This window comes from Neovison vison, chromosome 11 (assembly GCF_020171115.1).
Source record: "Neovison vison isolate M4711 chromosome 11, ASM_NN_V1, whole genome shotgun sequence".
NCBI classification, from domain to species: Eukaryota; Metazoa; Chordata; class Mammalia; order Carnivora; family Mustelidae; genus Neogale; species Neogale vison.
Genome location: NC_058101.1, coordinates 27,006,394 through 27,129,459, shown reverse-complemented (window position 1 = coordinate 27,129,459; position 123,066 = coordinate 27,006,394). Strand labels below are relative to the sequence as shown.

The 123,066-nt window shown below is 43.0% G+C and overlaps 3 protein-coding genes and 1 long non-coding RNA gene across 6 annotated transcripts; 1 reads left to right on the top strand and 3 right to left on the bottom strand.

The window, feature by feature from the left end:
• Positions 1 to 22,627: 22,627 nt before the first annotated feature.
• On the bottom strand, positions 22,628 to 51,821 carry LRRC66 (leucine rich repeat containing 66). The gene is made up of 5 exons (XM_044268026.1): positions 51,788 to 51,821; positions 49,315 to 49,812; positions 31,469 to 31,638; positions 26,562 to 26,751; positions 22,628 to 25,049 (listed from the first exon to the last, which is right to left on the bottom strand). The coding sequence occupies exons 2-5, from the start codon at positions 49,805 to 49,807 to the stop codon at positions 22,849 to 22,851; spliced, it is 3,054 nt and encodes a 1,017-aa protein (XP_044123961.1). The 5' UTR covers positions 49,808 to 49,812; positions 51,788 to 51,821; the 3' UTR covers positions 22,628 to 22,848.
• Positions 51,822 to 52,192: 371 nt separating this feature from the next.
• SGCB (sarcoglycan beta) lies at positions 52,193 to 70,515 on the bottom strand. 2 transcript variants are annotated; one of them, XM_044224241.1, is made up of 6 exons: positions 70,480 to 70,515; positions 64,853 to 65,062; positions 60,446 to 60,631; positions 59,619 to 59,810; positions 59,171 to 59,302; positions 52,193 to 55,513 (listed from the first exon to the last, which is right to left on the bottom strand). In XM_044224241.1, the coding sequence occupies exons 1-6, from the start codon at positions 70,513 to 70,515 to the stop codon at positions 55,310 to 55,312; spliced, it is 960 nt and encodes a 319-aa protein (XP_044080176.1). In that variant the 3' UTR covers positions 52,193 to 55,309. The 2 variants fall into 2 exon arrangements, with proteins under 2 accessions (XP_044080176.1, XP_044080175.1); XM_044224240.1 differs by lacking the exon at positions 70,480 to 70,515 and adding an exon at positions 67,867 to 67,950.
• A 3,554-nt stretch (positions 70,516 to 74,069) lies between these two features.
• LOC122889298 lies at positions 74,070 to 80,289 on the bottom strand. Its single transcript, XR_006380870.1, has 2 exons — positions 80,198 to 80,289; positions 74,070 to 74,383 (listed from the first exon to the last, which is right to left on the bottom strand). It is a non-coding gene; the product is annotated as an uncharacterized LOC122889298 (long non-coding RNA).
• Positions 80,290 to 80,830: 541 nt separating this feature from the next.
• SPATA18 (spermatogenesis associated 18) lies at positions 80,831 to 119,384 on the top strand. 2 transcript variants are annotated; one of them, XM_044268116.1, is made up of 13 exons: positions 80,831 to 80,981; positions 93,806 to 93,911; positions 94,025 to 94,140; positions 95,496 to 95,608; positions 100,462 to 100,557; positions 103,900 to 104,151; positions 105,621 to 105,939; positions 107,548 to 107,706; positions 108,563 to 108,738; positions 111,718 to 111,841; positions 113,615 to 113,698; positions 116,768 to 116,813; positions 117,108 to 119,384. In XM_044268116.1, exons 1-13 carry the CDS (start codon positions 80,895 to 80,897, stop codon positions 117,113 to 117,115), a joined length of 1,686 nt encoding a protein of 561 aa, XP_044124051.1. In that variant the 5' UTR covers positions 80,831 to 80,894; the 3' UTR covers positions 117,116 to 119,384. The 2 variants fall into 2 exon arrangements, with proteins under 2 accessions (XP_044124051.1, XP_044124052.1); XM_044268117.1 differs by lacking the exon at positions 100,462 to 100,557.
• Positions 119,385 to 123,066: the final 3,682 nt, after the last annotated feature.

The following is a 123,066-nucleotide window of genomic DNA, read 5'->3' as shown; positions in this document are numbered from 1 at the left end:
CAATCTGTAGAACAGCAGAAAATATTTGCAAACTATACATCTAAGAGTTAATATCTAAGATACACGAGGAACTCAAACAGCTACAGGAAGAAAATAGGTAACACTATTAGAAAATAGGAAAAGTACCTAAAGAGACATTTCTCAAAAGAAGAAGAAGGAAAAAAAAATAATTAAAAAAAAAACAACAACAACACATAAAACTTTCTATCTTCTTTGGCAGAGAAATTTTTAAATGTTCCACATCACTATTCATGGGGGAAATACAAAATAAAACCACCATGAGATACCAGCTCACACCTGTTAGAATGGCGAGTACCAACAAGACAAGAGATGAGTGCTAAGATGTGGACAGAGGGGAATCCTGGTGCACTGTGGGTGGGAATGTGAATGGGAGCCACCTTTATGGACAACAGTATGGAGTTTTCTCAAAAATTAAAAATAGAGGGGCGCCTGGGTGGCTCAGTGGGTTAAGCCTCTGCCTTCGGCTCAGGTCATGACCTCAGGGTCCTGGGATCAAGCCCTGCATCGGGCTCTCTGCTCGAACCATTGGACCAGCAAACTCCAGCTTCTAGCGGGGGGGGGGGGGGGGGGGGGGGGGCTGCTTTCCCCTCTCTCTCTCTCTGCCTACTTGTGATCTCTCTCTCTCTATTAAATAAATACATAAAATCTTTAAAAAAAATTAAAAATAGAACTATGTATTATGATCAAGTCATATTCCTTCTGGGTATATACCCGAAGGAAGGGCAATCAGGAGCCCGGAGAGCCATCTGCCCTCCCGTGTTCACTGCAGCATATTCACATTAGCTAAGATGTGGCATCAACTTACTTGTCTACCAACAGATGAATGAAGAAATTGCACATGCACACACATGAATATTTATTCATGTGAAATTATTCAGCCTTGAAAAGGAAGGCAATCCTGTCATTTGGGACAACATGGATTAGCCTGAAGGACATCATGCTCAGGGAAATAAGGAAGGCACAGAAAAAACGAACACTGATCTCCCTTCTATGTGGGATCTAAGAAAGTCCAACAGAGGCGAAGAGCAGAATGACGGCTGCCCCGGGTCGGGGGTGGAAGGGGGGATGGGGGGGTGCGGGGGAGGAGGCGATGCTGGTCAAACCCTGCACAGCTGCAGTTACGTAGAATGAAGAGACTCTGGAGGTCAAATGCGCCGCATGGTGACTATGGGTAATACTCTATTATATACTTGGTATTTGCTAAGAGAATAAGTCTTCAGTGCTCTCTCTCTCTCTACACACACACACACACACACGCACACGCACACACACACACACACCCCTACACAAACGCTAACTCCGTGAGGTGATGGCTACATCAATTGCGTGGATCGTGCCTCGTTGCGCCCGCACGCACACACCAGAACCTCACACTGCACACTGTAAATATACTTTCTATTTGTCAGTTACGCCTCAGTAAAGCTGGGGAGCAGGGAGGGGGGGTGGAGTGAAACACTCATGTACCCGCTGGTATTCAGCTGCTCCCCCAAGTGCCCTGAGAGCCCCCGACCAAAGGCAGAGCAATGGGGCAGCCAGGAGAGCTCTAGATCCTTGATCAGTTCTTATGTTTAAAATAACTGATGGGGCACCTGCGTGGCCCAGTCCGATGAGCATTTGACTGCAGCTTTGGTCATGATCCCAGGGTCCGGTGATCGGGCCCCGCATGGGCTCCTTGCTTCTCCCTCTGCCCCTCCCCCTGCTTGTGCTCCCTCTCTCTCTCTCTGACAAAAGAAAAATAAATAAAATCTTAAAAAATAATAAAATAAATTTAAAAAATAATAGAATATTACCCCCTGCTAAGGGGACTAAAGAAGATCGCACGTTCCCAAGCTCTGATTCCTCCTCTGAAGGTAAGAGTGGACAGAGCCTGGCAGGCTTCCACCAGCCGGGGACACATCCGGGCTCCTCCCAGAGCCGCCCTGTCCTGGGTAAACTCCCTTGCAGCTGAGGCCTAGGACACTTCTCTTTTCCTTTTCTGTTTCTAGCCTAGAACCTGCCTCAGCCCCAACTCCTAGAAGCTGGAGTTTGCTGGTCCAATGGTTCGCAAACAGTCCTGAGGGTCCGGACCCATCCGTGATGAAGGTCTTACCTGCCTGCTGGGATGTGATTCGTGCAAGAGATCTGCTCGTGTGGGGTGGGTTTCACGGTGTTTTATTTTGTTTTAAAGAGGAGAGTGATGGTTTCATTTTATTTTTTTAATTTTTTATCTTGGTGATATACATATAACACAATATTCCATCGTAACCATTTTTAAATGTATAGCTCAATAGTATATATCTATGTATAGCTACATATATCCACGTTACTTTGTAACCCATCTCCAGAACTGTTTTATCATGGAAAACTGAAACTCTCTATCCATTAAACAACAACTCCCCAATTCTCCCCTTCCCCAGCCTCTGGCCACCACTATCCCACTTTCTGTGTCTATGGTCCTGACTACTTTAGGTACCATTTATCTGGCAGGGGACACTGGGATTGCTTCCGCGTTTTAACTACTGTGAATCGTGCTGTTATGAACACGAGTGTACAAATATCTCTTCGAGACCCAGCTTTCAATTCTTTGGGGTATATGCCCAGAAGTGGAAGGACTGGGTCAGATGGTAGTCTTGTTTTTAATTGTCTTCTTGTAGACCATTCAAGTTCTGTACCTTGTGCATAATTCTCAGCACTGGGGGCAGAGGGACTGATTGATTTCGGATGGCGAAATTTACAAGAGATAATGTCACAACATCACTCAGAATATCCAACACAGGTCCTATAAATGAGAGGAAGCTGTACGTTAGTGGCTGGTTTTCTAACCCAGAAGAATGTGAGGGGATGGATTGGTGTGTCCTTCTAAATGTCATTATCCTGAAGGCTGCACACATCTTGTAATGGTGCTCAGAACACATTCTTGTGGACGATTCCCTGGGCGGCCAGTCGCCCTGCATTCAGAATGGATGTGATTTCTGGAAATAACTGAATGTGATTCACAGCCACATCTGGCGAACATGATTGGAACCACACTGGGAAATGCCAGTTTCCTCCAAAGAGAAGATATGGCAACAAAATAACAGAGCTGACTTGTAAACCTTTCTGAAGGCAATTCCTAGACAGAGGAATTCAGAAATATTTTGCGTCGTGGAAGCATTACAGGTAGAAGGGGATAGGGGCACAACTTGACTACTCTGAAGGTAAACAAGTTTAAACTCTGTTGTGAATATTGGGGGGGGAGAGGGGGTAAACAAAAACAAAAACATAGCTTTCCAAGGATACCTCTTGGAATGCCACACACAAATGCAGCTCATAGGCTGTAGCTTGGCCCACACTTTGGTTTTCTTTGGCTTCCAGAGTATTTTTTTTTAAATACTCTGAGTATTTAAATTGGGAGATTGATTTTTTTTTTTTTTTTTGGTCTCAGTTTCTGACTACAGAAGAATCATCAAATTGGGCCTTATGGGCAGGCACGTTCTGGAGCCAGACTGCCCGAGTCTGGAGCCCTGCTCTGCTCCTTTCCACTCATTTGACCTTGGACTCACTTAACCTCTCTGTGCCTCAGGACTCAAAGTAACTCAGTGAGGAGTTATTTTTCTCATCTGAAAAAGAGGGGTAAGAATAGTATGTCCTCCTGGGGTTCTTGTGGGCTTCAGATGAGGTGAGCTATCTGCCTTAATAATGCGAGCTATACTCTGGGGGCACTGAACCCCAGTGGGCAGTGGCTGGCCCAGATACACTGGGTAAGCAGACTCCTGTTGGACACAGTTCCCAGAGAGTCCCCTTCCCCCATCGATGTCACCTGCCTGGTCCCTGTAGGCATATACCCTTGGCAACCCTAGTTTAGAGTCCTGGATCAAGCCAAACAGCCACATTTCCAGATAAACAAAGAAGGATCTCCCCTTCACCAACATCAGCTTGGGTCAGTTCCAGTGCTCCTGTACCTATAATCCTGGCCCCCCGCAAAGGCTCTCACCCAGGACTCCAGTGAATTCTAGCAGCATTGCACAAGCTCTCACAAGCACCCAGACTCACAAAGCCAGGGGAATCTCTTCCTGTCGACTTGGACAGATATTCTTTCCGGGATGGCAGGCACAACATCGCCTTGCTTGTGAAAACCACTGCTATTTCTTCCAGCCTTAATGGTCTTCTCTCTGTTTAAAATGTTAATCTGTTGAAAAAGAAATAAAATTTTAATCTGTTGAAAAGTAATTGAACTCTCTATCAGGAATGGTTGAAGCAGTCTCATTGGAGTGACCTCTCTGGTTTTTGTCTTTGCTCTGTTCCCATCTGCCAGTTGGGATCTGGGCACTTTGTCTCTGAGGTTTTGGGGAAAATGAATTTTCAGGAGGTGACCCTGGACTGCCCAGGGGCTCCTCTTGTTGTCATTCTCTGGCTGTCCCTTGTCCCGTCTTTGGTCTTGTCTCACTGGCCTGTTCCCATACAGGCTCTCACAGACCCCCGAGTGCCTGCGCCCCTGCACCGCTCTCTCTAAAGCCCCACACGGAGAGCCACCTGTCCCCATCTCTATGATCTTGGCAAGGTCCCCAGGCAATTCCTCAACTCCCCTCCATAGATGTTGCCTAAGCCAGAGGTCCCTAGAAAAACAGTCTACCGAAACCCAGAAACGCCAGTGTATTATCTGCAGGGAGGCATGAGGACAGAGAGCAGTCCCAGGGGACCCAAAGTGAGAGGAAAGGCTAACCCAGGCAGGGGACAGGAGATGGCAGGTGCAAGGAAACACAGGTGCGGGGATGCCTCCTCGGAGGCTGCGGGGGGCCTCCGGAATGTGAACACCGCTGGAGAGGCTTCCTGCGGCTTGGGATCATTGATGGGGTGGGAGAAAGGGGAGAGGAGGAAGGGCAAGGAATTCATCTACTGGTTCCTTCTGGGTTCCTGTTTCTCCCAGTTCAGTCTTCACAAGTCAAAACTCTTCTGCGCTCCTGGATTGTGTTCCCAGCTCTGCCTGCGGCCCTCACGAGAAGTCAAGCCCGTGTCAAGTGGTGCTGCCTCGGAACTGGGAAATGGCATTGTTCTGCCGTCAGCGACAATGCGTCCCATGGGGTGTGCATTTCAGACAGCTCGGGAGTAGGGCCAAGAGCACAGCCCGGCTCAGGCCGTGTGGTTGCCGGCTGGACTAAGTGGCCTGGTGGCTGGTTCAAGGTGCCTCCAATGAAGGGGAGAGGATGGGGAGGGTCCATGTGCCTGGCAGCAGCCCTGACTGTGCCCAGGAGCACATGGCCCAAGGAGGCTGGGGAGGCACCTGCATCAGGTCCAGTACAGGCCTCTGGGGCATGGCGGGACCGGCTGGGTCTGAGCCACACCGCAGGGCTACGAGGAGCGGCTCTGGGAAGCTCACTGTCAGCCCCTCATCTCCTAACCATGCTGCATGGCTGAGTCTGCCTCTTGGCTGTGGTGGCCCCAGGTCTGTGGGGAGATGTGGGGGGGAGGTCTGAGGTGATCCCTTCCCAGAGCCCTGACTGATGCCGTCAGCATTTCCCCGGGCTCATGTCACCCATCTTGAGGGACCCTGGTCTCATCCTCCTCCATATCGAGGAAGCACATCTCCTTCCTGCCTCCCTACTTCCACTCTCCTTACCCCCTCCAGTCCCTCAGACCAGCAGGGGCAGCTTCTAGCTTTTCACTTCCACGATTTCAGATCCTCCCGTCCTCAACAGCAAGCCTGTGGCCTAGGCTTGGTGAGCAGAGAAGGATCTACTCCATTCGGTGAAGGAACTTCCTGGGCCGGGTCCTCTGAGACTGGTTCTTGACCTCATTGGGAGAGGCGACCCGCCATGTTCTTCCTGGGTGTGCCAAGAAGGCAAGCAAGGCTCTCTCCTCCTTTTCTGGCTGCTTCTCAGGGCTGTGTTTGTAGGGAGCAGCCTGAGGGCTGAGGTGACCTCTTGCCGCAGACGAAGAGCAGGCCTGCTCTAAGAGAGTTGCCTCCCTAAACTCCGTGTTCCCTGGCCATGACACACACTGTTCTCACCACCTTGTCCCTGGCCTTTCTTGTGGGCGCCAAGGAAGGCCCAGTGAAGGATTTGGAGGTGGTGAGGGTTGATTATTTGTAGCAGTTTCCTCTTTCCCTGTTGTAGGCAACTCGACCCCATAGCTGTTCTGGAGCCTAAACACGTGCAAAACCAGGCACTAACAGTGTCCAGAAACACCCAGCTCCTTACTGGCTTCCTGGCTCCAGGTAATCTGATTTGTGATTTGATAGGAGCTTTGACAGAGTAGTGGGAGGAAAGCAAAACTGTTAGCAGTCCCTACTTTTATAGTTCTCAAGATTATTCATCTATGCCAGGTTTGGGGGCACGCCCGAGAAAAGATTTTTTAGAATAACAAGAGAGACTTAAAAAGTCACATTAATTACTGTGCTCACCCTCCCTGTCCCACAGACAGAGGCGTTGTACTAATCTTAGTTCTATAAACCCACTCCTTGCCCTTGAAGAGTGCTAAAACTCGGGATCTGCTCTTTGCTAGGAACACAGAGGATTAGGATAAAAGGCTTCCATTGATGAGTGTCACTTGGGCACGTGGGCCATATGGAAACCAAGGTGATGTCCTAGCATGGGTGAGAAGCCAGGCCCGGTGCCGGACTTTGGCTAACGTGCTGATGGAGGCCGAGGAAGATACGTCAAACTGAAGAGGTGAGAAGCAAGTGTAGATACCACAGGGACCTAGAAACCCTAGGAATCCTTACCTAACCCCTTTTAAAATATGCTTGGAGGTGGGTTTCCTGTCTCTAAAGCATATAAAAGTTGGGTAGGAGTGCCTGGGTGGCTCAGTCAAGCTTCTGACTCTTGGTTTCAGCTCAGGTCATGATCTCAGGGTCAGGAGATCGAAGCCCCTGTTGGGCTCTGCAGTGGACACAGAGTCTGCTTGTTAAGATCCTCTCTGTCCTTTGCCCTCTGCCCCACCTCCTCATGCACACGCATGTGTGTGCTCTCTCACTCTAAAAAATAAAATAAAATAAAATAAATAATAATAATAATAAAGTTGGGTAAAAGTAACCCTCTTTCAAGGGTGAAAATTGTCAGAGAGGCAGTGATTGGTAGCCCATCTATTGAAATTTTATTAAAATGTTTCAAGTGAAGAAGACTGGAAGTCAGCAATAGTAAACGTTCTTCTCCTAATCTTATATTATTTTATTATTTTTTATTATTTTTATTTATTTGTTTTATACATGGAGCTTGAAGTCAAGCTCCTAAGATTAAGACCTGAGTTGAGATCAAGAGTTGGATGCTTAACTGACTGAGCCACCCTTCTAATTTTAAAATCTTCTCAAACACGGGAATTCTTCCCAATAAATCACATATAGTTGTTATTAGGGAAGATTGAATGCATTTTTTTTTTAGTCGTTTCTGAAAGTGCACAGTCTGGGACTTAGTTCTCATCATTAATGTGTATGTCTTTTCTAATGTAAGTAGGTTGAAAAGCACTATTTCTGGTTTATCTGGAGTTGAAATGTATTTGTTCCCCCAACAAATGTTTACTGAGCACTTACTCTGTGTCAAATACAGTCCCTGGCCCAGGGGTTGCTATAGTGACCAAGACAGATAAAATCTTTGCCCTTAGAAATACACGACAAAACCATGATGAGATACCCCCTCACGTAGGTCAGAAAAACCAAAATTAACAACACAGGAGAGAACAGGTGTTGGTGAGGATGCAGAGAAAGGGGAGAAAGGGGAACCCTCTTGCACTGTCGTGGGAATGCAAACTGGTGCAGCCACTCTGGAGAATGGTATAGTGGTTTAGAGCAAAAAGCAAAAAATAGAACTACCCTATGATCCACAATTGTACTACTAGGTATTTACCCAAAGGATACAAAAATCAGATTTGAAGGGGCACCTGCACCCCAGTGTTTATAGCAGCATTATCAACAATAGCCAAACTCTGAAAAGAACCCAGATGCCCACTGACTGATGAATGGATAAAGAAGAGGTGGTGTGTATACACACACACACACACACACACACACACACACATGCACACACACGAATACTACTCAGTCCTCAAAAAGAAAGACATTCAGGGCACCTGAGTGGCTCAGTGGGTTGAAGCCTCTGCCTTCGGCTTGGGTCATGATCCCGGGGTCCAGGGATCAAGCCCTGCATCAGGCTTTCTGCTCAGTGCAGAACGGCTTCCCCTTCTCTCTCTCTCTGCCTGCCTCTCTGCCTACCTGTGATCTCTGTCTGTCAAATAAATAAAATCTTTGAAAAAAAAAAAAAAGAAGGAAATCCTGCCATTTGCAATGATGTGAATGGAGCTAGAGTATTGTGCTAAGCAAAATAAGTCAATCAGAGAAAGAAATATCATATGATTTCATATGGGGAATTTAAGAAACAAAATGAACACTCAGTAGGGGGAAAAAGAGAGAGGGAAACAAATCATGAGACTCTGTTCTATAGAGAACAAACTAAGGGTTGCTGGACCGAGGAGGGAGGGGGATGGCATGGATGGGGGATGGGTGTTAAGGAAGACACTTGTTAGATGAGCACTGGGTGTTATATGAAAGTGATGAACCACTGAACTCTACTCCTGAAACCAATATTGAACTCTATGTCAACTAACTAGAATTTAAATTAAAAAATAAAATAAAGGGGTGCCTGGGTGGCTCAGTGGGTTAAGCTTCTGCCTTTGGCTCAGGTCATGATCTCAGGGTCCTGAAATCAGGCCCCGCATCGGGCTCTCTGCTCAGCAGGGAGCCTGCTTCCCCCCTCTCTGCCTGCCTCTCTGCCTACTTGTGATCTCTGTCAAATAAAAAAAAAATCTTTATAAAAAAAACAAAACAAAACAATTAAAATACAAAATAAAGAACGAAACGAATTAGCAAAGGGGGAGAAGAGAGAGGGAGAGAGGCAAACCAAGAAACAGACTCTTAATTGTAGAGAACATGCTGATGGTTACCAGAGGGGAGGTCGGTGGGGGGCTGGGTTAGACAGGTGATGGGGATTAAGGAGGGCACTTGTGATAGCAGTGTGTGTTGAATGAAGCACTGAATCACTAAGTTCTACACCTGAAACTAATACTATAGGGTGCGTTAACTAACAGGAATTTGCACAAAAACTTAAAAAAAAAAAGAAAAAAAAAGATGTTTGCCTTTAATGGGAAACCAGACACCGAAATGACAATTTTGTAGATAATTCTAGGAGGTATGAAGACAACACCAAAATGCGCTAAGGAATGCCTCGCGTGGGGTATGCTACTTTAGACAGGCTGAGCTGGGCAGGCCCGGCGGTGACGGGGAGATGCGCGCTGAGGCCTTCCCTGCAAGGAGCACCCACGGTGGGGAGCCCCGTGGTCCGGGCCAGAACGACGCATAGCGCCGGCCATGCAGAGGAAGCGACCCATGGGAGGTCCCCTCGTGGTGGGGACGGGCTTGGCGACTTCCTTCCAGGAGCAGAGAGAAGCCTGCGAGGCTGGCCAGGTGACATGCTCATGCATACGCTTAGGGAGGGTGGGGTGCGGCAGAGGCCCCACGAGGGCTGTGGGGGTTGGGGGGTATCAGGGGATGGTGACAGGACCCGGCAGCTACATGGGAACGGAGCCTGTCCCAGTCATGGAAAATCACGAAAGGGCAGTGTGCACATTCACTTCTGGGTCAGGATTCACAATTTTTTTTAAAAAAAGAAACCTTCCGTGTTCTTGTTGAGTGGCAATCTTATTCCCGAAGAAATGACGTTCGCATTTCCTCCCGTGTGTGGAATTGGCTCGCGCATGGCCCTTTATAACATGATGTCCTCAGCGCCGAGATTTCCGCGCGTCCTTGTCGAGATCGGGACCGTTGGCAATGCTCCGCCTCGAAACTAAACGTAAATCGAAGCTTGCTCATGGATCGGAAAAGCGATTTTTCCTCTCCCGACCCGAGTCAGGCAGTGGCCCATTTCATCTCAGCACTTTTGAATTCGAGTCAACATTATTTATTTAGATGTGTGCGTTAAACCCTACAGTGGGCTTCTTTCTCGCGCGAACACAAGGCAGGTCGGACTTCGGGCGGAGGAAGCTCGTCCTTCTGATCCTTCGCTCCGGATTTTAAGCCCTCTGAGGGCAAGACTGTGCGGATCGGGTCCCAGCCGCGCCCTCCCTCACACCCCGCACCCCCTCCTCAAGCGGGAGCTCGCGCCCACAGCGTTCCGCGTGTCCGAGGGGTCGTGGGGATTGCACGGTTCTGCGCAGTTCACCGGGTCAACGTGGCTGGAAGTCCCCCATCCGGACGGCCGCGTCCCCCGAAGTAAGAGCTGATGCATGTGAAGCCATGACGCTGGGCGAAGGTGGAGTGTGTGTGTGTGTGTGTCGTTTGCCCACGAGTGGTGTGTGTGTGTGTGTCGTTTGCCCACGAGTGGTGTGTGTGTGTGTGTCGTTTGCCCACCAGTGGCTGAGCCTCCAAGTGGCTGAGCCTCCAAGTGGCTGAGCCTCCAAGTGGAGGGACCCAGGAAGGCTCTCCTGTCTGAAATGGCCAGCTTTTACAGAATCCACTTTTTTTTTTTTAAAGATTTTATTTATTTGACAGACAGATCACAAGTAGGCAGAGAGGCAGGCAGACAGAGAGAGAGGGGGAAGAAGGCTCCCCGCTGAGCAGAGAGCCCGATGTGGGGCTCGATCCCAGGACCCTGGGATCATGACCTGAGCAGAAGGCAGAGGCTTTAACCCACTGAGCCACCCAGGCGCCCCCGAATCCACTCTTTCTGTTACAGGTAACTCTTTGCTTCTGTGCAAGGAAACACTTTTGCAATTATTTGGTTTTGTCACTATTATAGTGTGTGTGTGTGTGTGTGTGTGGTTGCCTGTTTCTTTTTCCCTCTTGGTTAACTAACTGCTGGCAGGACTTGATGTCCTGTTTTCTACCCCCTGGATTTGGGTGTGAGTGAATTTCCATTTTTACTGCTTTGTAAATCATTGCGGAGGCTTTGGAGGAGGCACTTCCGTAGGCCTGGGTGGCATGGGCTGAGTGCCTGCTCGGCTCACTGCTCTGCCGGATCCGGACGGATCTGAGCAGTGTTTGCTCTCCGTTGCCCTTGCTGCAACCGCAGACCCTATCTGGCCTGGGAGCGTTTTTGGATCATTTTCTTTGAATATTAAAATAGGTAAACTCCAGGTGGCCCAGCTGAATTGGGATTTCAGGAAAACAATGATATCTTAGTAGAAATAGGTCCCCAGATGGCACAAGGCATACTGAACTATTAAAGAAGTATTTGTTGTTTACCCAAAAGCAGACCTAACTGGGCATTCTGTATTCGTATTTCCTAGATCTGACAGCCCTGATTACAATCACAGTGGCAGCCAGCCGGGCGGGCCCACAGTCCCCTTCAGTAACTAGGGAGATGTTGAAGGGAGCATTTCTCCTATTCCCGGTCTTCTTCTGCTTGTGCTTGGTCTTTCTGTGGGTCTTTCCCCTATGTGCAGCTGTAATGTGGGGCTGGGAGGAGGCAGGGAGGTGGGGCTCAGAGCAGAGGGGCCTCTGCCGGCTGGGTCACCACCTCTGTAGCAGGAACAAGTCCAGAACAGCTTCCAGTTGCTTAAATTAAAAGGTAAAGAAAAAACTCATTGTTAAGCAGTTGAGCCATTACTGTTCATGTGGCCGTAGAGGTCCCCGCTGCCTGGCCACCCGAGGGAAAGGCATTGTGGGGATGGAGGACAGGGAGAGGCGCAGGGGGAGTGATGGAGAGTGAGAAGGAACGTGGGAGTCTGAATGGAAGATGGCTGTGTGGAGCCCCGACAGGCAGGGGAGGGTTAGGAAAGCACAAGGCTACCCCAGCTGCCCTGGTCGACCCGGTCCCAGAGAGTGGGAGGCGAGGACATGGGCAGGCAGGTGTCGTCTTGGGAAGAAGTGTCTGCGGGGACATCCTGAAGAATGTTTTCTAAATCTCCTGGGTGGCAGGGCCTCCCTATGGGGCAGGACTGGTAGACCAAAGATAGGGACTGTCTTCAGGGGCGGGGGATGTCCTAAGTGAATCGTGGTTGCAAACAAGAGCTAGCTAAGCGACCTTGGGCACGTACATTGACTACTGTGTGCGTCAGTTTCCTCGTCTACAGAATAAGTTGGAGTACGTGGTAAGCTCGTCTAGCTCTGACTTCATTGTTTACCTGGAAACTGCTTCAAATTGGAACGACGCTCCCCCAGAGCCAGGCCAGTTACTTATGCCATCTGTAAGAAAGAACAGAACGACAAAAAGGGAAAAAAATGAACTTGTTATTTTCTGCATAATTACCAACATCGTTTCTCATGTTCCATTAGAATCAGTGGCTCAGCCCTTGCTGAACGGGGTGGGAAGATCATTTAGAGAAGGTGACCAGTGTTAGTAAACTGTTGCTAAGGCAAAATGAAAATGTAGCTATAGTGATAGATGTAGAGAGTGATAGAGTCTGGAAACCTAGATAATGCCATTTTACTGTTTTTCACATTGAAGAAGTTAGTGACAACAGAGCCCTTCTGGGTAGAGCATAGGTACATTTGCTCATGTTTCTGGGTTATATATATAAATAAAAATGTAAATACCTATCTATGTATGAAAACAGAGTGCATATGCATTTAGGACAGCACGAAAGCAAATATGGCTAAACTGTCAATAATTAGTGAATCTAAAAATAGTGAAAGTGTATGTAACTCTCAGTTTTTCCCAGCTGTATCCAGGGTAGCCACTATTCAAACCAAGTATTGCATTTGAATGGAAAATGAGCTTTTAAATCAATAAGGTATAAGAAATGACTGTAATATTGACACTAGATATTAAGGACATTAAGTCTAGAGAAAGTCTTGACTTCATATGAGTACAAAGAATTGATAGGAAATCTCTAGTATTAGTAAAACATTCTCTTTTCCAAAAATAGACACTGAGAGGTTATTTTTCATTTTTGTTCCTTTTGGTATTTTACATTTGGATTGAAACCATGTCTACGTTCTGCCCCAAATCCTAGGTAAAAGTTACAGGAGTCCCTGGCTTCAGACCTTCCAGCAGAACTGGTTCAAGTCGTGCTAATCCTCCTTGTTTATAAGCTACACTTAACTACTTTTCATTAAAGCTGAAGAGTCAACTCTACATTTACTTTACTTTGATGAACTAATTCACCAAATAAGAATTATTTGAAATTGGGTTTTTCTCTAAGTTCTGTTCACGATTTGATACTGGAATGTAGGGGAGAGGGTAGGACTTATGTATAAAACACGGTCCCTGCTCAATGAGCCTATGGCCCAGATGCTATCGGACACAGGTGGCTTTGGGACTGACTTTCTGGTTCCAGGGATGGAACTGGAAGCAGATTCTTTTTTTCTCTAAAGGGGTGGATTTTTTTTTTTTAAGATTTTATGTATTTATTTGAGAGAGAAGAGAAAGAGAGTGAGCCATAAGCAGGGGTAGGGGCAGAGGTAGAAGCAGACTTCCCCACTCAGCAGGGAGCCTGGAGGGAATCCTGGGATCGTGACCTAAGCTGAAGGCAGACGATTAACTGACTGAGTCACCCTGGTGGCCCTAGGAGTGGATCTTACGAAGCTTCCACGAGATCTGAGTAAAACCCCAGGAGGCTCCAGTGCCATCTCCAGCCCTTCTGGGTAGAGCATAGAGTGTGGTCAGCGAAGGGAGGGGAGAAGTGGTTGTTCTAACAGTCCTGAGCCTCCACGCTGTACCCCGTTGCCCTGGGCTACCCCGCAGCAAAAGTCAGAGGGTGCTCCCTGTTGTTGGGGCCAGTGGTGTGGTCCCCGTCCATACCAAGGGAGGCCAGCTTGAAAGGCCTGGGCTGTGCTGGTACAACAGCCCACTAATCCTGTAAAAATAAATGGCAGAAAGTGAGACCCAGGCTTACATTTCACAAGCACAATATTGGGGCCTGAATTTAAACTGCTGTTTAGCAATCAAGTTTCATCAGCCAGCTTTTTTGTCCACTACTTTGGGAAGACAGTCAGATGACTCAAGGAAGCATGGTGTTTCAGGGAAGGAGTAAAGCTCCCGAAGGAGATGATCCCGGGACCTCTTCCAAGATGCAGCTATGTCCGAAAAATAAGGTTGTTCAAAGCAGAATGAAATAAAGTTTCGAGAAAATTACAAGCTGTGCATTTAGGGAAAAGAGAGAGAGAGAGAGAGAGAGAACAATGAGGAAGTTTGATGCTAGAACAATCAGGAGAGGCTTCATGGAAAGGGGAGCGGGATTTTGTGCTGGGTCCTTGAGCGCCCAGCTCGAGGGGGATCTAGCACAGCAAGAGCAGAATTAGAAAGAAAAAAAAATCCCACAACTAATCTGCTGTACTGGCTGCAGGGTTCCTTGAGCTGTGTGTTAGAAAACAAAAAACAAAAGAAAACAAAAAGAAAACAAAAAACCAGCTCGGCAGGCTGGTCTGGGGCTGCTCTTGACTGCTGTGCCCGGGAGGCTCCCAGCTCTGACTTCTTCAGCCGCCGCTGTCCCGGCACCCCCAGCGCCCTCCAGGTAACCAGCCGGCATTTCTATTCAAGGGGTTACGTGAATTTTTCACGTACCTTTGTCCGCCTCCACCTATGCCTGCCTGCCTGTGACACCCAAGGTGACTGTCCAGGTGCCAGTGACTGTTTTCCTTAGTGCTCTGGTTCCAAGGTTGCATAAGGTTTGAGTGGTCTCCCCACCTTCATTTGCCCCCAAGTCCTGCAGCTTTTATTACTATTTTAAAAAATTTTTATTATGTTGTTAGTCACCATAAAATACATTATTAGTTTTTGATGTAGTGTTCCAAGATTCATTGTTTACATGTAACACCCAGTGCTCCATGCAATACGTGCCCTCCTTAATACCCACCACCGCGCCCACCCATTCCCACCCCGCCTCCCGCCGTCTGCCCTCAATCCCTCGGTTTATCGAAGGAGTCCACAGTCTGTCATGGTTCATCTCCCCCTCCAATTTCTCCCAATTCACTTCTCTTACCCATTTCCCAATGTCCTCCATGTTATTCCTTATGTTCCACAAATAAGCAAAACCACATGATAATTGACTTTCTCTGCTTGATTTATTTCACTCAGCATAATCTCCTCCAGTCCTATCCATGTTGATACAAAAGTTGGGTATTCATCCTTTCTGATGGCTGCGTAATATTCCATGTATTTACGGACCACATTTTCTTTACCCATTTGTCTGTTGAAGGACATCTTGGCTCCTTCCACATTTTGGATATTGTGGCCATTGCTGCTATGAACATTGTGGTACATATGAACCTTCCTTTCACTACGTCTGTATCTTTGGGGTAAATACCTTAGTCCCGTGGCTTTCAATGTGTGACTTTACAGAATGGGAGATTTTTCAGAAATGCAAATTTCGTATTATAGCAGGAAAGCCTGAATTCTTTATTCTCTGCTATGAGAAAGCAGTAATCTTTGGAGAGAAGCTGATTCCATTCTCAAGGTAATGGTCTAGCCTGGTGTGGAACTTTTATTGCCAGAAGGCAATGACGCTTTAGAAATTATGGAGAAAGACACAGAAACCAGGTTAAAGGTGGATCTATTGACCGCGTTACAACAAATTGAACATCAAAACAAGAACAAAAAATAATGGTTAATTCAATATGTTAAGTCATGAAAAGCAAGAGTCAAAAAAATTAAAAATTAAAAAAGAATTGAAAGAAAAAGAATTTTCTTTTTAAATAAGAAATATTATATTTGCATTGTATTTGTTCAAATGAGCAAAGATGTCACTCATATTTAATTGTACAAATTCCTTCAGGACTGTACATACATAGACATCCAAAGGGAGGTGAAATATATGTCAGGAAAAGACTGGAAAAAAATGTAGCCCCAGGTTTGGGCTGTCTTGTCTATTATGGTGACTGAGGGGCATTCATTATATGCTAAATTATAAAGACTCTGTAAAACTTAAAAACTCAATAACACTTTTCATTGTTCACATTACCCAGAATCTTCAGAATGTTGTAGAACATTCAAGTGGGATGCTGAAAAATAGAAATTGGCAGAAGTTTGTTCAGAAAGTAAGATTCAGATAGCCAGAGGTGTTGTTCTCAAACTCTCGTCCATGTGTGATTTTTCAGGCAACAGAAAGCAGGTGAGTCAGGGACCGGTGGGGTTCGGTAGAGGTAGAGACAGGAGGCTCTGTGATCCCACTCGCAGCAGCCCCACAATGTAGAGGTGTGCGATGCCGGAGATAAGGGAACCAAGCAGCCCCCTTGCCCTAGGCACGTGAGGTGGGTCTCTTTTTGATGATAGTCACCTGTGACCAAGAAAGAAAAACCAGACTCGAAAAAGGAAACAAGCCACTGAAGGTGTTGTTAGTAGAGATGTTAAAAGGATTTAAGGTCCCTGGTTAGCTTTCTATGAAAGACCAACCCTAAAGACCGTTGTTGGCTACCCGGGCACTCTTTTTTTAATTTTTTAAAAAATTAAATTAAATTTATTTTTATTTTTTTAAAGATTTTATTTATTTATTTGACAGACAGAGATCACAAGTAAACAGAGGAGGGGTGGGGAAGCAGGCTCCCCGCTAAGCCGAGAGCCCGATGCAGGGCTTGATCCCAGGACCCTGGGATCATGAACCGAGCTGAAGGCAGAGGCTTTAACCCACTGAGCCACCCAGGCGCCCCCAACCCACACACTCTTGACAGCTTTTTCTGTATCTTCAGTTAATAAACTTCTACCGCTTTTCTCACCGTTGTCTGTGTGATACATTCTTCAGCTCCGCGAGACAAGAAACTTGCTCCCATGCTTCAGAGGTACCCTCTTGCCTTGCTTATTGGTGGGCAGGCTCGTGAGGCCTCCTCTCGTAAGGCCCTGGCCTGCCGCTCGTTTGCTTAATGACCTATCAATCTAGTGTAAAACACTAATGAAATGCATCAAAGCCTTTCATTCATAGGCTCTAAGAACCCCTTCTCCTCTTCCCACGTTCATTTCCCTTCGGTCTGAAGGCACTTCAAAGAAGTTGTAGCCTTGAGTGGATTTGATTTTTGTCTTTTAAATGGACCAGAAATGAGACATCTGCTTGCTTGCATATATTTTCTGTTGAATGGTTCAAGCAGTTACCTGTCCTGACTCCCTTGATTTCCCTCTGCCCTGCATGACCACTGCAAAGAACCAGACAAAAGCTTCTGGAGAAAGGCCCAACCCCTCACGTCTTGAACCATTCTAGAGGGTTAAGAAAAAAATTTTACCAACTTGATTGAAAATGAGTTTACTGACATCCAGAAATTCATGTAACACCGTGTGTCAACTATTTCAATTAAAAAAAATATATATATTAAACCAGAGGGTTTAATAGGAGGGAACGTTAAAAAGACAATTCATTTATGGCATTGGTTGCTCTTCAAGAAGAATAAGATATTTTCCCCCAGTTTTATTGAGATTTAATTGACATATAACACTGTGTAATTTAAGGTCTGTAGCATAATGACTTGACTTAAGAAGACTAAGATCTTAATGTTTCCTATTTTGGGTTTATAGTCATTGGTCCAAGACTTATTTAATAGCTTTAGAAACATGTAAAGGTAAACTATACAAGGGACTCTTCAAATGTTTCTTGGCTGAAAATACGCTATTACAGAATGGTTAGGCCGATAAAAACTTGAGCTACTTTGTTAGAAAAAAATGCAAAAAGATTTATCTTAATGAAAAGTAAGATAAGTTTTAAAGGTCATGTATGTAATCATAGAAGAAGAGACCTAATAAAAATAAGTGAAACTAAAATAGAGGGGAAAATTGAGGTAAGGAAGATCTATGGAACTTTCAGTGGTTTCAGGTTGGAGGCAGCTTGCAGGCAGAGCCTAAAGGTGAGCGGCTTTGGAAATCTGGAAGTCACAGACCTCAAAGGAAGTCACAGGGCAGTGTCAGCCACACTTACAGCAGGCACATTGAGAGGGGCTGTAAAAACTTATTTTATGGGACGCCTGGGTGGCTCAGTCGGTTAAGCTGCTGCCTTCAGCGCAGGCCATGATCCCAGAGTCCTGGGATCGAGTCCCACATTGGGCTCTTTGCTCGGCAGGGAGCCTGCCTCTCTCTCCACCTCTGCCCGCCACTCTGCCTACTTGTGTATTCTCTCTCTCTCTGACAAATAAATAAAATCTTGAAGAAAAATTTAATTAAAAAAAAAAACCCTTATTTTACAAGTGCTTGCTGAGAAATAAAGATTCTTACCCGCCATGCCTGTGGTGTTTATGCCACATTTCCAGAAGACTATTTTTTTTTGGAAGCGTGAAGAAAAACAAACAAAAATAGTCAAAACTGTGTATCCCTTTGCTCTGTGATGCCAGAATAGAAAGTAATTTTTCACTTCATAAAATAACCACCCGCCCTGAGATGATTTTCTGCTTCATAGACTCCAGGTCAGAACTGAATTTCACCCAATCGTTGCCAGCTGGCCGACAGAAGGTCTTCTAGAACTCTCGTTGCGCAAAGCCTAGTTTTTCTTCCACAATGCACAGGGGTGCAGCGGGGGGTGGGGAGAAGGAAGTGGTCCACTCTGCTCCGGTGGAATGAGCTGAGAGAGACTCACAGACGAGGTGATTCTTACTCTGTATCTTTTTTTTAATTATTATTTTTTATTTTTTAATTTTTTCTTACTCTGTATCTTGAAAGCAGAGAAGGTATTTGCCAGGTAGGCGAGGCCGGGCATAGTGGAAAGGTCGGAGGTGCAGACCAGAAAGTGGAAGCAGGGCGGGGTAAGGGGTGGGGCGGTGACATTGTCCAGCGCGCTTGTGACTTTGGGGGGTGGGAAGGAGGTAGGGCACAATGAAATAAATACTGGGTGGAGAGCTGCCTGGAAAGCTGGGCCAGATTCATAGACATCCTCGTACCTTGTACTGAAGAGTTTGTTTTCATTCCTTTATTTAATACATTGATATACTGAAATGTACTAAATGACAGGCCTTGGGGAGATAAGACACATTTTGTTGTTGTTGTCCATAGGGAGGTTATAGTATAGAAAGGGCAGACAGACATTAAACCAACAATTACACAAATAACTAGGTAATTTTACTTGGGATAAGCTCTGGTCTTCGAAGGACGATGCTTGTGTCATGAGAGTTTGTAAGGGGGACATCTAACTTAATCTGAGGATCCCAGAAGGCTTCTCGGAGGAAGTGACCGTGAACCTGAGCACAGAGTAGGAGATACTGAGTCAGAGGAGGGCTTGCTTGGGTGGAGTTGTTGGGTGGGGTTGGAAAGAACATTGAGGGTGGATGTGACGGGGGCAAAGGCCTGGGAACAGGAAGTCCTGGGGCCCTAGAGGAACAGGAAAGCGAGTAGCCTCCGAATGGACTCTGATCAGTGGAGCCTCGTGATCATATTAGCATTCTATAAACCGCCCCCTGGTGGAAACCTGGGGAATAGCAACAGCATGCTGGACTGAAGGTAGAGACCACACTGCCCTGCGCTGTTTTTCTAGACCCGGTGAGTGGGTCAGGGTGAGAGCAAAAGCTGTAACAGTATGGACAGAGAGGAGGGACTAGATTTGATAGTTAAAGAGCTAGAAATGGCTGTTCTTTTTTAATTTTTTAAAAAATTTTAAACTTTATTTATTTAAGACGGAAAATGAGAGAGCACAAGCAGGGGGAGCAGCAGAGGGAGAAGGAGAAGCAGGCTCCCCACCAAGCAGAGAGCCTGAGGCAGGACTCACTTCCAGGACTCTGGGATCATGACCCGAGCTGAAGGCAGACGCTGAACCGACCGAGCCGCCCAGGCGTCCAGAAACAGCTTCTCTTAATGGCCAACGAATCAGACTGGGAGAAAAGGAGGAGGAGGAAGTCAAAAGAGGGACTCCAGGGTTTCTGGATGGAGCAACTGAGTGGACAGTGAAATGGGGCACAGCGATCAGACGTGCTGGAGGGTTAGGAGGAGCTAAGGAGCTCCATTTCGGACACATTTGGTTGGAAGCGCCTACAGAAACGTCCCATGGGCAGCGGGATGTGCATGTAAAGTTCAAGGAGGATTTCAAAGCCGGAGTCCCCGAAACGAAACATTTCAGCAATTTGGTGGTGGTGGAATTGGTGACTCACCCAGGGACTGAGAACTGAGTGCGAAGACAAGAGTTTCCAAGACCACAACCTGGGTATTTCACAGGTGAGCATAGAAAGAAGAGGTAGAAGAATGACCAGAGAGGTGGAAGAATCAGAAGAAAGCACAGCTGGATGTTCCCCATCTGCCGCTCCCGCTCTGCGTTCTTCCCTCTTCCGTCCTGCTTTGTGACCCCTGGGGACAGCATCTGTGAGCTCTCTTGCTCTCTGGTTTCTAGAGGTCTGAGGCTGGGATGCACGGACAGACTGACAGACAAGGGCTAGAAGAGAGCGAAGCTGGATGGCCCCTCCTGCTGGATTCTGGACTGTTGGTGGCTCTGTGCCTCTGCCCAGGTCCGCACTCCTGTTGTGTGTGCGGAGCGGAGGTTCTTTGTCTCTGCAGACCTAAGGGTGGGAAAGGTGGTCCCCTGTCGCTGGTCCTTCACCTTCGTTTGCGGAGCCTAGCTATTTAAAGAGAAAGCAGTATTGTGAGGGAGCTGTAGGGTGGTTTTTTCTTCCTTTGATTTTTAAAAAATATTAAAAAAATATTTATTTGTTTTAGAGACAGAAAGCTTGAATGGGGGAGGGGTAGGGATGAGGGAGGGGGAGAAGCAGACTCCCTGCTGAATGTGAAGCCTGATTCAGGGCTCAATCCCAGGACCCTGAGATCATGACCCTAGTTGAAATCAAGAGTCGGATGCTTGGGGTGCCTGGGGTGGCTCAGTCAGTTAAGTATCTGCCTTCGGCTCAGGTCATGATCCTGGAGTTCTAGGATCAAGCCCTGCGTCCGCTCCCTGCTCAGCGGGGAGTCTGCTTCTCCCTCTGTCCCTCACCCCGCTTGTGCTTTCTCTCTCAAATAAATAAATAGATAAAATCATTGAAAAAAAAAAAAAAAGAGGGGCACCTGGGTGGCTCAGTGGGTTAAAGCCTCTGCCTTCGGCTCAGGTCATGATCTCAGGGTTTTGGGATCCAGCTCCATATCTGGCTCTCTGCTCAGCGGGGGGCCTGTTTCCTCCTCTCTCTGCCTGCCTCTCTGCCTACTTGTGATCTCTCTCTGTCAAATAAATAAATAAAATCTTAAAAAAAAAAAAAGAGTTGGATGCCTAACCAATGGAACCACCCAGGCACCCCTCTTCCTTTTATTTTAATGTTGAAGGGACTTGGCTATGCTTTTAGCCAGTGGGAAGGAGCCACTAGACAGGGAAAGCTTGGAAGTGAAGGAATGGGAAACACGAATGGATCTGTGCCCAGGACTGCAGCAAAAGCTGACCGGAGGGATTAACCTTGACCATGGAATGCTGACTTCTTAGCTCAGAGCTGAGGAGTATAGACGTGGATAGTCATAACGTGTACTGCGGTGGGGTGGGGAATGAGGGGGCTTCCTTTCTGACAGCCTAAATATTCGCAGTGAAAGTTCAAGGACAAGGAGATTTCAAAATAGCAATGGCAAGCAACAGGGGAGAAATTGATCAGGGACCACTGAAGGTCTCAAAGGTTGGCAAAATAAATGAATAAATGATTGGTCTACATGATATAAACCAGAATGCAGAATGTGTGCAGAAGTGACAATGTCATGAGAAAAGTCTAGATTATGGAATTCGGTCTTTATATAGGCAATGGTGTGCATCAAAGGTTCTTGGGTTTTTGTTTGTTTGTTTGTCTTTTTACACCTAATGCGGGCCTTGAACTGACAGCCCAGAGATCAGGAGTTGTGTGCTCTCCCCACTGAACCAGCCAGGCACCTGCATCGAAGGTTTTTGATCAGTGGGGAGATGAAGAGAATGTAAGACTTTTGGGGTGGGGAGTGCGGGCCAGGAGAAGTACTAAATGTCACCAAAATAATGTCACTTCAAATAATCTAGGAGCTAGATAAGGGTGTGCCTTATTTGGAGGTTGAGATCGGAGATGGCAAAGCTAAGAGTCACTAGGAAGCCAGGTCCTAGGAGGCTAGTGGCGATGCCACCACGTGGATTGGGGGGTGGTTAGTTCCTTTTCCCAAACTCAGTCCACTCCCATCGTAATCCACCCTAAATATACACTCTGAGAAGAAAAAGGGTGCTTTCGGGGCAAACACTGGTTTGACAACTGCCTGGCTCTCTCCAGACTGCCGCATTGAAATGTCTCCTTGTATAGACATACACGAACTGCCCCGGCATAGAGCTCAGAGGTCACTCAGATACAGGAAACGCATGAGAGAGAGTCAGAGATAAGACAGCAAGTTTAGTCTCTTTCCTGGGTGGATGTCATGATATTTTTGGACAAGAAAGAGACTGTGGGAGATCATATTTGTAAAGGAAAATGATGAATTTTAGGTGCCGGGATGATCTATGTGGATTTGGGCTACTGGGGTTGAGAATGTGAGTCTGGAACTTGGGGAGGGAGGCGGGGCCTCATGGGGCACATGTGGGCGTGGTCTGTGTGGGGCTGGATGTGAAGCAGCGGGGCCCAGGGAGAGCGGAACGTGAAGAAGACGGATTAGATCTTTGCGGAATGCTCTTTGAGAGGGCACGCCGAGGTGCACAAGGAGTGTCGGGAAGGAAGTGGAGAAAATGCCAGAGCAGCAGGTGGATACACAGAGGAGAACACAGCTCCTGACAGCCCAGGTTGGAGGTTGCCAAGGAAGGGCAAATTAAGGACAATGGCAGGATAGCTTCTCCTTTTTACAAAAAATGCCACTTCTTTTCTTGAAGACTGATTTTTAATTTACATTTCCATCTACAAAATGGTCTCTCTTTTGACATCACTTATGAAAAAATATTGAGTTCCTCTGAACCCTGCCCGCCGCCACTTTATAGTTTGGTGATCACCTTCCAGAAAGCTGTGCAGAATGTGTTGAAGATCTGTTCAGCAGACCCACACGGAAAACCTGGGTCTAAGGGCTTCGATCTGAACGCAAGATACTACTTGAGTTCCCTTTGGTTTTCAAGTTCCGCATCGTAGTAGAGCAGGCCCCCATGCAGCCGGCCAGCTCCCCGCAGGTGGCCCCGGGTCTGCCTTTGAACGTGGATGTGAACGTGGTCTGTGTCTGACTGCAGCAGGTTCGCTTCTGAGTATTTACTCCCCTGTCTATCAGCGACGGGCTCCGGTGTTCCTGGTGAGCTGGGTTCATCTGGGGGCTCTTGAAATAATGGTGTCTGGCTCCTGGAACCGTTTTCAGCACAAGCCCCCTCTCCTCTTTCACACTGGAGAGTCGGCTCATTGCTACTGGTTTGTAACACCTGTGTTCGGCTTCTAACCTTTCTGGAATCCGAGTCCTCCAGAGGGCATACGAACCCCTGGCTCGCATCGGTGTCCATCGGGTGGGAGTTCCTGTGGCCCCCTTCCGAATGTTGTTGTGCGGGTTGCGAGGTTTCACCTGCAGCGATCTTGAGAGGACTATCATGTTGAACTGTGTTTACTTCCTGAAGGCAGGCTTCGTGTTTATAAATGTCTGAGTCTCTTTCATGACTGTCACTCTCGTCAGGGTCTGAGGGGCCTTCAGCCGACCATGGCCGTGTTTGTGGTACAACATCTGCATTGAAAAGCTCTAAGTCTCTCAGTGAGTGATGCCACGTCACCGTCTCCGACAGGAGAGCTGCGGCGTAATCACCGAGGACTGTGCCTGGGAGCTCATCACTGGAGGGGCTGTTACCACCCTGCGATGCAGGCAGGGTCCATGGACCCGCACATGTATCCGTGTCAGAGGCACCTTCCAGACGAGTCTCACACAAACCAGAGTCTGGACCAGAAATGAGAGGTTTTTCAAAACAATCCTCCTGATTCTCACACTCCTCCAGAATCTTCTGGCAGGGGATATGGTCGTCAGGGTCCTCCAGTGATGTAACATGGTCCCTCCTCACCCCTGGGTCCCCATCCTCCGGGGACTCGCTGGCTCCGTGGCTGTCCCTGTCACGTGTCTCTTCTTCGGTCTCATTTCTTGCATCCTCCGAACTTGTCGAACTTAGAGTAAATAAAGATCCTTCATCGGAATCAGAACCGTAGTTGCCGTCCATTGTATACTGAGGGCTTGAAGGAGCCTGTTTCTGCACCGGTTCCATGTTAGCAGGAGTGACCTGCGGGTCATGGCCCCAGCCTGGAGGAAACACGGGTGGCGCAGGGCTCTGCTCTCCCCAGTCCCTGAGTGGGACTGCGCTGTGGGAGGCAGGAGGCCCTTCCTCAGCGCTGGTCTCCTGGAGCCTTTGCTGCTGTGTGTCCAGCAAATTCAGGTAGCCGCCCCCATGCATTTCCTTGGAAAACTCCAAAGGGAACCGCTCATTCTCTCCAGCCCTCTGTGCGTTCACACGCAATTGCATTTTGGAGAGAGAAGCTGCCATTTCTCCTGGAGGGGTGCGGGGAGAACCTTCCTGGGCCCCAGTCGCATAATTTACTTCCCCGAGAACATATTCCTTACGGATGTGATCCTGTCCTGCTGGAATTCGTTGGTTATGATCAGCATTTGGACGTCCTGGGGGAGCGGAACGGGCTGCCCAGTCACTCAGAAGTATGTGATCCTTCTCCCCTCCTGGCCCTCTGCTGTCACTGCCCAGCCCCCCGCTCCGCCAGTGGCCCTGCTCCCGTCTGCTCTCTTCTGCGGCTCCGTCGGGGATGACAGCAGCGTGGGGGCCGGCGGGCTCTTGGAGGGGCCGATCTGTCCTCTGGTGCTGGGCCTTCCCCGAAGCTTCCGTGTCGCCACAGAAGCCCTCGTTCCAGTACCCGTTATCCGTGTTATCCGCGTGGTCCGAGCTGGGCCCCTTGCGTCTGCATCTCTGGTGCCACAGTCTGTCAAGGAAAGGCCTGGCGAACGCCCCCAGGCAGAAGGCCACGAAGAACGTGATAAACACAGCCAGGCAGACGGCCAGGGCGAGGTCCCGGGAAGGGGCTCCCTTTCTGCCAGCCGCGGGCACATCCCTGGGGCTCCTAGCCCACCTGGACCGCCGGTGGGGCCTCCCACTGGCCGGGGCGCCCTCCGTTCCTGGGGTGTCGGAGTGCTCAAACCCGCCTGCCTGGGGCCTCTCGGCTCTGCCGGGCGGGAGGCGTTTCACGGGCTTCGTGGGATGGTGAGGAAGGGGGGTGTCCCTGGAACTTCTGCTTTGGGGGGTCCACCGGTGTACCCCCTCGTGCCCTGCAAGCGGGGTGGGGAGAAACACAGTGAGTGGACGTGGAAGAAAGGCTCTGTGGGTCCCCTTCAGCCCTCACCTGGCTATGTCTCAAGGGCACACTGCGGGACAGCCAGCAGCCTTACTGACGGATGATGGGCTCAGGTCATGATCTCGTGGGTGGGGAAATCCAGCCCGGAGTGGGGCTCCGTGCTCAGCAGGGAGTCTGCTTGAAAACTCTCCCCCCTGCCCCTCCGCCCCTCTGCCCCCTCATGCTCTCTCTCTCAAATACATAAATAAATCTTGAAAAAAAAAAAAAAAAAAAAGACCTCTCTGTGATCTTGATTTCTTCGGAACCTTGGTAAGCATGGCCATTTTTCGACCTAAGTGGCAGTCGTGATCATGAATGGAATAGAGTCTAGGACTCATTACACAAATCCTTACCCTGCTCCCCCACCCCCATATCCAGTTAGGAGTTGGGAGATTTAGCCCAGATGGTTAATGGCAAACAAAAGTCTTCCAGAATGTTCAACTCTAGTAACCTAGTCTAGCAATTTGGGAGAATGTCAGGGAATAAATCAAAGAAAAGTATAGTTTTGAAATATGTGTGTTTTGTGTGTATACACACACACACACAGACACACACATATAAAATAGGATTATACTTTCATAGGGTTAGCATGCATTTTATTTTATTTTAATTCCAGTATAGTTTTTTTTTTTTTTTTTTAAAGATTTTATTTATTTATTTGAGAGAGACAGTGAGAGAGAGCATGAGCGAGGAGAAGGTCAGAGAGCGAAGCAGACTCCCCATGGAGCTGGGAGCCTGATGTGGGACTCGATCCCGGGACTCCAGGATCACGCCCTGAGCCGAAGGCAGTCGTCCAACCAACTGCGCCACCCAGGCGTCCCTAATTCCAGTATAGTTAACATATAGTGTTTTCAGAGGCAAACCCTTTAAATAATCATGTCTCGCATTTTAAAAGTTCCTTTTTTGATCAGTTATTTGTTAAGGGTTGGGATTGGGATGCTTGGCGTCAGCTCAGGTCATGATCTCAGGGTCCTGGGAACAGCTCAGGTTGTGATTTTGGGGTCCAGCAGCCTCAGGCTCCCTGCTCAGCAGGGAGTCTGCTTCTTCCCCTCTCTCTGCCCCTCCCCCTGCTCCTGTGTGTGCTCTTGCTTACACACTCTCTCAAATAAATAAATGAACTCTTAAAAGAAAAAAAAAAGACTTGGGATAAAAAATGTGACATTTTGGGGCTATGTCTCCCTGTGAAATTACTGTTTTTGACCAAATCCAATGATTTCTGAGCCACTGGAACTACGTTTCTTTGACCACATGAGGACAATCATTCATGAACCGAGGGAGACAGGTACCAGTGACTCTTCTGTGACACAGCCAGTGGCTGACTAAATGCCGGAATCAACACTCTGGCTTTCAAGGGGACTGTCGTGGTTTCCAAGGAGACTGACTATTTCACGTGCTTTTCTCAGTTCAGCTGACACCATCTCCGGGAGAAGAGGCGCCACCGACTTACCTACAGACTCACTGCAGATGCCATTCCACGTTTTCCTCCAGGAGTCAGAAATGACATTTTGGAAGGCGGCCACGCTGTAGTCACACTGCCACGGGTTGTTGGCCAAGTCCACCTCCAGATGGGGAAGTTCCAGAGCAATGACCATCATGGGTAGGATGGCGGTCAGAACATTGTTGCTGAGGTCTACAAACTGTTTGAAAAGAAACAAAATTTAGGGCAGTCTGTGAATGAAGACATGTAGAGACAAAATCAACAATAGTTACAGATATTCCTTACATTGCTATGGAGGCAATACGAATTTAGGCCTGATTTGACAGTTAGGGAACACTGAGTTTCAACTTCTGCTCTGCCCCTAACAACTCTGTGAGCCTCAGGAAACTGTTCACTTTTTAGGAGCCTCCCTTCTAGGGTGTCATAAGGGTTAGATGCATGTGAAAGCGTTCAGTATGGCGCCTCTATCAGATGCCCGATCATTTCCTCTTCCTTCTCTCCTATGAGTGGTAATTTGTACTTTTAGATAAAACCAAGACTCCCTGTGATTTTCAAGGTCCAGAATTAGATACCAGGTCTAGAATTTCTGGAAGCACTGTGATCTCGAAAGTGACCAAGGATCCTGGGCCATGAGAACATAGAACACAAAAGAACCGTGGTTGAAAAGTAGCAAAGAGATATCTTTTGGATCAACAATTATCTCCAGGGTAATAGTACATTTCCCTGCATCTATGGCCACCTGGTGTATCCCAGATGACTAATTTTTCTAGTCTAATCAGAAATGAGGGGGAACCTGGGGAACAAAAAGTCTTCAGTGGCTCTGGAAACAGAGAGCAGGGACCTGCCGAAGTTGGCGATGGCCATGCCGTGATACAGCGGGGAAGGTAGCTGGTGTAGCTCTTGCTCCTGTTTGCAGAGCGCTGCTGTGCAACAGGCATTCTACTGGGTGCTTTGACCTTCCCCTCCCCTTTTTCACAGAGGAGGAAACTAGGCTGGGTCACACAGTACACACCACAAAGCCCCTAGTACTGGGGCCTGGTGCGCCGTGGGTGCTCAGTAGGTAAAGGAGAAAGGAACGAATGAATGGAATGTCAGAGCTGAGATCTAATCCAGCACCAGGGCTGCATGCCTTTCCCTCTGGAACATGCTGTCTTGGAGAGCCTGGGCTCCCACTGCCTGGGAGGGAAGGGCTGGGGGGAGGAGGCCGGGAGCAGCAGGCAGCAGGGCGCGGGGGGCATGGGGCTTAGGGAGGGCCCGGTGGTAGGTAGAAGAACAGAAAAATCATAAAAGAGAAAATGGAAACCCTGCTGGAAGGGAAAAAAAAAAGTAGGCCATGAATGAAAGAGAGGCTGAATGTCACCCAGGTCAATTGTTTTATAAACACCAGGGAAAAAACAGCATTGGCATCTTGGGTTCTATAAATTCCCAAGTAGAGCTGATTCAAACAAACAGCACCATGACCAAGACCACCACGTGTAGAATCAGAATTCTCCCTGAACTGAGGTAGTGAGGGTAAACTTTTTAGTGCCAAGTAACCAAGCAGTCTTGACTCCCAAAGGAAGGTTTCCAAAGGAAGGAGACTTGGGGTTGGGGGAGAAAAAACTACTTCGCTTTGCCAGGCCTTGCCTGCGATCAAGAGCTTTCTTATGAACCGCGCCCCCCACAACAACAGAATGGAATACTCCGGTGTGTTTCGGGCAGTGATTTTCCTTTTAGTGCATCTGCATTTTGTTCATCCCGGAGTCTTATATTACAAACCATGGAACTGAAAACAAAACCGAAGCAAAGACAGAAAACTCATAAAATGATTCAGGAGGAATAAAGATGAAAGCAGAACAGTCTAATTTGCCTAAAGAAAAAGCCACCCACCATCATTGGAAAGGGGTGTGCATTATAGAAAGATTGGGAGGCCTCGAATGTTGCTACACGAATCACAGTATCCAAGAAGAATGGGAAAGCTTAAGAAAAGGAATGCTAATTTGAGATGCCAGTGAAACCTATTTCGTTCCAGCAAAACACGATGATGACTTTATGATTTGAAAAATCGATCTGGCTTCTGAAAAGATTCCTACGTGGGAAGACACAGAGTGTAGTGTAAGGACTAAATACATTCTCCTGAAAAAGAAAAAAAAAACAACAACATTTCTTTTGATATTCTAGCTTTCTGGTACCAGATAGTTTCATCAGGTTCCGAAACCAGTTTTTAGAGTCATCGGCAAAAGATAGGATAATGGAGAAGGAGAAATTGTATGATCCTGGGCGAGAATTGCAGATGATTTAAAACATTCTTGGGGCTAAATGCTTTATGCTAACAACATTTTTAGTTTGCCTGTAGCATCTCTTCCCTGTGAGCTGCCGAACACTTACGAAGCCCGGTAAAAATGCGTAGGAAATAACAACAGACATAGGGCAACTGCACACACAAATACACTTACAATCAGTATACAGTATGTGAAATGCGGCTCCCAGGCGATCCGACAACTCATTTGTGGGGCGTTGGGGAGCACTGCCAAGTGCTCTTTTCTCATCTGCTCTGATAATTACTGTGGCAGAGGTGGCCCCAATGGTCCTGCCTCCTGATATTCATGCCCTTGAGGAATCTCCTCCCGTGGAGAGGAGGTAGAGCCTACGACTTGGTTCTAAGCCAGCAAATATAGCAGAACAATGTGATGTCACTCCCATGATGACATTGTGTTAGCTTGTCATGTTTTTCTTGCTAGCAAGCTCCCCCTTGAGGCTCGATGGAGAGGCCCACGTGGCCCAGGCCTGAGGGCAGGCTGAGGCGGACAGCCAGGAAGGAACCGAGCCCTCTGTGCCACAGCCCGCTGGGACCTGCCTCTTGTCTACACCCATGTTGGCTTGGCAGAGGGTCCATCTCCAGCTGGACCTTTAGGGGAGTCTCCAACCCTGGCCAACACCTTGACTGTGGCCCTTTGAAATACCCTTAGCAAAGGACCCAGGGCCTTGCCTGGCTTCCTGACCCCTCAGATCAGAATGTTTTATGAGACAGTATGTGTGTGGTTTTGGACTACCAACTTGGTAGTAATTTGTGACCTTCCTATTCATGAGCATCATTAATTTATCCATTCGTCTGTCCAGCAAGTGTTTTTAGATACACGTTATGAATTAGACATATGTTAAGCACTAGAAAGCAAAATAGATGATGATGTCCATCCTCAAAGAGATTATGAGGATGAGGCACTAACAACGAAAGATACCTATAAAACTAAATGATTTCAGCAGTGAGGAAAAAGAAAGGGAGCAAGGGTCTTGTGTCTTGTGCAGTGAGGCTAGAGAGGCAGGCAGGGGCCAGCCCTTGTTGGGAAAGCTTAGAAGGATTTTTAACAAGAAGTGGCACAGCTTTGTATGTTCAGAGAGTGGGGCGCTGTGGCCACTTTCGAATTTCTCTATGCAGTCTTCATTCAGAAAGACCTTGCTATATTCCAAATACCATTCAAGACATGTTATGTGCATTAAAACATTTAAATCTCACGAACTTCTATCAGAAAGGAATGACGTTACCTGAGAAAACTGAGGCACAGAGAGACATGGTGACTTGCCCAAGATTGCGTGGCGGCAACGTGGCAGAAGCTAGGTAGGTCTCAACCCGGGCAGCTGAGCCCAGAGCCCACCGACCTTACCGCTGCCTCACTCACCTCCCTTCGGTAGAGGAGGGACCTGGGGGGCCCCGGCTGACAGGTGGTAGCTGGAATTTTGTCTCCCATCTATGCTTGAATAACACTTTTCATAAAACTGGGAAAAATCAGCTATGTCGATGCTCTCCAATATGATGGCCCTTTAGCCACACATGGCTTTCAAGCACTGAAATGTGACTCATCCCATTGGGCTGTGGGTACAGATAATATACGCCAGGCTCTGAAGTCTTAGCATGAACAACAATGTAAAATATCTCGTTAATGATCTGTATATTGGTTACATGGGTTAAAGATAATATTTGGGGATACTGGGTTAAAAAATATATTACTAAACGAAATTCACCTGCTTATTTTTACTTCCTGAATCTAGTTACTAGAGCATCTAAAGTTGCCTATGGGGCTTGCAGTTTTTTTCTACCAAATGATGCGGGGCTGTGTAAAAAGTGAGGGTCTGTGATGGAGGGTATGGGGGACTGAATCTTTCCCTAAGACCTCAGGAGGTGTCCCACTGGAAGCCCTTTGGCCTTTCTAAAGGAGCATCGCAGGGAGACTGTAATCCGCCCCCCACCCACCACCAAGAGTGGGGAGGGTGGAGCAAAGTGCTTGAGGCAGGGGACTGCAGTGGCCAAGCCCCATCAGGGCTTTGGTTGGGGGGTTGGGGGTGCCTTTCCATTTACAGCTGTCAGCACATTATGAGATTACTGCAAGGTGCCTGAGAGACAGGCATGTAGTAAGTACTACAAGTATGGGCTGTTATTATGATTATTTTTATTATGTATGCCCCGTGTGGGTTTGGAAGCAACTGGCCTTCAGGGCCCCACAATGTCCCATCCAAGGCTGCTCAGCATCGCCCAGAGGTGGCTCGGAGGGGCGGCCTCAAGTGCTCCAGACTGCGCAGGCCCCGGGGACCTGTGACCCACCCTGCAGCTCAGGGTGGAAGCCTCGGGGATCACCGAGATTGAATTTCCTGCCAACAGCTAAGTGGAAATGGGAGTTGGGTTTAATTTGATTTAGAAAAATAATGTGCCAATTCTTGCGGCTGAGTATTATGTTCGAGTGAAATTCATGTCTATGACTGAGGCATTTGATTTTGAGGCAAGAGAAAGACTTCAGCAATTTCGGCTGAGCCTTAAAATAGGCTTCTAGTTTTTGACTAATAGCCAGCACTCCTGGGTGCGGAGAAACTCTCTGGCAGAAATATTCTAATGTAATTGTCCAGCTGCCTGTGTATTGGAAATCCTCTAAAAGTCACTTTATAACCTGTAACTTCTTGAGGTCCTTGAAGGCTTCTGGATGAATCCTGAATATCTTGTTGCTTTTTAAGTAGAGGTTCTCCAGCTGCGGGCAGTTCCGGAGGTCCGACAGACCGATCTGCGTTATCCCATTGAACGACAGGTCCAGACTCTGTAATGATTTCAGGTTCCGAAGTCCTGTTAAGAGAAAAAAGCACATTAAAATATCCAGGGGTGATGTTCACTGCACCATTGTTGATCGTGGTGAAACCGTGGGGACACCCTGCAGGGCTGTCCATGGCAGGCCGGCTCAGCGGCTCAGCGGACCGGGATTCTGCATACGGTCACCGTGGGTTGCAGGACCGCCCAGAGTAGGATTCCAGTGTTCCTGGGGGAAAAAGAGCCGCACGCAGACAGATACACATGTTCTGAGCAAGCAGAGGAAAAAGGCCGGGAGGGAGATGAACTGATCGGTCAGTGGTAGTAACACTCCACAGTTCTTGTTGGTCCTGTAACACTTCTAGGCATTCGCTTATTTTTCACAGGTAATATGCTGTAGCGAGGTTTTGTTTTCTGGCAAAATTGTTTACTTGGGTTTTAGTCTCTGTCTTTGTATCCAGAGATTAACCAGGAGGCCCATTTGGCACAGAGCACAAAGCCTGGGAAGGAGGTGCCAGTCAGAGCCGACTTCCAAACCTGATTTCCCACATGAGTCTCATAAGGATGCCCTGCATTTTCCCAATTCCCTTCTGCTCTGTTCTCACAGTTTGGGTCTTTTTTTTTTTTTTTAAGATTTTATTTATTTATTTGAGAGAGAGCAAGCAAGAGAGAAAGAGCATGAGCAGGAGAGGGTCAGAGGCAGAGGGAGAAGCAGAATCCCCGCTGAGCAGGGAGCCTGATGTGGGGCTCCATCCCAGGATCCTGGAAATCATGACCTGAGCCGCAGGCAGATGCTCGACCGACTGAGCCACCCTGATGCCCCTCATAGGTCATCTGTTTCTCCAACCAACTGCTATTTAGCAGAACAGGTTGGTTCAATTCCAGAAGGGAGTATTGCTTGTCTACAGTCTGCAAGGTACTCGTTACCAAATTGATTAAGCAGAGATGATGACTTAATGTAAATAGTCGGACATTGATGTTATCATATGTTCACAACAGCTGAACTGATTAAGAGATCATTAGAACAACTCAATCAAAACATTAGGAGCCAGGCACTTAGTGCTGAGGGCAAACAGAGCACAGCATCCTCGTGTTGGAGTGAGTGCTAAGACATATACATGAGAAAAAGATCCTGGTTATCCGAGCCCTTACGCTCCAGCATCCTACTCTTACAGTTCCTGTAATGTCTTGCTGCTTAATTTGAATGGAACACGGACCCTAGCAGTTCAGTGGAGGGAAGAAATCATTCTACTTTATTTTATTTTTTTAAGATTTTATTTATTTATTTGACAGATATCACAAGTAGGCAGAGAGGCAGGTAGTGGGGGGGAGTAGCCCCCGCACTGAGCAGAGAGTCCGATGTGGGGCTTGATCCCAGGACCCTGAGATCATAACCTGAGCCGAAGGCAGAGGCTTTAACCCACTGAGCCACCCAGGTACCCCGGAAGAAATCATTTAAAAACTCTTGTTTAGGGGCACCTGGGTGGCTCAGTGGGTTAGGCCTCTGCCTTCAGCTCAGGTCATGGTCTCAGGGTCCTGGGATCGAGCCCCACATCGGCTCTCTGCTCAGCAGGGAGTCTGCTTCTCCCTCTCTCTCCGCCTGCCTCTCTGTCTACCTGTGATCTCTCTGTCAAATAAATAAATAAAAGAAAAGAAAAGAAAAGAAAAGAAACAATGTGGTTTAAAACAAAACAAAACTCCTGTTTAATTGTATACTCTCTTTATGCTCTAAGCACTTCACAGACATCTCCTTTAAATCATCACAAAGCCCTGGACATTGTTAGCATCTCGTCAACAACAAAATCTAGGTGCAGTGAAGTTAAGAGCTTAACCCATGTCTTAGTAGGTGGTGCCGGGATTGAAACTCGGGTCTTTTAGCTGTTACCGTTTAACCATGAACATTTCACACACACACACACACACACACACACGCAAAAATAGTAAACATGTATTATAGGACTTATAATATATATGTAGGGGTCAATATATATGTAGCATTGTGTATGACAATACTAGCACAAACACCAGGAGAAAAGAGGTGGAAGAATGTAGTTGTAAGTTCCTTGTGTTACAGGCCAACAGTATAACACGACATAAAACAGGCTGTGATGTCAGGGTGTGTATTGTGAATCCCAAAGCAACCACAAAACAACACAACAACAGCAAAGAAGTATGGCTAGTCAGCCTGCAAAGGAGATAAAGAGGATTAATTTTAAGATTAATTAAAGAGGATTAATTAATTAAAGAGGACTAATTTTAAAGATACACAATTCATGCAGAAAAAATCAGAAAAAGATAAAAGGGGGAACAAAGAACAGAAGGAAAAAATAGAAAACATACCAAGATGATAGATAGAAATAACAGTCTAAAAATACCAAATAAAAGGCAAAGATTCCCAGTTTGGATAAAAATTCAAGAGTCAACTATTCAGTTCCTACAAGAAAACTGCTTTAAATATAGGAACATGAGCAGGATACATGTAAAAGATAGAAAAAATAGTCTTTTCTATAAATGGTGTTGGAATAATCGCCCGTCTTTAAAAACTTCTATATGTTATTCATACCACGTACAAAAAATTAACTCAAAACTATTTTAAAACTGTCATAAACCTAATGTAAAAACCTAGATTTTAGGGCATTTGGGTGGCTCAGTCATTAAGTGTCTGCCTTTGGCTCAGGTCATGGTCCCAAGGTCCTGGGATCAAGGCCCGCATTGGGCTCCCTGCTTTGGCAGGGAGCCTGCTTTGCCCTCTCTCACTCCCTCTGCTTGTGTTCCCATTCTCTCTGTCTCTCTCTCTCTGTCAAATAAATAAATGAAATCTTTTAAAAAATCCTAAATTTTAACCTAAATATAAATAGATCATAAACCTAAAATATAAAATGTAAAAAAGTAAATTTATAAAACTTCTATAAGAAAATATAGAAAAATCTTCATGACTTTGGATTCAGAAAAGATTTCTTAGCTATGACACCAAAACACAATTTATAAGCTAACAAAGTGATGAAATGTATTTCACAAAAATTTAAAATTCTGCTCTGTGAAAGACATTATTAAAATGAAAAAATACTCAAGCCTCAGACTGGGAAAGAAAATATTTACAAATCACATATCTGTGAAAAGTCTTATATCCAGAAGAGATGAAGAACACTCAAAATTCAGTAATTTAAAAAAAAATAGACACTGGCCAAAGATTTATATACATCATTAGAGACATAACGGATGGCAAATAAGCGCACAGAAAGATACTCAATATCAAAAGTCACTAGGGAAATCTAAATTAAAACCACAATGATATATGGCTAAAATTAAAAAGATGGTATGGGTAAGGATGTAGGACGACTGAAATCCTTACACAGTGCTGGTGGGGACTTAAAATGATACAACCACTGCATACAACACTGGCAATTTCTTCAAAAGTTAAACATCTATTTGACATACAACTCAGGCCTTGTCTGCCTAGGTTATTTACCCAAGAGAAATGAAAGCATGTATCACCACAACTGCCTAGGTTATTTACCCAAGAGAAATGAAAGCATGTATCACCACAAAGACTTTGTTTCATTATTTTTTTGACGTTGATAGGAACAGTAGCAATAATCCCTCTCTCATCTCTGATACTGGCAGTTTGTGTCTTCTGTTTTTTTTCTTGGTTAGTTTGGCTTGGTTAGTTTAGAGAATTATCAATTTTATTTTATTTTTTCGAAGAAACACATTTTGGCTTTGTTGATTTTATCCATTGTTTCTCCTGTTTTAAATTTCATTGATTACTTCTGCAATTTCTATTATTTCTTTTCTTCTGCTTGCTTTAGGCACACATGGCTCTTACTTCTTTAATTTCTCAAGGTGGAAACTTGTGTTTTTGATTTTAGACTTCTCTTCCAGTGGATGCTTTTAATGCTATACATTTCCCTTGAACTGCTGCTTTTGCCATATCTCACAAATTTTGATAGACTTAATTTTCATTTTCACTTAGCTTAAAATATTTTCAAATCCCTCTTGAGACTTCTCCTGTGACACATGTGTTATCTAGAAATGTGTTGTTTAATTTCCAGGGATTTGAGGAGTTTGTAGCTTTCTGCTGCTGATTTCCAGTTTAATTCCATTGTAATCTGTGAACATACTTTGCATGCTTTCTGTTTTTTATTCAAGTTTGTTAAGGTGTGCTTTATGGGCCCAGAATGTGGTCTGTCTTGGTAAATGTTTCATGTACAGTGGAAAAAAATGTATATTCTACTATTGTTGGAGGGAGTATCCCATACATGCCAGTTGAATCAAGTTGACTGATAGTGATATTCAAGTCAACTACATCCTTATTGATTACCTGCCGGCTTAATCTATCAACTGACAGGGGAGTGCTGGAAGTTTCCAACTATAGTGGATTTTTAAAATTTTCTTTTCAGTTGTCAGTTTTTCCTCACATATTTTGACACTCTGTTGTTAGGCACATTCACCTTTAAAATGATTCCATCTTCTTCAAGAATTGAACCCTTTATCCCCTTTATATAGTGCTTTATTTGTCCCTGATAGTTTTCTTGTTCTAAAGTCTCCTTTGTCTGAAATTAATATAGTCACTCCACTTTTCTTTTGGCTAGTGTTTATCTAATGGTTTATCATTTTTTAATGATTTTATTTGACAGAGAGGGAGATAGAGAGAGAGAGAGCGAGAGCAAGAAAGCACAAGCAGGGGGAGCAGCAGAGGCAGAGGGAGAAGCAGGCTCCTTGCTGAGCAGGGAGCCTGATTCAGGGCTTGATCCCAGGACCCTGGGATCATGACCTGAGCCCGAGGCAGACCCTTAACCGATGGAGCCACCCAGGAACCTTTAATGGTTTATATTTCTCCATCCCTTTAGCTATCAGGTTTATTTATAATAACCAAAAAAGACAGCCAATGTGCCCACAAACAGGTAAATGTATATCCATGCAATGAATTCTGGCAATGAAAAGGAATGAATTTTTAATACATACAATGCCATGGATGAATCTCAAAGTAATTATGCTGAATGTAAGGAGCTATACCAAAAAATATATAATATAATTGCATGAATATAAACTTATGGAAAATACAAACTAATATATAGTATCGGGAAGGAGATCATTGGTTACTGAAGGGAGAGTATGGGTGGGAAGGATAAATCATAAAGGGCATGAGGAACTTTGGGGCTGCAGCTAGTTCATTATCCAACAGTGGTGATGGTCTCATGGGTCAGTGTGGTTCAGTGAGTCAAAGGACAGATCAAAGGGTGCATAGCAGACAGACGAGCAGGGGCCTCTGATAATGTTCAGACTTACAGAAGTCTGACCAACAACAAGATAGTTGATGGGTATTCTGAACTTCACATGAACTCTGAACTTTTGTAGAAAGAGAATGGAAATCACCCATTGTACCCATTGTACCTCAGATCACAGAAATGACCATCACAGCAAAGACTGGGATGGGGAACAGAGAATTAGAGACTCAGGATGATCAAAAGGCACTAGAGGGGAACTGACATTGTTCGAGCACCTGTTACGTACCAGATGCTGTGATAAATGTTTCACATGTATCACCACTCTACGTGTTAAAGTTTTTACAAGCACTATCGCTGACCCTCATATCCTCCCCATATATGCCATCATCCTCAGTTAAAAATAAGAACCAGGGGGCACCTGGGTGGTTCAGTGGGTTGAGCCTCTGCCTTCGGCTCGGGTCGTGGTCCCGGGGTCCTGGGATCGAGCCCCGCATCGGGCTCTCTGCTCGGCGGGGAGCCCATTTGCCCCTCTCTCTCTGCCTAACTCTCTGCCTGCTTGTGATCTCTCTCTCTCTGTCAGATGGGTAAATGAAATCTTTAAAAAAGCTTAATTTAGGGGCACCTGGCTGGCTAGTTAATGGAGCATGCAACTCTCATTCTCAGGGTCATGAATTCAAGTGCTGCATTGGGTGTGGAGATTACTTAAATTTAAAAAAAGGATTAAAAAAGTAAAGAAAAAAAAAAAAAGAACCAGGCAGCTTTGTATAGGTTAAGTGTCTTGTTTAAGGTCAGTTAACAGGTAAATAGAGTAATATAAGAGGTATAAGGTTAAATAAGAAGAATGGGACCAGAACATCCTAAGCATGGGTTGGCGGGGGTGGGGGTGGGGGTGGGAATAGGGGCTTTGAAGGCAGAGAGTTACAAGGATACCCCCTTATTTGACTCCCGTCATAATATCAAGCTAAGATCCCCAAGAGGAAGGTAAACTTCTGCAGATAAGAATTAAGACTGTTAAGTTCAGTTATAGCTCCTACCTGAAAAATTTCCATCTACCTCCGATTTTAGAGAATAAAGGTTTTATTCTATTAAGAGAACTGGTGGGGTCCTATAAATGACATTGTTCGCTTAGGGTCCCCCAGAGTAGAGTTGGGAAATTTGAGTAAATTTTCCACAGTACTTGGGTGCATTTCTCAATGGGGAAATGTGTTCTTTTAAAAATTTTGCATGGCCAATCATGCATGAGGGGGTACTCAGGTGAACAAAAGAAGTTGGGAGGGGCAGTGACAGCTGGAGCGTGGACATCGGAAGGTAGATTCCATGTTTCAAGAGAGGGGAGTTGAACATTGGGAGGAAAATATGGAGGCACTTTTGTGGAGAAGGAATTATTTATTGAACTGTTTTCCAATGATCACATAAGCCATAGGAGGCAGGAATCTGATTAGTTTTTGCATTTAAGCAGCCAGAGGCATTTTTATTATTTCTAAGAAATTGTCTCAGTGTCTCTTAGAAGAAAGGCCATAGAGGGTACACCCAGACACTAAATTGCCTTAGGAATGTTCCTTTGGACTATGAACTTCTTAAATGCTCTCCTAAGAGTGATAATCTGATAACATAGAACAATGATATTCAGGGAGTTATGGCTTTAAGTTCAAAGAGTATTTAGAACTGAAAGAGTCTGAAATGGTCTTAGACAAGATATTTTATTCATTAGGTCAGCCCTCAAGGTGGTCAGTTTTATATAGATGAGCCAAACACCAGGCCCTCTTAGCTTACTGACATAGATTCATGTGGCTATTTTAGAACCTGACCCAGCTTTGAGAATACAGCTTATTGGTATTTCCATAATTCAACAGCAATCAGGAGGAAATATGAAATAGATTATAACATACTTTTGTTTTTACCATACACTGGTTATGTTTTTTTGTTTTTTTCCTTCCACCAGTTTCAAAAGTCAGGTATTATTTCGTCTCATTTTAACACATTTATCTCTTGGGTTCCAGAACTTAATGTGTTAAGTTTCTGGTCTGTCAACCTAATTGGAATCCCAGGAAGATGTTGGTCCTTCTGCATTTCCAGGTACTCTATGGGCTCTCCAAAAATATGGCTTGTGGGCTAGTTTAACTGGAGATTGATCCCATTGTTTAAAAACTGATTTTTCTGCTATTAACACTGTACTGAAAAGATCTGGGAGCAAGGTGGAATCGAATCAGAAAGCTTAAATTCAGAGCCAGCTAACTGTTTTGTGAATTGCATTGGCTGCTACTTGCCTTGGGTGTTTCCCCAACGGGAAGCTTGTTGGTGACATCACAGCAGACTCGATGGCACAGGATCAGCTGAGTCTGGGTGAGTCAGTGTGAGCTTCCGCTCCTACAAAGGTGGGCCTTCCCGAGTGAAAGCGACTTTTCATGGCTTCTGTAAGCTGTCACCACTTGCAGACGTGAGACAGGATTTATAAAAGCACACATGTGTTACAAGGCCGTTTGTTTGATGGCTACTTTGTGAGAATCTCTGATTTATTATTATTTTCGATGAATGCAAGCACTTCTATAAACAGGCAGACACAGATGAGTCTCAGCTCATGAATTATGTGGGCCAGGCCTTCCCCACTGCAATAGCTATTGAACATTTTAGAAGATAACTTGAGATTCAGACAAAACCAAATTGATAATTTGTTTCTAAATAGACTGCTATTCTCAGTTTGGGCCAAGACAGAAAAAAATAACTAATATTTGCAAAGTACTTAACATGTATACAAAGTACTTTTCCCATATTTTAATAGCTACCATTTACTATGCCAAACGCCATGTTCCAGTAGGTTCTTGAAATACATTTTTCTGGAGCACCTGGGTGGTTCAGTGGGTTAAGCCTCTGCCTTTGGCTCAGGTCATGATCTCAGGGTCCTGGGAAAGAGCCCCGCATTGGGCTCTCTGCTCAGCAGGGAGCCTGCTTCCCTCTTTCTCTGCCTGCCTCTCTGCCTACTTGTGATCTCTGTCTGTCAAATAAATAAATAAAATCTTAAAAAAAAAAAAAAAGAAATACAATTTTTCCTTGAATCCTCACTACAATTCTATGAGTAAATATTATATTATCAATATGTTACCTTTGTAACAAAATTTTTTTTAAAGTAAACTGTACCCCCAATGTGGGGCTCAAACTTAGAGCCCCAAGATCATTAGCAGCATGCTGTACCGACTGAGCCAGCCAGGGGTCCCCAGATGCTGCCTTTACACAGGCTTAGAACAAAGGAATCAAAGAACAAAGGGAGGGTCGGAAATAGAAAGGTACTCCAGGCAGCATCTCCCTTTCTTTTACCAGCTTTCCCCCTCCAAAATGGGATTTCAAAGTCAGGGTGACTGAGAAACGATCACAGAATCGTAGAATGGCAAAGGGATGTTACAGGCGGGCTCAGCTGAAGGATGTGACGATTAGAGGAAAATAATTCAAATCACAAAATGCTATGGATAAAAGAACTCTGAATTATATCCAGTTAGATTCAGAGCTTACATTGGCCTCCCACTATCAACTGGTTTCATTCATCTCTCTACGGTTTCATCTGCTAGAGTTCTAATAGAGTTTCAGATACATGACTGGCTCATCACCTTTTCTTCTCCTTTGTAAGTGTAACATTTTTTCTGATCTTTAGGGGAGGAAGAAATTCAACTTGGAAAAGAAAGATGGGGTTGTATGTGCATTTTATAGGAGAGGGGTGTTTGGTCCTTAAATGGTACTGTAGTCCCTCTGATCTCCAATTAGCTCTGGGGAATACATCTGCCTTAAGGAGATAAGTGGTGGGATAATATTTTGACATATTACTCTTTTATCTCTATGTCTCTTTTTCCATTTCTCCCCATTCAACCAGAAAGTAGGCTCTGTGTTAACTACCCCAGGGGAGGTACAGGGCAAGGCAGAAAACAGAGGCGTCTACAAGTCTTTTTGGCTTTTGTTTCCAAAGGCCTAAACCTTTAGACGAAAGGAATTTCTAGATCTAGACAGAGGGTTTTGAAGAAACAAAAAAATGTGAAGAATTTTCTTCGAACTAAAAAAACTGAAAGGAAATGTTCTCCGGCTGGCAGGGTTGGTAAGGGACACACATAAGACGGAGAGAGACAGACACACAGACACATGCACATGCACATGCACACTTTGATGCCTTGTCAGGGTATAAGATTCTAGAGCTGTGGTACAAATTTGGGGAAAAGCAGAGGAAAGCTCATGGAAGACTGATATTAAGTACAAGTATCTCACAACCCATCCCCAACTGAGTCTACTAGAATGCGAGCTCAGAATCAGAAATTATAGACATCAGGGAGGAGTCAAGATGGCGGAGAAGTAGCAGGCAGAGACTACCTCAGCTAGCAGGAGATCAGCTAGAGAGCTTATCTAAAGAGTGCAAACACCTGCAAATCCATCGGCAGATCGAAGAGAAGAACAACAGCAATCTAGAAACAGAAAAACAACCACTTTCTGAAAGGTAGGACTGGCGGAGAAGTGAATCCAAAGTGACGGGAAGATAGACCCCGGGGTGAGGGGCCGGCTCCCGGCAAGCGGCGGAGCAACGGAGCACAAAATCAGGACTTTTAAAAGTCTGTTCCGCTGAGGGACATCACTCCGGAGGCTAAACCGGGGCGAAGCCCACGCGGGGTCGGCATGGCCTCAGATCCCGCAGGGTCACAGAAGGATTGGGGGTGTCTGAGTGTCGCAGAGCTTGCGGGTATTGGAACGGGAAAGCCAGCTACAGAGAGAGAGAGATGACAGTAAGCTCGTAGCTCGGGGTTACCTTGAACCGGTCACAAGCTCGGTGAGCTCAGAGTGTGGCCGGAGGTTAGGCAGACGGGAGTTACTGGGTGCTGTTCTCTGAAGGCGCACTGAGGAGTGGGGCCCCGGGCTCTCGGCTCCTCCAGGCCGGAGACCAGGAGGCCGCCATTTGTATTCCCGTCCTCCGGAACTCTACGGAGAGCGCTCAGGGAACAAAAGCTCCTGAAAGCAAACCTGAGCGGATCACTCAGCCCGGACCCTGATAAGGGCAGTACAATTCCGCCTGGGGCAAAGACACTGAGAATCCCTACAACAGGCCCCTCCCCCAGAAGATCAACAAGAAATCCAGCCAAGACCAAGTTCACCTACCAAGGAGAGCAGCAGAATTCCAGAGGAGGAGAAAGCAAAGCACGGAACTCATGCTTTCTCCCTGTGATTTTTTAGTCTTGCAGTTAAAGTAATTTTTTTTCTTTTTCATTTTTTTCTCTTCTTTTGCTAAATTTCTTAATTTTTAAAATTTTTTTTAATTTTTAAAATTTTTTTTTAACTTTTACCCTTTTCATTTTTAATGTTTTTTAAACTAGTTTATCTAATATATATTTTTTCTTTTTCATACTTTTCTTTATTTGTTTTCTTTTTTTAATTCCTTTTTTTGTTCCTTTCTTTTTTTTGAACCTCTTTTTATCCCCTTTCTCCCCCCTCACGATTTAGGATCTCTTCTGATTTGGTTAAAGCATATGTTCCTGGGGTTGTTGCCACCCTTTTAGTATTTTACTTGCTCCTTCATATACTCTTATCTGGACAAAATGACAAGGCGGAAAAATTCACCACAAAAAAAAAAAGAACAAGAGGCAGTACCGAAGGCTAGGGACCTAATCAATACAGACATTGGTAATATGTCAGATCTAGAATTCAGAATGACAATTCTCAAGGTTCTAGCCGGGCTTGAAAAAGGCATGGAAGATATTAGAGAAACCCTCTCGGGAGATATAAAAGCCCTTTCTGGAGAAATAAAAGAACTAAAATCTAACCAAGTTGAAATAAAAAAAGCTATTAATGAGGTGCAATCAAAAATGGAGGCTCTCACTGCTAGGATAAATGAGGCAGAAGAAAGAATTAGCGATATAGAAGACCAAATGACAGATAATAAAGAAGCTGAGCAAAAGAGGGACAAATAGCTACTGGACCACAAGGGGAGAATTCGAGAGATAAGTGACACCATAAGACGAAACAACATTAGAATAATTGGGATTCCAGAAGAAGAAGAAAGAGAGAGGGGAGCAGAAGGTATACTGGAGAGAATTATTGGGGAGAATTTCCCCAATATGGCAAAGGAAACGAGCATCAAAATTCAGGAGGTTCAGAGAATGCCCCTCAAAATCAATAAGAATAGGCCCACACCCCATTACCTAATAGTAAAATTTACAAGTCTTAGTGACAAAGAGAAAATCCTGAAAGCAGTCTGGGAAAAGAAGTCTGTAACATACAATGGTAAAAATATTAGATTGGCAGCTGACTTATCCATAGAGACCTGGCAGGCCAGAAAGAGCTGGCATGATATTTTCAGAGCACTAAACGAGAAAAACATGCAGCCAAGAATACTATATCCAGCTAGGCTATCATTGAAAATAGAAGGAGAGATTAAAAGCTTCTAGGACAAACAAAAACTGAAAGAATTTGCAAACACCAAACCAGCTCTATAGGAAATATTGAAAGGGGTCCTCTAAGCAAAGAGAGAGCCTACAAGTGGTAGATCAGAAAGGAACAGAGACAATATACAGTAACAGTCACCTTACAGGCAATACAATGGCACTAAATTCATATCTCTCAATAGTTACCCTGAATGTTAATGGGCTAAATGCCCCAATCAAAAGACACAGGGTATCAGAATGGATAAAAAAACAAAACCCATCTATATGTTGCCTCCAAGAAACTCATTTTAAGCCCGAAGACACCTCCAGATTTAAAGTGAGGGGGTGGAAAAGAATTTACCATGCTAATGGACATCAGAAGAAAGCAAGAGTGGCAATCCTTATATATCAGATCAATTAGATTTTAAGCCAAAGACTATAATAAGAGATGAGGAAGGACACTATATCATACTCAAAGGGTCTGTCCAACAAGAAGATCTAACAATTTTAAATATCTATGCCCCCAACGTGGGAGCAGCCAACTATATAAACCAATTAATAACAAAATCAAAGAAACACATCAACAATAATACAATAATAGTAAGGGACTGTTACACTCCTCTCACTGAAATGGACAGATCATCCAAGCAAAAGATCAACAAGGAAATAAAGGCCTTAAACGACACACTAGACCAGATGGACATCACAGATATATTCAGAACATTTCATCCCAAAGCAACAGAATATACATTCTTCTCTAGTGCACATGGAACATTTTCCAGAATAGATCACATCCTCGGTCCTAAATCAGGACTCAACCAGTATCAAAAGATTGGGATCATTCCCTGCATATTTTCAGACCACAATGCTCTGAAGCTAGAACTCAACCACAAGAGGAAGTTTGGAAAGAACCCAAATACATGGAGACTAAACAGCATCCTTCTAAAGAATGAATGGGTCAACCGGGAAATTAAAGAAGAATTGAAAAAAATCATGGAAACAAATGATAATGAAAACACAACAGTTCAAAATCTGTGGGACACAACAAAGGCAGTCCTGAGAGGAAAATATATAGCGGTACAAGCCTTTCTCAAGAAACAAGAAAGGTCTCAGGTACACAACCTAACCCTACACCTAAAGGAGCTGGAGAAAGAACAAGAAAGAAACCCTAAGCCCAGCAGGAGAAGAGAAATCATAAAGATCAGAGCAGAAATCAATGAAATAGAAACCAAAAAAACAATAGAACAAATCAACGAAACTAGGAGCTGGTTCTTTGAAAGAATTAATAAAATTGATAAACCCCTGGCCAGACTTATCAAAAAAGAAAAGAGAAAGGACCCAAATAAATAAAATCATGAATTAAAGAGGAGAGACTACAACTAACACCAAAGAAATACAAACTATTACAAGAACATACTATGAGCAACTCTACGCCAACAAATTTTACAATTTGGAAGAAATGGATGCATTCCTAGAAACATATAAACTACCACAACTGAACCAGGAAGAAATAGAAAGCCTGAACAGACCCATAACCAGTAAGGAGATTGCAACAGTCATTAAAAATCTCCAAACAAACAAAAGCCCAGGGCCAGATGGCTTCCTGAGGGAATTCTACCAAACATTTAAAGAACTAATTCCTATTCTCCTGAAACTGTTCCAAAAAATAGAAATGGAAGGAAAACTTCCAAACTCATTTTATGAGGCCTGCATCACCTTGATCCCAAAACCAGACAAGGATCCCATCAAAAAAGAGAGCTATAGACCAATATCCTTGATGAACACAGATGCGAAAATTCTCACCAAAATACTAGCCAATAGGATTCAACAGTACATTAAAAGGATTATTCACCATGACCAAGTGGGATTTATTCCAGGGCTGCAAGGTTGGTTCAACATCCGCAAATCAGTCAATGTGATACAACACATCAATAAAAGAAAGAACAAGAACCATATGATACTCTCAATAAATGCTGAAAAAGCATTTGAGAAAGTACAGCATCCCTTCCTGATCAAAACCCTTCAAAGTGTAGGGATAGAGGGCACATACCTCAATATCATCAAAGCCATCTATGAAAAACCCACCGCAAATATCATTCTCAATGGAGAAAAACTGAAAGCTTTTCCGCTAAGGTCAGGAACACGGCAGGGATGTCCATTATCACCTCTGCTATTCAACATAGTACTAGAAGTCCCAGCCTCAGCAATCAGACAACAAAAGGAAATTAAAGGCATCCAAATCGTCAAAGAAGAAGTCAAACTATCACTCTTCGCAGATGATATGATACTATATGTGGAAAACCCAAAAGCTTCCACTCCAAAACTGCTAGAACTTGTACAGGAATTCAGTAAAGTGTCAGGATATAAAATCAATGCACAGAAATCAGTTGCATTTCTCTACACCAACAACAAGACGGAAGAAAGAGAAATTAAGGAGTCAATCCCATTTACAATTGCACCCCAAACCATAAGATACCTAGGAATAAACCTAACCAAAGAGGCTAAGAATCTATACTCAGAAAACTATAAAGTACTCATGAAAGAAATTGAGCAAGACACAAAGAAATGGAAAAATGTTCCATGCTCCTGGATTGGAAGAATAAATATTGTGAAAATGTCTATGCTACCTAAAGCAATCTACACATGTAATGCAATTCCTATCAAAGTACCATCCATCTTTTTCAAAGAAATGAAACAAATAATCCTAAAATTTATATGGAACCAGAAAAGACCTTGAATAGCCAAAGGAATATTGAAAAAGAAAGCCAAAGTTGGTGGCATCACAATTCCGGACTTCAAGCTCTATTACAAAGCTGTCATCATCAAGACAGCATGGTATTGGCACAAAAACAGACACATAGATCAATGGAACAGAATAGAGAACCCAGAAATAGACCCTCAACTCTATGGTCAACTAATCTTCGACAAAGCAGGAAAGAATGTCCAATGGAAAAAAGACAGCCTCTTCAATAAATGGTGTTGGGAAAATTGGACAGCCACATGCAGAAAAATGAAATCGGACCATTTCCTTACACCACACACGAAAATAGACTCAAAATGGATGAAGGACCTCAATGTGAGAAAGGAATCCATCAAAATCCTTGAAGAGAACACAGGCAGCAACCTCTTCGACCTCAGCCGCAGCAACATCTTCCTAGGAACATCGCCAAAGGCAAGGGAAGCAAGGGCAAAAATGAACTATTGGGATTTCATCAAGATCAAAAGCTTTTGTACAGCAAAGGAAACAGTTAACAAAATCAAAAGACAACTGACAGAATGGGAGAAGATATTTGCAAACGACATATCAGATAAAGGACTAGTGTCCAAAATCTATAAAGAACTTAGCAAACTCAACACCCAAAGAACAAATAATCCAATCAAGAAATGGGCAGAGGACATGAACAGACATTTCTGCAAAGAAGACATCCAGATGGCCAACAGACACATGAAAAAGTGCTCCATATCACTCGGCAACAGGGAAATACAAATCAAAACCACAATGAGATATCACCTCACAACAGTCATAATGACTAAAATCAACAGGTCAGGAAATGACAGATGCTGGCGAGGATGCGGAGAAAGGGGAACCCTCCTACACTGTTGGTGGGAATGCAAGCTGGTGCAACCACTCTGGAAAACAGCATGGAGGTTCCTCAAAATGTTGAAAATAGAACTGCCCTATGACCCAGCAATTGCACTACTGGGTATTTATCCTAAAGATACAAATGTAGTGATCCAAAGGGGCACGTGCACCCGAATGTTTATAGCAGCAATGTCCACAATAGCCAAACTATGGAAAGAACCTAGATGTCCATCAACAGATGAATGGATAAAGAAGATGTGGTATATATACACAATGGAATACTATGCAGCCATCAGAAGAAATGAAATCTTGCCATTTGCGACAACATGGATGGAACTAGAGCATATCATGCTCAGTGAAATAAGTCAAGCGGAGAAAGACAACTATCATATGATCTCCCTGATATGAGGAAGTGGTGATGCAACATGGGGGCTTAAGTGGGTAGGAGAAGAATAAATGAAACAAGATGGGATTGGGAGGGAGACAAACCATAAGTGACTCTTAATCTCATGAAACAAACTGTGGGTTGCTGGGGGGAGGGGGGTTGGAGAAGGGAGGTGGGGTTATGGACATTGGGGAGGGTATGTGCTTTGGTGAGTGCTGGGAAGTGTGTAAACCTGGCGATTCACAGACCTGTACCCCTGGGGATAAAAATATATATTTATTAAAAAAAAAAGAAATTATAGACATCAGAAGGTTATATTTCTAGTACACTTGAACTTATGGGTTGAAATTCACATCTACCATACTAGTTAAAATTATGTTATATCATATGCATATGTGTAGCTACCATGATGATCATCATAGAGTTACAGCAAAAAAATCGCAGTAGTCTAAATGTTGTTTGATTAACCCAGTTATAACATATGTATATATCAAAGCTATTCAATAATATAAAATACTATTTATGAGATTGCTTAATTATAGAAAGATGTTCAAAATGGACTGTGACATGAAAATACAAATTATGAAATATTATGGAAATTACGATCCAATTTTGAAAGAAAAATATGTACATAGGCATGAGGAACAGACTTAAAGAATATATACAGTTGATCCTTGAACAACACAGCATTGAGGGGTGCTGATCCCCTGCACAGTAAAAAATTTACATATAACTTTAGCTCCCCCTAACTACTAAAAGCCGGCTTTTGACTGGAAGCCTTGTCCATAACAAAGTCAATTAAGAAATACGTTATATGTTGTATGTATTATATACTGTAGATGTTATTAAGAAAATTGTAAGGAAGAGAAAATATATTTACAGTGTTCTGTGGTACTTACAAAAAGAAATCCATATATAAGTAGATCTGTACCAAGGTCAATTGTATAACATGAAGGACTTAAAAGTTTTCTCCTTAAAATTTTTTTTTTAATTACTAATGTTCTACAAATAGCAGGGTTTTAAAAATAAGAATACAATAAAAATTATAAAATAAGGTGCAATTAGTTTATACTTCACACTGAAAATCCTGCACATTGTTTTTATGAAAAAGCTTAGGGAGGGAAGACTCCTCCCCTTCCCACATAATTCTGTTGATCTGATGACTGGGATAGTCATTCCTTCACCTGGCAGGCTATTGCCAAAATGATGCTTCAAACAAGAGCAAAAGCTGGGGAAAAAGCAAAACAATAAACTATGAAAGGAAAGAATGGAAAATAAGAAAAAAACTAAATATGCATAACTTGGGATGGAGAAAAAAAAGACAATATACTTAACATTTTCTTTTTTTAGCAGAATGTCTTATATAAGGTAAGTACTTAGCAAATAGTGACCAAGACTAAAAACAAACAAGGAAAGGAAATTGTCTAGCACTCCTGGATATTAAAAAAGGCAAAGGAAGTTGCAGATTATGAATCTGATATCTTTTCTTAATAAAATATTGGTGATTAGTTAAGGAGGTCCAACATGGGGATTACTGAATGCCAGAAGCCATGAGAATTTATTAAACAACAGAATATGTGGAGTATCCTGTTAGAAACCAGGATAAAGAATTCTGATTTTGATTTGATAATAAGAAAGTTTACATAGTGATCATACAACATTAGCATATTTCTTGTCTATACTTGGAGGACAATTGGACAAGCAGATGCAAAACGTATTCTAAGAAAACAAAAATTATAAATATGGCAACATACTTAATTGGAATTGCACTATACACTGAAAACATATAAACTAGTTATTTCTTAGTACTTTCTATATTTAGTAACAAATATATGATAATCAATGTAGATAATCTGAAGTCATGATTATTTAGCACTTAAATACTTCCTTGTCTCTCTGAGAAAAGCTCAATTACATTAATGTAAGTTATAATGATGAGAGATTCAATTGCATTGGCTATGAATTCCACATATTTTAACTTGAAATTCCTCTAAGAAACTCATTTATCTGTCCTGATGAAACTGCTTTACTTTTAGCAATTTCCTCAAAACTGACAACAAACATGGGATTCTTACAGGCATAAAACATCTCCTTGTTTCTCGGGGCTAGCCCATCTCTTAAAATCATACTTACCCTTGGGAATGTCAGTGAGTTTGTTTCTTTGAAGAATTAACAACTTTAGAAACGGAAGCCCATCCCTGCTGCTGCTTCTGTGGCTTTTCCCCCACGAGGACTTGGCACTGGGTAGATCCAGAGAGAGCGAGCGGATGGAGCCATTGCTGAGGTTTAGTATTTCCAAAGTGTGGAAGTGTGCAAGAGGGCTTAAGCTGATGTTCAAAATGTGATTGTTACTGAGGTCCAGATGTTTTATATTCCAGTCTTTTCTCACCCGAGACTGTACGAGATCCCTAAGGAAACTGGCACTTGCATCCAGTGTGGCCGCTGCCCGGGGCATGTCCGCACGGGTATCATGCTTTCCAGGAAAAGAACAGTTTGTCAGAAGATGTCCATTCCATTGGCACTCCGAACTGAATAAAATACTGCCTTTTCTGGATGGGTTTGTCATTGTTCCAGTAAAATAAAGACCTGTTAGCATTGTTAGGACTCGGAAATATAGGTTTTTCATAATGCCTAGAGAAAGGAAAATGAATGGCCTTATTCAAGATAATGTATGTTAACAATTAACATCGAAGCAGCAGAAAATTCAATTTTCAATTTAAGGTTTAGGAAAATTATTTTGCCTTGTCAATTTAAGTGCATTTGATTTCTTAGAACTTGGGGCATTAAAATGTAGCTCAAAAATGGTAAAGCTATGGGGCGCCTGGGTAGTTCAGTCGGTTAAGTGTCTGCCTTAGGCTCAGGTCCCAATCCCAGCCTGGAGTCTGCTGCTTCTTCTCCCTCCTCCCCACCCCAACCACACTCGTGCTCAATCTCTCTCTCTCTCAAAGGTTTTAACAAAATGGTAAAGCTGTAGTATGAAATTACATTTATGTCACAATTTAAAAAAATAACTCCTCTGATTTTCTAGAAAATACTCACTTGGGCCTCACCTCTGTGTCTGTTATTCCAAGTACACTCACCGTGCAGTCTGCTTTGGAGGAAAACCTACCAAGATTAAAGACTCCTGTTTTTTTGCTGGTCATTAGTACTGAGCAAAGTCTACTATGCTTATCTACAACCTGTAATCAGCTATGTGGTTTATTATGTGAGTGACAAGCCATCCGGTTACACTAAACTATGAACTATATGAAGGGCAACTTCAACTCACAAAGGAGACTCTTGATTTTTTAAAAAATTAAACTAAATTTACATTTTTTGTGACTTTAAATTTTGAAATTATTTAGATACAACATAAGTAAAATGGGTTATAAAAATGATGTTCTGCATCAGCACCATCAGGATTTAATGAGATACATAAATATCAAGTATCATTTTCATCAAAGTTTGAGAAGCAATTGAAAATTTTAAAGTAAGTATCTACAATGGCTAAATGTGTATGCACAAAAATTTTCAAAGAAAATGGATAGTAAACTCCCCAAAAGACTGTAAGTTCCCAGAAGAGCCATGTTTTCCAAATATATATGTTTTACATATTTCCAAATATAGATGTGTGTGTATATATATAGAGAGAGAGAGAGAAAGAGAGAGAGATCCATTCACAAGAGACTCTTAATTTTTTTTTTTATGATTAGAAGAACTACATATATATATAATTCCTCTCCCTTCTCCCCATGTTTTATATTTTCAATAGTCTGTAGTCTGTCCCAAGGCTACGCTGTTTGGATAAATAAGTGCACGGAGTGAATGAAATGAAACATGTAACTTTTAAACTTTGGTTTTATACAAGGTCAACTCTCCTACATTTTAAAGGGCACCTAAATCGAGGTACATGTGTCCACGAACCGTAACGGTGCCCTACAGCATAGAGCAGTGATTTATTTTGATGGCATACTTCTTACACAATACCAGACATTGAATTAACTTGTCCAGCCAGAAGGATATTTGTCTCTATATTCAAAGCCGCAATCATTATAAATACAATTGTAGACCTTGTGAATGTAACAATATGAGCAATCCCAAAACACGGTCGTTCATAGGCACCTTATTCTGCAGTACTGAAGAGAAACATATGATTGACAAATACTTCTGGGGGCATGTTAAAATTTTTCACTGACCTGGTTCTTTTTAAGTTGAGGTTTACATGTTAACTAATAAAATTGAGTTCAAAAAGCTAGATAACTTTGTCTTAAAATGAAAGACACCGATTTGTAAAGAAAAATTATGTGTACTGTATACAGACTTTCATGTACTAGGTAAAGAACTCCTGAGAACTCTAGAAAAACTTTCTAAGGAAACTGGAAAACAATTAGGTAAAATGTCAGTCTTTAAATGGACACATGCAAGCCTAAGTATGAGGAAGCCGAGATACTGGAGGTGTGTGTGTCAGAGAGTGATAGGAAGGCTCTAGAAAAAACAGAAAGTACAACAGAAACCAAGAGGCCATTCTTCTATAAAAGGGAAGTTAAAACAATTAGAAGAAAGCAGAAGGTTATGTTTGATAAGGTATAGGAAGAACACAACAACAGTAACAGTTTCTAAGGCATACCTTCTGGTCCTTGGGTAGTTTTCAAATGGGTCTCTGTTTGGATACAGCCAGGTGGGTGGGGATTTAGACCTGAGCCTTTAAAGCTCCACCCATCTGCCCTTGGAGCCTCCCTGCCCCTGGAAACCTTCGCCCTTTCATCTTCCAGGTTCTGGCCTCTTGCCACAGTGACAGTGTGCATATTCCCCTGCGACACGGGGGGAAGAGACACTAGAGAGAGACAGTCTGCAATGCACAGAGGAGAAGACTATCCAAATAGCAACCATACAGCTTCGAATGATGAGCTCTAGGATTCCAGATGGATTACGTAAACACCAATGTATACTCAAGGTATAGTTAAATCTATCATGTTTGTATGATTAAGCAGAAACCCACCAGAGTTTTAATCATTAAAAAATCAACAGCAAACAATTTACAGAATCTTTATTGTAAAGAGAGATTATTAATAGTTATTACAAACTGAATTAACTGAAACTCAGGTTAGCAATCCAAAACAGTTAGAGGTTAATTTTTATATGGCATAATTTGTAGTCTTTGCGCCCTCAACACTTTTTAAAAGACGACTAAAAATATCAGCATTTCAATGGTCTCTTTTTCGTCAAGTTAAGCACCATAAACATTCTTATTCTCTTTAAAAGAAATTATTTCAAAGCTAGGTAGAACTTCCACCTTTCATCATTAGAACTATCACACAAAATTTATTTCATTTTTGTCATAATGCAAAAAGAATACAAATAAGGATATATTTAAATCTTGCAGACCATACATAGACAGTCCCCCCCTTGTGTTGTTTTGCATTTTCCCAGCTGCCTGTTGGATGGTTTCTGAAATACTTTGCTTTTATTTCATTTGTCTCCCTCGTCATTGCAACCTCGCTCTGAAGTAGTGCAGTTATTTACATAAGCACAAATCTCCCCCGCTCTCCTGGGAGCCTGTCTTTGTCTATCTACATTCCCGGAGTCTGCTTCCTGTCCTATCAGTGCTCAAGGCAGGGGATGAACAACCAGGAGAAAGAGGCAAAGTTAACATTTCGGGTTTTGAAAAATACCATCTGGTGGTGAGAACGAGGAGCTGAAGTTTTACCATTATGCAAAATAGATCGCAAGTGAAATGGACGGTTTGTTCCTGATCTCATTTCCCGTGAGTTTTCCAGGTCTACATCTCAGTGAAAAGGCAAAGGCTACCTGCAAAGTGTCCTAAAATACTGTACCTGTTACCTTTACAGTCCTGTAAAAACATCAAAATGTCCTCTCATGTTAAAAGCACTTAATGGAGATGTATCAAAAACACAAGTATTTCTCAAAGAGGAGTAAAAATAGATTGTTTCGTGAATTATACTCAATAAATAATACTTTGTAACGTAGTGTTTTGTGGTTTTTGCAAAAATATTTAGAGACTTTCCAAGCAAATCTTAAATAGAACAGATAAGAATGTGAAATTAAAAATAGACTATGCATCTAAATGAAAATTCCAACAGATTTTTCTGAACATCATTCAAATATGAAATGACACTGCATATATTCAAATAAGTTCTGACTATCACAACAATTAATAACACTCAGAGGTCAGAAAGTTCACTTCTTGGGTGACGGGCATTGAGGGCACGTGAGGTGATGAGTACTGGGTGTCGTAGGTCACTGATAACTTACTGAACACTGCATCTGATACTAATGTACTATACATTGGCTAACTGGATTTAAATAAAAAAAAAAAGTTCACTTTCCCCCTTCATTTAAAAACTGCACTTAGTATTATATAGTAAGCTCATCTCCTTTAGTACACTTTAATGACTGCTCGTAATCTCTAAGGCATCTGGTTGCTCTATCAGAGAGAACTGTGCGTAGGCTGAATGCAGATCCGTTTTTGTATCGATTTTCTTATCTACACAGTTCAAAATGACCACGGCAGAATACTGTTAGACTTGAACGCAGAGTGGGGCTTATGATTTATCTCTACTGCTTATTTTACAGCAAACTATTTTGAAAACTTGGCCCCTGATGCTCTGTGTGTAATTAATAATACCAGAGAGTTCCTTTTAAGTCAATTATAAAATACATTAAAAATCAAACGGCTTCAGGGATTGGGATATGAGGAGCAGAGATCAGTTCTCATACTTACTCCAAAGCTACTTAAAGACGAATTTTCTCTATCCGCACCCTTCACACCATGCTGCCCAACTTTGTTCTGGCCCAGCGCACAGGGCGACGGGTGCTCCTTGAGTGGCGCAGTGGGGCGGAATTGCCTGGGGCCACAGCCTCCCGCTTCGCACTGCGTTGCCCTGAGGCCTGAGGGTCTAAATATCTTACTGCGTTGCCCTGAGGCCTGAGGGTCTAAATATCTTAGTGACCCTTTTATCCAATTCAGGTACCCCCAGGGGCCAAGGCCCATCAGTTAGGAAACTGCAGTAGCCTACAGCTAGACTAACTGGACTTCTCTATCGCATAATATTTTGGATTGGCACAAGCTAGTTTAAAATCTGATAGCAGTTGGCCAATTTTTTTGACATGAGATTGATTTTTAATTTTTTAAACTAGAGTAAGCATGGCTGTTTTATTTGATCCTTACCTGCTTAAGTGAGTCTGAATTTGTCTTAATATTTTTTATATTTTTAAATATTAAGACTTCAGTGCAGATAGTGAAAAGGACACAGTATTTGGAAGCAGGTACATTTTAGGTTTGAATCACATGTGAGCTCCAGTCCCAACCCGGGCTGCTATTATACTGTGTGACATAAGGTAAGTCTCTTAACTCCTCTGATCCTCAGTTTCCTAAGGGGAAATCCTGGGATAATAACCCCTACATCCAGAGCTGTGGTGAGAATCAGCGATGTTACAGACACAGTGCCTGCGACAGTGGCTAGAATGAGTCATGTAAACCACAGCTGACATCAGGATCTAACAATTAAAGCTGGTGTTTCAATTTCTACCACATTGTGAACATTTCATACTCATCAATATTTAGCAAGTAAATATTCTATTACAGAGTATTTTCATCCTAGTGCAAAACTAAGAAACCATAGTTTCTTACCAATCACATATGTGACGTTCTTTAATGATTTCACTTGCACTGAGAACACAGCTGAAAATTAATGCACTAAAAATCCGAGACCATTCTCTTAGAAGCCAAAAGACAGAGAGTGTAACATTTACTAACAGTGCACCTTTCAGTCCCCTCAAATGGGTGTATCCCCATTTACCAAATGTACTTACAGTGAGTCTAAACGGTTGCTTCAGCCCTTGATCCTTTAGACAAGGAACAGCGGGATTTTAAAAATACTTCTTTAAAGATGAATTTTGCTTGTATTCACTTCTGATAATTACTTTAGAACTGTAATTTGAAGATCAGTGCAACTTAATGAAATGTATTCAAATTTAAGCTCAGAATCTTTTAAATATGGAGATTACATAATAGGTACAGTAGTGCTCTGTAGGTGAGAGTTATCGCGAACTCTCTAAAAACATGACTTGCATGCACACTCTTAAAAAAAGTCACGATATGAACACGCGGGTGACCTCTCGGGTTCTTCTAGTGAGTGTTTCCACAGGGATTGTCTGAGATCTGGCAGCCCATGTTCTGGCCCGTCACTTGTACTTTGAAGAGTGTCCCGTCCGCACACATACACAGCTTGTAGCGCACCCAGTCGCCCGTCCCAAACTGGTCTCCGCTGGAGGAACTAGGTAGGCGACTTGTGCTAACCATCACAGTTCCGTTTAGGATGATGCTGTTTTCCTATCAGGAGAATAATAACATGATTTATTTACCTCCACAAATAGAGAACAAAATTAATAAACAAAACTTAGAATAGTAACCAGGAAAATAAGTGGTGTAAAAAAACAGTAAAGTTATGACCAAAACAACAGGGAAAACAAAACCAATGTCAAGATTCAACTAGTGACCTCTTTAGTTCATAGTGTGTATCAATATAGTTATAACACCCTCTATTAAAATTATATCAAAATTCCTAAGTGCGTAAGACTGATACACGTCATTTTCACTTGTTACTTCTTAAGAGAGTTTTTACAAAGTTACTGACTGGTATGTTTCTGATGATGAGAAGAAAAACACTGTTTTTCTCCTATAGAAGAATTAATTTTAATTTCTAATGTTTTTGCACACCACAAATCAAGATTCAAACCAGATAATTTTGAAGACCGGGCACTCAAAGAAAACTGCCTCGAGGTTCTCTTCTCCATGTGTACTGTTTCAGGAACATTCTTGTACTGTAGCCCCTTTATTTTTGGGAACTCCTAAGCCTCTCTCTCTCTTCTTTCCTCCTCTTTTCTTTTCATTCGATCAACAAATAATTATTAAGTGTCTACTATGTATTAGATATTATTCTAGATGCTGAAGATCCAGCAATTAACAGAGAGCTAAGTCCAAGCTCTCATACAGTTGACGTTTTAATGGGGAGTGGCAGAAAATAAACAGGTGAACAGGTAAAATAAATATAACATCACTGGAAAAAAAAGGTAAGCAGAGAGAGTGACCAGGCAGGGGCTCTATTTACACAGGCTGGTCAGGGAAGGCCTCCCTGAGGTGGTCACAGTGTGGCAGAAACCAGATGAGATGAGTAAGCCATGTGGGCAACCGGGGAAGGGCCCTTCAGGCAGAGGACCCAATACATGCCAAGGCCCAAGTATGAAGACGTGCTAGTGTTCGAGGAACAGGTGGAAGCCAGTGTGGCTAAAGCAGAGAGCACAAGGGAGTCGAGTAGTAGGAAATGAGTCAAAGAAGTAACTTGGGGCCGCACATGTTGGGGAACGGAATGGACTTTGAGTTTTATCCCCAGTTAGATGAGAAGCCATTAGGAGAGGTCTGAATTGGAAGTGATGTGATCTCTGAGACAGGATCGCTCTGGCTGCTGCACAGATCACTGACTACAGGGATGAATGAGAGCAGCCAGACCATTTGGGAGGCCATTCCAACAGTGCGGCGGGATGTGATGGTTTATATCATGGGTGGTGGTGGTGGAGGCAATGAGAAGCAGTCAGGCTCTATTTTTTTAAGGCTTTGCTGATGGACTGATGGGCACCATTTAACAAGATGGGAACACTGAAAGAAAGGCATGTTTGGGGAGAGAGAGAGGGTATGAAGGTTTTAGACTTGTTGAATTGGAGGTGCCCATTATGTACTGGAGTGGAGAACTCAGCTGAGTATGTGAGTCTTAGTTCAGAGAAGAGATTGAAGCAGGAGTTCCAATTGGAGAGTCATTGGGTTATAGAAGGCATTCAAAGCAATGAGACAAAGTTGGGTTTGAAGAAATGTTAATAGCTAAGTGACTATGTAGTGTTAGTATGCATATGGGATAAACAGAGGCCTTGTGATGAATTTTGAAATTTTGTTTCAATGTTGCCATCTTGTGGTCATTTAATTTTACTTTCTTTAAATTGCTAGAGCAGTTATTTCTTTAAATGCAGTTTAATTGATAAAATTCTTACTTAAAATTTTTTTTTTCTTATAATTAGCTATATATTTAAAAACTAACCACTGATATTAACTGGATTATAAAGCTAATTATCTTTTCAGTACTGGTGGCTTGTTTTTCTTTAATTGTGGAGAAACTGATATATATGAATATGTATTTCAAAGTATCTTAATATTTCCCATATCAACTACAGAGAGAATTTTCAGGTAGGGAAAAAAAAAAGATTTAGGTAACTTGCTAATGGCTATATGCCGGCTATCACACCTTTTGCTTCTTTGAGTTTCCAGTGCTGAGAATAATAGCCCCATTGTGCTGTTTCCTCAACACTATTCTCTTAAGAGGAATGGCTTCTTACTACAATACAGGCAAAATGTACTCAGTATTGCTATTGAGTTCCTGGCAAGAAACACATTTGTGTTTATCTTTGTTATTTAGAAATTGTAATATGTGTTTTAGAGGAGAATGCTATTTATGAAAATGGAAAACTCAATTTTTTAAAGCTTACTTTTTCTAAGTTAAATTAAATTTAAATAAAAGGAAATAATTATTTTATTTTTATAAGTCCTTAGGATTAATTTTATTTCTGTCATATATGATGCTTGGTAAAATAATTTAATTAGCTTTAGTTAAGTAGCACATTGCTGGTGGCCAAGGACATTTTGAATTAATATGCTTTGATCAAAACTAAGCAGGTAAACAGTTTTTGGATATCTGGCTCCCTTACATGAGATATGTTACCTACTGAAGTTCAGATATAATCTGTGAAGGACAAAACTTCACTTCTCGGGGTGCCTGGGTGGCTCAGTGGGTTAAAGCCTCTGCCTTCGTCTCAGGTCGTGATCCCAGGGTCCGGGGATGGAGCCCTGCATCAGGCTCTCTGCTCTGCGGGGAGCCTGCTTCCTCCTCTCTCTCTGCCTGCCTCTCTGCCTACTTGTGATCTCTGTCTGTCAAATAAATAAATAAAATCTTTTAAAAAAACCACACACACAACTTCACTTTTCAATAGCTATTAATAAAGGCAAAATCTTTTTCCTTTGCAGTTAATAATAGATGGGTAAATAAAATATATTTTGTACATTTGCTAATTGATTTTCACATCGCTGAATATAAAACTTGGGAAAGGGCATGAAAAATCTTTAATTAAAAAAAAAAAAAAACCTGGGGTGCCTGGGTGGCTCAGTGGGTTGAGGCCTCTGCCTTCGGCTCAGGTCATGATCTCAAGGTCCTGGGATCAAGCCCTGCATCGGGCTCTCTGCTCAGCAGGGAGCCTGCTTCCTCCTCTCTCTCTGCCTGCCTTTCTGCCTACTTGTGATCTCTGTCAATAAAAATAAATAAAATCTTTTAAAAAAACAAAAACAAAAACAAACCTAACATGGGGTTATGGACATTGGGGAGGGTATGTGCTATGGTGAGTACTGTGAAGTGTGTAAACCCGGCGATTCAAGACCTGTACCCCTGGAGCTAATAATACATTATATGTTAATAAAAAAATAAGGAATTATACATATAAAAAAGAAGCCAAAACCCAACAACTTCAGGGAATGGATAATTACTATGATAATTCTTACTTTGAGAATTCTTCCAGAATTTTGGAAGTTTATTTATTTTTGCCTTTTAAAATAATACAGGTAACATGTTGTAAAAAATTTTTTTAGAAAACAAGAGGCAAGCAGAATGAAAAATAAAATTAAAGTCATCTGTTTTCCTGCTACCTGTCAACCATTGTTGACATTCTGGCATACCCTTCTAGGTTTTTATGAATGTACATATGTTCTGAAAAATAAAAATGAGACATTTCACAAACTATAACTGTCTTCCATTTCAGAGTCCATTTTGAACATCTCCCCGTGTCAAAAAATACACAACTACATTACCATTTTAAATAATTGTATACTGTTCCACATATAGATTTATATGCCCAAGAATCTACTAATTCTCTAAAACTCTTAAGAAATACTCACTGCCTTTAACTCCATATTACCGCCCATGTGAAATTCAATGGTTTTGCCCATAATGAATACACCTTCATTTCCACGCACGATAGCACGCCCGTCAACTTTTATATTTAAGTCACTAGTAGCATTGCTGGTAATCTGAAAATTATAAAAAAGAAAAAGGTAATAAAAAGCATTTCTAAATTAAAGTGAGAATTATTATCAGAGACAGAGGAACAGGAGTTTCACCCGTGGAATATGAAAGGCAAGAATTTTCAGTCACGTTTTATAGGGGTTGAGATAAAGAGACGTGACTTGATAATGATCAGATGATGAATCTAGAACTAACTAGTCCTTCCCACTGTTCCAGAACTTATTCTTTCACATCACTATAAACCAGCAAAACTCCCCTCCCGCTTTGTAACTTTAGACAGTAATTCTCTCCCATTAATAAAGAAAACAAAAGAAATCATACCCTTTCAGTAGATGCTTTTTGAACATTCAAACTTTTCACTCCACTTGGCAAATGAAACTCATGAGTTTCATAGTCTGTGCTGAATAATATATTCTGAGTCCTCGGGTCAAAAAACTGCATACCAATGTCACTGGTAATAGAAGTTTTGTTCTTTTCTACACTGAGCTTTGTTGTCCCTTGCTGGAAAACAATCTACAGAGAAACACTTTATCATGAATATGTTTTCAAAGGAGGCTGCAACCAAAATTCATCAAGAACATTATTAAAAACACTTTACAATAGATTAACTTCCAATAATTTTAATGGCATCCCTCTATCCACTTGGGAAAAGAGTTCCTTAAAATGAGGATTTATACCCTTGTTTGGTTGTACTGCTCTGCAGAAATCCATGGGTCACAGGGCAGACAGACGGACCTAGACCTAAGGCGGGCAGGGGGTGGTAAGAATTCCTCCTTGAGGTTCTGGTCCACTGAAAACCTGTGTTACAGCAGTCACCTATATGGGCTGCCACGGACTCGATTGGCATACTCCCTTCTAGACTCCCAGAAAGTACAGGGAATTCCAACCTGGGAAGGTGTTCTATTTGCAGGTTACCTTGTGTGGAGGAGAAAGAACATGCTATTCTTAGAGTAATTAATCTATTACAGAAAATGCTGCCATATTAAGATATAAAGAAAGCATATAATATTTATAGATTACAAGACCGACAATATTATTAAATATGCTTATGAATATTCTCTCGAGGAAAATATCCATTTCCAATAATCCACTCTAGGTTTTTACAAAGAATTTTCCTGTAATGTCCTTCAACTGATGTGGGAACTTACAGGCTGGTTGTTGCCAGTGATAACCAAGTTTTCATTTCGCCTTCCTCCTACTGTGCTTTTATAAAGAGGATGTATAACTCCCATGTCAGATACTTGCTTAAACCGGAGCAGGCCGCTTTCATGAAACTCCATGCTGTCACAGCCGTTTGGCCCGATGCGAATCACTGCCCAGATAACAAGTGTTATCTACAAGAGAAAACAAGCCCCCTGTTCGTTGGTAGCCCACATTTAACATAATTAGAAAACAAACAGAAAAGACAATTGCCAAAGGACTAAACTTCCTAAGGTGTCTCACCAGTGATATGAACACATCACCTGGGTTTCCACTTGAAAATTAAACCCACTTCCATTTGATCAAGGTATTACAGGCAAATAGCTAAAAGTCAAAGTGCTAGAAGAGCAGTTTCTTATTTCTTCTGCTTCCTCCACATCTTGTCCGGTGACAGCCACTTTCAAACAATTTTAGGTATTTCATCTCGAATCTTTCCAGATGTTTAAGTGATATGAGTATATTATTTCTTCACTCATCAATCTAAGGTTTTACCTATTAATTTCTTACTTTAGCAGATGAGAATTTATCTCATTTATATTTCTTCTCCAATGGCTCCCTTCTCGAATGCTAGCTAGACCCAGGTTCAGTATTTTTAGTACTGCAACTGTGTAAGTATTGTTCATTGCTAAGCCAAATACTGTAACTAAGAGAGCAGTTCCTTTTTTGTACTCTGAGTCTCCTGGAGTTTCATACTTGTCTTTCTTCGGCACTGGACCACATTTGCTTAGTTTCTTTGAAAACCCGACTGAAAATTTTCAAAACCTCCAAAGTCTTTATAAAAGGTCACTCAGTAAAAGGTTCTCAAAGTCCAAACCTCTCGGATAATTTATTCTAGGAGTTCTATTTTTCTGTCTCAGGAAAGCTTGCGGGAACTCTGAGCTTGCTCCAATCCGGACTGTTCCCCCTGGGTCTGCAATGACACAGCTGTCACTGATAACTTTTCCTTCGTTTCGTGCTGGAACTTCCCTCTGTCTCTCTCCCGCACTGGATACCCAGTTTCCCACATCCCTGCCTTCAGTTTTCTAGGTTAGTGCCTTCTGGAAGTGAGCTTCTCCTCCAATGGCCTCCTTAGAAAGAACGTATGTGGGCACCTGGGTGGCTCAGTCTGTTGAGCTACTGACTTTGGCTCAGGTGATGATTCTGGAGTCCCCAGTTGGGCTCCCAGCTCTGCGGGGTGTCTGCTTCTCCCTCTCATGCTCTCTCTCTCTCAAATGAATAAATAAAATCTTTAAAAAAAATGTATGTGAAGGCAATTTTGAGAGTGTGTATGGTTAAAAGATGTCTCTATAAGCCCTCACATTTGATTACTTGTCTAGCTTGATAGACATTCTAGAGTTGGTGCTATTGTCCCTCCGAATTTTGAAGGCCCTTGCTGTCTGGTTTGCTGGGCTGCATTTGAGAGGTCTGACATCTCTGATTTTGGGTTCTTCATACACAGCCTGCTTTTATTTCTCCTCTGGAAGATTTTAGGATCTTCTCTTCATCCCTGGTTTTCTTAAATTTCAGTCATGGCCTTGGTGTGAGTCTTTTATGCATGACATTGGACCTAGAATGGTAGTTTTCAATCTGTTCTAGGAAATTTTCTTGATTTATATGTTTGATAACTCTCTCCCCAGTGTTCCTTCTTATCTTTTTCTGAAACTCCTATTAACAGAATGTTACACTTCCTGGATTCTTTAATTTCATTGAGCTTTTTAGAAGGGTTCCTTTTCTTTATCTGCCAATCTCTCTCTCTTTCCATCTATCCATCCATCCATCCATCCATCCATCCATCCATCCATCCCTATGTATTTCTGCAAGTTCTTCCTTATTCTTTAATAGCTCCTTCTTAATGGCATGTTATCCTTGTTTTGTGGATGTAATATCCTCTCTTTTCGCTGAAGATAATGGTTTTAGTTCTTTAAGTTTTCTGTCATTCATTGTATTTTCTCTATCTCCTTGAATTCCTATTTTCCCCATGGTTTGTGTGTTTTTGGTCTCCATCATTTTTCAATTCTGGGAGCTTTCCAAGAGATCCATGGATTCCTAGTGGCTCAGTGTTCATATTGAACAGTGAGGTTTAAAAAAGTGCACAGAAAGTTCTCTGTGTGGGGTGGGGCTTGTGACAGACAGGCTTCATAGCAGGAGATGAGGTGGCTTTTCCACTCGGACTTGCCAGGTGTCAGTATCTACAGATTTTTTCTCCAGATGCTTCAGTTTCCCCAGAATAGGCTACTTCATCTCCTGCCTGGGAGACATAAGCCTGGGACCAGGGAGCTGGAGAAAGAGACTGAGAAGAGAGCTAGAGAGCTGGGAAACAGGGTCTCAGCACTCAGGATTCAGACCTACCTGCTTCCAGCATCCCTCCCCTCCTCAGGCAGGAAGAATCCTCTCCCTTCCATGACATGCTGTGTGGGGTTACAAGGCAAGGTGACTTAACTGCTGGCCGGAAGGCAGAAAAGGCTAGGGATCTCTGACTGCTTCTACAGGGTTCTTGAAAAGCTGTTTTCCATTCCTGCCTCACTCCTGCTTTTCACGGTACTTGTATTTCCAATTCCTGATGATTATGCAAGGCTCTGTCACCAACACAAAGGAACAGGTCCCCTTCTCTGGTAAGTGAACTGCCATTTCTCCTCCTGCTTTCTTGTCTTCATACATTATGGTTTAGGATTTCGGTTGCCTCCCACGTTCTTTCAATGCATTTCTGTTTCTTGACATTGTTACCTTGGGATGAGCTTTTTAAAGAGGAAGGGGATAAAAATGTCTTCATTCTTCCATCTTAACCAGAAGTTTCCAACAACAAAAATGTATAAAATAAAATAAATTCAGAACACGTGCTCCTAGAAAAGCTATTTACAGTACCAGCTCTTTCCAATGTACGGGAAGAATGAGACACAAAGGCTTGGGAGGAACATAAAGTATAAAGGACTGGCTTAAAAGTACTAGGAGCCAAAAATAAAAATAAATAAATTGCTTTAGACCCACTGTGGCGCATGTTCATCCGTCACAGGTAGACCAATAACGACCCTCGGCATATGTTATCTACACACATGCCAGAGGGGTTCAAGTTTAACCCTCAGGTAGTTACAACCTTGGATTAAGTCTTCTTCTTTAGAAAAGCAAGTATCTTTGGAAAAGACAACATATTAGGTCTTCAGCACCTTAGAGTAAACTCGCCTACCAGATCCTTCCAGTCTATAACAACATAGACAACACTACAAAAGTTAACTCTCTGTCAAACAAGGGTTTATGATTTTAAAATCTGGTTGAGGAGGTAATACTAAATTTAGGAAAAGCTCAATGAGAACAGAAAGGGTTATATTTTTTTAGGAGAGGTGAAGGCAATCAAGTGTCTCCTACCCAGCTGACTTTACCCTTCCAAAAGCTAAGTCCTTTGAAGGGAATATTCCATGCACATTTTCTTCTAAATAAAATTAACATGTGGCAATACTAGCATACTAGGTTTTTAAAAATAAATAACATATTTATGGCAACTCAGTAAGAAGAGGTACAAACTTATAAAATAAGTCACAGAGATGCAAAGCACAGCATAGGGAATACAGTCAATAACACTGTAATAACACTATTTGGTGACAGGTGGTGACTACGCTTACAGTGAGCCCTGAGTACTGTAGAGAACTGTCCAATCCCTTATGCTATACACCTGAAACTAAAAATAACATTGTATATTAGCTACACTTTAATAGTAAATTTTAAAAAAGGCCAATGGGTCTTTTCTGTGTGTAAAAGATGGAATCTCTTGTTTCAAAAACATTTGATAAAAGGCACTGTTGCTTGTGAAATTAGGAAGACAGGATTCTGGTAGACAATATTTGGAGAGTAAGCAAGTCAGGGGCTCTTTGCACACACTGTGAAGGGTAACTGTGCATCTAAGAAAAACTTAAAGTGAGAAAACATGTATTGAAAAGCAGAAGGTAAGAGGGTTTTGAAAGAAATTATAGAAACAAAGTCTATGATTTCACTAAAAAATTCCCCATGGTAATTAATATATGTGCTGCCGAAGCGAGCACCCCATGGTAATTAAAAAAAAGAAAATTCTGGTCAATTATCATATGGTTTCACTTATTTGTGGAGCATAACAAATAGCATGGAGGACAAGGGGCGTTAGAGAGGAGAAGGGAATTTGGGTAAATTGGAAGGGGAGGTGAACCATGAGAGACTATGGACTCTGAAAAACAATCTGAGGGGTTTGAAGTGGCGGGGGGGTGGGAGGTCGGGGTACTAGGTGGTGGGTATTATAGAGGGCACGGCTTGCATGGAGCACTGGGTGTGGTGAAAAAATAATGAATACTGTTTTTCTGAAAATAAATAAATTGAGAAAAAAAAAAAAAGAAAATTCTGTACCACATACTTACAATTAAATTGATGACAGCCAGGATAAACAAGAGGATAATGACACAGATGGCTAAATTGCCCTTTCTCCCCCTCAATCCCGTTTTATGGAGGCGATCTTCATCGATTGGAATATATCCGGCCTTGAAATTACTATTATGCTCCTTATTGACATTCCTTCTCTCGACAGCCTTCTCCCGCATGGACTTCTTTACAGGACCGTTGGAACTTTGCTAAAAACAAAATACAACACAATGGAACAGCCATACCCACTCTTTTCAATGCATTTATTTATGAAGTGCAGATTCCTAATGAAAGAAAACTGAACTGCTGAAACACATATTTTCCATGGATAAACTTGAAGTCATGTTGAGCTGTAGGCTCCAATTCAGGATGTTGTTATGCTTAGAGGGGTAGTGGAGAAGCTTTAGTGTACTCTTGGTAACACATTTCTACCCTCTGCTTTGAACATTTCCAGTGTACCTGAAATGTACAGCTAGCTCATCTGGGGTAAGAACTGACATATATATTCCACATGGTTCATCTTTTTTATTAACGATTTATAGTGATTTCATTATATATATGTAATATACATTACATATATATATATAATATACATTACATATATATATATTTATTTATTTATTTCATTTGTAAGAAAAAAATTTGGAAAGGCTGATACTCTTTGTTATTTATCACCCCAGTTGGCTAAAGCTAACATTATCTTCTATCAGCAGTTTTCAAAGTATGAGCAAGGGAGACCAGGAGAAGCTCCCTGAACTCTTACAGAAGCCTGGAGAGTAAAAACTGTGTTCAAAATAATACGAAGATGTTACTTACCTTTTTTACTCTTCTTCTCTCATGAATGTTCAGTGGAGTTTTGCAGAGGCTAAATGACTGTATGTGACATCAATGCTCTAATAGCTAATGGAATGTGTGCTTGTGTATTCCTGTGTTTTAAATTTTCTCCGGTTTAATTTTTAATATGGTAAATATCAATGACTATACCTCACATAAATAAAAGTTCTTTGGGATTCTCAGTAACTTTTAAGAGCATAAAAATAACCCAAGACCAGAAAGTTTGAGGACCTCTAACTTAGACTATGGTTGAATGGTATTTTTGATAATATGTTATGAACACAAAATGGATAGAAATGGATACTACCCAACTTACATATATTTTAGAGCTCTGAGAAAATTTACTTATTGAATAGGCACTTATGAAATATTTTATGCTTAAGCACTAATACCACAAATAGGAATACTAAAGAAATACAGGACAGGACCCTTATTCTCTAGATATCACAAATGTGATGTGGGTATAAAAGAGTTAGCAGTGCAATAAAGTAATCTGTATGTGCAGATGCTAGAATCAATAGCATGGCCAATTCATGCCACGGAGTCCAACTGGAGGAGACACAGGATGGTTTCGCATTTGTTTTCAAGGAAACAGGAAGTAAGTGGGTCAGAGCGGGCAACACAGGGAGATTACAGTGGCAAAGTAGAGCAGGTCGAGAAAATTCTTGGACTGCTGGGTACAAATTCTAGTCTTTCTGTCTGTTTAACTGGGAGTCCCTGGAGGTTCCTGGACACGAATGACACACATTTCAAGATGCTAAATGTGTGGGTGTTTGTAAGGGAGAGGAAACAGGACATCAGTGAGCAGGCTGTTGGGGATGTTGTCATAATGGAGGTTTGAAGTAATGAGGTAATGAGGACCTAAACTAACGTGGGATGAAAAAGGAAAGATTAAAAACATACTTCGTGAGAGGAGCTGACTGAATTTGCAGCCAGCTTCAAAGAATCTCATGTTTACTGAATGATGACTAGCTAAATATGGGGAATGGAGGAGGCAGAAGACTCTGCATATGTTGCACTTAAGCTAAATGAGAAATAACCACTTGCCTCAAAGGCAAGGGGAAGGATGGAATGGGGTATTAGATCAGTCAGGACTAGAGATACAGATCTAAGAGCATAGCCCCGAGGTAAATTAAATCCACAAGAGTGCATCAGCGTACTATGAAAAATAGCATACAGGAAAGAGAACAACGGACCAAGGACATAGTCTTGGGAAAATTTAAATGTGCAGCTATGGTGGAAAGTGAGAAATACAATGAATGGTAGGAAAACCAAGGATATGTAGTATTGCTGAACCTGCTTTGTCAAGAAGTGCTTCAACCTTCAAAGATGAACTCTGGGAAGCAAACTAGTAAGCTGGGCACAATCTAAAAAGATATCACATGTATACATCTACTTTCCAGTCTAGAAAGAGAAGAGAGGAAAAAAGAGAAGACTATAGCTGAAGAATTATGTACTATCAGAGCAAAACTGTGCTTTTGTGGTTGTTAGTAACCACCTCCCTTCCCCTTGGCCCCCGCCAATTTGGGGGAAGAGTTGTATGTTTGATGATGGAGGGAAAGATGCCAAGAGGGGCAAAGATGGAAGATCTCACAGTAGGGCAGGATAATGTAGGAAATGAGGCCCTCCAGGAGGCAGGAAAGAAAGTGATAGGAGGGGGCGCCTGGGTGGCTCAGTGGGTTAAGCCGCTGCCTTCGGCTCAGGTCATGATCTCAGGGTCCTGGGATCGAGTCCCACGTTGGGCTCTCTGCTCAGCGGGGAGCCTGCTTCCCCCTCTCTCTCTGCCTGCCTCTCTGCCTACTTGTGATCTCTGTCTGTCAAATAAATAAATAAAATCTTTAAAAAAAAAAAAAAAGAAAGTGATAGGAGTACATGAGAAAAGACTAGGCTTTCAGGATAGGCTTCCCACTTCAATGAAACAGTTCACACCCAGGAGAGAAAACATTCTTCTTTTTCTTTGGGATGTGAAAGCTAAGGTCATCTGCCAAGAAAGAGCGGAGAAGGCTACCGGAATCTTACCGTGGTAGCAGAGGTAGCAGGCTGGTTAGGGGTTTATGGAAAATAAAATCTTAAAATAAAATGACAGGACGAATCATTGTGAATAATGCAGCAGACACAATTTTTGTAATTCCACAAAGCATTAAGGAAGGCTCTATAGAAGATAATTCAGTCTACTCACCAGATTTTTTTCCCAAAACTGGTTGTTGAGTATTGTGTAGGTTGTGTGTCTGCATGAGGGTACACTCATGCTGCTGACATCTTAGAGTGGAGTGTGCACTTTGATACTTTTTGCAAGAAGGCATAGAGTACCTTAAGGGAGATACACTTTCCTCTAATTGTCACAGACATTGTATGGGCAATTTAAAAGCCGGAGCTTGAATAAAAGGTCTACAACAAAGAGAGACAAGACAAAATTGATCCCTCCTGGGATGCATTCTTTATTATTTTCGGCCAATTCATGTAAATTATTATATTCAATTTGATACATTTATGATTTATTGAAGAGTTACTATATGCCAAATGCCCCAGATCACCAAGATAGGCCAGACAAAGCACCTACCCTCAGTGAACTTCCTGATAGGCCAGGAGAGTAGACAGACCGGGTCACTAGCAATGGCAGTTCAACAGTGGTGGCAAATGCACAGAATGCTGAAAGGGTACAAAAGAGGACGGCAGCTCTACTTAGCAAGCAGAAGCAGCAGGGGAAGGTTTTTAAGAAAGACTGAGATTTCATCTGAACCTTGGGAAGATAAATGGGAATAAGCCAGGCAAAAACACAGAAAAGGCATTCCAGGCAGAGAGAAGAGCATGGAAACTCTGAATACAAATTATCTCAGTGTGAACTAATTTTGGTAGTTTCTGTGGATGGGAAGAGGATGAGTATAGAAATGGTGCAAAAAATAAGGTCTGAGATATGGTTTGGGGCTAGCAAATGAATGGACTAAGTACTGTGTCAAGAACAATGGATTTTGTCCTAAAGGTGATGGGGAACTACTAAAATTTTAAAGTGGGTTAGCGATACAATCAGATTTGCATTACAGCAAAATCAAAGTCATGTACTAAAAAGAGATGAACTGGAACAGAAGAGTTTAGAGATGAAGATATCAGCTGTCAGGTAAGTGTTGATATTAGTCCAAAGGAGGGCGTGACGGAGCTTTAGATGAAGAGAAGATGGGGACAGGCATTAAGAGGAAGAACTACAGAACCTGGTGATTGATTGGCTGTGACTGTGACCCAGAGGGAATCTAAGATGACTCTCAGGTAGAGACCTGCTATATTCATGTGTGGTCTGGAGGAAAAAGGAAATGTGGGGCCCTTTGTTCAAATATCACACCTGGAACAGCAGAACATCAAACCAAGTGTGGGTCCCTTTTGAGCTCCCTTAGATAGGTTCAGCTCTCAAGTTTCTAGCTAGGTTAACCAAGGACGGATGGTTGTAGTCCTTTTAATGGTAAATACAACACAATCCAGTTTTCTACATTTTTGTGTTTGGGGTGCTTGTGGAAATTTCAGTTCAGGCTGGAGACCTATGTTTAACTCTGGAGTGGAAATGAAGGAATGAACCAGATTGCCCAGTTTATGTGAAAAGCAAGAATAGAACCTTGGTAGAACCTCCAGAGCATCAACAGGGGATGCAGATAAAAAAAGAACCATCTAAAACAAGAGCTGAGAGGTCAGGAGGGAAATCAGGGAAGCCAAGGAACAATTTTAATCTCAACAACCCCAAGAAGCTTTGCCTCCTTTTACTTATTCCCTTAGATTTTAATTTACTGTTATGATCTGTAGCTTTCCCTCTTAGCTGATTTCTCTATATTTATTTGGCAGTCTGACTTTAAGCTTCTTGAAGGTGGATTTCATCTATTTTTTGTGTCTTTCAGAATGACTGTTCCAGTGACATACAAAGCAGTTAAGTCTTCTGAGAACAGAATGCTGGCAACTTGACTTGCATTTATTTTTTCAGCAATGCTGTAGAATGAGACTTTTTCAAAGGAAAGTCTCATTCATAGTTTCGTAAAGGGAAATAACAGTTAAGGAAAAAAGTGACTACGAAAATTATTTTTATTACAACAAAATACTCTAGCAACACTACCTATGTGTATGCAACATGCATGCACGTATGTGTATGTATATGTTTAGCTTGCTTTGGGGGGGAAATAGTCTTTTAAACTACTTGGAGGTACACGTTTACAATTCAGATCAGGGAACACTTGATAAAGCATTAAAAAAGTAATTTTAAACAAACTGGACAGAGGCAGTTTTAAACTGATGACCGAATCTCCATAACCAAAGCGGTGGGGAGAAACCCGATGCCAGCGTACGAGGGATGGCAGGCACAGCAGTGGCCGCAAGCTGACCTCCCGGCAACAGCTGACGGGTGTCGGCGGGCATCAGGGCAGCCTCCCGGCTCCGGGGCTCAGGCTATTTTTACCCGCATCTCCGGGGGCCACCGAAGCCGGCACGTCCCGGCACGTCCTGGCGCAGGCTCCCGGCTGCCACGGCCGCCACCCCGCCCTTCAGGCGGAGACCCCTCCTCAGCCCCGCCAGACCGAAGGCCGCCGCCTGCTTCCCCTCGGCGACCCGGAGCCCCTGCCCGCGGAGCCGCCCGGCCCTCGCCAGCATCCCCGGCGGCGGACAGCTCCTCCCGCCCGCTCCGCCCCCCGGAGCGCGGCCCGCGGCGGCCCCCGCCCGCCCTCGCGTCCCGGCCTCCGCCGACCCGCCCCACGGCGGTCCCCACCGGCCGGTCGCGGCCTCCCCGACCCCTCCTGCCCCGGCTGCAGCATGGCTCCCAGACCTGCTCGGCCGCCGCCGCTGCCGCCGCTGCCGCCATCTTCCCGCGCCCGGCGCCGCCGCCCTCCCCGCCGCGGCCGCACCCCGTGCGCCTGCGCCTGCGCCCTGGCCGCGGGGTTGGGGGGGGGAGGGGGCTCCGCTCGCCGCACCCCCGCCCCTGCGGCTGGGGGAAAGTCTCCGAGTCCTCCCGCTGCCCGCTGGCGAGGTCCGCCGCCCTCGCCTCCAGCGCTGTGGCCTCCGGGCGTGCCTTGCCGCGCTGGGGTGTTCACGCGGGGCTCCGCGGTCGCGTCTGGATTCTCCCGAAGGGGCGCTTCAGACGACGACGTCGCCCCTTCCTTCGCCGTCGGTTCCCATCACCGAGGGCTGGCGCGGTCCCGAGCTGTGGCGTCGTCCTTGCATTACGGGCCGGGATCTCCGTGACCGCGGTGGGAAGAGGCGTTTTGGAGAACACATGGGGACGGAGGTGGTGTCCTGGTGCATGGAAATTAGTACGTTGCCGATTAGCCAGCGAAAGTCTTGGCAAGTGAGAGGACTCAAGGAGAACGTGAAGCCGCTTTAGGGATGCTTCTTAACTTTGGAGAGCCTGTGAAGTCTGATGCTTTCTTCGGTGGTATTGGGGATGGATTTTCCATTTATTGTTGGAGACGGTGTTGTCGGTACACATTGTGGGAAACCCAAGCTAATAGATGCTCACAGCACACCAGAACCCAACGTTGATCTTACTTTGTTTTCAATGCAATGGGTGGGTAGCAACCGAGGTGTTAAGAGCTGTTTCTCAGGGAGCTGAAACCACTTCTAGAAAGCACCTTTGGGGCCCAGGGCCGCCTAAGTCAGCAGGAAAGAGCAAAGAGACCAGCTGGCAAAAATGTTCTTTTTCTAGGAACCAGCTCAATTTTGCTTTTTTTGATGACTGAACTGTTATTTCATGGCTCTGCCTGCTTTCCATCAGAACATAACTGTTAAGTTTAAATTAGGTCATCTGTTGCATAAGAAATCCCTCACAAACTTTCCCCTTCTCTCTGATTTTGGCTAATGTCAGTAGCTCACTGGTCATGAATGTGTTTATCTTTGTTCCCAAATGCTAGGACTACTGACTCACATCTCTGTGCTCAGTCCTGCTAGGATCTCTAGGACAAACCTGCATCTTAACCAGGATAACTGTAAATTGTAGCACAAAGCGTTGGGAGTCAGCAGTAAGTCTGTTAACCCCTTGGCTCTGGTCCCAGGCTTCTGACTGATCCTCCAGTTCTGGTAACATAGGTCTAACTTCCTACGCTTTGCCTCTTTTTCCCTCTGCTTGGTAAGAGCTCCTCTTTTTCTCTGGCAAGCACACTCTAGCCATCCTCCTAGAATCCATCCAAATGTCACACACTCTCTAAAGCTTTCCTAGTCTCCCACAGGCAGTTTTTAGCTGGTCTGTCCTTGAACTCTGCTTGTCTTTTGTAGCACATTATTGTAATTTATCTTGTTTACCTGTCTGTGTCACCTGAAAGATGGTGAGCTCTATCTGGAAGGTCCATGTCTTACTTGTCCTTTTACCTGGAACGCCTAGCATAGCACAGAAACTTCATAACATCTTAGAAATCTGCCTGATACCCCAGTTTTTAAGACGAGAAGCCCTGCCTTTGTTTTGCTAACTTCTCTTTGACTTAGGTGGTGAGATACCTGGTAATTGATTTTCTTGATGCCAAAAGCCCCCTTGACTATCTGAAAAGTCACCTTCTCTTGGGAGCCCTCATTGCTGACGTCCATCTCTCTGACAGGTCACCTCCCTATTCTTCGTGTCTGTTGCTGTAGTCTGAGCACGCGTTATACTCACATAACCCCATCTTTAATGTGGGTTATTTCCAAATGTGTTATCTTTAAGCTTTTTTTTAAATAGTAGGGTCTACCGTACACCTGAGAATGAGTATTTAACTTCCCTGCCAGTTTTGTAATAGGTCATATTATCCCCATTTAAAAATAATGAAATCAAGACTCTCGGAGGTTAAAAGCCCAAGTTTTCAACTAATATAGAGCCTGGATTGAATCCAGTTTCTTCTGGCTAAAGTTTCTGCTCTTCCTACAACATAACACAGTCTTTAATTCTGCATTTCCTTTTGCTTTTGGAAGTGCAAAGCAAGGCTAGAGTACTAGTCAGATGAGGAAGACAGTTATCCTTCATTGAATAGTGTCCCCCTCCAAAATATATCCAAGTCTTGGTCATCAGTACCTGCGAATGTGATATTACTTGGAAATAGGCTTTTCAAAATGGGGTTTTGAGAACAGGGTTTTAACTTATATACATAAGTTAAGGATCTCAAGAGAGATCACCCTGGGTTTGGGTTAGGCTCTAAATCTCATGACTGGTGTCCTTAAAAGAGAAGGACAGGATAAAGACACGCAGAGGAGAAGGCATTGTGAAGACAGAGGCAGAGACTGAAGTAATGTTTCTACAAGGCAAGAAACGCCACGACTTTGTCACCAGAAACTGGGAGTGAGGCACGGATCACCTTCTCCCTCAAAGCTTCCAGAAGGAACCAACCCTAATGATTTTCTGAATTCTAGCAAACTAGAAAAATTCTAGAAAAATTCTCAGAACTATGAGAAAATAAATTTCTAGTGTTTGAAGCGATTAAATTTGTTATAGTAGCCCTTAGGAAATTAACACACACTTCAAGCCCATCACATCAAAAAATTGGGACTTAAAATCCTTCTCCCCAACCTTCTCTTTGCATGTTCCCATAGTAAATGACACCATCATCTGGCCAGCAACCTTCAGATATTCTATACTCTCTGTAGTGTGACCTTCTTAAAGTACAAACCCAATCATGACATTCATCCTGAACTTGAAAATCCTCCAATAACTTTTGCAATGAAAATTCTTTATATTAGCACATAAAGTTCTATATTTTCTGGTCCCCGTCTACCTCTTTTTAACCTAATTTCTGCCCCTTCCACAAACTATTCCTACACTTCAGCTGTGTGTCTAATTTGCAGTTCTCATCTGTTTGCCTGAATGTATCAAGTTCTTAATGTCTCGGTGCTTCCGCAGATGTGGCTATTTCTGTATTTTATCTAGCAGTTCTCCTACTTGGCCACCAAAACTCAGCTCAAGGAATATCTCTTCTGGAAAGCCCTTCTTAATTTTTTCCCTCATCATCAATTTCTGATTTCTGTGGCTGATTTGTCCTGATTTGCTATGATGACACTTTGATACTTAATAATACACGATATTGTGTTATTTTACCTTTCCTGCATGTATATCTTGCTCCAGAGTAGACCGTAAAATCATTACAAAGCAGGGGCAGTGTGTTACAACTTCTGTGCTCCTGCACATACTAGGAACTAAGTAAATAATAGGTACTTAATAACCGATGAATGAATAATGAATGAATGAATGAATGAATGAACTTTCTTCTACTGGGTAAAAAATATTACTAACATCTGAGTGTCTATGACATATGTCCACTCTAATGCTCACCATGCATTACTCCAGAGAAGAACCTTATTAACTCTCAGATCTGTGTCCTGTAAGTGCTCTTGCTGGGTCCATCACTCCTCCAAATTTCACCTCCTGGAGCACCAACACGATATAAAAAAGAGACTCAAACAAATCATTTTTCTGTTTATAGCTCTTAGCTGCTTCCCCACTGCCTACAAAGTCATGATCAACCTCTTCAGCCTGCTCTACAAGACTTATCACAGTTGAACCCAGGACTATCTTCACAGTCTTGTCTCTGATTCCCCGAGTTTCCTAAAGTCACCCTGGACTATCATTCATCATTCCTTGCCTATCCATGCAATTTCATGCCTCTTGGCTACTGTCCATTCTGTTCCATCATCTCTTCTCTTCCTGGTGAAACTCCTCTCCATCCTTCTAAATGGCGTTCTCTTCTACAACTTTCTTTGATCTTTTCTTCAGGGAGCTGGAGGAGGAAGTAAGGGAAGGGTTGGTCAGTGTTTCCATAGAATTTTATATTTACTATTGTAACTTGTCACATTCATCTATGGTTATGTGTCTTTCTTCTGAATAGATTGTGAGATGCTGGGGAGCAGAGACCAAGTCTAATCCCGCCTTATGACTAAGGCAGATGTTTCTGTCACCCAGAAATTCAGTCAATGTTTATCAGATATGATGAAAAAACCTATTTCGACATCCTTCATTTTAGGGACTGCCATCATGCTGTCCTAGGTCCTCTCCTGGGATGTTTAAGGAGATCTCACAGTGTAGATCACACCCCATATACACTGCAACATCTTCATGTATCCTAAGAGCACCCCTTTGATGGCCATTTTCAGAGCCAAGTATCTGCCACTGCATTTAGCCAGGGAGCTGAAAACACGGAGGGCAGGGATGTCTCGATATTCCATCACAATGGTGATGGAAACCTGGGTTGTGACAGGAGGGGTACCTGTAACTCTCAAAAGCCACACTAAATTGGCTCCCTCCTTCTCAGCTGTGTTTGCTACAAAAGGTCTATAGTTTGTTTAGGTGCTAAGGTGATACAGTTGTGATATATGTGATATATATATGTGATATATATATATACATTTTCCTCTTGTTTTTGTCATTTAACCAATAAAGGGCATGAAATACTTTGACAGAAACATTCTGAACTGTCGCTGTGAGCAGGGAATGCTTGTTGGCACGACACAGGAGACAGCATCCCTGCTTCTGTGCAGTGGGGGGACCTGCCTTCAGCGCAGATCCCAACCAATTGGTTCTTTCTCCAAGGGTGGAGGATTTTTTCTCCTTTTAAAATCATTTAAAATCTTTCCCTGCAATGTAGCAGAACCCAAAAAGGACCCAATGAAGCTGCTAAAATGAGTACACGGAGTCCCAGACTAGAGAACATGAAGTACATGGACAAACGAGCATTTTGCTCCCCATGAATGGAGACAGAGCACCCCGGCAAGATCATCAATGAAACTGGGTTTAAAGGAAGCTTCATGCAAGTGGGCAAGAAAGGGTTAAAAGATTTTCTTCAGATGGCACCAGGCCCTACCCTAAGGAAGCTATTGGACAGAATAGCACAGCATACCTGTAAAAGCATCCAGGCCACAGCTGGGCAGAACATTCTTTCAGCCACACTGGCTAAGGGTTGGGGGGTAGTGGGCAACTGTCCTTAGGAACTGAAAATGATGAGGATGCCACTGTATATCCTAGCACGTGTTTATGCTTAGTGCAGCGTGGAACTCCACACCGACACACCTCTCGCTACACTGAGTGGCTTCAGTGAACTTCTCAGTGGCTTCTTAAAATCCCCAGCTGAAAATCTCCCCAGTTGAGGGCTGCATCTACAAGTCAGGACTTTTCCTATTCCATCCAGATGTTTGTCACCCGACACTTCTCTAGAACGAGTGGCTGGCTCCTGGCTGGGTGACAGAATTATGATGCCATAAGAACCTCCAACGGGCTATTAAAACTTTGCTTTCTTTTGCCTCAACAGGATTATGACATCAGATATAAAGCAGCCAATGGGCTTCTCCCTCCCTTCCTTCTTTCCTTTTTTCTTTCACTTTTTATTAAGTTTGGTTCAGCAAACTTTTTTTTTTTTTAAAGATTTTATTTATTTGGCAGAGAGAGGGAGAACAAGCAGAGGGAGCTACAGAGGGAAAAGCAGACTCCATGCTGAGCAGGGAGCCCAATGCAGGGCCTGATCCCAGGACCCTGGGATCATGACTAGAGCCAAAGGCAGATGCTTAACCAACTGAGCCACTAAGGCACTTCAAGTTCAACAAGCTTTTAAACCTCTGTCCCTTTCTTCAAGAAGCTTATACAGGAGGCAGACAAATAAGTTTAATGTCCTGTGATAACTACAACAGTATCAGCATGTCCAAAAGTGAAAGAAAATAAGCATAAAGAAGAGTGGGGGATGAGCTCTGAGAGCCTGGGGAGAGTTGGGGAGATTTTGTCAGTTTCAGCTGGTTTAAATGTATTTAAAGTGCAACTACAAAGAAAACACTTGCTTATTTCCTGGAGGCTAGGTGCATTAGTTATTCTGGCAAGGCTGCAGAATAAATTGTACTCAAGAAAAATGTTCAGCTTTTGGTGATTGACTAATGCTCTCAGAATCAAGACTTGACCCAAGCTGAACTGTGAACCAAAAATTGAAAATAAGGTGATGGTTGGGAAATAAATTGGAATAAAGGGCAAGATTTGCTCAATCTGACCCATAACCAGTATGTTAAAAGAAACAAGGGCATTAAAAAGCATTAAAGCATGTCAGAACTGCAAGAGATCTCAGAGCTGATCTATGTTTTTCTTTATGTAGGTGGAAAAAACCTGAAGTCCAGGGTCATTAAAACTTATGTAAAGTCACAACAAACCACTGATTGGCAGAGGGAGAGATAAAACAAGAGTGTGCATCATGATCTGACTTTATTGTTCTTTCAACTTTTTCAACATACCTGATAGTGTACCACAAAAGAAAAATTTGATTTTCTCTTTTCTTTGCAAATAATTGCCAAGTGATTATATCCTAAAATAATCAAATTGAGACAAAATTAAAGTGCTGTCCAAATAGAGCCTTTACTAATCTGATGTTTTCTTCCATATGTATAAAAAAATAGGCTTTAAAAATAGAATCTCAACCTTGTTGCCTGCACACTTGTAATTTGTAATATGAAGCATATGGATTCTTCTTTCATCAGCAACACAGACTATTTGCACTCCAGGCTCCAGTTCTCTCTTAAATTGATTGCTATCTAGCACCCATCAAAAGCTCTGTGGAGGGGATCATTATGAAGGGCACTTATGAGGATGTCCACTTACTGCTACAGGTATGGAAGTTCTAAGCTTGTATCAGGCAACATCACGAGAGAGCTAAGAAATGGCATGTCAGTTTCTTGGCGTGTCAGTGTCTCTTTGATGACATGAGTTCTAGTGTCACCCCCTTGGCATTGATGGAAGGTGACCGCAGGAAACAAGCAGATCAAGATTGTTTCTCTATTTTTTTTATAGCGGGGGAGGTATTAAAGACACTGTCATCGGTGTTGTTCTAGGCTCTTTGGAAAAAGATAAACATATTTTGTAACTGGTAGCAGGAAAATGTGTTTCACTCAAAGAAGTGGTACGTATACTTTTAAACTCAAGTAATAATAATCATAAAAGTCATTTTCCTTTCTGTGTTGGCTTCCACAAACTACAGATTCAATGTTAAATAAAGCGCAATTCCATACATAAGCTTAAATTGGGGGTATACTTGCTTTTTCCACTAAAAAAAATTTCTAATCTAACAATGATATTTCCTATAAGGCTCTTATTGTAAGTTATCTCAGGTCTTCTTTTGGAAGTAGTGGGGAGAAAATAATGAATAAATACATAGAACACTTCCTTTGTTTTGAGTCATTGATGACGATGCTGGTTTGTGATTGATAAACCTGAGGTTCCTGCTACACACAGCACACGCTTCAGAGAGCTGGGGACACCAAGAGGTACCGGAAATGACTCCAGGCCATTAGGGTTTTGAATCCAGCTGTGGGACTCGAGCATATGTAGATAAAAACAATATTGGGTAGCAAATTCTAAAGTAATTTCAGAGATCCATTCTATCCTAAGAAACTAAGACTATTACATTAGTAATTTGGACATTTGGTCAAAGCATGTTTTGTTTTGAGTCCTCTTAATATTGTTATTTTGGCTAACACTTTTCCTGAAGGTAACTCTTTGGGTAACTCTGCTTCTGAATAAGTTTTCAAAAAAGGAATCAGTGTTCATGGTAGAAATTTGGAAAATCAAAGAAGTGTAAAGGAGCAAACTAAAATAATCTATAATCATGCTTTGGGATGATATTGTATAATATAACTCAATGTAGATTATTTAGTGTCCCTGCTTTTTTCACTTAACTTTATGCAGTGAGAATTCCTAGACAACAGATACTCTTCAGTGACAGGATTTCTATTGTGTAACATTTCACTGAAGGATTTGTTCAACCTTCACTCTATGGCTGGAGATTAGATTGTTATCTCTAGATTGTTTCCAGCCTTGTTATCTCTACTAAATATCTGTGATCCACATTGTAGTAATAATGATCCTGCGTTTGTGAAGCACTGTGCCAAGTGCTGTGTTAACGCCACATGAGAGGCGCCTGGGTAGCTCAGTGGGTTAAGCATCTGCCTTCATCTCAGGTCATGATCTCAGGGTCCTGGGCTCCAATCCTGCATCAGGCTCTGCTCAGCAGGGAGCCTGCTTTCCACCCACCTCCAGGGCTGCTCGGCCTACCTGTGATCTCTCTCTGTCAAATCAATAAATGGAATCATGGAATCTTAAAAAAAAAAAAAAAAAAAGAATGCCACACGAATTTTTTAGTTTAGTCGCCTAATAATCCTGTGATGTAAGAACTATTGTCTCTTGTTTATAGATAGCGTAACCAAGGAGTAGCAGTCACAGAGTTCACAGCAAAGAAGAGGATTTAACCCCTAATCTAACATAAGCAAATATTCCAACTTGTTTTTTATGGATAAGTAAATAGGACTGCTCAAAGACTCCAACTGCTTATTGAAATATGCAATTATTGGCTCCCAATTAAAATATCTGTGGGATTTTTCTCCATTCCCTTCCTCCCTCTTTACTTATTTTTTAAAGGAAGAAAGTGTCTAATGAATACTTAGTGGGGTTTTTTGTTTGTTTTTTTCTTTTACTTTAGTAATTATTACACTAATAAAATATGTTATGTACACTTATGGTCCTTATTGTTCCTTTTGTTGTTATTGAGATCTAAATGACACATAATATTTTATTAGTTTCGGGTGTACGATGTAATGATTCAGGATTTGCATATGTTGTGCAGTGACCAACACAATAAATCTAGTTAGCATCCATCACTACACATGGGTCACAATTTTTTTTCCTTGTGATGAGAACTTCTATAGTTCTTATTTTGTAGCCTATAGAAGATAGTACTTCGGCTCCAGAAATGAGCTTCTCATTTTCATTGGAGGACAGAAAACCACCATAATTAAGAGAAACAACCTCTGAATATTACCATATATTACTATATATTAGATAATATTACCATATTTGGACATGTGCAAAGTTCATATATTTTCAAGTTCCTAAAGAAACGGCACTGAAATAAACTAGCTAGCTGGTTCGCTGTGGCCCGGCCCCACTCCTGCTGTGTTAACGACTAGATAAGAATGATTTGCAATCAGCTCATCATTTGATGCATATAAAATAAGGGCTTCTAAAGCGCTTCATGATGGTTGAAATTGTTTCATTTCTTAAGCGGTTGAAACCATCCCCGTAGCTTCACGCACCCTTTTGAAATAGTGCCAACCGTGGTCTGAACTTTCACCAAGTTTCAGTTAGAGAATGAGAATTGAATGAAAACTTCAGAGTACTCGGTGATTCTAAAACTACACCTAGAGGCGCTGGGTGGCTCAGTGGGTTAAAGCCGCTGCCTTCGGCTCAGGTCATGATCTCAGGATCTTGGGATCGAGCCCCGCATGGGGCTCTCTGCTCCGCGGGGAGTCTGCTTCCCTTCCTCTCTCTGCCTGCCTCTCTGCCTACTTGTGATCTCTGTCAAATAAATTTTAAAAAATCTTAAAAAAACAAACAAACAAAAAACAACACTATACCTAACCTTGTCTAAGCCCGAGGATTAACTCGGGTTTGCGAACGCACGGAGCGCCTCCGATCTTCGGACTTGGGCGCCCACCAACCCCTCGGTGCTGCAGATGAAGCCCTGAAGGTCTGAGAAGTTAACGCGTCAAGGGGGCCGCCGTCAGACGCTTACCTACTGCCTAACCCGACTGTCCGTGGAGAAACCAACCACCTTCGCTTTTCCGGGCGAGAGGCCGCGGGATGCCCCCATCCCACAGGGCGGGCGAGTCGCGGTCCCGCAAGGGATGGGGTAGCCGCCCTCGCCGGTCTGCGCCCCGCCCGCCCCAGGCCCCATCCCGAGCGTCAGGGGTCTTGCGCGGCCTCGCCTTCGGCCAGCAGGAGCAGCAGCAGCAGCAGCAGCAGCACGAGCAGCAGCAGGAGCGGCTCCAGGGCGCGCCGGGGCCAGTGTCCCGCCCCGAGGGCTCCGGGAGGGCGGCGGGTGGCGGCGGCAGCGGGGGCGGGCGGCGGAGGCCGGCGTTGCCAGGGCGCGCGCGGGGCGCGTCCCTAGCAGCCGCCCGCCCACGTCAAGGTTTGTTTAATAATCGCCGCAGTATTTATGGCGGGGGCTGCGGGCGGCCGCGGGGGAGCGCGAGACCGCGCCGGGCGGCGGATGAGGCGCGGCGGCTGCGGCCCAGGGCACCTCCCCGCCCCCCGGCTTGCCGAACCCTGCCGGCTCTGACCCGAGGCGGAGGATGGCAGCAGCAGCCGCGCTCTGAGCGTCTCCGGAGAACACCTTTCCCGCCGCGTCGCCCCAGGGGCCCGCGGAGGCCGCCGTCTCGTCCCCTCCACGTCTCCATCTCCCAGAGCGCGGCCGAGCGGAAAAGTGAGCGATGGCAGAAAACCTGAGGAAACTGGTCTCGAGCGAAACTTTGCGACTGATGCACGACAAGCTAGACGGCTGGCTGAGGGAGTACAACGTGAGTCCGCGGGGACAGCCCCGGGCTCGCCGTCGCTTTAGCTCCTGGCACAGCCCTCGCAGGGCTGGCTCGGGGCGGTCGCTTGGCAAAGCCCGGGCGGGCGTGATGTCTCACCAGGACCGCGTCTCGAACCGGGATCGCCGGGGAGGGAGGAAGGGCACGGGCCTGCGGGTGCAGTTTTCCCCTCCGCGCCAGGGGGCGCTGAACGGGGGTACGGAGCTCGCGGAGCGCGGACTCCGAGCCCGCGCTGAGAGAGCGCCTTCAGCCCTGCGGTAACCAAGGACGCTGGCGGCCCTAGCAACGGCAGAGACCCCCGTCCGCCAGGGCTCCAGCCTGCTGCTTTCCCTCCCATCCCCTCCGTTAGCAACCCACCTCCCTATCCCTAACTCGATTTTTTTTTTTAAACTACACCCCTGGTCGTGCCTCTCCGCACGTCTCAGAATACTCAGGGATTGTATCACAATGAATTTTTATAAAAATACTCCCAGAAGCCATTACTCAGATGTCAGTGAGATGGACACTTGTCAACGTTGCGGGTTTCCCTTGTGTGCTGGTCAGCATGGCAAGTAAGGCACAATTCCACACCAAGGCAGAGAATTCAGGAGGCCTGTAACCAAGGCATTTGTAGGAAGCCAACATTCTGTCATCAACCCGTAGAGCTCCTCAAGTCTCATTGATCCCCACCCCCACTCCGGCTCGCGCTAACCTCACATTAAGTACAACTCGGTGTTGCATGTGATGGGTTTGATCTGTCCGTCTTAAATAGGAGGGTCCCCCTCATAAAGTGGAACAGTGAGGCAGACAGAGCTGGGCATGCGTGGACCCGGAATGAGCCCGGGTTCTGGTTCTGGCTCTAGATAGTACCAGCTGGATTCCCTGGGGGAATTTATTTCACCTCTGTGGGTCTCAGTACCTCATCTGTTAAATAGGACAGATTCACTCAACCAGATATCAATTTTTTTGGGGGGGGGGAATTTAAATTGGCTCGTTTCTGAAATCCTGCCAGGAAAAATGCAACTCGATGCTATCTGAGTCTCTGGGCTTTCCCATTCACCCTTTGACCAGGGCTCCTGTGGTAGAGGAGAACTCAAAGAACACCCACAGCTTTCTCCTTGCCCCCTTTGTAGTGTTCACTGTTTACCATCTTTGCCCACCTTTAAAGAATGAGCACTTTCTCATCAAGATTGCAGGAAAATTAAAATTTACCTCTTTCTACCTCTTACAGCCTATTCTGTCTTCCTTTCTCCCTTCCCCCATTCCTTCCTTCCTTCCTCCAACCCCACCCTCTCCCTTTCATTATTACCCCCTTGGCCTAAATAAACTCTGAATGTTAAAAAGGATATTTAGTTTGGGGGTGCCTGGCTGGCTCAGTTGGTAGAACGTGGGACTCCTTATCTCGGGATTGTAAGTTCGAGGCCCACGTTGGCTGTAGAGATGACTTCAAATATATATATATATATATATATATATATATATATATATATATATATATTTTACAAAATGTATATTCAGTTTGTCACAAGACAGTGTTTCACACAAATCACACTAACATTTGACTGGACCAAGTTTAATGATATTGAGAAATGCCAAAGTTTATTACACTTTCCTTTCTCAGTAACAGTAGTTCCCCCTGCTCCTCTATTGTCACTGAAATCATTCCAATCTAGATTCTCTCCCCCCATGCTAAGCTCCTCCCCCCCACCTTCATAGAAACTGCCCTCCTGGAGACCAATGCCTTTCCAAAAAAAATCTGTGGCCATTTCCCCATGTAATCATTTTCTTGGACTATTTAGTGTTTCTGTTGCCTGTGACTGTTGATATCTCTATTCTTCTAAGGCTCAAGTAATTGGTCTCCTTGCCTTACCTGCTTTCCTCCTATGGCAGTTCTTTAAGACTTTAGGAATCTTCTCTGGGACTTCCATTCTTGCTTCTCTCTTACACATATGCCCATGAATTTCATATCTATATTCAGGACCTCTTCTCATCTGATCTCACTTCTCCGATTGCCCATTAGACATTTTCAGTTGTGCTATCATATCTTGAAGTCAAATCAGTCTAAAACCTACCTTAGCTACGCCCGTGCCATGAACACTGACCTCCTTCTTTACTTCAATGTTTTCAGCATGACACACCCCACAACCTTTTCACTAGCTGAATCTGTTGGTACCTACTTCGAAATTTGCACAGAACCCTTTCACCACCTATGCTGTGACGATCCTTGTCCATCTTCCATCATCGTTCATCTAGATATAAACATATCTCAGAGAGATTCTTCTAAATGTCAAGTGAGATCAAGTTACTTCTCTAATAGAGTCCTCAGACTTCTGTCCCACTCAGAATAAAAGCCAAAGTTCCTACAATGGCCATCAAAGCCCTACACAATTGTGCTCCTTTAAATTCTGACCTCATCTCTTACTCTCTTCCTCAATCTACTCTAGCAATACTGATCTGGTTGTTGTTTCTAGAGCAAAGCTGTCCAGTAGAACTTTCTATGATGGACTCGTTCTATACAGGCACTGTCCAATATGGTGGCTATTTGGTACTTGAATTGTGGTAAGTACAAACTGAGAAATGAATTTTAAATTTTAAATTTATTTATTTTTAAAGATTTTATTTATTTATTTGACAGAGAGAGATCACAAGTAGGCAGAGAGGCAGGCTGGGGGGTGCGGTGGGTGGGAAGCAGGCTCCCTGCTGAGCTGAGAGCCCAATTCAGGGCTGGATCCCGGGACCCTGGGATCACGACCTGAGCCGAAAGCAGAGGCCCAACCCACTGAGCCACCCAGGCGCCCCTAAATTTAAATGAATTTTAAATTTCATTTAAATTAAAAAAATTAAAATTCATTTAAGTTTAATTAATTTAAATTTAAATAGTCACATATGACTAGTGGTTACTCTATTGGGCAGAAGAGTCTAGAGCCCATCAGCCAGTCTCATGTTTCAGGGCATTTTCACTTCCTGTTCCTCTCTGCCTGGAAAACTTTTGCTTGTGGGTATTTCAGTAAGCTACCAACAGCTTTGCTTTCTATCCTCCTTCAAGTCTGTTTCAATTTCCCCTTCTCAGGAGAGACCATCCTGTTCACAACTGCCATCTCCTACCCCTGCCCCTGGCACACTGTGTCCCTTCTCTGCTTTGTTTCTTCTGTAATAAATGCATCTTCTTATTTTTACTTACTCTTTTATTTTATTGTCAATCTTTCCTCCCCCTCTTCCCACTAAAATGTAAGCTCCAGTGGGCAGAGAGTTCTCCCTCTTCTGCTTATCTCTGCATTCCCAGCACTTAGAATAATGCGTGCCTCCTAGGTTTAAAGACCAAGTAATACAATACTTCAACTTTTATTTAATAACTAAAAGAAAGTGAATTTGCAGTGTTTGTTCATTGCAATGCAATGTTCATTGAATGCAATGTTCAATTAAATAATGACTGACTGAATGCCATCACCATTCTCCCACACACCTGGGTTCTGGGACACATTTGTCTTCTTAAAACCTCATATCCAGTGTAGAATTAAAGGTGATCCCCAAATATCTTTAATTCAGCCTTTATTAAAATTGATTTGAAACCAAAGCCATGATTTCCAAGTAGGGGCACAATTGAGAGGGTACAAGCGTTTTTAATTGTGTGTGTGTGTGTGTTTCTGTATGTATGCGTAGAGAGAGGATAAGAAAATCTGTATATACACATACCAAAATTAAGGTTACCTCTAGACTTATTCAGTAACTTGTCACCTACAGGGTGGGTTTTGGTCAATGGCTTAGACGTTCTCTGTAATACAGCAAGTTTGTTTTAATAGTTCCGAGGACTTTTTCCTTGAAACCTTAAGACGAAGAGTAGTTGTTGTAGCAAAGTACATTTATTAAAATGTTGGCTCTAGAGGTTTATTCATTAAAAGTTTTATATTGTATTTGCTATGGAAAGTTGATTTTGCTGACTGTGACCACATTGATTTAGTTTTAGTTAACTCAAGCAAAATAAAAGACCATAAATACCACTCTAGAATTAAGAATGTGATTAAAGTTATCCCCTTGGGAAAAAGTTGTTTTTAGTGAAAAAGATCAATGATTTGAACAGATTAGTTCTAAAGCCCAATGCAAAATTTTCATTTTCCTTTAAACTAGTCATTATTGGGATTAATAGATCTTAGTTAACTTTTTAAAATTTCTCTTAATATCCTTCATAAGGTTTCCCATTTCCTCTGCCTTAATCTGTCCCCCAACACTCTTTCCCTTGTGTCCTATGTATGTTAGACACAGTAAATTTTTTTAAAAATGTAATTTTCTGCCCTAACGCCTTTGTTTTTTATATGTTGGCTAGTTTTTAATCCTACAACATCTAGCAATCTTCTGGACCCTACACAAAACCACTACTTGCTTGATTTTTTAAAAAAGATTTATTTATTTAAAATGACTCCAAGAAGGGATATTTTTCCAAACCTTGCTAGAGAAACACAATAAAAACAAAAGCAAACATTGCAAATTCACTTACTTTTAGTTATTAAAGAAATGCTGAAGTATTGTATTACTTGGTCTTTAAACCTTGGATTGCATTGGCTGTTCAAGGACAGCTTGGTACAAAGATGTAACTTTCAGAATTGTTTTTCCTCTTGTGTGGTTACTGAGAATGTTGACGAAAGAGCCATAGAAAATCTCTTCTTGTTCAACCAAGAACTGAGCCAGTTATTAAGGGCTTAATAATTCATTCAATAAACGGTTACTTAGCTTCTGCTTTGTGTGAAGCTTTGGCCTAAACACTCTATATGGACACTTTTGGCAGTGTACCTTTATTTATTTATTTATTTTGAAGATTTTTATTTATTTATTTGACAGACAGAGATCACAAGTAGGCAGAGAAGTAGGCAGAGAGAGAGAGAGAGGAGGAAGCAGGCGCCCCGCTGAGCAGAGAACCGGATGTGGGCTCGATCCCAGCACCTTGGGATCACGACCTGAGCTGAAGGCAGAGGCCCTAACCCACTGAGCCACCCAGGCACCCACTTTTGGCAATGTACCTTTACTGATTAACTAATTCATTCAACAAAATATTTTTGCAGAGTTTATGATATGTCTGTCTGTGCTAGATGCTAGGAATGGAAATGTGAGCTGCATCTTAACGGGAAACTTCCAAGCAGAGCAGCATATAAAGGACAGAGGAAACAGCAGGTGATAAAGCAGGAAGGAAGGAAGAAGCTGGTCTTTGTGGTTGCCCAGAATGGTTCTGGGCAAGGAGAGGAAGTGAGATGAGGCTGAGAATGTGGGGTGGTTGGGGCCAGAGAGTCGAGGCCTTGGGTGGTGTGTTAAGGAGTTTGGATGTTATCCCCAGGGGGCAATGGGAGGTGGGATTTAAAAGCATCATGCAGTGAGGAGACATGTAAACAAGGTCAGACTCTGAGAATGGTCCTTCAAGTAATAGTCTGCTGCCCAAATGCCCCCAACTGATCATGCAGATCAGAATTAGGTCTCGGGACCTACTTAGTTCACAGAGATGTTAAGATGAGAAATTAACCTCCTTCCCGGGGCGCCTGGGTGGTTCAGTGGGTTAAGCTTCTGTGTTCGGCTCAGGTCACGATCTTAGGGTCCTGGGATCGAGACCTGCATCGGGCTTTCTACTCAGCAGGGAGCCTGCTTCCCACCCCGTCTCTGCCTGCCTCTCTGCCTATTTGTGATCTCTCTCTCTGTCAAATAAATAAATAAACAAATAAATAAATCTAAAAAAAAAAAAAAAGAAAGAAATTAACCTCCTTCCCATGTTAGCAGTACCTGGAGAAGGTCAGCTCTGGGCTGAAACTCTTCCTCCTCCAGAGACGCATTTATATCCACCCAGAATCTCGTGGACTAGGGAGCTACCTTTGGTCAGATGCTCTGACATTTATTACTTTTTAAAATGTACTGTATGTAATTACAGGAGCAAACGGTAAGAACTTAGCAGATCCTTGATAACCCCATCCCTAAGACAGGAAAGATTCCATTTCTTGATGTATAATAACAGACATCAGGACATTACGAATTGGAAACTTTTGATTATCTGCTATGTGAGTGGGGATGTTAGGGACAGCTGATAACACTTTCCCTTGCATTACTCTCCTCTTATGTTATAGAAATCTGCCCTTGCAAAAGAAAACAGCATATTCAATATCAGTACATAAAAAGGATTTCTCAAAGAGGTGTCCCTCTGTTTTTGGATAATCTTTGTGTTAAAATAGATGTTGCCGGTATGACAAAATATCCTTGATTCTCAGTACAGAAGCTTTGTTGTAGTTGCTATGGTGTCTTCAAATGGACTCCCTGGCTGCCTTTGTCTTCCCCCATAGTCAATACACTTCCACATTCCTGGGGTTCAGTCTAGTGAATTCATAGAAAACATTTTTTCTTCCCTTTATCTCTTTACTGCTAAGCTGCAGTGATGAACACAGCTCCAAATCTTACTGTCTAAACTTACATGAAAGAGATTTCTCATTCATGCCAAGTCTGATGGCCCCTCTCCTCCGTCACTGGCTCAGGTTCGGGTGGCCGCCACCTGGTGGAACAAGTCATCTCATCACAGACCCGCAAAGGTCCGCAGGGGAAGAGAGAGAGAAAGAGAGCACTTACATTATACACATCACTTTCACTCCTCTTCCCTAGACCAGGATTGTTATGCGGCTCCAATCTCCTTGTACAGGAGCCCGACACCTGGAAAGCATGTGGAATCTTTCACTAGTGCTAAAGTTTCTGCCACAGCTGCTAACGATGAATTCATGGGTAGGGAAGAAATTGACAAGTGATTAGGACAGATTATTCTATTTTTAACAGTAGGACTATCAACTTTCTTAGACAAACTTGTTAATAGAAACAACATCATTGTTTCATGTTTTCAGGAAATAATTAATGAAAGAAACCTGATAGAAATAGTAACTACAGGTCAAGATGGTAAAATCCAGAGAGGAAGTCTAAATAGAAGTTTTTGCTAAGATGTTGGGGTATATATAAGCCTACTTCTCTTATATCTAAAATTTAGTATTTTGGTTTTAAAACATTGTTGTGGAGGTAGTGGTGTAGTGGGAAAGTCAGCTACACCGTAGAACAGAGGGTTGATTTTGGAAACTGAATCACGTGAAGGGGCTGCCCATATATGGGACAGCCATTTCCCTGGAGGACGAATTGTAGCCTCTTATAACCAGCACGTAAGGAGCCCTCAAAGGCTTTCAAAGCTCTTTTCCTGCATTATTGCCTTGAAATTTCATAAAAGCTTATGAAATTGCAGGTTTTATTTTCTATATTTTACAGATGAGAAAACCAAGCCTCAGGAGGGCAGCTAACCTGCCCAGGGTCACGCCAGTAGAAAGGGTAAAACTCAGATTTGAAAGTAGGTCTTTTGCTTGCCAAGTTTATTCTCTTACCTCCTACAGAGAGAGGGAAGGTGTAAGGAAATTCTACTCATTTGCGGTGTCCATTTCCGCCATCCTCCTCTGCCCATGCCCTCTAGTACACATTTGCCAGACAGTGGGGGAAAAAAGAAGGTAGAAATTCAGGCTTTTGTTTGCCATGTGTGAATTTCCACGACTGGCTACAAGCAACTGCCCACTACTGCCGCTCAGATGAGTCTCTACACCCTGACTACTGATCTTTCCTTTCCCTTGCTCATCTGCCCATTCTCCAACCAGCAGGATTGGAATGGCATTCTTGTATGTAAAATGAGGTTTTTCTTAAATAAATGTTTAAAAAAATAAAGTCAGGTAAATCACTTAATGTTATAATAGCATTCATATTTTAAAGGAATGTTGGGACGAACCTTTTGTACTATTAAGTCTTACATAATATATATGCTCTATGTTTTGTGTGTGTGAGACTGAGGTTTCTTAAAATGTAAATCACTGTATTTTGTGCTCAAAGTGATAGATTTAAATAGCTGTTCCAACCATAGTTTGTCAGTTGATGAAAGATATTGAGTGATACATTTTGTTGACTTAGCAATGAAAAGTCTTCTTTTTCATGTTGCAGGGGTGGTTCAAGGTGAGGGATAGAATCAAAGGTATGATAGAATCAAAGGTATGAGACGCTTGGATGATCAGGCTGTCACAAGGAGAAATGTTAAGGTCAAGGCTGCTCACAAGCAAAGGACGTGAAAGGCATTAAAGCATTGGTGGCGGATCCTGTGTCTATGTAACGTGTGCATATGCAAGGCAGGATAGTGGCTGGAGAGGAGAGAGTTGTTGGCAGGGGAGCAGAGGGAAGTAAGGCTGGATGAGTCATGCAGAGGCATGTTAGGAAGGATTTAGGAAATCAGGCAATATATGGGCTTGATAGTATTAGGAGCTTTTGTTTGGGGCACGAGAGTGGGGACATCCACATTACTCTTCCCCACACCGGGGAACTTCTCGAAAAGGGTCACCTGTCCTCATTGTTTTTGCTTCTTCTTGGCTCCCATTGGTTCCCTCACCCCCGTGCAGTCTGGAAATACATCAAATATCCCACACCAGTCTGCCGTCACTGTTCTCATCAAGGTCACCAGAAGCTACCTGATAACCAGCCTTCTTCTTCTTCCTTGTTCTTAGCTCCTCGATTTCTCAGAAGCAATTGATGCATCGAGTCCTATGGCGTTAGCTATTTCCCAGATGCTGGGGACCCCCAAATCTGTCTCCAGCTTGGGCTTTCTTCAGAGCTCCTGACCTCGGTCATCACCTGCCTTCTAGCCTGCATCATGGGGAGGCTCCAGATTTCTTCCAACCCAACACGAACCCAACAGGAATAGTTTCCCCCCTCCCTAGCCTTGTTGGTTCTCCACTTGTGTCCTGTGGCTGGACAATGGCACTGCATTCCCCAGCCAGAGGGTTACAACCACCCCCACTTCCCATCAGGTTCACTTTCTTATCGGAACCCTGTGTGGTTGGCTTCTGCCAGAGTGATTTTCATAAAATGCAAAGTAAATTGAACCACGTCACCACTCTCCTTTACCTGTCCCCCTTAAATATTCAGTGATGAGATAAGGTTCAGAACCCTTCATGTGACAAATACAGTTTATCATTACTTGGTCTCTGGACCCGGTATTCCACTTGCCCTTCTGGTACACCTTGTTCCTCCTTGCCCTCGTGCCTGCTGCTCCTCCTCTTGAAATACCTTCATTTCTTACCCCTCACTGCTCACGAGGGTGTGCTTTGTTCCCATGCCAGCTCACTACCCACAAGACACTCAGTAAACCCTAAGGTAACTATTAATCCTCTGTGTGTCCCCCATTTTCCATCCCACTTCTCCAGCTGGTGAGCTCATTGAGAGTAGGCAACTTTTAATTTTTTCTTTCTTTCCTTTTTTAAAAAAAGATTTTATTTATTTACTTTAGAGGGAGAGAGAGTCAGAGAGAGGGTACAGAGGAAAAGGGAGAAGCAGACTCCCCACTGAGCAAGGAGCCCAATGCAGGACTCAATCCCAGGACCCTGAGATCATGACCCGAGCCAAAGGCAGAGGCTTAGCCAATTGAGCCAACCAGGTGCTCCTAATTTTTTCAATGTAGCTTTATTTCCTGAGCTACAAATAGTAAGAGTACAGTGATTTATGAATGAATCAACTTTGGAATTAGGAGACAGCAGAATTCAGTCATATCTTTGCTCTGTTTATTTTGTGGGGGACTGTTTGGTAGAGAACATGACCCTAATGCAACTTGAGCGAATTGCATGATGCTTTGTGTTAGAAGCTGCAGCGTGTTGAGACAGGTCTTGGGAACAGGAACGGTTTTATACTATACATTGTCTTCTGTTTAAGTTGTGTGTACAAGCCCACTTAACAAACATTCCTTTGGGCACCTCCTTTGTACCAGACTCTGGGCAAGGCATAGAAGCAAATGGTAATAATACTACAAAAATGCTTCTAATTATTTTGTCCCTCCTCTACTCTGCACCTAGAGTTCATGAGTTCAGCCACTTCCTAAATATGGGTAAACAGAGGCTCATATTTAAAATATCTTTTCTAGGGCACCTGGGTGGATCAGTAGGTTAAGCCTCTGCCTTTGGCTCAGGTTATGATCTCAGGGGCCTGGGATCGAGCCCTGCATGGGGCTCTCTGCTCAGCAGTGAGCCTGCTTCCCCCTCTTTCTCTGCCTGCCTCTCTGCCTACTTGTGATCTCTTTCTCTGTCAAATAAAAAAATAAAATCTTTAAAAAACATCTTTTCTAAGAGAATACAGAAACTAAGTGGGAAACCATATTTGAACCGAGGTCTGCCTTTATTCCTATACCCATTGCTCCTTTAAATAACACATAATACCTCATAGGTACCAATTGGTGAATGCCGTCTCTCTTTGAGGTGCTAGATATGCATTCTTTGGATTTAATTCTCTCCTAATACTTTGCAAGTCGTGATCCCCATTTTCCTGGAAAGGCAATGGGGTAAGAAGGGTTAAGTAATCTGCGTAGGATTGCAGAGAACGGTGGCAAGTGGCAGAGCAGAGATAATCACTCAGGTCTGCTGGACCCTCAGGCCCCATTCCCTGCCCACGTAGCCTATGGCATAATCGAGCCAGAGGGCAAAGCTGTTCTTGAGTAACAGGTTCACCATGATAAGTGCAGGTGTGAGAGCAAGGCCAAGGAGCCGCTGCTTCAACAAGGGAGGGATGGGCACAGCTGTTCAGTTGGAGGTTCCAAGTGTTCTGATGATGTCAATATTACGCTGTTAAGTCATTCATTCATTCATTCATCACATATTTTGGGGCCATTTAATTTGTTAAACATACTAGTGGCAACTGATATAAACATAGGAAAGACAAAGGAACTTTTAAAAAGAGCTCCTGGTCTTTTTAGGAGAAGGGGATAGAGGGATGAGAAACAGAAATAAATGGCTGCATCAGACATAGGTGCTAAATCAGAGCTTGTCACCAGGTGCCGTCCACCCGGCGTGGACATAACCCAGCAGCTCCACCTAGGGTCTAGGCTCGAGTCCACTCCTTCCAAACTCCTCCCCAGACCTGGAAGTCCCTCCAGGATCTGTCCTGCCAATGGCTCTCACCTTCTGTGCTTCTGCTACATACGCTTGCTTACGGTTCTCAACGTAACTAAACTCCCTCCTGCCCCTGCCACAGGGCCTTTGCCCCTGCTACTCTACTGTACATCACAGTCTCTCTCTAGTACTCTGCATCCAGACTTCTCTCAGTGTCTCCCCTCTTGTGGAGGGGGGTTTCTGGATGGCCCTCCCCATTCACTCGTGTCCTCCCTCTGCTCCCAGCACTAGTCATACTCTTAAGGGCATGGGTTCCAATCTTAGTTCTGCCATTTTACCGGCAAGGTAAGCTTAGACAAGTTATTTAGCCTCTGTGCATCTCATTTTTGTCAACTGAAAATGGAGGTGATAACAATGACACCCCCACCTCCCAGTTTACTGCTGTGGGGCTTCCCTGAGCTTATATACGTAAACATCAACAGCGCCTGCGCATAGGAGGTCTGCGATAAACGCGGAGTGTGCGAATCTTCTCGTCATCATGCGTCTGTCGAGTTGGACTGGGTTGGACCACAGAGACCACGGAACACAGGGAACACAGGCCGGGAGTGCAACAGCGCCCAGGTCAGCACAGCCTCTGTCCACAGGGCTGCCTGAACCACATCCCCCGTCTACATACACATGCATATGACCTATAGACTTTTGCCTGGAGGCCACTCTTCCTCCCTGTTCTCATTTCTCTCCTCCTCACCCCACGCACGTCCTGCCCGGCGCCCAGGAGGCCCCCACCGCTCCTGCCTTATTAGGGCTTGAGACAATACATCAGTCTGTGTGTTTTTACACCCATGTGATCTGTTCATTGCTTGTGGTTCTGTCCCTTCCTTTAGTGGTAGACGCCATTAGAGGTTTGGCTGGTGAGGAAATGGTAAAAATCTCACCAAGGGGGTGAAAAAAGCAGAATAATAGCTAAAGGCCCACCTCTTGGGTTTCTTTGTGCTCTGTTGATGTTCCACAACCCCTGGAACTGCCCATCCCCCCAAATCGGCCTGCTCTCCCTGCCTAGATTTCACTTCCTCGCAGAAGTCTTCCCTGCCTTCCCAAGACCGTGGGCTCTGGAGTAGACCTCGTGTGCCCATGTTCCATGGGGGAACTGTCTCTGCCCCTCTCTCCCCTACAAGTCTGCCCATGCTATATGGCTGGTGCCACCTCTTTTGTCTTATTCTCCATGGGATCCTTAACGACCCAGTACCTTCCTATTATTAACAAGTAGTGTTCTTAATCTACATAATGATCTTAGAGGACACGAACCAATAAAGCAGGTAAATTAGGAAACAGTGGTTTGTATTGGGTTACAAAACGTCTATTCACTTTATGAAAGGAGTTTTTGTAGGGTTCCTTTGAATAGCAAGTCGGGGGTATTGCTAGTAAATTAACCCCTAAACCTCAGTGGCTTCACACACACACACACACACACACACACACACACACACACACAAACACACTCACACTTTCTCAATGATAATTATTGCAAGTGTTGGATGCTTAGCCTTTCAAATTTCAAATCTTGTAGCTCCACCGTCCTTTATGCCCTTGGCATCTGGCTGGCTGATGGGGAAGGAGAGAGAGAAGAGAAATGCTCAAGGGGTTTTCTTCTGGGTCATACCTGCAAGGGGCATATAGCACTTCCTTTCCCATTGACTGGAACTCCACTGTACCCTGCTGACTACTGCCGGCTGCTAGGGCAGCTGGGAGAAGTATTCTAGTTGTGTGCCCAGGAGGAACTGGAAAGATGGTTGGTGAACCCAGGGCAGTCTCTGTGCCTGCGAGCATACCACAGCCAGGTGCCCCTGGGTAAAGTCAGGCCTTGTGTCCCTGCAGTAGGTTCCAGAGGAAAGGAATTGCATTGACTTTTCTGTTTTGATTTTGCAGGCAAACACATGTGATCAAAATCTTAGTCATTGCCTTGAGCTCATTGAACAAATTTCCAAAGTACAAGGACAGCTCTTTCGGATCCTCACCACGGCAGCCCAAGAAGGTGAGAATGGCCCATATTTCCCCATTCGGCTCTGTCTTCTTTTGCTTCTGTCCTTGGTGCTCTCACCGTATTGCTGAACTTCTCTCCCTGACCTGATTTGTGGGTTCTTTCAGGCGGACATTATGATGGTGTGGAAATAATCAAATCGCGCCTTCTGCCTTGGCTGGAGGCCTCCTTTACTGCTGCTTCCCTGGGAAAACCTGTTGACAGCAGGGTGCCCTCTCTACAGGTAGGGATGCTAAAGGATCCCCCTTGACTTTCAGTACCCTGTTCGGGCTCCAGGAATGCAGACATACGTAAGAGATGGCTTTTGCCTAGTGAGGGACATAGTGCTACTTGGGGAAGGGGGACACAGGTCCAAAAAGTGAGGTTCTGTTTACAGTAGCATGTGGCATAATGGGTTCAGCTTTCTCTTCAAGCAGACTAGTGTTTAACTCTCAGCTTTGCCCACCTCCCAGCGGTATGACCTCAGACAAATCAACGAGCCTCTGCTTCCTCCGCTGGAAGAAGGGACTGGTGATGGTCTACATCTGGGACATTGCCCACCCTCAGCATTAAATAGGAACTTTGGAATGAAGATTAGTCCACACAGTTAGGGTACCATGGAGCCTCAGGAGAGACCATTAGATGGGGGAGAGCTCCAAATTCTGAAAGAGTGAAATGAAACGAATTGGAAACTTAGTTCTCAGAGACTGACAAAGAGTACCATCATTTGCTGTTGCTAGGGGGTGATTTCTATGGGTTAGTGTCAAGTTTTAGACAGGTGAAGCCCAGACTGGAAATAGAACATACACCTTGCTTAAGGCACTGATGTCATTAAACATTAGTAGCCTTGATTTTAAACAATTACATGGATTTCCATAAATTCTCAAATTAAAGCACATAGTCTTTTCTTGGCAGTCTTAGGAGGACGGGGCAAAAGGGTTCCTGCTTGGAGGTCACTGGGCACAATTCTGGCTGCTCATCTATGGTCCCGGGTCTGTCGTCTAACCTTCTGTGTCTCACTTGCCGAATGGAGACAATGCTTTTGCTGACCCACTAGGGCCATTTGAGAATTAAATGTGATAAACATGCAAAAACAACTAACATAGGGTAAGCCCTCCACAGACATCAGTTGGTTTTAAGCAAGTTTTTCTCTCCCGGGGACTTTTCACATGCTGTTTAGATTTTTACCCTGTGGGTGTTCTCCTGAGGATAAAGATAATGGGATGATATTTCAATGGCTTTTTAAAAATGTGATGTATAATAAAAAATTGAAGTATAATTTACTTGCAGTGAAATCCATAAGTCGATAAATGCATATATCCATGTAATTCACACCCTATTAACTTAGAAGACATCGCCATCTCTCTAGAGCATTTCCTTGTGCCAATTCCCAGTCACTTACCCTCCCCCACCGCAGGCAACCACTCTTCTGATTTTTATTGTTCTAGATTAATTTTGCTTGCACTAGAACTGCATATATATGGAACAATGCATTTGTGTCCTTTTGCATCTGACTTCTTTTGCTCAGCATAATTGCGTTGCAACCTAACAAGTTGTTTCATGTATTCAAGACTCTTTTTGATTTGTATATCATTTCAGGACACATTTGATAAAGAGAAACATAAAGAGTCAGGTGTTCGGGATCGGGACATGCAACAGCTAGACTCTGAATTGACTTCAACTCGTAATCAACTCAACCAGGTTCAAGACGAGTAAGAGGAATGCAAGTTATCTTTTTCCAAAAAGAATTGTTTGTTCTTAATTTTTAAGTTTGAAAGGGGAATAATGGCTCATGAAAAATGTAGACGTCTGCAAATAACTGTGTGTGTGTGTGTGAGAGAGAGAGAGAGAGAGAGAGAGACAGACAGACAGATGTCTTTGAATCTGGGGATAAGATTTCTCTATTATAATAGGTTACCTAAGACGCTGGTCCCCTTGGTTCCATTCCTGGAGCTTCTTCTTCTCTAGAGGTCTATTATCAGCATATATATATATCTATATATCTATATATCTATGTAAATAGCTATATGAAGATTATTACATAATATAATCTGTCTTTTGAAAGAAAAATAAAATGCAAAATGGGGAGGGTTAGAGAAGGTCAGACAAAGAGTAAAATCAAGAGCAAGAGGAAGAGACTACATCCATCTGACAGATGTGCTCCTTTAAGGGGTATAGACCCCTGGCTGAGAAGTCAGACTCTTTGAAGAATGAGCATTCCAAAATTTTGGAATAATTTGTAGATATAAAAAAGTATTTTAAAGAAGTCAGGCAATGCCAGGCAGCAGCAGCTATCAGTGGCATAGCCAGGGTAGCAAGCTCAAGGATTCACTGCAAAGAAAATCACAAGCCTTGGATTTGCACTTAAGGAAGACGGACAAATGTGTATGAAACTGCGTGCAGCCCAGCTAGCCCAAACCCATCAAACCCATGTTTCCTAACTGGAGCCTTGCTCTACCACTCACATGTATAGGGCAGCAAGGAACTCTTTGGTTAGGGCTTGTGATGGAATAAGGTGTGGCACAATGCCTTGTTCTCTGATGAGATTTCCTTTTAAGGAAAGCATCTCTACAGACTTAGTTTTGCTTGATCATGAAGGTAACAAAAATTTCCTTCTTAAAATGCATACAACATACAAACACACAAAAGTGGCTGTGTCATAGCCAAGGAGGTTTAATGAGGCACAATCATTGCTAATTCAAAATGCATACAACAAAGACAAGGATAAAGGTGAAAAATCACCTGTTATTTCATCCCTCTTAACATTCTTGTTTATTTTGCTCCAGACATTTTTCTTTGTGCGTGCTTGCATGTGTTTACACACACACACACACACACACACAGAGTTACCTCTATACCCAACATTCATGTTGCAAGTGGAATCATTGTCAACAGTTTTATGGCTGCCAACAGTCAACATTTACAAATGTAATGAGCAAAAAAGCACAACTCCCCTGAATTTCTGCAACTTACTTCAACTAATATCAGCTGATTTGGAGGGAGGTGAGGATAATTACATTTGCCACTTCTTTTCTGGTTTATTATAGCCCTTTTCCTGTAAATATGTGGTGAATTCCAAGTTCAAACTACTGTTAGGGTTTTTTCTGTTTGTTTGTTTGTTTGTTTTTGCATTGTTTTGTTTTGTTTTGGCCCTCTCCAGGAGTCTCCTTGGCTCCCCTCCTTCCTTCAACTGGCATCTAGAAGTAGAGGGAGGCTTGCATCTCATGAGGGATGCCTCAGGCTGGAGAGGAGGAACTTTTAGTCTTATACCGCTCTATGGCTTCCTGCTCCTTCATTTCCAACTGGGCAGTAGAGTCTTGTGCCAAGGGGTGCTGATTTGTGGCTTGTCTGGTTAAATCTTCTGGAGAATTTGCTGGCAACTTCTGCTGGCCAGGCCCTTCAGTTTGCCACTAGCTGTGAGGCAGGGCTTCAAGACTTTGCTGGTTTTTGACTTCTATCAGCACCAAAAGGAGCCAGGAATTCCTTTGTATCTCCCTCTCATCATTATGGCTCTGTAAATACCCATCAGGAACATCAGGGTTCAAGGAACCATGACTACATGGTTTTGTTAAAAAAAAAAATTATTTGGAAATAATTTCCAATGCAGAAAACTTACTTAAGAATAGTACTAAGGACACCCATAGGCACTGTCATGTACCTTTCACACTGCTTTATCATTCATGTGTACACTATCTAGATGCATCCTCCCCCCTCTCCCCCAACCTAGCCATGTGCATCTCATTTGAAAGTTGCACAGAGGAAGGTATTTGCTCCTTTACCTTGGATTTCCTAGTTTCGTTTGGTTTTTGACCCACCTTCTTATTTTTTTAAGGCATCACAAATGATGCTGTCTGTCCTCCACATTCTATAGTAGCTAAGTCTCTTCTTTCTTACTCTACTTGCCTTTAGAGTCAGGATGCTACCGGCTGTGAAATGAGTGGCCCACCAAGGAGATTCCCTGTGTCTAACTTTGTGGAGACCAGATTGGTTTTGACTCAGTTCCGAAGGAGCAAATTCTATAGTGCTGAATGGGGACGGATCTGCCCAAGTTTGATGAATTCTCTGAAAGGAAGATGTCTAGACTTTATCCTTGGGCTCTGGTTATGAATCCCACATGTCCTCATTTCCTATCTCCGATCTATTGGCAAGTCCAGTTGAATCTACCTGCTAAACTTCTCCCACCCTTGTACTTTTCTTCCTATTCTACCTCCATCGTCCTAGTTCAAGGCCCTGATACCTGTTTCTTCGACCAGTTGTCCCTTCCTTGCTTTCATTCTTGCTCTACTATGATCCATTTCACACATAGAAATTAATAAAGGCAGACTCCGCCTTAAAAGCTGTTAGTAGCCTCCTTTCACACTTAGAAAAAAATTTCTAAACTCCTTACCGGGACTCTCCAAAGCCCTGTGTGATCTGGCCCTACCTCTCTTTCCACCCTCGTCTCATGCCAGGCTCTCCTCACCTAGTCTGTGGTCCTCTTCCTCACCTTGAAACCTTTGTGCTCTTTCAGAAACATGGCGGTCTCTCTCTCTCTCTGGTTCTTTGCCTCGCTGCTTCTTTGTTATCTTTCAGGTCTCAGTTGAAATGTAACTTTCTCAGAGTCTTTCTGTGACCACGTATATCGAAAGGTTTTTCCTTACCTCCGCTCCGTAGTTCACTTTCACAGTGATCTGGGAAGAGCTCTTACCATAATTTGGAACTTGAAAAGATTGGTTTGCATGTTTCTGATCCACCAGCCTAGAAGCCCCAAAGGGTTACTGTCTTGTATCTGCTATTCTGACACTGTTGTATCCCCAGCACCCAACATCATGCCTGATACATGGTATATCCTCAATGAATGAATAAATCCCTAATAAAAAATAAATAACTGGATAGTTCAGGGAAGTAGGGTCCAAGTAGGGTCCATTAACTTGCTTAAAATAATGCTTGGCACCTGAATGTGACTTTCTTTCTTCTCTCTGTATATCATTCAAAGGTGCCAAATTAGCATGTATGTTTGGTTGTATGTACATGTGTTCACACACGAGTGCCATGTCTTAAGAGAAAAACACAACTATTCCTGTTCATACTCTCCTTCCTTACTTCTTATTTGCTTCTTTTAATTTTCTACAGTTTTCTCATGACAAATATGTTAATTTTTTTCTCCATATATACTTTTAAAAACCTGTAACATATTTAAAAACCTGTAACATATTCACCTTTGAATTAAATCACAGCATTTTCCTCTTAATCGCCAATAGCTCTATTATGAAGTTACTGCTACTTTGGCATTTTTTTAAAAAGCCTTTAGACATTGTATTCATTCATCACTACCATGTTCACAGGCACTATCTGAGGTGCTGGGGATAAAAAGATAAGTAAAAAAATAATTCTTGCCCTTAAGTAGTTCACAGTGTATTTGTAATGAGACTGTTAGTGTGAACCAAGTGTTGGAGGCACTCTGGAGAAGGGGAGACTGCTTGAGACAGGCAGGGGAAACAATTGCAAGACCACTCACAGGTTGTCTGCCTGTAAGGGGAGGAGGAGAAGGAGGAGACGGGAAGGAACATTGGGTAATCACACCACCTCTTGTATTGCCTGATCGGCTGGAATCTGTGGGAACTTGGTAGGAATCCTGGTAGACCATTATTTCTCTATCTGCTTCACTGCTTAGGAGAGGACCCCAGTGTTTGACCTTCCATTCTTCCATCTAAAAGAAAGGAAGAAGACTAGTGTGAGTCTAGACAGCAACTGCACTCTCTTAGCCTTGGATGAAAGAACCTGGATAGTTCAGGGAAGTAGGGTCCAAGAAGTCAAGAAACCTTTGCCCACCTATGATCTCTCACTGGACTAAGGCAACTTAATGGAGAACCACTGGTCTCCATCCGATGTCATCTACACATTCCCATTTCTTTTAAAATTTTAAATAGACCTAAAGAAATAATATGATTTGTTATGATTTGTCTACAATGAAGAGAGTCCTTGACAATGACTTAGCTATGTTGAAAACTTAGGAAAATCATGCTCAATAAATTATGGAAGTCAGAGGCATGAAATACTTGGTAGGCAAGTTTGACTTTGGAAGATTTTCTTTGTAGGTGGGCAAATAATTTTTTCTTTATATTTAGGAAGTCTGGGAAAATTAGGTCAAATGCAACTCTACAGTGTAAAGTAATGAGAATACTGCAGAAAATGGTATTAGGAATGGGGATTTTATAGGGAGAGGCAGCCTGAAGATTTAGTGTGATTAGAACAGATGAATGAGGAGACAGAGAAGGAGGAAGGGAACAAGTTTCTTTGCCTTTTACATTCTAATGTTAGTAATTATTACATAAGCTCTTTGGTGGTAGTCACTTTGTAATGTCTTTGCGTTTAACCTTGAGAAAGAATGCCTGCATATTTTTTGCATACAAGCACAACATAATATTTGCAATGGCATCTGATTGGATGCAGATGTATCATAACTTAATCTTGTTTATGTTGAACTTATATCATATGCCAAAAGTTCCTGGGAGAACCTATGCCTTGATTTGGAAAGTCTGCCAATTTTGGAAAATCGGTCTTTAGTTACTGATTTCTCTTACAGTCTGGCTGAAACTGAAAAGACTCTTGAAGAAACCAAGAACAGATCGGCCATATCCCTTTTGGCTGCAGAGGAGGAAATAAATCAGCTAAAAAAGCAGTAAGAAAAAAAAATGACAGGATTTTTGCAGCCTGCTGATTGATCTTTGAATTTAGCTTTTTGGTGCTCCATTACAATACAAAAGAAGCTGTTCACAAAGAGGAAAGGCAGAAATATTTTTTATTAATTTTATAAAATTTTTTTCTTACTACAAGAACGTTAGCTATCTAGTATAGAAAAATTTCAAAGTACAACAGAGTGTAAGAGGAACCCAAAGACCCTTTCAAAATTCCAGAGCTAGTTCTTGTTACCATTTTGCAATTTCTTCCAATTGATCCATTAAAAATTGGACTTAATACTGCAAAAATCAGCATAAGTATACAATTTTGGACCCCATCTTTTCACTTAACATTGTTTTTCTATATTACTAAGAAAAAAATACTGCAAAACTTGGTTTTAAATAGATGCATTGTGTTCCATTATCTAGACATTTCCCTAATATTGGATAGTTACTTTGATACTGATTTTAAACATTGGAAATAACATTGTGATAATCATTGCAGCAAATGTTTAAATTTCAGATTATTCTGTAAATAATCTGGAGGAGGAGAACATAAACACATTCTAGTTGACTCACTGTTAGTTTCAGATGTACAGCATAGCGATTTGACAGCTCTGTACGTACCTTATGCTATGTTCGTAAGTGTGGCTACTGTCTGTCACCCTACGATGCCATTATGGTACGGATGACTGTATCCCCTATGCCGTGTCTTTTATTCCTGTGACTTATTTCTTCCGTATGCAGAAGCCTATACCTCCCACTCCCCTTCGCCCCCTTCGCCCATCTCCCCATGCCTCCCCCCTCTGACAACCACCAGTTTGTTCTCTGTATATATGGGTCTGTTTCTGCTTTTTGCTTATTGATTCATTTGTTTTGTTTTCTTAAACTTCACATATTAGTGAAATCTTATGGCATTTGTCTTTTTTTTTCTGACTTATTACACTTAGAGTAACACCCTCTAGGTCCATCCATGTTGTCACAGATGGCAAGATCTAGTCCTTTTTTATAGCTGAGTAATATTCCATTGTATGTCTATGTGTGTGTGTATATATATATATATTATATATATATATAAAATGTGTGTATAGACATATATATAAATATGTATGTCACATCATATCACATATACATATATCACATATTTATCTATTCATCTATCAATGGACACAGGTTACTTATGGAAGCTTATTACCATCGTGGCTATTGTAAATAATGCTGCAGTAAATATAGGGGTGCGCATATCTTTTCACATTAATGTTTTTGTTTTCTTTGGGTAAATACCCAGTAGTGGAATTATTAGATTTCAATATTTAATTTTTTGAGGAAACTCCATATCATTTTTCACAGTGGCTACAGCAATTTATATTCCCACCAACAGTGCACAAGGGTTTCCTTTTCCACATCCTCACCAACACTTGTTATTTCTTGTCGTTTTTCCAGCCATTCTGACAGGTGTAAGATGCTACACCTTCATTGATCCTAATTTTGATCCCCCCCAACCAAATAAGCAAGTGGGAATTGTATACACACACACACACACACACACACACACAAAATATCTTTTTGCTGCCTTCACACATGTTCCATTGTTCTGATTTCTTCGGGAACACCCAACATCGTAGCTGGGAGTACTGCTCTGTTGTCTACATCTCTCTCCCCTCTCACCATCATTTTCTTTTTCTCTCTCTCTCTCTTTAGTTTTATGTGCATTTATTCTATGCAAAATTCATTCCCGGGCCATAAATTTTTGTTTCTTCAATTTCTTCTGAGATATCCTTTACTTCTGGGCAACCTCCTCTACTGGTTTAGGGACAGTCCGCTCTTTTTCAGCAACGGCCATCTCGATGTGGCAGGGAGAGCTCATGCAGGGGTTAATCCGACCATCTGCCTTGTAAATTCTTCATCACATCTTGGGGGACTTGGCTCACCTGGGTGTGCTCAGTACCCAGAGAACTGACATCAAAACCTTTAAGTTCATCATGACTCTTGGCATTTTTAAGCACGGGCAGGGATAATTCAGCAATCTTCATGGGCCACAGACCCTGTGTGCAGCCTCATTGTTTGCCCCGGGCACACCTACCATCCCCACCAGTGTAGCGACGGGAGGGCACACTCTGCTTCTGAGAAGCGATGTCCTTCAGATAATACTTGGTGGCTTTTCAGATCTGCATACCCTTGATGGCCTGGGAGGCTCACCTGTGTTCTTAAAGTGAAAGTGAAGATTTGAACCTCTAGCTTCACACGAATAGCGGGCTATTTTCAGAGGTCGTCTCAGCCTGCTTAGGGGGAAAGAGCTCTCACCATCATTTTCATCTCTTATTTCCTACTTGACAGACCTTTTCAGATTCTTTGACCCTATAATTCAGTGATTTCTTATAGCAGCAATTCTGGTCTTTACCGTTTCCAGTGCAGCGGTTAATTCTGCTGTTGCGTTTTTAGCTTCTCTGTGTCCTTCTTAACCTTAGCCCTTACCTTTTCATCTTCCATCATTGGCCTTTTCATCACAGCATGTTCTCTTTGTGTGGCTTTGCTCCTGCTTTAGCTAGTCATGCCTCTCTGCATCTTTTTTTTTTTTTTTAAGATTTGATTTTATTGATTTGACACAGAGCGAGAGATCACAAGTAGACGGAGAGGCAGGCAGAGAGAGAGGAGGAAGCAGGCTCCCTGCTGAGCAGAGAGCCCGATGCGGAGTTCGATCCCAGGACCCTGAGACCATGACCTGAGCTGAAGACAGAGGCTTAACCCTCTAAGCCATTCAGGTGCCCTGCTTCTCTGCATCTTTATAAGGATGCCAAGTTTATTTCCAAAGCTTTGTCTCTAGAATACATTTTTTTTTACAAATTCACCCTTTGTCCTAGTACTGTGGATGTTATCCAATCTCCATTGTCATCCCCCCTTCCCCCACCCCCAGCCATTCCATCTGCTCAGAGAATCAAAGAGCCAATGAAGATAGGAAATTGTATCTTTGGCCAGCTTCAGGACCTAGGTTTTGGAGGTCCAGTGCTTCCAGACTCTGTGCAGTTAGGATCAGCCTAATATAGGACAGCATGACTATAGGCCCACTCTGCTTTTGCTGAAGAATCTGCCTATGTATTACTTTCTCAGGAGCCTTTTTCATGCAAGCTGCAGACATGGGGTAGCCCTCTGACCCTGGCAATTCTGCTCTTTTCTGATTGGTTTTTATTCCTCCTGTGTTTCCATCAGAGTAGTCCAACGCAGGAAAGGCATCGCTAAGTAGAGTAGCCTCTGTGTGTTAGGTATGCCAGTCGTTGCTGGTATCTTTCTTCCATCCTCCCCCCCCCCTTTCTCTTTTCTTTCCTCAATTTTTGTTTTCTGTTCAGGCTTAAATCTCTTCAAATCCAGGAGGACTCCCGCCACCGAAACTTAGAACACAGAAGCACAGAGCACCGGTGTTCGGAGCCTAGAGCCTCCGAACCGAGGACCTCTGAGCAGAGGAGGCTGGACCAGCGAGGCATTGACAAGCGGGGCTCAGAGCAGCGGCCCGAAGTGATTTCCGATTATGAGAAACAGCTCCGAACACTGAAGGACGAGATAGCGGTTTTGTCTGCTGAAAAATCTGCACTTCAAGGAAGGTCAGACACATTCTCACAGATCTTTTCCTTTAAGTGCTTTTTGGTAGTGGTAAAAGCGTGACTTGGGAAAGAAAAAAAAAACAATGAGATGACCTTTTGTACCCAAACCCCCACAGTATAGGAAACTTAGAATTGCAGAGGGATTGTTTTCTCTAACTGCACCCTTCCAGAGAGAGAAAATACCTCCGAGATTGTCAGTGCTTGGGCCCTAATTAACTGGGGGCTGACATGGAAGCCCAAGGAATGAAACTGAGAGTTATGTGGCTTGAAAGCAGATTCGGGTGGGCCTATCGTGCGAGCATGGTGTCCGTGCTGGAAGAATCTTCCATAATAGGAGCGTCCTGTTCTCTGAGGCCTGGGAGTCCCCTCTCTGGGATGACCACCGGTCATTTTACTTTCTGATGCAGTGTGTGGGTGAGTGTTCTGTGACATCCCTTTCTACTGATGGACAGAATGTTAAGACAGGTCATTGGGAGTTCCATGAGGACAGAGCAGGATGCTTCTCTGGGACCATTTCCTTTTCTTTTTACCACCCACCACCTCCCTCAGCCCCACAGCGAGCCCTGACCCAAGCTATCGGAGCCACTCCCATACCTGGTCCCCATTTCCCTAAATGCCACCTTAGCCTTGCATTCTGGGGAGTCATTCTGCCATGATCAGTTGGTACCAGCTTGTGCTGGCTCCCAAGACCTGATTCTGTGCATTTCTGCCTCCCTCCAAGTTCAGTGTGATGTCACATTCATAGCTTGGGATCGGCCGTGGTGACAGTATTTCTTGCACCATAGAAATTGTTGGACTGCTGCCCAGGGCTTTTGCGCCTCTCTCCAGCTTCAAAGCGGGCCTCGCATTACCGTTTGCCTCCTAGTTTCTCCACCACTTCCCTCCTTGGCGGCCCATTTCCTTTGATAATCTACCTTGTACTCGATAGCGATACTATTCAAGATGCCCAGCTTTAAAATTCACCAAGTGCTTCCGCATGTGTTAGCTCACCGGATCTTTCATTCCCCATTCCCGCCCAGAAATCCGGCGAACCTGTCGCCGGTGAGAACTCGGGCTCTGGAGAGGAGAAATGAGTGTGAACGGCCCCACCGCCATAGAACGAGAACACACATCTTTCTTATGGTTGAGTGTTCATCCCGTTTTATACCCTAAAGCCTCTGTGATATGTTAGCACCCAAGACTGGGGTACGAAATACTGAGAAGCTGATCTCTTTAATTCGGGCTTGCTGGCGGTGTTACTTTAGTTTTCTGAGCCACTGGCTCCTTGGCTTTAGAGAATGCCAACAATCCATGTTGAGCTTTAAGGGCTGCTTAAAGGGTAAGTGAGGAGCCAAGTCCCCGTGCAGATAGAGAGCGCATGACCGTGTACTTGATGCCTGGTAGCTCGCGGGGGCAGCTGCTTCCCCTGCTGTTCCCGTGGCCGGAAGCGAATCCCAGTGCTTCTCCTGCTGCTTCTTGCTTGCCAACAGGTCCGCCAGGAGCCGGACTCCCAGCCCTGGCCCTCGCAGCCGTAGCCACAGCCACAGCCGCAGCCACAGCCACAGCCACAGCCGCAGCCGCAGCCACAGCCGCAGCCGCAGCCGGTCCACCAGCCCCTCCGCCGCCGTCGTGAAGATCAGGACCCCGTCCCCGAATCGCGCCAAAATGTCCAACGTGGCGCGCAAGGCTGCCCTCCTGTCTCGGTTCAGCGACGCCTATTCCCAGGCCCGCCTGGACGCGCAGTGCCTGCTGCGGCGCTGCATTGACAAAGCCGAGACCGTGCAGCGGATTATCTACATCGCCACCGTGGTAGGTGACGCCGGTGGGGCTGCGCCTTGGAGGGCGGGGGCGGGGTGGGCAGCGGGAAGAAGGTGCTGGGTAAACAGGACCCTACGGCCCGAAGGGACAGCCTGGACCTGAGGTCACAGAGGGAGGGTGGGATCTCCATTTGCTTGCTTATTTCTTCCTTCCTCCTGTTACAAATATTTGGGATGGCTAATTTTTCATATATATCAATACTTATACCGCCCAGGCATTTGTTGAAGAAGTAGTCATAAATATAGGATTAGCTCAAATGAATATAAACTATGAATATAATATAATGAATATAAGCTATGAATATAAACTATGTTGATTTACACCAGTCTTCCAATTGATTTCCTTTCCTTCTCAAATCAGAAGGCTGACTTGTGTTAACTCTTCTGTCTATTGAACTAAGAGTAGTTTCTAAAACTTTTAGGACATGAGCTACTTGAGGATAGCAGATTAAAAGGGCTCATATAGAATCCTTAGTTCTCAAAGGTATTTGTTCTGTGGGTACCTTACTGAGATAGTAAGGGTCCATTATGAGAAATGAGAAAAACAGTTAATATTTAAAAACAAAAGGAAACACTGGTATGAGAGCAGAATTATCGGAGTCTACTGAGTGTTATTCTATGTTATTAATTTATGTCAACTATGACCTGAGGGCCAGATCTTGTCCTGGCCTGTTATTTCTAAGGAGAATACCACCTAAGAGCTAAGAATGTAAGAATGGTTTTACATTTTTTGATAAGTGTAAAAAAAAATGTGACCAAAGATTACGTGTTTTAGGCAAGCCTTAAATGTTTAATCTCTGGCTCTTTACAGAAAAAAGTTTGCCAACCGTGGTTCATTTCATTAAGAAGTTGGTGAAGATTCTGTAAGCTTAATGGCCATGTCTCTCATGCATAACTGAGTTTGCTCGGTGCCTACTACATAACAGGCATTTAATAAATGTTTGTTGAATCAAAATACGCCAGCAAACTTGCCAGATACTTGATATGTGTCTTTGTATAACGTAAACACAGATTGATAATTTCATTTTTGGACCAGTAATATGACATTGTGGTGGGATCATAGCATCAACCAGCACTTAAAAAAAAAAGATTTATTTACTTATCTGAGCGAGAAAGAGAAAGGGCATCGGGAGAGAAGGAGACTCTGCTAAGCACAGAAGAAGGAGTAAAGAAAGATGCATGGGGCTCGATCCCATGACCCTGAGATCATGATCAGAGCCGGAATCAAGAGTCTGGTGCTTAACCAGCTGAGCCACCCAGGCGCCCCCTAATCAGCACTTTTTAGGTGTTTATTTAACCACAGACGATCTGTTTCCTTGAACCTCTCCACTGTGCTGCCTCTCGAACTTGAGGTTACTGGAACAATGATCCACTGTCTTGAAACAGATGAACATGCATAGTCACAGATGTATTTATGTACTTTTCAAAATTGAGATATGTATTTTCTCCCAGACTAAAATTAGTTTTGATCAACTGTATTTAATGTTCAGAAGACCCACACGATGTTGAATTTTTGGTGGGTATTCTTTCTTCTTCTCTTACTTTGGATTTTTTACTCCCCTTCTTCTACCTAATAAATTGGCTGCATTTTTACATGCAGGAGGCGTTCCATGTAGCTAAGATGGCATTCAGACATTTCAAGATCCGCGTGAGGAAATCGTTGACACCGTCTCTCGCAGGGTCGAATAACTTTGAAGATGCTGTCTCGGATTATATCATTTGTCATCTTGATCTATATGATTCCCAAAGCAGTGTTAACGTAAGTGTTGGGTCTCTTAGCGGGACTGGTGTGCTGCGGCTGCTCTTTACATGCAAGACCAATAACTCAGAAATCCACCCAGTGCTCTGGATTGCTTTTATGTGACAGGATAGCAGAAATGAGCAGCGGCCAACTGACTTTGTAGAACTGGTCATTATTGGCTCTTTCTTAGACTTTTAGGGGGAAAAAATAGTCTGACCTTTATAGTTCTAGTCTTTGGATGGGTTCTTAAGACTGGAACTAGAATACCATACGGCTTAAGAGCAATGGCTTTGGGGAAGGTCGGTATAGACTCACACCCTGGCTGTGCCACATCCTAGCTGTCTGACCTTGCACATTTACTTCACCTGTTTGTGCTTTACGTGGGAGCCACAATGGCCATGACCCCATCAAGAGTTCTTGAGAGGATTAAGTGAAAAACAAGCAAGTAATTTGCTTAGCATAAGACTTGGTACAAAGCAAACACCCAATAAGTCCAAGTATTATAACTGCTGTTATTCTAGACTAGGAACAAGTTGGCACTTCCTGTACCTGCCCAGAATAGAAAATTGAGGAACTAATGAATAAAAGCCACTCAGTGTATTTACTTTTAGTTTGGTGGGGGTGGGGGAGAGACTCTCTTGGCCTTTAGTACGCCATTTGTCCTCTACATCATCTTTCCTCTTTCCCCACTAGGGACTCTTTCTCCTCTAGCACGTGTGCAGCTTTCCTAGTTTACAAACTAGTTTCCTAGTCTACCCATGTGCTCTTTCCCTGCCCCAACCCTCCCCCCAACAACCCATCATAACCCCTTTTGGATGTCAGAGCTTCTTGTCACAGGTTGGTAACAAGGGGATGCCCTCTTTTTGTTTTCCAGGATGTGATCCGAGCCATGAATGTCAATCCCAAGATTTCATTTCCTCCTGAAGTTGACTTTTGCCTCCTCAGCAACTTTATCCAGGAGATATGTTGCATTGCCTTTGCCATGCAGGCTTTAGACCCACCCCTAGATATTGCATTTGGGGCGGATGGAGAAATTTTTAATGATTGCAAGTAAGAGACATAAGAGTACAAGCTAAGGGATTTTTGTTTTTTTAAACAATAAATAACCTTTTCTTTATTGCCTGGAAGCAATTTAGGGAAAAGAGCTCTGGGTGGGGAATCAACAGACATGAGCTGACTTCCGGTCCCTGCCATGTGCTTCTCTGTGCCACAGGGCAGACCCCTCTCCTGGCCTCATTCTCTTTCCCAGTCAAATGTGATTGAGAGGTGATGTTATCTTTTCTGCTGACTATATTGGTCTTGGGGGGAGCTAATGAGTACCGGAACCTGTCTGGAACACTAAGAAAAGGGGCTGCCCTAAAAACACTCAAAAAAGGAACATTAATGTGTATTCCTTTTTACCAGTTTCTACTGCAGTATTTTGGCTGGGTGTCTCCAAGTAGGGCACAGAGATATATCGCTTGTGTCAGAATTACTCAAGTCTTGTTAAAAAGGCAGGTTCCTGGGTCACACCCCATGCTATTTTATGCAGCAGGTTTGGAGTGGGGCTGAAGAATCTGCCATTTAACAAACACCCAGGTGTTCCTTGCGCACACCAGCGTTTGAGACTCATCAGGACCATTGGATTTCTATCAGCTTTTACGTGGTAGATGTTTCCTATGTAAATGAGAAGAAATTAAATTAATTTAAAATATTTTACTGAAACTTTATGGGATCTTATAATACAGCTGGAGGTTACTGGGAGGAGGTCAAGCTAGTGGTTAGGAACACTGTGAGGCTTGAGGCTCTGGCATCGAGCTGCTTGGGTTCAAATCCCAGCTCTCCTACCAATTAGTTCTATAACCTGGGGCATGCTACTTTATTTTTCTGTTTCTTAGTTCCCTCTCTGTCAGATGGGGGAAATAATAATACCTATTTCCTGGGTCTGGAGAATGTTAGTTGAACTTATTCAGAGAAAGTACTTAGGACACTGCTTGGCATGGGGACGCCTGGGTGCTTCAGTGGGTTAAGCAGTTAAGCTCTGATCAAGACCTTGGGGTCCTGGGATTGGGTCCCACATTGGACTCCATGTTCATTGGGGAGTCTGCTTCTCTCTCTCTCTCTACTCCTCCTCCCTGCTTGTGCACTTTTTCTTTCTGTCTCATATAAATAAATACAATCTTAAAAAAGAAAACAGAAAAGGACACTGCTAGGCATGTAGTGAGCGCTCAGGGAATGTTAGCTCTTGGTCTTTGTTTAGATAGACGGTGGTGGCCCAATGTCCCTACGAGCTACTGATGACAGAGACTACATACCTTTCTTTTGCTTATCCAAATCACAATAATGGTGTTTCCAATGGCCGTCTAGCTTGCCATATTTTCCTGCCATTGCCCTGTTGCTGGTTTCTTTCAGATCATCGCTCCTAACACGTGTCCACTCATGGAAGAGCTGCTATTAGAACATTACACTGCAATTGACCTTTTTGATTTTCTTACAGAACATATTATTTTCAATCCTCTTCCTATATTCTTTTCTCCTTTGCAGAACACATAGAACCACTCAGAAATGTTCATGCACTTTAGTTTATGGAATCTGCACATTTCACAGACCTCTGGGGGTCTCGTGCTTCCGTGCCTTTAATCAGATGGAAGGTGTTGCTTTGTGGAGCGGTCTGTAACCTATACCTCTGGAAGGTTGTGGAGCTGAAACTGGTTTTCCTAATAATGACTATTTGGTTCTACTTGGAGGATGTCACAGAACAAGTTTAACCTTTAAAAAAACAAACAAACAAACAAAACACACAAAAAAAACCCTGGAAGCCTTTCACGTATTTGAAGCAATTCCCCATATCTTCCTACTTCTTCCTTCTCATGGCTTTGGGTTTTTCCATATAAAGGGGATTTGAGACTTCCTGATAGAGCAGTTTCTTTGGCCTGTGCTCCATGCTCTTTTGAGTATTCCTATTTAAGTGTCTACACTGAATATAGTCCCCTGCTTTGAATGGAGGAGTTTAGAGAAACTAATACCCTTTCCATTCTTATTCTCTGTCAATCCAGCTAATTTGTAGTAGTGTTTTCTGCTTTTTTTTTTCTTATATAACACTGTTGTTGAACATTTTGAGTTCAACTGAAATCTGTTGTTTACTTGTACTATGATTAAGTCTTTTATCACCTCTATTTGTGCAATTATATGCTTTTTGGACTCAATTACAGAACCTCATATGTATCCACACCACACTGTGTCTTATTAGATTCAGCTTATTGTTCCTGTCTGTTGAGCTATTTTTTTAAAGATTTTATTTATTTATTTGACACAGAGAGAGAGAGATTGCAAGTAGGCAGAGAGGCAGGCAGAAAGAGAGAGGGGGGAAGCAGGCTTCCTGCTGATCAGAGAGCCCGATGTGGGGCTCGATCCTAGGACCCTGAGATCATGACCTGAGCTGAAGGCAGAGGCTTAGCTCCCTGAGCTACCCAGGCACCCCTGCTGAGCTATTTCTTGATATTGTCATTTGTTTCTCTTTTCCTACCCATCCCTAGCCTTTGAATGATTTACCTACAGTTCATGAAGGTCATTGGTGAACATGTTACTTATCAAAAGATTGAGAGAGAGCTGAATTCAAGGTTTTATTGACTCATTAGTTATTTCACTTTGAGGTATGATCATTGAGCCAGTTTCTAACCCACCTACTTAAGTCTATCATCCACCTACGTTTCTCTTATTTTGTCCACAAGGAGAGCATGAGAAATCTTTCAGGATACCTATAGGATTTCAGATGGTCTCTGTCTCCTGTGTTTCCCTGAATGGTAACTTGTAATTCTGAAAAAGGAAGGAATGTGTTTAGCCTGACCTAGCTTGTTCTATGCGAGTCCATGTTGAGTCCTATCCTTGGTTGCTATTCTAAGAGCCCACAACCATCTCTTTGGTAACAGAATCAGGATCCATATTCATCTAGACTGAGCATAATAAAAAATGAAAACTTACACTGATGACCTCCAGTTATACTGCATCATCACTTAACCTTTATTTTGTTCTTTTGTGTGTTTAAAATAGGTACCGTCGCAGCTATGACTCTGATTTCACTGCTCCCTTGGTCCTCTATCACGTGTGGCCTGCTCTCATGGAGAATGACTGTGTCATTATGAAGGGAGAAGCTGTCACCAAGAGAGGGGCTTTTGTACGGTGGCCTTGCATAGTGACAATTCATCCCAAGTGTTTGATTCACAAGTTCGAGAACATTTATAAACCCAGAGATTCTATAGAAGAAGTCTAAAGTTGCTTGATAAGGTTTCATACAAAGGAGAGGAAACAGACTGGTTGGGAAAGAAGAGATTCCTTTCTTTGATTCGTCCATGATTCTTCATAATTTCCTGGCAGTGACTTCTTTGTCTGTTGCTCTGTTTATAAGATGAAACTAGTCATATTTGCCTCCTCCATCTTAGAAATATGTTATTATAAAGGCAAAACTCTTTGAGCTTGTCTTATTGGAGGCCCTCTATAATTCTAAGCTTTGGGAAGTGAGGAATTAACTTTCAGGAAGCAGCTGGCCAAATTTTTACTGACGATTATCCATGTTGGGAAACGATGAATGTGCTGTTTTTCTCTCCTTGGTATGATGTATAGGGAGGTGGGGGGAGGGATGAAAAAAAGAAGGCAGAGGAGGTGGGGAGAGAGTAGCACATCAGTTTTGGAGGGTTATATCCTGTGTGCATTGGTTGTAAAATGTTTTGAACGTGGTAAATAATTGAGCAGCCTTCAAAATGGAGTTGTAGCTATGAAAGTGTATTAATGTGTGTTGTGGTGGGGGCTGGGTGGCTATGGGGGCTTGGGTATTCCATGTAGTTCACACAATGGAGTTTTTATCCTATCCTTCCTAGAAGAATTAAGTGAATTCTTCAGTCCAGCGTAAAGCCACCATCTGGGTTGGCTCAGATTCCGTTCTCTTTGAGTGAGAGAATAGAGAAGTGCTTCAGTGGCATTTTTCCTAACATAAGGGAGAATAGGAGTAGAGTATTTTAAAAGAACTTAAGAGTTTTTGCAGCTTAAACATTCCACTGTAGTGAATAGTATCTCAATAAATTATTCTGTATTATGAAAGTTGAACCTACAGAAATTGGGTTGGGTTGATCTGACAGCCACCATGGTCTATGATGAATGAACTCATAAAACATGCTGCTTGCTCCTGCAACTATAACTTTCTGTTAAGAAATTCTAAGTGTGGACTCTCTGTAGTGCAATTTGGAAGGGAGGGAGAGGAAATAGCCGCTATTTGTATATCCTACATCAAATAGGCATTTTAATTTCCTTCTTCCTCTGCTCAAGCATATCACCAACGTTTTCCCCAGCTTAAACTCCTAAAACAAAATGTGAAAACCCTAAAAGGAAGTACTTGGAATAAAAGAAATAGTTGAATGAAGGGAAATTTGTAAGAAGGATTTTGCTAGTAAGATCTATTTATAGTCAATATATAGTTTTCTTATTCATTACTTTCATTAGTAGATGGGCAGCCGTGTTGATTCCCTCCCTCCCTCCTTCATTCATTAATTCATTTCATCCAACAGTATTCATTTATTCAATAGTCACTTTTGACTATTACGATTCAACAACGAACAAAAGAGACCCAAATCCCTGCCCACATTGGGCTTACATTCTCTGACACTTACAAGCTTGAATGTAATTTCTAATGATTTACTCATCAAAATGAAATTCTAGCACCAAGACTTTGAGTATCTCAAAGTTCACTGTGATGGGGTTTTATCTGAGAAACACCCTGAAGTAATTGTCAAATATTGAGTAGCTGTAGGATGTGAAGTGTGTGTCTCATGCTGATTGATGCCCAGTAATGGGCAAGTGTAATCGTATCAGGAAAACCTCCTACTCCATGGGATTGCATATTGTTTGAAGCCATGCGAGCTTTCACAAACTACTATTTCTCTCTTTCTCTTTTTAGTGGAATTCGGTGCGATCTGTAAGTCAATGTCGAAGCAGGAGTTTAAGCCCCGTCTGCCCCCGTAGCCGTATTGGTTTAAGCACGGTATATATCTAATAATTTTTATGCAAAGCATGTTATGGTTGACATTCTTATCTCCAACAGTCACCTCTACAAGAGGGGATTATAAGTCTATAGATAGAAAGAGAACCTGTTGCAATAACCCCAAACTGATTTTTATGTTACCTTGCTCTAAGAAATTTATCTTTCTAGAAAGAAGGAAGTAGAGGTCATGTTTTCCTTAATTACTTCAAAGAATAATAGACTTTGCATATTTCATAGTTTTATTTTTGTTTTGGAATGAAAATGGGAAAGAGATACAGTCTTCTGAACAGAGGATGGAGTGACCCAAACTCAGGTCCTCGGTTTCTCTTCAACTTATTGCACGAGTTTCGAGAAATTGCTCAAATGGTCTGGATTCCAGTTATAAAGGGCATTGTAGGTATTAATTTTCCTCCATACTTCAAAGTAGGAAGAATAACATTGGTCTCCTTGTGTATTAGTTCTTGGGAGGATTACTAATACCTCTGTCAAAAAAAAAATAACAGCAAAAACATTTTTGAAAACCAAAAACATTATTATGTTTCACCACTGTTGATTTATTCAACAAATAATATTTAGTCAATGCTTTTTGAATACAGGACTGGATCAAGACATCTGGACACCAAATCAGCTAGTAATTTGCTGTTCCTTCGAATAAAAATTCTTTAAATATTTGGTCAGTCTTGTTTTAGGGAGAGTGGTGGAGGAGAACTGTAGTTGGCAGGGCTCCAGTTATCTGGAATTATCTCTAGTCATGCAACTCATGCCTAAACTTCTAAAACTTCCTCTGTAAAACAAAATAAAAAAACAACCACCCCCACCCTCCGTTAATAAGGTCTACTTCTCTCAGTTTAGTGAGCATCTATTACTTCAACATGCTCTTTAACAAATATCATTTCCTTTTCTGATGGATGCTAGATTTGCAGGGAGGGGACACAAACATGATGAAAACATGGTCTCTTTCCTGCATGGGCTTCAATATAGGAAGATCAACATGATTTCAACAAAATCACTAAGTGTGGTATATGCCACCATCCATGCAAGGGCATGAAGGACAATAGCCATAGAAGGGGTAGGGACTCTTTCTGGACTTGGTAGTGAGGAAGCAGTTCATGGGCAAATTGGTACTTGATTTGGTTTTTTAGAATGGATGGAATTTCAATGAGCTGGGAAATTAAGGAGGAATATCCAGAAAAAGGAAATAGCCTGAGAATGGAAAAGGCATGTATCTGACACAGATCTTTCCTCATAGAGATTTTAATATAACTGACATCCATATTCATAAATAAGTATTTATGGTGGGTAAAAGCAAAAGGATAGTGCATTTAATGGACTGAAAAATAAAAAATAAATCTTGAGAATTTTATTCTGCAAGAACCTCAATCTCCTTATTCTAAGATGACATGGCTTACCAAAGAGCAGTATTAGACACCTCAAGCATTCACAGACAGGGCAAATTTTTCCTCTGGACTCTCACTGGAAGGCTTATTTATTGGTGGGCAGTGTCCCTCCAATAAAACCCTCATGCAGGACTGCCTGGGTGGCTCAGGGGGTTAAGCCTCTGTCTTCAGCTCAGGTCATGATCTCAGGGTCCTGGGATGGAGTCCCAATCAGGCTCTCTGCTAGGCGGGGAGCCTGCTCCTTCCTTTCTCTCTCTCTACTTGTGATCTCTCTCTGTCAAATAAATAAAATCATTAAAAAAAAAAACAAAAAAAACCCCTCATGCATGTTTCACACCCTTTCTCTTTCCTGCTTTGTGCCCAAGGAGAATCAAATAATTTAAACTTTAGATGAAAATGAAATACATTTTTTTTAAAAGTAGGTTCCACACCCAATGTGGAGCTTGAACTCATGAACTTGAGATCAAGGGTTGCATGCTCTCCTGAGTGAGCCAGCCAGGTGCCCCTAAAATATATTATTAACGGTGAAGCCACTGCCCACTTTCTGGCCCTTTCCACCGTCCTTTCCTTACAGTGATTGGGTACACCTGCAAAATAAAATACAAATATTTTTAGTTAGTCTGGTTTTGGCTTATGAGGTCTTGATGCATCCAGAACAGCTTTCATCTTTGTTAGTGTCTATTTAAAGTTTTTGAAAGCTCAGAGCAAGAATGTTGCTTGTAGTCAGTTATTTCTGAATCATAACAGGTGTCTAGGTATAGGCAGTGGATTTTGCTTAGTGAAAGCAAAGGTGAGATTTTTAAAATAAATTTTTAAATTTTTAAAATAATTTAAATGAAATTAAATTATAAATTAAATTAATGAATTTATTTAATCAATAAATTAATAACTAGTTTTATTATATATAAGTATATAATAAATAATAAAATGATCATTATTAATAAATTAAATAAATTTCATTTAAAAATTTAAAAAGTTTTTCGGGCGCCTGGGTGGCTCCGTGGGTTAAAGCTTCTGCCTTCGGCTCAGGTCATGATCCCAGGGTCCTGGGATTGAGCCCCGCATTGGGCTCTCTGCTCAGTGGAGATCCTGCTTCCCCCACCTACCCTCTCTGCCTGTCTCTCTGCCTACTTGTGATCTCTGTCTGTCAAATAAATAAAATCTTAAAATTTTAAAAAAAAATTTTTAAAATAAAAATATTTTAAAAAGTTTTTAAATAAAAAAATTGCTTTGAAAGCAAAGGTGAGATTTTCTGGAAAATGATTCTTTCCAGGGTTTTGGACACAGGACATGATTTATATAGAGATCTGATAGAGAGCGTTTGATCATTTTAGCTTTAATTGGGTAATCGTACTACTATTAATAACTGTTTTCTGGAAAGTGTTGAGTTCGACATGGCCACGGAGCACCCAATTTCAATGTCTTCAGCAGTTATTAAAACAAACAAACAAGCCCAGATTTTATTGAATGACATGGTTGAAACCACATTGAGGGCCCATTTACTTCAGGACGTATGAGAGGACTCGCATTGCTCAACTTCAGAGTTGACCATCATAGTTCTAAAGTGCCTCAGAACAACTATTTAGCTGGTTTTAGGAATAAAACGTCAAAGGGATTCATTCTTTGAGCTCCATCTCCTATGTCATTCACGTGACTCCTCTGTATTTTCCAGATATCTCGAAGCCGGAGCCCTTCTCCAATAAGATGCGGATTGCCGAGTAAGTGGAAAGGTTTAGACTGCTTTTGATACCCTTCTTAACCCTCAGCCCCGTGCAGCAAAATGAATGTTTCGCCTCCCAGGGAACATCTCTGACCTCCACCTCACACCTTCATTTTCGGGCCCTTCCGTTGACGGTGCCCTAGCGGGTCCCTTGAGTGACACGGGAGGAGCCTCTGAGTGAGAGGTTTTATCGATGTAGACCCAGATCCGTCACCCCACTTTCATTTAGGTCCTTCCAAAAGAAAGTCGAAGAAAGTGACCGTAATCAAGAACTCTTTGTTTTTCTCCCTAGGGTTTTAAAGTCACCAGACCTGTCCCTTTGCTACAGTACAACTGCACCAGCAACTTCCCCAGTGCCTGTCTCCTGTGCCTGCCTCAGAACTCACTAAAGATAATGTGAAAATGCAATTCTGTGTATCCCTCCACACGGAGAGTTAATGTTTTGGCTTAGCATGTTTGTAACTTCAGATATATTGCATTTTATTTTATTTTAGAGATACAAATTCCATTACTTTGATAAAAACGATTGCATAGGTGTTTAGGATCATATTCATTTGAAGCAAAGTCCCTCAGGGTTTTCATCCTCAAATACTAGGCTCTTCTGTCGCAACTGTAGAAACTTAAGCTGAGGATATTTGCCAAGTGGAGTTGAAAAGACAGAGTCGGTTTATAGATGAATCATAAATGTTATAATTGCTGGTATTAGCTTAAGGCTTAGAAACAATATTGTTTTAATTTTCTTTTGTTTGGAAGACAACCCTAATTCCAGGCTGGGGAGTTTGTCCTAGTAGCGGTGACTTTGGGCTACATGTAGATGGCATTGATTTCAGAGAATCAAGTTCACTGGCTGGCTTCTCTTTTCCTGATTTGAGACTGTCCTGTTTGGTTTAGTTGGGTACCAATGCCAAAGCTACTTACTGGAGGAAATGTTCTTGCTTCATAAATGGGGTGAAGTGATTTGGCTGGAAGCCAGCTTTGAGAGAAATGTTAATTACTTTGTGTTTAACTCGTGGGACTGTTTCATACAGTTTTAATGTACATGTTACATATAGAAACGACATGGACGTGTGCTGTATCTGTTCCATGTAGTTGTTTGCAAATTCAGACCTCCTAAGAAGAGCATCTGACTAAAAATATCTAAGCTTGGGGCTTAAAACTAGGGGTACCTTTTACTGATTTTTAAATTGAGTCGCTATACCTTGATTTCTTTACTATGAAGGACTGTTGAAAAAGTTCAAGTTTAATGTAATAACGGAACATAGCTTTCCCAAGATAAGTGATGTTTTGTCTGCCCCCCCCCCTTTAATGTGGTCTTAGACACAAGACTCATGAATGACTGCTTTCTCTGTGTGCCTTTTGGAGAGAAACTCTGAATTGACCACAGCTCGATCTGCACAAACTCAGTGCCCAAACTAGCACCTAATGCTTTTTAGGTGGAAAACAAAATAAAACAAGACAAACCCAAAGCAAGAACTTCTCTGAACCATCTTGTCCCCTGTGCTGGTAGCTAGAGATGAGGAGAGACCTCCTCCAGCCCTGTCCCTTAGGTCTAATGGTCACCAACTTCATTCTCAAGTGTGAGGTTCATTTTTCTCCCTCTGTGTGTTTTTATGTAGTCATCGCATTGAGGCGAGGCAGCCTGCTGAAAGGAGGACTTGGTGTTTAGGTAGTTCCAGTTCTGGCTTGGTCATCAGTTGGCTGTGTGGCCTTGAACAAGTTACTCCACCTCTCTGAGTCTCCGTTTTATTTTAGAGTGTGTAGGTTGGATGAGATTAGTTGTTCGCTCAATGCTTGCAGATTCAGTGCTCCTTTATAACAAATGTTCTGGTTATTCTGAAATAAAATTCCATGTCCATATGACCCAGATGCATATATACTTCTAAACAAGGAGTATAGTATCCTAACTTTAGTACAAAGCAGAAAAAAGGAAAAGCAGTTTTTAATAACATGGGCTTCAGTCAGAAGGCTTCGGTCTTGCCATGCTAGATGATAAGATGAAATCATAGATACTTACCCTTGTGTGTAATGAAGATCAATGAGCATTGTATTGGCAATATCACGAACAGCATTGGATATGATGTTCTGAAATGGAGCACAACTCCTGATAAAGTTTTCAACAAAATCTTAGTCATGCCTTGATTTACATAGTAAGCACATTTCTGGAAAAGTCGGTGTACATTAAAACCATGCAACTATTACTAGTGAGATTTTTTTTAAAAATCTCACTAAGCAATGAGAATTCATTTTTAGGAGTTGAACTGGGGAACACATGCACTGACTTAGAAAATGTTGACACATAGCTCAGTTTATTTGCTCTATATCTTGTCTGGCCACTTGTCATTTCTCAGGTCTCTCATTTGAACTGTAACCACACAGGGAACAGTGGTGAAGAGTCTAGAATAATTTTTGGAAAGGATTCACAAAAGCAAAGGAGGTTGACCTGTACTCATCTGGGCACGCACCTTAACCTTAGTAACTTTGAAATATGAAAAACTCCTTCTTTGTCAACTGGTAAATGTCAATTTCTGTATGATTGATTTAGCATCTAATAATAAAACCAAGAAAAGGAGCACTTCTGTATCTGTAGGTTCTTTGCAATGAGATGCTTTCTTTCTAGATCCCCAAGTTGAGCAATAGCTTTTCCCCATCTCCATTCTGTAAGGTCTGAACCAGGGCCATGAATTCATTCCATAAGTCTGGACCGCACCCCTGCTCTGGCGTTAACCCTTTGATTGCTGCAATTTTATGCTGTAGCTTAACTGCCAGCTTTAGTTAATTTTATTCACAATCTATTGTCATCATATTTGAGATACTGTCTCTGAATAGTGCTTTACCATTTTTATGGAGCTCGCACTTAACATTATTTCAGTTGCTCCTACAGCAAATTCAGGCGTGTCTTCAACTTATAGGTAAGGAAGCTGCTCCTCTGATACACCATGCCAACTTCTTCCAAGGCCTTTTTGTTCAGAATCACATTGTTCCCCCATCCCCTTCTGTCATGGCCTATAGCATCAGTTCTTTTGTTTACTGGTTCATTCATTCCTACACTCTTGAACACTTACTCAGCGTGTAGCCTGCCTGCTAGATTCGGTACCCACTCCTGGAGGTAGAGCAGTGGACAGGGTTCTGGCCCTCAGGGAGCTTGGTGTTATGTCCAGTTGCATTCTTTGGTCACAGGAGGCAGATAATGACAGAAGACAAAAAAGAAAATGGAATCAGCACAGCATATCAGTTGAGGGATTTAAATAGATTAATTGGGAGGGCAAATACCCATATAGAAGGAAGTCATGCAAGACAATAAGAGAAATGTGGTGAACTGCAGAAGAGACCATAACTCAGTGCAACTCACTTGTCATTCACAAGTGAATTATTCAACCTTTTAACAAACACCTACTACACCTATGATCCCAGGATCATTAATAATAAAATGAGTGTGGGAAGGAGGAACTCCCAAGGTCAGTTTTAACACTTCCCATTACTACAGCTGTGCCTTCCACCTGCTGTTACTCCTAAGCTCCAGGGTGATTTGCAGACCATTCTAATTCATTTCTAGGCACACCACATCCTTCATGAGGAAGATTGCTGCCAATGGTGTTCTATAAGGTTAGAGTTGAGTGAAAAATTCCTTAATAGTATGATTTTGGATAGTATCATACCTATAATTAAGGGCAGAGGGTTGTGGAGCTCTTAAGAAACTAGTGTTACAAACTGCATTAGGTCATTGAAATGTGAGCCCAGGAACCATATGGGTAAGTGACATTCAGTGGGTGTCTACTGTTCAAATACCAAAGCAGTGAAGTCTGTTGGCCTTAATACAGTGAGTGAACAGGGGCCTTGGAAATAAAGCAGGAACTAATTTTCTTATTTTAAAATGAAATTTAATGGGACAATTTTATGCTTTAAAAATTGCTCACTGGGTGCCAACATGAATATTATACTTTCCATAGTTTCACTGGCAATTAGTGTTCCAAGACTGGGCAGCTAACTCTGTTTTCTATTGGATGAGCAACCAAAGAATGTGACAAATGGGTATGTAATACTCTATTTCAGTAGAGTTTAAGCCATCATTTTCGTGATACAACCAAAATAACATATTGAAATATGTTGTGAAATATAGGTTAGAAAAGGTCTTTAGTAATTGGACAGATGTCAGAAGATCTGGAGTACCATTTGATATATCAATCAGACCTTTTAGCGATTGATAACTGTTCTTGGGAGGCTGGGGTGAGACATTTCATTTCTCTTGTCCATAGTTTTCTTGTCTTAGACCAGGGAATAAGGTTTGGAGCCATGTCTTCAGAGTAAGAGAGTTTAGGATTGGCTCAGCTGGGCAAGGCACCAGTTGAAGCAAGACTGGAAATGTCAGTTGTTCCTTTGTCATTACTTCTCTTAAGAAGCCCTTGCTGATGCTTGTAAAATGGTGCGCCAGGCACTGTGTGAGGCCCTGGGGACACAATGGTGAACAAGACTTGGAGCTGTGAAGAGAACGTGCTCAGTAGTCTTTGGCAATGTGTACCCGTGGGATGGGTCTGCGATCTCTCTTAAAGACGGCGCAGTGACAGGTGATGACCTCTTGTTTGGGAGATCATCTTAAGTCCATTATGTTGATAGTGGGTTGAATCAATCTTCCATCGTACTGTCATCTACAAACCCAGACTTAGCACCCAGTAATAACTTACTGAGGGAGGTTTCTCAGCTTAATGTGACCTGTGGTGAGAATGATCTGAGGAGATACACGTGCAGCTTAAAATAACACGCTGGAAGTGGCGTGGAGGTCATAAAGGACTTTGGACTCACCGTTAGGAGGGAGGCATGAATCAGAATCAGAGAAGACGCATTGTCAAGGCTGGTGAGTCTACTTTCCACAGAAGCAATTTTAGGTGACCCGACAGGAAGGCCTCCCTACTCACTTGTATTTAGTTGGCAGATTCTTGACATTTCAGTTTGAGAGCTGTACTCAGACTGAAGACTCTGAAGGGCGTTAGAATACAAATGCAAATAACTTGGAGCAGTAACCCCAGAGTTCTAATGAGGTTTTGGATTCTTTCCTGAAAAATGATAGGGATAGAGGGAGAGACAAGGGACAGAGGGACTATAAGGGCCCGAGTAGGTGACTAGTGTTCGTGGGTTATGTAATGGCAAGGTGTTTCCATTGAATGGGCGTAGTCCAGGGCATGAAAACCAGCTTTCACCTCTTCTAGTGCTGGGTCTGGTGTGAGCAGTCTTACTGGCCAGTCAGAGTTTTCTTTCCAAAAGGCAGCTTCAGCTCAGAAATGGTTGCCACAGCCTGGACATTTGTGTCCCTCTGCCCCAAATTCATATGTTGAAACCTAATCCCCAAAATGATAGTTTTTGGGAGGTGAGTCCTTTGGGAGGTGTTTAGGGCATTTGGGTGGAGTCCTCATGAGTAGGATTGGTGCCCTTATAAAAGAGATGCCAGAGAACTCCCTCATCCCTCTCGCCATGTCAGCAAGAAGATGGCTGTCCATGAAGGATGACGTGGTCCTTGCCAGGCACCAAATCTGCTGGCACCTTAATCTTGGACTTCCCAGCCTCCAGGACTGCAAGAAATAAATGTTTGTTGTCTAAAGTACCCACTCTATGATATTTTTGTTATAACATCCTGAACAGACTAAGACAGGGTTTGCCTTTGGTCCAAGACCCATTTGTATGCATACTTGAGGATATCCCTACAAATCACTGGCCTTGATGTGTTATCACTGACCTTTCTTGGTTTGATTTGAAATTGTCCAGCTGAAAATAAAAAGGAGAGGGGTAGGTGGGGGTGGAAAAAAATAAAATAAAAACTTTTGGGTTTTCTTTGATTAGAAAACTAAATTTCTCTTGGATGTTTTAAGAGTGATAGTGTAATTCAATATTTATACTTTATATTGATAATTTGACAGAAAACTTAAGAAGACCTAATATTTCCCAGAAAATCCTCTGTGGAATACTAGTAACAAGTATTTAATCTGGCATTTCCTATATACTGTGCCAAGCACTCGGTATTATTAAACCTCCTGTACAGATGGAGAAGCGAAGACTGTGGGTCATTAATAAGTAACCTAATCCCAAGTCATGAAATTAGTAAGTGTTGCAACGAAAGTTCAAACCCATGTTTTCTCATGTTGAGCCCGCCGTCTTTCACCGAGTCTGTAGGATGTTAGCAAGGCATGAGGTGAAAAAAAGTATCCTGTGGTTTGGAAAAAGGAGTTAAAAGATGAGTTGAAAAAAAAAAAAAAAAAGATGAG

Coding starts and splice junctions, on each gene's coding strand:
- SPATA18 (XM_044268116.1), top strand. CDS start 80,895: ATGGCAGAAAACCTGAGGAAACTGGTCTCGAGCGAAACTTTGCGACTG. Junction 80,982..93,805: donor GCTGGCTGAGGGAGTACAAC/GTGAGTCCGCGG, acceptor TTGATTTTGCAG/GCAAACACATGTGATCAAAA. Junction 107,707..108,562: donor ATTCCCAAAGCAGTGTTAAC/GTAAGTGTTGGG, acceptor TTTGTTTTCCAG/GATGTGATCCGAGCCATGAA.
- SGCB (XM_044224240.1), bottom strand. CDS start 67,935: ATGAGTGTACCCTCATGCAGACACACAACCTACACAATACTCAACAAC. Junction 65,063..67,866: donor AGTTTTGGGAAAAAAATCTG/GTGAGTAGACTG, acceptor TTTTGTTTTTAG/CAAAGTTCCAACGGTCCTGT. Junction 59,303..59,618: donor AAAAAGCATCTACTGAAAGG/GTATGATTTCTT, acceptor TATAATTTTCAG/ATTACCAGCAATGCTACTAG.
- LRRC66 (XM_044268026.1), bottom strand. CDS start 49,807: ATGAAAAACCTATATTTCCGAGTCCTAACAATGCTAACAGGTCTTTAT. Junction 26,752..31,468: donor AGGACCTCAAGAAGTTACAG/GTTATAAAGTGA, acceptor CTTTTCAAACAG/TTTGTAGACCTCAGCAACAA. Junction 25,050..26,561: donor CATCTGCAGTGAGTCTGTAG/GTAAGTCGGTGG, acceptor CCCCGCTTGCAG/GGCACGAGGGGGTACACCGG.